We start from the raw sequence: 140,652 nt of genomic DNA on the forward strand, positions 1-140,652 counted from the left end.
CAGTGTTGTACAATGCACAAGAAAATTTAAAAATAGAACTTTTTTTTAATCTTGGGGGAGAGAAATGCAATTGTTCAAACTAAGAGTAGAATCAAATCAGAGCTAATACTGGTCTAGCACAGGTATTATAGCTGTGACCAGGAAACAGGAAGACTTCGGTAGCTTCCACTTCCCCATTTGGAATCTATTAGTATACAAGGTTGGTACAGAAAGTATCCAGCCATGTAATATGAAAAATGGAGACATTTATTGAAGAAGATACACGAAACACTGTACACAGGACAGTGACGCCTTAGTACCCTTCATAGTAGGCACTTTGGGACCTCACACCATTCTCCCAGCATCTCTTCCTCTGTTCAAAACACTGCAAACCCTTTGTTGGAATCGCCATCGGCGGGCTCATTGTATTTTCCTGAATTGCATCAACAGTCTGACATCTCTTCCCTTTCAAAGGGTGATTTGAGTTTTAGCTGGAAGTCACAGGGCATCAAATCTGGGCTCTAAGGAGGCTAAGTCACCTGGGTGATTTGATGTTTCACCAAAAACTACATGAGTTGCAGCCATTTCATCATATTGCATCTCTCAACCTATGAAGAATATCGAGATAGTACTCCTTATTAATTGTTTGGCCCAGAGGGGCAAACTCATGATGGACAACACCTTTCCAATCAAAAAACACAGTTAACATGGTCTTGATCTGGCTGCGATTTGCTGTGCCTTCCTTGGGCATGGAGAACCAGGCGACTACTCTTGGGATGACTGGGCCTTCATTTCCGGATCATATGGGTAGCTATAGACCCAGGATTCATCTCCAGTTTTGACCTTCTTGAGGAAATCTGGTTCATTGGTAGTGGTTTGAATCAAGTCATTAGCACCTGCAGCACGATATTCCTCCTGCTCTGGAAGCAGAAGCTGCAGAATGAATTTTGCCAGGACATGTTTCGTGCCAAGATCCTATGTCAAAATCTCACACAGTAGATTTTGGAATCCCCAGATCAGCTTCTAGTTCTCACACTGTCAGTCGCCCATCTTTGTTGATTACCGCCCATGCACGTTCCACATTCTCAGTGTTCTGCTTGTGGTGGGCCCTCTAGGACATGGATCACTTTTAACAGGTTCTCAAACATCTCTGAATCGTTTGTGCCACACTTTTATTTGTGCTGCACTGATTGCATCATCCCCGAAAGCCTTCTGAATCATCCGAATGGTTTCTACAGAGGAATGTTCAAGCTTAGCACAAAATTTGTTGCAAATTCATTGCTCTATTCACTCATTTTGAATGTGACAGCCACACAGTACACATGCTCACTCAACAGCATCTACCGCCCCCAGTGACTAGTGCAGTGAAGTCATCATTGTTCACACATGCGCATTCCAGTCCACTCTCCTTGGCTGCCAGGTTACATTGATGTCCCTCAAACCATTCTTGTTAGATTAGCAATGGCTGGACTTTTTCTAGACAGGCCTCGTATATACTAATTTAGCTTATGAAATTCATTACTAATACATTAAAAGTTATTTTACTTAAAAATATAAAATATACTTAAAATTTTTTTAAAGTTACCCTTGATACTTACATTAGTAAACCTAGCAACTCTGATTTGTCTGTTGGGATTCCCATCGTTGGGATTTTTTTTTGGAAGGAAATTATCCAGTAATTAGTTTATTAGTTTGGGCTGTGAAGCTAATTAACCTGGTTCACATATTTTCACCCTTACATGGACCTTGCTTTCTCCTCAGGCTGCCTATTCCCAAACTTGAAGACACCATTAGGAGGTACCTCAGTGCGCAGAAGCCTCTCTTGGATGACGGGCAGTTCAGGTAAATGCTGAGAGCCCTGAATGACCCTGGTTGGGTGGGTCAAGACAAGCTGATGAGGGAGGGCAAGCTGTGCTTCAGAAAGAATCTGCAGTTTGATTGGGTCTCCAGGAACCTGGGACCTAATCTCTACATTTGTAAATTCAGGAAATAAATTTTTTACTCATGAAGGGCTGACCAGGTCTCTCTAACCAGACTCAACAGGTGATGGTTTATAAGCCAGAATGCCAAATTTGCACTGTATCTTGGCAGACGTACCTGGGAGGCTTGCTGGTACTGGCCATTTGCAGAAGGTCTGTGCTCCTGGTGAGGGGATCCATTGAGGAGAGCATATGGCAGACCAGAAGTTTGCTTGGTGAGCATGTGTACTGGGGTGGATAGTGTCCCCAAAATTCATGTACTTGTCAGAACCTCAGTACATGAGCTTATTTAAAGTAAGGTCATCACAGACGTAATCAGCTAAAGTGAGATGATACTAGAGTAGGGTGTGTCCTTAATCCAGTGTGACTGGTGTCCTTATAAGAAGAGAGGAAACAGAGACAGCCTGTGATGATGCAGGCGGAGGTTGGGGTACATCAAAAAGCCAAGGAATGCCAAGGATAGCTGGTAAATAACAGAGGCTAAGAGAAAAGCATGCGTAGCTTCTCCTCGAGAGTCTTGAGAGAGAATATGATATGTCAATACCTTGATTTTGTACTTCTAGCCTCCAGAAGTATAAGAATAAATTCCTGTTATTTTGAGCTATCCAGTTTGTGGTACGTTGTTATTGAAGTCCTAGGAAACTAATACAGCATGGAATTGGAAAATAATACTGGATATTGTCAAAAAGGGGATTGCATTAAGCTCTTACATCCTAGTGTAGTATTCTTTCTGTGATGGGGATTTTTTGTGCAGGTAGCTGGCATTGTCATTACAACCCCAGAATCCTTCACTGGACAGTGATGGAAGAACATAGATGAACTGTTCATAATCTAGTCCTCTACTTTTAAATATTCCTTATTAGTCTCTTGAAGCCTCTGTTGCTATGGTGATAGTTTAACAGCTGCCATGTATTAAATATTATGTTTCAAACTATCCGAAATCCGTAGCTTTATAAATATTTTTTCACCTTGTAAGATGGTGTGTGATCTCTGTTTTATACACGAAGAAACTGAAACTCAGACCAAGTAACTTGTTTAAGGTGCCACAGTTGAAAGTGACAGAGCTAGAATTCAGACATACTCTTTTTGACCCCAAAGCTTATATCCTTTTCTCCATGCCACCCTGCCTGCCTCTGAGATCACAGATAGTTTTATGTGATATGGATTGATCTTCCTAGTCATTTATTTTTAATTTATTTTTAAAATTATATTTTGTTGATTATGCTATTACAGTTTTCCCAGTTTTCCCCCTTTTATCCCCCCTCCACCCTGCACCCCCCAACCCTCCAGCATCCTCCCTCTGCCTTAGTTCATGTCCATGGGTTGTACATATAAGTTCTTTGAGTTCTGTTTCCTATACCATTTTTGACCTCTCTGTGTCTATTTAATGTCTAACAAATATGCTTCTTCTTCCCTGTACCTTTTCCCCCCTATTCCTCCCTCCCCCTCCCCACTGAAAACCCTCCATGTGATCTCCATTTCTCTGATTCTGTTCCTGTTCTAGTTGTTTGCTTAGTTTTTGTTTTTCTTTATTTTTTTTAGGTTCATTTGTTGATAGTTGTGAGTTTGTTGTCATTTTACTGTTCATATTTTTGATCTTCCTTTTCTTAGATAAGTCCCTTTAATATTTTGTATAATAATGATTTGGTGATGATGACTCCTTTAACTTGACCTTGTCTGGGAAGCACTTTATCTGCCCTCCCATTCTAAATGAAAGCTTTGCTGGATGGAGCAATCTTGGATGTAGGTCCTTGCCTTTGAGGACTTGGAATACTTTTCCCAGCCCCTTCTTGCCTGCAAGGTATCTTTTGAGAAATCAGCTCATAGCCTTATGGGAACTCCTTTGTAGGTAACTCTTTCCTTCCCTCTTGCTGCTTTTAGGATTGTCTCTTTATCTTTAATCTTGGGTAATTTAATGATGATGTGCCTTGGTGTGTTCCTCTTTGGGTCCAACTTCTTTGGGACTCTCTGGGCTTCCTGGACTCCCTGGAAGTCTGTTTCCTTTGCCAGACTGGGGAAGTTTTCCTTAATTATTTGTTCAAACAAGTTTTCAATTTCTTGCTGTTGTTCTTCTCCTTCTGGCACCCCTATGATTTGGATGTTGGAACATTTCAGGTTGTCTCAGAGATTCCTTAGCCTCCCTTCATTTTTTTGGATTCTTGTTTCTTCATTCTGTTCTGATTGGATGTTTATTTCTTCCTTTTGTTCTAAATCATTACTTTGAGTCCTGGTTTCCTTCCTGTCACTGTTGGTTCCCTGAATATTTTGCTTTATTTCATTTTGGGTATCTTTCACTTGTTCTTTCATTTTTCGACCAAGCTCAATCAGTTCTGTGAGCATTTTGATTACCAGGGCTTTAAATTCTCCATTAGACAGGTTGGCTATATCCTCCTCGCTTAGCTCTCTTTCTGAGGTTTTGCTTTGTTCTTTCATTTTGGCCATATTTCTTTGCTCAGGGCCCCTGATAAGATGTAAGGGGGCGGGGCCTTCCGTATTCACCTGGGCAGGGCAACCCTCCTTGTTGTGCTGTGGCACTGTCTGTCGGGGAGGGGCCAGAGAGGGAACAGTCAGCTCCCTTGCTCCGCTCTAGCACACTTTTCAACAAACTCGCGTGTGAGACTGGGAGTTTCTCCCACCTCAGCAACCACCATAGTCCACAGTCAGCTCTGAGTCTCAGTTTCCCTTAAGTCAGCCCCTCTCCCCACGGTCCACCGCCTCACTACGGTTTCTCTCCATCCACCACCTTACCGGTCTGGTTGTTCTGTTTGACTGTTTCTTTAAGTCTGTGGTTGTCAGAGTTCCATGCAGTTTGATTTTCTGGCACTTCTGGTTGTTTATTGTTTGTAGATTGGTTGTTTTTCTCCTTTTGGTTGTGTGAGGAAGCGAAGGGTTTCTACCTACGTCTCCACCTTGGCTGGAACTCCCCAGTCAGTCATTTAAAAAAGATATGCTAGCCTTGGCCTGGGTGGCTTAGGTGGTCGGAGCGTCATCCTATAAACCGAAAGGTCACGGTTCGGTCCCTGGTTGGAGCGTGTATGAGAGGCGGCTGATTGATATTTCTCTCTCACCTTGATGTTTCTCTGTCTCTCTCTATTCCCCTCTCTAAAAATCAGTAAGCATGTCTTCAGGTGAGGGTAAAAAAAAAAGATACCCTAGATTTATTCATTTTGGATTTATTCTTGTTCTTCTGATGAGCGTACTTTCCAATCTTGGTCCTAGGTTCTAGGGATATACTATTGGGGACTCAAAGTTCAGTGTATGAGTTTTTGGCCATGAATCTAAAAATCATGTATTTTCTGCCATTATTTGATTCTGTCTTTTCCTGAACATTTCAGGAAAACAGAAGAATTTTGCAAGAGTTTTGAAAATGGGATCGGACAAGAACTGCACAAGCATCTGGTTGCTCAGGACAAGCAGAATAAACATACGAGCTACATTTCAGGTAGGTAGGCCGGGCTGCAGGCGTGACTTCCCCCCGAGCCCTCGGTAACTGGAAGTGAGGCAGCTCTCTCCTGTTTTGGTCTCAAAGATATCTTCGGTGGGACTGCACTGAAATATTGTGTCATTCTCTCTCCCTGAGGCAAACGTTAAGGCTGGAGTTCATGCTCAAGATCAACGGCTTGCTTCCTCTGTAGGTGGGGTGAAGACAGAACTAACCATTGGTTCTGTGTGAAAAGGATGCAGGATTAAGTCCCTGTGTGTATCCTTCTAGGTCCTTCACAGTCTGGCCTACCTGCCATCTCCAGCCTTTTCTCTTCCTGTTCTCTCTACCACACTTCGTGCTTCAACAGAGCGGAACAGTTCATTCCCTCAGCCCATTAATTCTTCTGTGCCTTTATTCATGTTGCTTCCGCTGCCATTTTCTACCTGCGAATTCTTCCTTCAAGACTCAGCTAGGGTGATTACCCAAGGCGGTCCAAAGGCACAGACTTCCAGTTGTGCAGTCAGTCAGTCAGGGGACATGAGGCACACCATGGTGACTGTGGTTAATATACTGTGTTGTGAAGTATATACTGCACTGCTCACAGTGCAGATCTTAAAAATCTTCATCATAAGAAAATTGATTTTGTAACTGTATGGGAATGGATGTTAACTAACTTACTGTGGTGATCATTTCACAGCATCACAATAAATATAAATATGGAATCATCATATGGTACACCTGAAACTAGTATTTTGTTTTGTGCCAATTATGTGCTTAATGGAAAAAAAAAAACCAGTAGGTTGATTTTTTAAGTATATTTTATTGATTATACTACTATAGTTGTCCCATTTTTTTCTCCCCTTTATTCCTCTCCTCTCAGCAGCCCCTGTCCCACCAGCAATCTCCCCCCCCTTAGTTCATGTCCATGGGTAGTACATACAAGTTCTTTGGCTTCTCCATTTCCTATACTGTTCTTAACTCCCCCTGCCTATTTTGTGCCTATTTATGCTTCTTATTCCCTGTCCATACCTTTTCCTCCATTCTCCCCCACTCCTCCCCACTGATAACCCTCCATGTGATCTCCATTTCTCTGATTCTCTTCCTGTTTCAGTTGTCTGCTTAGTTTGTTTTTGTTTTTGTTTTTTAGGTACAGTTGTTGATAGTTGTGAATTTATTGTCATTTTACTGTTCATAATTTTGATCTTCTTTTTCTTGATAAGTCCCTTTAACATTTCATATAATAAGGGCTTGGTGATGATAACTCCTTTAACTTGACCTTATCTGGAAAGCACTTTATCTGCCCTTTCATTCTAAATGATAGCTTTGCTGGATAGAGCAATCTTGAATTTAGGTCCTTGCCTTTCATGACTTGGAATACTTCTTTCCAGCCCCTTCTTGCCTGCAAGGTTTCTTTTGAGAAATCAGCTGACAGTCTTATGGGAACTCTTTTGTAGGCAACTGTCTCCTTTTCTCTTGCTACTTTTAAGATTCTCTCTTTATCTTTAATCTTGGGTAATTTAATTATTTGTTTTGGTGTGTTTCTCCTTTTGATAGGTATCCCCATTCTCTAAATTGTACACCTATATTACTGCATTTTAACTTTTTTTTCATTTTAGGTGTTGTCTATATACCCTCACTCGCACATGCCCGTTCCCTATCCCCTCGTTTTCACAGTGTAATTATTTGTAATTTTGGGCAGCTTAGTATTTAGCATTTACACTGTTATACTCATGTAAATGCTGTTGTCAGCTGAGTCGTGTAGGACACTGGGATTGTTTTTTCTTTCCCATTTGAACTTTTTGTTTTTTCTGAAGTTAATTGTTACTTTATACTTTCTTATGTTTAACTTTCTATGTCCTTAATAGTTTATCTGGGAATCTTTTTTTTAACTTTTCATCTTTCTTGTCGTCCGTTGTTACTTTTTTCCTGTTTGTTTTGCCCTCTTTTTCAGATGCCTCACAATCCTCTTCTGTTGTTTTAGATGCAAATGAGATATTAAAAAGCAGTTGGGAGCTTTGTGGACGGGGCGGGGTTGTCAGTCCCAGCTTCACTGTAATGTGACCTGGCTCAGCCAATTCCGTGGGTACCCCTTGGGTTAGTGTCTGTGGGTTAGGCCCCCAGGGAAGGCTTTTCCAGAAAACTGCCAAAAGGTATTTTCCTGGTCACCAGAGTTGTAGAAGTGGGAAGAAGCTCAAGATCTCAACTGAGATTTGTATCCCACAATTGTATGTTCTCCAGAGAATAAAACTTAAGTCTTCTACTGGAGTGGGAAGAGTATCTGGGAGGTGGGAGCGGGAGTCTAATTAAATAACTTTTCAACCAGGTGTGGAGGCTGCCAATTCCTGAGCCCCCTGGGCATTCTGCAGATCATATTATTTCTTGTCGTTCTCTGCTCTTGGCTTAGGGTTGGCTCTCTTGAGTCTGCTTTAGTCATTACCAGTGGCCTAAATGCTTTTCAACTTCTAACACTTGCTATTTTCTCTTCTTTCGTTCTCTTTGCCTTATTGGTTTTTGTCTTCTTAAAATTATTTTAGTGAAGGGATCAGAGGTATAAATTCATGTCTTTTCCATCAAATGTATTTTACATACCTGCTCCTTAGTATGTCTTTTCTCTTACCATTGTAGTGCATTTCACTATGTTTAATTTTGTTCGTCTCCTACACCACCAATCTTCCAAATCAAAGTCCGTGTCCTATTCCTCTCTGTGTCCCCTAAACCAGGGCCTGATTCTTAAGGAATGAAGTGGTATAAGTGGCCCAAGAAATAAATAATAGATTAATTTTGTGTTTATTAATCCTTTCCGCAGTGCTTTACATGTGCAAATTATTTACACCAATGGAAAGTGGCCTTTAATAGCAGAGTTCATCCATGCTTGCTAGTCCCGGCAGGGACTTCCCTTAAAGACCCATTTTCTGATAAAATACTGCTTCTGGTATTTTTACAAGCAAAACATCCACCGGAGTGCAGAGAGCTAGTTTGAGTGGTCCACACACACTCATACTTACTTCTAATTGCTTCTTGAGCATTTCCTGAAAGAGGGAGTGCACAAGTGTACACAGTGCACGGAACAGTGGCGAGACTTTCCCCGGTATCTGGGAGACGGTCAAGTGTGAATGTTTCCCTGAAGGGAGACAAAGCAAGGGAAACCTAAGGAGATGGGGTGGGAGTTAACAACTATTCTGTTCTAGCACGAAGGTGTTACTGTATTTTATTCATTTAAGAGTCAAGGAAGAAAACAAAATGAGGAAGAAAATGCAGTTAACAAACACGAGGGAAATGCGAATCAAAACCACAGTGATGGTTACTCACTAGATCGGCCCCATCAGAAGGACAAACGATGCCAGACACTGCCAAGGACGTGGAGAGACTGGGACCCTCACACACTGCTGGTGGTCGTGGTGCGGCCACTAGGGCAGACACCCTAGCAGCTCCTCAGCATGTTCCACAGACTTACCACATGACCCACCAGTTCCACTCCTAGCTATTAAGACACCCCCAGGAGAATTGGGAACATACATCCACACAAAACTTGCACATACCAGCATCATTCATAATAGCCCAAAATGAAACAACCAAATATCCGTCAACTGATGAACGGATAAACAAAATGTGCTGTGTTTATATAATGGAGCGTTATTCAGCAGTGAAGAGAAATGAGGAACTGATACATGCTACAGCATGGATAAACCTCTAAAACATTATTTTAAGTGAGAGAAGCCATATGTAAAATACCACATTGTATATGATCCTGTTTATATTAACACGAATTATTACAGAGCAGGAAAAGAATCAGGAAATTCCTCCCACTGGAGGTTGTCATTACTTTTGTATATGCTTGATTTTTTTTTCTTCCTCAAATTATATTTTTAGGGCCTGCATTAACTTTTTATGTTCTTTCTTTATTTTTGTATTTTAGGCCCCTGGTTTGATATGTACTTAACTGCTCGAGACTCCATTGTCCTGAACTTTAACCCATTTATGGCATTCAACCCCGACCCGAAGCCTGAGTATAATGACCAGCTCACCCGAGCAACCAACATGACTGTGTCTGCCGTCCGATTTATGAAGACGCTCCGGGCCGGCCTTTTGGAGCCGGAAGTGTTTCACTTGAACCCTGTCAAAAGTGACACTGATACCTTCAAGAGACTCATACGCTTTGTGCCTTCCTCTCTGTCTTGGTATGGTGCCTACTTGGTCAATGCATATCCACTGGATATGTCCCAGTATTTTCGGCTTTTCAATTCATCTCGTTTACCCAGACCCGGTCGGGATGAACTCGTCACTGATGACAAGGCCAGGCACCTCCTGGTCCTGAGAAAAGGAAATTTCTATGTCTTTGATGTCCTGGATCAAGATGGGAACATTGTGAGCGCCTCTGAAATCCAGGCCCATCTGAAGTACATTCTCTCGGACAACAGCCCCGCCCCTGAGTTCCCACTGGCATATCTGACCAGTGAGAACCGAGACGTGTGGGCAGAGCTCAGACAGAAGCTGGAGAGTGGCGGCAACGAGGAGGCCCTGAGGAAGGTGGACTCTGCTGTGTTCTGCCTCTGCCTAGATGACTTCCCCATTAAGGATCTTGTCCACTTGTCCCACAACATGCTGCATGGTGATGGCACAAACCGCTGGTTTGATAAATCCTTTAACCTCATTATAGCCAAGGATGGCACTGCCGCTGTCCACTTTGAGCATGCTTGGGGCGATGGCGTTGCAGTGCTCAGGTTTTTCAATGAAGTGTTTAAAGACAGCACTCAGGCCCCCGCCATCACCCCACAGGGCCAGCCGGCCAGCACGGACTCTTCTGTTGTGGTGCAGAAACTCCAGTTCAGGCTGAACGATGCCTTAAAGGCTGGCATCAGTGCTGCCAAGGAAAAGTTCGATGCCACCATGAAAACCCTCACCATTGACTTCATCCAGTTTCAGAGAGGAGGCAAAGAATTCTTGAAGAAGCAGAAGCTGAGCCCGGACTCAGTGGCCCAGCTAGCCTTCCAGATGGCCTTTTTGCGGCAGTATGGCAAGACAGTGGCCACTTACGAGTCCTGCAGCACCGCAGCATTTAAGCACGGTCGCACTGAGACCATCCGCCCTGCCTCCGTCTTCACAAAAAGGTGCTCTGAGGCCTTCGTCAGGGAGCCCTCCAAGCACAGTGCGGGAGAGCTTCAGCAGATGATGGCTGAGTGCTCCAAATACCACGGCCAGCTGACCAGAGAAGCAGCCATGGGTGAGCCGGGGGTGGGGAGCATGCCCTTGGGTCTTGTTGCCCTCAGCACTGGGGTGGGCCTCAGTAATGCTCTGCCCCACATCTGATTTCCACCCCTTCACTAGGTTTAATCTGTCTGCCAGCTCCTGGTGGTTACTTTTTTCTACCCTAATAGTCTGAACAGCCAGATGAGACACTAGAGATCAAAATGTTCTCTCCTAAGCAGGGATGAGGAAATGCATCTAACTATCCTCACCGAAGGTCACTTTCAGCTGTGACACATGGTTCTCTATTCATTGGCCGTTAGACTCAGCTTTGACAATGTAGGATTTCTAATCCCACAGCCCCTCTTCACTTCAGATGTAGTGTGCTGAGCCCCTGTAAATAGGTCATCTCAGCAGCTCTTCTCAAACAGAAGCGTCATCCTTCTTTGTCTCTTTGTGCCAAGATCTGAGACCTGGAAAGGACCTGGAGGGTCATGTAGTCCAATCCTTTCATGCAGCCAAAGTCCTGGCGCTAAAAGAGACCTCCAAGACATTCTGGTCTCATCCTTCTCCGTTTTATAGGTGGGCAGCCGGGGCCACGGGTGCAGGGTTCCATAGAAAATGAGCAGTAAAGGTGAAATTAGAACTCTTTCCAGTTCGTTCCACCGACTCATTGTCATCTTTTACACTTGACTTGGCATTTTATCTTAGTTTTTGAGTCTCTTCACGTACTTTTGAGTGTTTGACTAAATTGACTTAGTTTCAGACTTTTAAAATCAGTTGAGGCTCATTTTTAACTCAGCTGTTGACAGCTTTTTCTTAAGAAAATATTCTAGAATGAGCTGCTTCAGAGGTTAGTGAGCTAGAGGTGTGCATGCAGAAGTAGACGGACCCTTCTACTCTCAAGGATGCTGTGAAGGGGACTCCTACGTGGGTGGGAGGTCCTATCCGTTCTGCAGTTCTGAGACTGGTTTTTGTTTTGTCTCCTACAGGCCAGGGCTTTGACCGACACTTGTTTGCTCTGCGGTACCTGGCAGCAGCCACAGGGGTTGCCCTGCCTGAGCTGTATCTGGACCCTGCTTATGGGCAGATAAACCACAACATCCTGTCCACAAGCACGCTGAGCAGCCCAGCAGTGAACGTCGGTGGCTTTGCCCCCGTGGTCCCTGATGGCTTTGGCATTGGGTATGCTGTTCATGACAACTGGATAGGCTGCAACGTCTCCTGCTACCCGGGCCGCAATGCCCGGGAGTTTCTCCAGTGTGTGCACAAGGCTTTAGAAGACATGTTTGATACCATGGAAGGTAAATCCATCAAAACTTAGCTTCTGGGCAAAGCCTCCATCACTTCATTGACATGAAAATTGAGGCCCGTGTAGCCAATAGGTGCTATTCTGTGACTACTGAAACTAATCATGAGGTGCCTGTGCAGCCTGAGCTTTCAAGTCATGTGGTTTTAAAGCTAAACATGTAACTTCTAAGTGGAATTAGATCGCAATTAAAAATAATGTGAGATTTCAATTTTAAGGGCATTTGGTCAGGAGGTAGGATTTGGAAAAATAACTCAGGATGTTTATTGTTGAAGCAGAAATAAAATTTATTGTTGCTTGGAGATGGTTTCTTTTTTTTTTTTTTAACCTAATTTCCTAATCTCTACAAAGAACTTTCCAACAGTAAATTCACTAAGCTCAGGGAAGTTCCCATTGGCTCCTGGCTCTTCTGGTGATGGTGGGAAATGCTGTTTCATGTTCCCTGTACATTTGCTGCTTTGTCCTGGGACATCGTCTCTTTAAAAATCCTCTTTATTTTTCTGAATGAATTGCTGATGCTTGATTCTGAGAATCCTGCTGCAATAAAAGTTATTCCCATGGATTTAAGGATTTGTATTTTACTATTCTTCCGGCCAAATGAAGATTTCTAATTGGTGTGTATTTATTTAAGCCAGTTGAATCTTACGTGCTAATTATGCCTAATGTAGAAGTGATCACTTTGTACATTTGGCACTTGAAACTTGTCCATTGAGTGACGTGAACATAGAATTTTAACAGTTTACTGTTAGAACACTGCTGTAACGTGAAAGGAAGGGCGTTGTTATTTTTTGAAAAGGAAAGGTTTTTGTTGGTGTTAATTTTATCTGCATTCCCAGTGGCTTACCCAGTGAGTTACTGGACAGCTGGGTTTGAATTCTGGTGTGAGCCAGTCACCAAGCACTTCCAATGCACCGTCTCACTCAGTCCTCCTCACAGTTCACGTAAACATGCCTGCACGTGCTCTTACCCGACTCCACCCATTCTTCGCTCGGTGATTATTTAATGCATAGCCAGCAGGTACCAGGTCCTTAGTATTTCGTGGTTTGATCAGACACGTGAGGACTACCAGCGCACACAGGAACGCTGATGCTCCCACTCATGGACCACGATCGGGAACACCTGAACTCCTGGCTTCCTCGTCCCACCTGGTCTGCACTTTATGACCACAGACAGGTTATTTTGACTCTCTAGTCTGTGAGTTCTGTAAGATGAGGGTCATTCCTATAACCTGGGGGTGGGGTGACCTGTAGCAATATCAGTTAAGCATGTTCATCCACTCTCATCTCCCACCGTCCCCACTTCTAGCAGCTCTGACTTCCCGCTACTACTAGACAGAAGACTGCAGTCCTAAAGTGTGGGGCGGGGAACTACATTTCCTGGTGATGAGGGGCAGGGCTCAGAAGACATGCCACCACCGTTTTGACTAATGTCATTGAGGAACAATGTCAGAGCCAAAGTGCACTCATTTTTATATGGAGAAAATGGGGTGCTGTGAGGGAAAGTACTTGCGCAGAGGGTTGCAGTGAGTCAGACACTGAGCCCAAGGCCCTTCTACCCAAACACACTGCGACACCAGAGCACTCAGAACAGCTAGCCTGGGAACAGACTTTGGTATGTGGAGCGAAGTAGGGGCGCAATTCATTCTATTGCAGAAGGGTAACACAATTGCCCCAGCACTTTCTGGATGAGTTAATGATTTCCCCACTGATTTGCAACACCAGCTGTCATTGACCAGTTTTCGTACGTACATGGGTCTGTGTGTATCAGGGTGCCAAAACCATTGCGACCTAATTGCTGCTGTTCTATCAGTGCATCATATCTGGTAGAGGCAGTCTCCCACCTGTGTTGTATCATAGGTTTCGGAATCAAGTTCTGTTTTAAAAGAAAGATTTTGACAAGAATTTAATATATAAATACATTTGTTGAAAATTATCATCTTTATAATATTAAGTCTTCCTACCCATTGCTGATAGGTCTCCATTTATTTAGGCTTTAATACCTTTTTTTAAAAATATATATATATATTGATTATGCTATTACAGTTGTCCTATTTCCCCCCCTTCACTCCACTCCATCCTGCACACCCCCTCCCTCCCACATTCCCCCCCTATAGTTCATGTCCATGGGTCATACATATAAGTTCTTTGGCTTCTACATTTCCTATACTATTCTTAACCTCCTCCCGTCTATTTTCTACCTATCATTTATGCTACTTATTCTCTGTACCTTTCCTCCCTCTCTCCCCCTCCCATTCCCCTGTTGATAACCCTCCATGTGATCTCCATTTCTGTGGTCCTGTTCCTGTTCTAGTTGTTTGCTTAGTTTGCTTGTTTTTGTTTTAGGTGTGGTTGTTAATAACTGAGTTTGCTGTCACTTTATTGTTCATATTTGTTATCTTTTTCTTAGATAAATCCCTTTAACATTTCATATAATAAGGGCTTGGTGATGATGAACTCCTTTAGTTTTTCCTTGTCTGGGAAGCTCTTTATCTGCCTTTCTAAATGGCAGATAACTCATTCTAAATGATAGCTTTGCTGGATAGAGTCATCTTGGATGTAGATCCTTGCCTTTCATGACTTGGAATACTTCTTTCCAGCCCTTTCTTGCCTGTAAGGTCTCTTTGGAGAAATCAGCTGACAGTCTTATGGGAAGTCCTTTCTAGGTAACTGTCTCCTTTTCTCTTGCTGCTTCTAAGATTCTCTCCTTCTGCTTAATCTCGGGTAATGTAATTATGATGTGCCTTGGTGTGTTCCTCCTTGGGTCCAGCTTCTTTGGGACTCTGAGCTTCCTGGACGTCTATTTCCTTTGCCAGATTAGGGAAGTTCTCCTTCATTATTTGTTCAAATAAGTTTTCAATTTGTTTTTCCTCTTCTCCTTCTGGCACCCCTATAATTCGGATGTTGGAATGCTTAAAGATGTCCTGGAAGTTCCTAAGTCTCTCCTCATTTTCCTGAATTCTTATTTCTTCATTCTTTTCTGGTTGGATGTTTCTTTCTTCCTTCTGGTCCACACCATTGATTTGAGTCCCAGTTTCCTTCCCAACACTACTGGTTCCCTGTACATTTTCCTTTGTTTCTCTTAGCACAGCTAGCCTTCATTTTTTCATCTAATTTGCGACCAAATTCAACCAATTGTGTGAGCATCCTGATTACCAGTGTTTTGAACTATGCATCTGATAGGTTGGCTATCTCTTTGTTGCTTAGTTGTATTTTTTCTGGAGCTTTGATCTGTTCTTTCGTTTGGGCCATTTTTTTTTTTTTTTGTCTTGGCGTGCCTGTTATGTAAAGGGGCAGAGCCTTAGGTGTTCATTGGGGTGGAGTAAACGCTGGCCGCTGCGCTGTGGCTATACGTGGGGGAGGGGCCGAGAAGGAGCAATGGCGCTTGCTCCACTCTCTGCCGGATTTTAGTCACTCCCTCTGCTACCCACAATGAAATTGGGCCCCTCTGGTGCTGATTCCCGAGTGGGTGGGCTTGTGCACGCCCTAGGCCCCTGTGGGTCTCTCCAGCAAACTCTCCTGTGAGGCTGGGAGTTTCTTCTGCTGCCGCCTCAACCCCCGCGGGTGTTTTCAATCAGAGGTTTGAGGCTTTATTTTCCCCGCGCTGGAGCCCTGGGTTGTGCGGTCTGCTTCGCTCCTCCAGCATTCCTCCCGGTTCATCTATGCGCGAATGTGGGGCCGCAGCGTCTGCTAGCGGTCGCACTGCCAGCCCCATTTGCTCCACAATCTGCCACTGTCTCTGGGTCCTGCCTTGTTGCCTCGAGTCCTGTCTGCCCCGGCTGCCTGTCTCCACCCCTCCTACCAGTCTGGATGAATGTTTCTTCATCTCCTTGGTTGTCAGACTTCCTTACAGTCGATTTTCTGTCAGTTCTGGTTGTTTGTTTTTAAACTGTTGTCCTTGTTTGGTTGTGCGAGGAGGCACAGTGTGTCTACCTACACCTCCATCTTGGCCTGAAGCCAGGCTTTAATACCTTTCAATAAAGTATAATTTTCTACTGATGACAGGATCCTCTTTGATAGGCTTAATCTCTATTTTTGAGGCATTTTTTGTTGCTATTTATTTTTTTAAAATATATTTTTTGAGAGGTGGAAGGGAGGGAGAGAGAAACATTGATTGGTTGCCTCTGGCACACCCCTATCTGGGAACTGGCCTGCAACCCGGGCGCGTGCCTCGCGACTGGGAATCAGTCGAACCAGTGACCTTTTGCTTTCCGGGACAACACCCAACACTGAGCCACACTGATCAGGAATTCTTTTGCTATTTTAAATGGTACTTTTTTGAAATATATTTTGTATGTTTCCAGTGTATTGAAATACATTTGATTTCTGTATATTGATCTTAAATCCCAAACTTGTCCATGCTTTTGGGGTTTTTTAAATAGAAAATATTAATCTGAAAAATGAGATTTTTTTTCCTTTTCAGTCCTTTACCCCTTTCATTGTCTTATCCCACTGGGGGGACCCTCAAGCACAGCACACAGCCGTGACTGGGGGCGTCCTCACTGCACCCTCACCTCAAGTGGAGAATTTCAAACACCTCACCTGTGCTAGGTTTCTGTAGATGCCCTTTGAGGTGAGGGTAGTTCCTTTCTATTTCTAGTTTGCAAGGGTTTCTATGGTTCAGTCTTTTTTTAATGGTTGCTGCATTTTACTGAATACTTTTCTGCATTTATTGACATAATCTTTATTTTTTCCTTTTAATTATTTTTTGGGTTCCTGTACCTCCTGAAAGATGAGAAGGTAATTTAAAATATAAACAAAACCTTGAGATCCTTTTAGTATGTCTTTATGAGCTTAACACATACCAGCTGGTACAGAAACCCAGCCAGCTGCTTCCATTTATTTGCTTTCAGGCTGGGAAGGGGACTTGATCCAGTGGGCAGGGGGCTGGAAGGCCTGCTGGCTGCGGAAGGGCTGAGTAAGTGCTGTTGTCCAGTACAGAAAAAGAGCATGCCCACAGGGAACCAGGAACACGAGACCTACAGGAAACAGGATGTAGCTGCCAGACTGGAGAGGGGATAAGGTAGGCACCCCTTCACCACTCTTGGACATGGCCACCTTTACCCGAAATTGGAGGATCCCCTTCCTAGTGCCCCACAACCATCCTGGGAGTGGGCAGACCCATTCCCAGTGGGCCATTCAGAAAATGAAATACTAATTTTGTTTCCAAAGAATTCCAGGCTCCCGCAGAACACTGGAGAAATAAGGTCTCTTGTAATAGGTTTTCCAAACGATGGACTCACTAGTGGGAAGGCATGCGCCCTCATGACCTTACTGTGCATTAAACTACTCTGTCCACTGTGTGGGGGTCTTCAGACCCAGGGAACCAAGCCCATGACTGCTGTCTTCACACCTCCACAGAGCCGTCTGGGGACAGCACACAGAAGTGTGACCACAAAGGCGACAAACAAGGACCAGGAGCTACCGGGGACACAGACACTGACTTAGCATAGAACTTTAATACTGACTACCGACTTGGAAGGAGACCAGTCGCAGCAAGTGAACAAAGATCTAATGACTGCCCAGCTGGAACTTATTTATAGAGCAGATCCATGCCTGGGCTTGGCCTAGACTGCTGACCTCTGCAGTCCCTTCTGGCCCTGGCATATGAAGTGACACCAGCTAACAGAGATGCCTGCATTTTCCTAACAGCCAAGTTGATCAATGCAGTGTTGTGGCTCAGGACGGTGGGACTCATGGCATCATTCCACAGGCTCAACTGCACTTCGCACCACTGGCCTTGACACCTTTGGTTCTGTGGATCGACCTGCCCATTCCCCATGAGTTGGGGAGCCCTTAGCTGTGTGCTCTTCCTATTTTGCACATTGGATCAGGTGTAAGAGTCCACACTGTGGAAGGTGTCAGGAGCAGTAAAAGACCTCCAACATGAATTCTTACTTGTGGAGGGAGTGGCTGCTCCCTAACGCCATCTTCACGCGTGAGTACAGCACAAGCGGGCTTTATTGGCGGGGCCTGGGAAGCTGTGACAGAGCCCGGCATGCAGACTGCAAGGGCTTGGACAGCTGTCAGGAGACAAGGGGTGAGGGTACCAGCCTCAGTGGGCTCTGCTGCTTGGGCACATCATCCCTTCTCAGTTCCTAGAGGCAAGTGTGAAGGTAGAGGGGTCAGCACTTCACAAACTGGTGGGCGACCTCGTAGATTCCCACAGACTCCTGAGCCTTTTCGTCATAGTCTGTCCAGTCCTGTAGGGGAAAAAGTGGCAGTGTGAGCCTCCCAAGGCAGCCCAGGACAGTGGATGGAGAGCTGGGTCTTATCAGGCCCAGCACAGCTCTGACTCGGACATTCGTGAACACAGTGTGACTTAGAACAGAGGCACACTGCTCAGGCCTGAATTCCAGCTCTGCTGGCTTTGTGATTTGAGGAAATCACCTACCCATTGTGGTCCTCAGTGCTGTTCTTTTTTTTTTTTTTTAAGTGATAACAAAAGACTTGTTCAAAGAATCAAATGAGTTAACACATGTAAAAGTACTCAGCATAGTGCTGGGTACATGTAGGAGCTCAATAAATTCCAGTTATTGTTGTTGTGTGCTATGCAAATCAAATGAAGTTTGTGTCTGCTTTTGAGGCCTGAACACAAGGTTCCTCATCTGCAAAGCATGTCCAGTAATACAGTCGATTCTCATTATTTGTGCCAATTATGTTCTACAAAGTCACCACAAATACTGAATTAGTGAACAATCAACCAAAGTTCCCATTGAGAAATACAGGGTTAGGTTCCCAGGAGCACCTGGTCACAACATGTTCTTCAGCCAATCAATACATAACCTTGTTTCATGTATGATTCTATTTAAAAACACCTTTTTATTATGTTGATTCATCAAAATTGAACTCACAGCCGACAGTATTATAACTCATGCCCGAACAGAGCTTATCTAATGTGTATTTTCTCCAGCAAGCACACCCAGCATTCTGGCTAGAACATCAGCATTACACTGGGGGCCACCCTAAACACCAAAATCATCAATAAAATGCACAGAGATGTGCAGTCAGCCTTCCATTGATGAGCCTTGTTCACCAAGAAAGGCAATTTCCACCAGGTGTTCTGCAGTACCCTGCAAGGTCCCCAAGTTCCGTACCTTCTCCTGCAGATTAATGTCACTGAAGACTGTCCCTGACTCCACACCCTCAGCAGCAAACCCAGCCTGCAAGGACAGCAAGGCAGCAGTTAGTCTGAGGGAAAGGCGGCGCTGGTCTGGCACGTGAGCACGGCCAGGGACTTGGCTTTTCTCACAACACCTTTGGGAAGGGAGGACAGGGATGCAGTGCTGGCAGCTGTTCTGCAACGACTCCTGAGTTTCCAGGGTCTGGCAGCTGCCCTGGGACTAGAATGGTTCCTCCAATTAGAGCCCCGGACCAGAAGGCAGGAGATTAGGGAGAGCCCTTCCACTCCCCCTGACTGTATGAAAGACAGCCTAAGTAAGCTACAGTGTCTCTAGATGCTCCGAGTGGGACCGGCACACTTCGCTGAAGCCTTGTGCTACCCAGCTGCCGTCTGGGCATGTCACTTCCTTCTGGGCCTTAGTTTTCTCATTTATGAAATGGGGATGACAACACTCTCTCTTCTACTTACCTCACAGACTTGTGAGGTAGGCAGAAAATGCTGCACCAATAAAGTGGGATGAGCACTGGCCCTGGGGTTACAAAGACCTGGGCTCCAATTAGAGCTCCACTGCTTACTAACTGCATCACTCTGGGCAAGCTGCAAAATCTTTGAAGTATGAGTAACTTCACAGGGTCACTGTGAGGGTTAAATAACATGTAAGTGACTGGCACGGTGCCCCACATATAATAGGAACTTAATAAACAGTAATTATTATTATTCTTAGAAAGGAGAATTCCTAGTCCATGGTCTCTGTAGGAAGCAAAGTTATGGCAGCACTTCTAGATGCTCCCCCCAAAGATACACGTTCCCCAGGAAGACACACATACCTGGGGCTGGAAATCAACTGGTTCAAGGCCCCGGCACTCAAATTCTACTATTGTCTTGAACTTCTCATTGTCTTCAGCCTGGAAAGGAAGTATGTTGAGAAGGTAGACCCAACTGGGCCCTCAGGATAACCCCACTGTCCTTACCCTTTCTGCCAAGTATGCTCTTACTGCTCCTGTGAGCCTGGAATGGGACTTGAGACCAACTCATCTCATTCTAGAAGAAGCCTGCCTTAGCCACCTGCTCCCTGTGAACCCTCGGCATGGATGCTACAGAACAAAGAGTGTGGACTCTGGGGTCAGTCTCCCTAGATGTGAGTCAAGCTGTGTCCTTCTTCCCCTCTGGGCCTGGGACTACCAAACAAAGCCGAGGAAACCACTGTAGGTTTATTGTGCGAACCTGATCATGCGCCAGCTGCCCAGCAGAATACCCACACTATGCTCAGTAAATGGCAGATAAAATTACCAACATCACAAACATGAACATGAATGTTAAGCTACAAACTCTCCAGATCACCCAAACGGCCCCAGTACACTTAGCAGCAGCAGCCTTTCGCTAACCATCTGCTACATTGTGAAGGCAAGGGGCTGGCTTAAAGCCTTTGAAATGAGGTTTGCTTATAGAGGGGAGCCCCTATGAGCAGGGTGGGATAGCCAGGAAATTCCTGCCTACCTGGTCCCCCCGCCATGCTTACGCATTCACTGCCATTCGCTGCACACCAGCCCCGTGCCTGGCACTTCTCTGTTGGCCCCGGTTTGTTTTTTGTCTGCCAGTCTGTCTCTTCCACTAGATTATGATTTACTTGAGGGCAAGTAAGGACAAAACTGAGAATTTGGCATAAATCCAACAAATAAGGAATGGATAAATATAAGTGCCCTTCTTTAAAAACACAGACCAAAGCACACACACCCTCCCTCACCTTTGGACTAATCTGCTGTACAGTAATGTACAACTACCTAATAACATAGACAATATCAAGGATGGGACGTACCATTCAAAGGACTGTCCCACCCATGGTTTCAGAGGTAGCTCACTAGGCCCTCTAAGATGCGGATAAGGTAAACACTCCCAAAGACGGAAACTGAGTGGCCAGGTTGGGTCAGAGGTCCCCTGAACTCCCACAGCCCAGCACTTAAAACTGTAGCCCCCAGCTTGGATTTAATCCCACCATGCCTGCCACTACAGCACACGACTTACATTGTAAGATCTGATGGTGCTACTCAAAATCTCTGAAACAAAAAACACAGGACAAAGTTAACTTGGGTCTATACCTTGGCCCTACCCCTAGTCCCCAGTTGTGGCTCTTGGAAAGAATCTGCTGCAGAAGCTTGGGCACCTCAGGTAACATGAGCCTGCTTTTGGTCTGGTATCAGGAAGCTAGGGGCTAGCCTGGCAGAGCCCAGCATTCATGGCCTGACCTACCAATGGAGTTTTCCCTTGCGCACAGCTTGCACTTCTGGACCATGGATGCGCTGCCACGGCCTCCCTTCAGTGCCACACTGTCCTAGCAAGGAGGAAACAGAACCTCCAGTCACATATTAGATGTAGGGTCCTGAAAAGGTTCAGTCCCATGACTTACTATCCAAGTGAAGAGACCAAGACCCAGAGAGGTTGAGCGACTTGCTAGAACAAGAATCCTGTGGCGGCTTCTTGAGACCAAGGGCTTCCCCTTGATTTTGAACTCTGCCTCACATCCCAAAGAAGCCTGTTGTTCCCACTGTTGAACACACTAATGCCTGCCCTCCCAAACCACAAAAAGCAAGGTCCAAAGGCCAGAGAGATTAGGGTCACAGATTCCTCAAGTCCCTGCCTAGAGGGGTGTGTGTGTGAACAGTGGTGGCGGGGGAGCAGTTACCATCAGCCGAATGTATTGCCACTTCTCTGAAATCTCACCACAGTTGCCACATTTCATCTTGGGGGAGAAAAAAGTATTAGTAAAGTAGTGAGTTCAGTTGGGCAGACACTGAGGGAAGGGTAAGAAGGCAGGCTCATAACCTACCTTCCTGTCAGCAATCTCACCTCATCCTTACAACCAGCCCCACCAGGGACATGGCCAGACTTACCTCTGGGCAAGGAGTAGGCCAAGGTGCCTCTCGTGCGGGTGTCCCCAACCTCCTCTGAGAAGTGCCCAGTCTAGCTGGGAATTCAAAGCTCATGTGGAACACAAATGGTCTCAAGAGGCCCCCCACTCACTCTGCTAGGTTAGGAGCTTCCTCTGTGTTCCTACAGGCCCTCCCTGTAGGTTCCTGGTCTAAGTATTTATCACTCTGCTGTTAACGCTATTTCTCTTTCTTCTTCCCTAGACTCTACTTTTTGAAACCAAAGAACATTAACTTCCCAAGTAACCCTGGCACTTAGGCTTCAAAATATATGGAATATATTTTGAATATATGGAATATATGGAATTCAAGGTGGTTGGAGGCTTTCTCAAAGAGAAAAGCTTTTGCCGGGTACTGAAGAATGCTGTGATTTAGACTAGGAGGAAACAGAACAGGAGCTCTGGAATTCGGGAGCAGGAAAGGCCTCAAACTGCTGGGGTAAGGTGGGGGGGGGGGGTCTAGATCATGCCACTGGGGTAGCACCCGATTTACCAGTGTGGGGTGGGAGGTGAGGGTGGAGCCACGCACAAAATCAAGCGATTGCACAGTAAAACCAATCAACAAATGAAACAGATGAATCAGTCTCCTTACTGAATAATCACAATATACCTTCAAGCAGTCTTTCGTTTACAGCATTTGTTTACATACCATAAAATATTTAACGGAGACAAACATTACAAAAGGAATTCCAAGGCATTACCAATTAAAGAACCAATAAACTTTAAAAAGCAAACACAAAATTCTACCCACTAAAAAGAAAAAGGGATATTTAATAGTTAAATACTTTTTAATTTTGCGGGAGAGAAAGCCCATGTTCAACACTGATTTTGTTGGGGCCCGACCCGTGGCGTCCCCTCCTGGGACCTCAAAGAGCCCACAGCCTCTCGGTGCCCCGCCCTCTCCTCGTCAGGGAGCCCCACCCCTGCAACCTCACCTTTAGGTACCACCGGAAGTCCTCCCCCACAGGCCGGAGATTAGTGACGTTTTCCAGCGTGGCTTTGAGCTGCAACGCGATTTTCTAAGAGGTGGGGCCAGAACAACTGCATTAAACGCGCCTGCATTGCCCCACGCCTAACCCCCCCCCCCGCCCCGCCCCTCCCAGCACGAGTGATGCCTTTCTCCTTTCAGTGCGAGCTCATTCCCCCGCATTCTCTCTGGGCGCCAGTGCCCACCTCCCAGAACCGCCCCACTGCCCCGCCACCGCCCCGGGGCCGGTTCACCTCCGCCTCACCCCCATAGTGGCCTGGCTCAGCCCGGCGCTGCCTGCGGTCGCTACTTTCCGGCCTGTCGTAAGCGGGGGGGGGGGGGGGGGGGGGGAGGGCGGGGCACCCTGGTGCAGGCGGCGTACTCGGCAGGGGGGGGGGTGCTGTGCGGGCCGGCCCTTCCGGCACACGCAGAGTGTTTTCTGTTTTTTTTCTTGGCGGTAGGGGGAGGGAACGGAGGTGTCTGAGTTCACAGTGAGACAGCCTCTGGTAGTAAGTAATTCGAGATATTTACCGAACACAGGTCTCGTACCAGCACTAAGCTAGTCTAGGGGCACCGCAGCACACCTCATCCTGCCCCTCAGTTCTTTCCTGCTCTGCGCCACCCTGCCTGCCCTTAACCCAGCGGCCCTCTGAGGCTTCTTGGGTCACGTCGCTTCTCTGAGCAGGGCCAGCTTCACAAATTTGGGGGGTGGGGTCTTTTTCTTCTCGAAACTGCCCCTTCCTCTTTCCCCCTGAGACCTTTCAGGGGGTTGCCCCGCGCATTCGTCTTTACTGTGTTCCCCAAGACTGCACACTCCTTTCATCTAGCTCTTCTCTGGGCTGCCATCTTGTTTATCCTTACACATTTACTGAACCTTTTTTTCTCTTTTTACCTGCCCTTTTGTCCAAGGCACATATGAGACCTTACAGGCGCTTAAGACCTTAAGGAACAGCCCATTTGAAACTCAGCCTTCTGAGCTCCTTCCTGTCATTTCTTTAAAATTTGGAATGACTATTTTTGATACCTACCACCAACTTCATTGCCCCAAGTACCCTTCTTTAGGCAGGAGCCCTGACATCTGAGGTCCCAGCTCTGCCCCTGATCTGCTGCCTGGTGTCCTTGAAGAAGGCAGAATAGGATGTGTATGTGCTGGGAGTGGTGGGAGCACTGGTCCAGGAGTCAGAAGACCTGGATCTTGTCTGAAGTTGGCCTGTCTCGAGGGATGGAGCTTTGCCAATCACTTCCCCTCAGCCAAAGGACTTCCGGCCCAGTTCCTTCCAATGCCAACAATCTGTTCAACCAGCAATTTGCCTCATTAAGGAATTTAGCAAGAAAAAGTTCCTACAGATCTATTTGCATAACAAATTCCCACACTATCTGTACCCACTAGGTCTCAGTTCTTAATGGCTGTTGGTATTGATCTTAAAATGTATTGGAAAACTTTACTGAGACTAGGCATTTTATCCCTTTTATTAAAGTATTTTCTCCCATATTGAAATAGCTATATCTATAAAAGATAATTTTTAAAACCCAACCTCAATTATATCTCAATAAAGCTAGAAGGGGAAAAAACAGACTTAATACCATTTTACACCTAAAAAATTAACAACTACTTAATATCAAATATCCAGTGTTCAAATTTCCATAATGATGTCAACTTTAAATTTTTGAATCATGATCCAAATGGGATCCAAACATTACGTGTCTCTCAAATCCTTAAACTATAGGTTCCTGCTTCATCTCTATGTTTGCAATTTATTTATTGAAGAAACCAGATCCCTTGTCCTAGTTTTCTCTGGATATTATTTGGACTCCCACTGTACTTTTTAACATTTCTCTATTTTATTTTCTGTGAATTGGTAGTTATATCTACAGACTTGATTCAATTAGATTTTGGGGCAATACTAAACATTGGATGTTAGTTTTAAAAAGTAATTGAGAAGAATCCACACATTCAGATCTTTAAAAAATGATAAAATTGCTTTTTGTTACATATTTATTAGAGACAATCATTTATAGTTTATAAAAAAATATTGGTCTCATATACACAAAAGTTTTCCGATAATGGTGATTAAAAACTAGCTACTCCCACCCTCCTCTGTCCACAGGTGCAATCTAGATTGGTTTAATCTTGAAGTGTAATCCAATAAGACTGAAGACCAAACACTTCAGGTCCTGGACAAGATAATAAAATACTCGTAAGCCTTCTGGGTCCCTAAAATGCAAAGGAAAAAACTACTTAAAAAGCTGAGAAAAACTGGCAAGATAACACCATTTAATAACACAGATTATGTACCAAGATATTATCATAAAGGTATTTACAGAATTAAAACTTTGAGAACAAAACATCCAAGAAGAAGGAAATAGCTATATGCTATATATTAAAATGGGATATTATGAGGTCATTTAAAATGTTAACTTTTTAAAATGGGGAAATGCTTATGTAAGTGTAAAAAATTCATTGGAATCACATATTGTTGATCTAAATTATATTTTTTTGTGCTTTTAAAGAACTATATATCCTGCCCCGGCTGGAGTGGCTCAGTGGATTGAGTGCCGGCCTGCAAACCAAAAGGTCGCCAGTCCGATTCCCAGTCAGGGCACATGCCTGGGTTGTGGGCCAGGTCCCCAGATGGTGGTGTGTGAGAGGCAACCGATCGACGTTTCCTTCCCTCTCTGTCTTCCTCCCTTCCACAATCTCTAAAAATAAATAAGCAAAATCTTTCCCAGAGATCTTTGTGGTGCCTTCCTTACTCTGCTCAGGCTGCCACACAACAAAATACCAAAGACTGGCTGGGTTAAACATCAGAAATGTATTTTCTCACAATTCCGGAGCCTGGAAGTTAGAGATCAGGGTGCCAGAATGGTTGGGTTCTGGTGAGGGCTCTCTTCCTGGCTTGTAGACAGCTACCAACTTGCCACGTGCTCGCATGGCCTCTCCTCAGTGCGTGCACACAGAAGGTGTGTGAGAGGGAAAGAGTGGGAAGAGCGAGCAAGAGCAAGGGCCAGGGCAGGGCGGTGGGAGTGGTACTCAGAATTTTTTTTTAAAATAGGGGTCCTAATCAGGACCAAGAGGCTGAAGCAGCAGCTAAGAACAAAGGAGACTGTCCAAAGGAAGATGATTATGCCCACCACGTACTAAAAGTGAGCTCTATCTAGTCCCAAACCCTCAAACTCCAAGAGCCAAAAAGGTCACCAAATTCTGAGGACTCTGCAGCACACAGATTCATGTCTCAGCTTTGTAAATTGCCCAGCTGACAACCTGAATTTTTAAGTTTATATTCCAAGTAATTTCAAGTTTCACCCAAGTCAGACTTAAAGGCACTTGTATTGACATATTTCACTTTCCTCTTCTGGACAGACTGTCACCCACTTTGGCTGCTCCCATGGCATTGCTCTGTGTGTCACTGAGAAGCTCTTATTATTAATAATTGCATCAAACACCAAAAGCACCAGGAGCAAGCCCTTGAAATAACCGAGTCACTCTGCAGTGAGAGGGACAAAGTGAAAGCTGACCCCTTCTGCCTGTGTGTGTACCAGGTCTTACCATAATGGTCCCCGTCTGGCTAAGGGTTTCCTATTGGTCTGCTGCAAAACAGACACATCTGGATATAAGGATCATGTACACTTACTTGGACTGATTGACATCAATAAGGGAACCAATTTTTGATGTTGTGAAAGAAATGTGTTCATCTCCAATGACAATTTCAAGCTCCTAGAAACATTAAAAAAAAACAATGAACATTAAAAAAAAACTAAGTCAAGAAAAACTAGATTTTTCATTAATCACATAGGAGGGTTCATCATCTGCCAAGTCACACACACTCCACTACACAAAAGACAAATTCACTCTGAGCACTCAACTGAGCTAGGTACTAGAAACAGAGAGATAAAGTAAATACTGGTTTAGCCCTTCAGTAGCTCATACTCTTAAAAGGAAGTTGTGGCCATAAGGCTCCATCATCTGGGATTTGGAAGAAATTACATAATTGTTTTGAATATGAGTTTTCATTGCTAACAGTGTGGAGTGAAATGTATAAATCTATGTTTTACAAATACCAAGAATCTGCCCTGGCTGGTGTGGCTCAGTGGATTGAGTGCGGACCTGCGAACCAAAGGGTCCCCAGTTCAATTCCCAGTCAGGGCACATGCCAATAGGGGGCATGCAAGAGGCAACCACACATTGATGTTTTTCTCCCTTTCTCCTTCCCTTCCTTGCTCCTTAAAAATGAATAAGTAAAATCTTTTAAGAAATTAAAAAAAAAAAAAAAAAGAACCTAACCTTTCTGGGCAACATGAGACAATTTTGGACAATGATTAATGCTATCAAGACAATAAAAGATTTTTTTTCTTTTTAATGAGGAGTGGGTGCTTTAGATTTGATGGACAGACAAGTCATCACTGATGAAGTGACAATATTAAGCCCTCAATGATAAAGGCAGTTCTTAACAGAATACTCCAGGCAGCATGTAGCAAACACTAAGGTCCTAAACTAAGAACAACAGGTTATGCCTGAAGGACAGAAATGAGGCCAGTGAGGTTTGAACACAGCCAGAGTTTGTGAGAATGGTAGAAGGTAAGGTGGGAGTTTGAATTTTATTTTAAATGCAGTGAGAAGCTACTGGAGTTTAAAATCAGTGCAATACACTAAGTCCTCACTTAACATTGTTGATAGGTTCTGCGACTTTAAGCAAAACTGTGTGGTATAACAAAACCAATTTTATCATAGGCTAATTGGTAGAAACAACAGTGAAGTTTCTATGGCATCTCATCAACATTATAAGGAAACCATATTGAATGAAATGATGTTATTTGAGGACCTGCTATAAACAAATTTATATTTTAAGAGATTACGCAGGTTTCAGGATGGAAAAAAGTGCTGTACATGACAAGAGAAACAAGGAAATTAATTAGAATCCAGATTAGGAGAAAAAGCAAGTGATGTTAGGAGAAATGATCTCTCACATACTTAGTTGCCTGCATGATTTCCCTCCCATCAGACTGCTGCAATAACTGTGTGCTATTCATCTTTGTGTCCTCACAGTGCTTCGCATGCAGCAGTTCCTCATTAAGTGAGGTGTGCCGCAAAACTCTAAGAAGGGGAGGGGGCGTCACAAGAAATTCAAGACTGGGCTCTAGGGAGTCAGCGGCACTTCTTGCTCTCTGTTCCTTCCTGTGGGATTATTACTTCTTTAGACGAAGGAGGTAATCTGCCTTGTATAGGGCTACAGAAGTATGCGAGCATGTGCACCACAAGGGGATTCAATGTCGCATGCAGAGCAGTCACCTTGTCCAAGTTCTAAGATTTCTGCACTATGGCTAGTGGCTAAAACACTCACCTGCCGGCCTACTCGGTCAGGAGGGGGCCACAAAGCATCATCCTCTTTGGTGATTTCACTGTCATCAATTATTCTCTTCAGTTCTTCCATCACACTTTTATGTACATAAGCCTGAACGCAAGTTAAAAAATAGCAATTTAAATTGTATTCCTAAGCAGTGTTTTGCCTCAGATAGAGATTAAAGATAAAAAAGACTGTACCTAAAAACTCAGTTTGGACACCTGTGCAAATGGGACTTCATGCGGAAGGGTCAGAAGTGCGAAATGACCACACCTCAGTCCCCCTACAGCTGTTTCTACTTCTCGGCACATACTGTTCACACGGACCCTCTCCTGCCTACACGCCAATTCACACCTAAACCCAAAACAAAAGACCTGTGAGTAATCCTGGTAATTCTTAACCAGATGACATGCTTCTGAAGGATAGAGGCATGTCCTTTAAATGCACTTTGCATATCAGTTTACTTAAAAAAAATACGGGGTGTGTGTGTGTGTGTGTAGTGTATGAGGGTGCCGATATGTGTGGGTAAGCACAAATTAATTGCTAATTAAATATAATAGTATGAAAATATACTGACTGTTAAGATATTTTCAAATGTTGACAAAGTAGTTATGATGAGGATTTAATGATGTGGTAGAAATCACACCAAGATGGAACACATGAACTTGAGAGGCAGGCACAGGTTTGAATTCCTACACTATCTCTCACTAGCAGGGGTGACTTTGAACAAGTCCCAGAATTAATATCTGGGCCTTCACAGTCTTAACTGTAAAAGGTATCTAATACCACCCATCACACAGGCTTATAATCAGGGTTAAACAACATCACGTATGTAAAATACCTAGTGCCACACCGGGCTGCCTAACATGCATTCAATACCGTTAACTGATTTCCATTCAAATGCAAATTAAAGAGCCCTCCTGAGTGCTATGTACCAAGGAACATACCAACACTTGGAGTGGGGGGTAGTAGCTCTTATTATTTGTTTTGGCAGATGAGGAAACTGAATTTACCAAGTTCATCTGTGAATTTGCCCAAGGTCACATGGCTGGTAAGCAGCAGATTCAGGGTTCAAATCAAGATTTGTAAGACTTCAAATGCTTACTAATAATTGATTCAGGGTTGTGAAAGAAAATATAAACTAAAAGATTTGAGAAAAACTTGAGAAGTTTTCTAAAGACGTGTACATTTTCCCATTCTTTGTCTTTCAATACTGCTCCCAGGAAGAACAAAAAAGACAAAAGGCTAAACCGTGGTGAATAGAAATTCATTACCTCTTTTCTGATCATGACATCATTTTTATAATTGCTGTTGTTGGCATATCGCAATTTCCCTGCGAGGGGCAAAAAACAAATTCACTATAATAAAAACACATGAATAAACCATCATTAGCGCACTAAGACCATCAGTTGTTGCTTAAAACGTATCCTAGCTTTCCCCTCAAGTGTCTAACATATTTAATATTTATCCCTTTAGTATTTTAACAATACGTTTTCTTCAGTTCTTCGCTTTAGGCTATTAAATAGCCTCACAGCCAAAAATACAGCTGATGCTACATTACAGTTCTTGCAAAAGGGAGCTCAGGTGTAGTAAAAGAACAGGCAGGTTTTTTTGGGACTCTGGAAAATCATATCTCTGCAGGTTAATGTCTTCAGCTAAAAAAAAAAAAGATGGTAATTGGTAACTTACCTGCACACAGGGCCTCCTAAATCTCAAATGAATTTTGAAAACTATAAAATGCTGTTTACATACATTATCATGTGACTGTGCAACATTCTGATCTATGCCTGTGATGGGAAAGTAGTGGTTTTATAATTTAGCACATTTGGTATACAAGGCCCTTAGAACATATGTGCATTCAACAGGCTAATCTGGGTATATGATGGGCACAAAGGAGAAGATAAAAGAGCCAAATTAATTGCTGCCTCACTGCACCCTCTGCCTCAAGTCTCTTTCCTTTCAGTTTATTCTCCACTGAGCGACCTGACGTAGGAACCCCGATGGATCTGATTAGGATACTCTAATACTTTGATACGGACAATGGCTTCCCATTGCCTTCTTGATAAAATGCAAATTCAACACGGCATACTGCTAGGCTGAGCCAGGCTCACTCCTGTAACATCCCTCTCTCACATAGCTGGACTCGATCACACTACTTGGTTTCTGCCTGAAACATCCATGTACTTCTTAGTTTTCAGCCTCTTTGCCACTAATGCTGTCCAAAATGCCTTCTGAATTCCCGTCCGCCTAAATAACACCTACAGTTACTAAACACTCTCATCCCCCTTCCCTCATTTTATGCAGGAAGCCTCCTCTGAAGCCTCAGGCTAAATTAAGTGTGTTCTTTCTGATCCCATAATCCCTTTTGTTTTTTCCTACCACCGCACCTAATACACCATCTTGTCACTGTTTACAAATCTATTGCTTCTCAGATTACAAACGTGGCTTCTCAGATTCATCTATGTGCCACCATTTAGTGGGAGTTTTCTGTCATCTTTGTTTCCTTTTTCTTCACCACTGTGCCCCCTCCCTAAATCCTGTAACTGACAAAGTCATATTGGTTCTCCTAAACCCTTCTCTCCACTTTTACAATCACCCTAGTCCCAACCAACATCCCTTTTGTCTGGACAATTGTTAACTGTCTCCTAACAAGTAGCCCTGTTTCAACTTTTGCTCATTCTGCACCCAATAATTAGAATATTTTTACAAGAACAGATCACATCTCTTGTCTGCTTAAAACTTTTCAATTGCTTCCTGCTGCACTTAGAATAAAAACCAAACGGTTTACCATGGCCTGTAAAGACCTACATGTTGTGACCACTGCCTACTTATCCCACATTATCTCCTACTATTCTCCCTATTCTCCCCAGAGCTCATTACTATTCCGCTACATTGGCCACCTGAAATGCGCCTAGCTCATCCTTGCCCTAAGGCCCTGACACTTACTACTCCCTCTGACTAGAATTCTCTTTTTGAGCTTCATAAGGCTGGCTCCTTCTTGCCAATCCAGATTCAGTTCAAATATCCCCCTTTCAGAGAGCTCTCCAATGGCCACCCTATTTAAAGCCAGCGCGCCAATAATTATTCCATCATTTTGTTTTATTTTCTGACCCTCATCACTACCTGGAGCCTTTTTTTTTTTTTAATGATTTCTCTCCTAGCCCTAGAACTCCTGCATCTCAGATTGTGGGACAGAACTTGGTACAAAGTGGGCGTTCAATCAATGTTTGTTGAAGCATTCTAGTAAAAAATGTCACTCAGCAGAAGACCCTGCGCCTGGACAAAAAGAACCAGTGGGGCGGACACAGGAGTTTTCCTTCCCGATCCGTTCCTTCCTCTACTAGATCCCTGCACTTTCCAGACCCCCGGCCGCCCGCGCCCGCCCGTGGCCTAGTCCTCGCTCCCGCGCGCAGGGGATCGCTCTCACCATCTGGTCGGAACTCGAATTCCAGGAATTCGTGGCCGAACTTGCCCTTGTGACCCACGTAGTAACGCAGATAAAAGTCGCTCTCCATGGTTCGCGAAAAGCCACCCAGACCGAACTTAATAGCCAACCGTATCGCCGCTGTACGCGCCTCAAAGTGACGTTTAGTGGCGCGCGGAAGTGACGTAGACCACTGCTGTCGCCTATAGTGAAGGGAATTTTTTCGGGCCCACTTCCAGAGCTGACACCCCTTCCGGCGGAAACAAGGTCTCTTTCACTCGGGGGCGGGGTCAGCGCAGTCACGCCCCTCAGTCCGAGGCTGGGTAGTGGTTGAGGTTTACCAACCCCTTTCTCCTAACCGCGAGGCCGGAATTCACCGAAAGTGAGGGACTTGTAGACCTAGCTTTAAGTCTTCGGGTTGAACACCCCGATTTCTGCGTCCCTCCAGGTTCAACCTCCACTTAAGCACACCCCACATGTGTGAGTTGCCTCTGGACCTAGGTACAAAATAAGGTTAAATGACCAGACCTCACAGAACTCAGTTTATGATTAGTGCACGTGCCAAACGTTGGCTGCGACCTTGCCTCGCAGTTTAAGGATTAGTTCGAAAAAATCGTTCTCGGCGATGCTTTTCCAGAATTCACAGTGGAGACTGCCATTTCCCTGGAATGAACTTCCCCGAACTTATCCCCTATTTTCTCAATTTCTAACTCTCATTTCTATCTTTTACTTTCTCCCTCACTGCTCTCTGGAGTAGGTGACGTGGGTAAAGGTTAAGTTGAATATTTCCTCTCCCACTCCCCAGCCATCTATGCACTACCCACCAGTGATTTCTCAGCCCTGGCTGCCCAATGGGATCACCTCAGGGCGTCTAAAAAATACTGATGCCTGAGCCCCATCCTAGACCAATGAAATCAAAACCTCCCTCACAGCAGGCCTGGCCATCGGTGTTTGTTGTTGTTTTGCAAAGCTCCGGAGATTAGTTAGGGTTGAGAGCTACCCAGCAGGCTCTTGTCTCTTCAGGCCACAGTGCTTGACCTCTGGAAGGCTTTCTGGTTGTGGAAAAAAAAATCTCCTCCTCCATTAGGCAAGGAGGCAAGCAAAGGCAATCAAAATCCTAATTATTAGGAGACTGCTTTAGCTCATCTAAGTTCCAGCCAGAGGGGGAATGGAATTGATTCTAGAAACAGTGTTGAGATGGCATCATTCTTGGGACCTGGTGACTGTAACTGGATACTATTCTGTATTCAGACCTGTGGTCTCTGGCTCTCACTCCCAATCTTGCCATTACTCCTTTTCTCCCTGAAAAAGCATGGGCAGCAGCGTGTAGAGTGGGTGTGGTGGGGAGAAAAATCACTGGAGATGTGTATTAAAGGAATCCCTTGTGTGACAATGGTTTACTGGTCAGAAGTGAAGTGAATGAACTTTTTGGACCTCAGGATTCTCATCTTTAAATGGGCATAATAATGTTACACATCTGACAGAACTGTTTTTAAGGATAAGAAACAATGTCTTGGAAATTGGAAAATACTTTGCAAACTGCAAATTACTCTAAAACCAGAAGGCATTTTATTTTTTTTAAAGTACTGGATGTAGGTGGTAACAAATAAATTGTATAAAATCAAGAAGAGAACCACTAGGCATAAAGCACCTAATAAATGTCAGCTCCAAGGCTGAGCTCATTTACAAGTGCTAGTTCTTTGAATCCTCACAACAGGTGGTGACTGAAGTTAAGTATATAGACACATTGGGTAATTACCACAAGGCTATTTTCCAAGAGTGAAATTATAAAAATTATAATGTAACTGGTGATTCTGGGTATCTGCAGATGTGGCAAATAGCAAAAGTGCTGAGAAAATGTAAAGCGCACCTGACTTCAAACAGACCGTAAAGTGATCCAGGTTTGGGGGTGTGCGACATGGTATAGATAAGGGGTGTCAAACTCATTTTCACGGGGGGGGGGCACATCAGCCTCGTGGTTGCCTTCAAAGGGCCAAGTGTAATTTTAGGACTGTATGAATGTAACTACTCCTTAACTTGGGGCAAGGAGCTCTACATTTGGCCCTTTGAAGACAACCGCGAGGCTGATGTGGCCCCCGGTGGAAATGAGTTTGACACCCGTGGCCTAGATGAAAGAGCATGGTCTGTGTGGCTGATGTCCCTGAATTCAGCAGAAGATATTGAGCAACTACTGTGTGTCGTGTGCTGGGACTACAACAGTGAACAAGACCTTTGCAGAGCTTGCAGAGGAGGCAATTAAGGAGCACACAAGCAATTAAAATGTAGGGATGAAGGTTACAAGTGGGGAAGCACAGAATACTATGGAAGTACACATGGAGTGGCTCCTAATCTAGTCTGAGGGCTTAAGGGAAGTCCTCTGAAGAAATGTTCCACAGAGAGGGTCCGGAACTGTGTGGCTGGAATACAGAATGCAGTTGTGAATACAGTAACGAGGTTGGAGAAGTAGCAGCAGCTAAATCACGAAGGACTTTACAAGACATATTAATTAGTTTGGGCTAAAACCCAAGCGAATTGGACTTTAATGCAAGGGAAACATGAAGGGGCTATAAGCAGTGAAATAGAAAGGGTTGGTAGTGACATAACCTATTTGCATTCTAGAAAGATCACTCTGGCTGCAATGTTGTAGGTTGGATTGCAAAATGGAAAGATTAGAAGTATGAAATTAAAATAAGTAGTTATTAATCTATGATGATGAGAGTCCAAGATGGCGGTGACGTACACCCCAGCAGTGGCAATGGAGGTACAAAAGTGGATGAACTTGAGACGGAGCACCATAACTTAAAGGGTGGGCAAAGGAGATTAAGGTGCGGCCAGAGAGTTAGGGGGAAAACTGGGAGTATGGTGTCCTGTAAACCAAAATAGGCGTTCCCAAGAAAGGAATGCCAACAATGTTAAATGCTCCTTCCAAGCTCAAGGAAGATAGGACTAAAAGTAGTTACAAGATTATCGAGGAGGTCCTGGGTGACCTTGGCAAAAGCCACCGCAGTGGCGTGGCAGTGAGAAGCAGGGCAAGTATACAACAAGCCGAATGTGTTGTGCAAGCACAGAGTTGCCTGACCCTGTGCATTAGGTCTGGGTCTGAGAGAATAGAGAATGCTTCCTGGAGTGCGCAAGGACCAGAAGGAGTTAGCCAGCTGAAGAGGCAGAGGAAAATCTCGGCAGAGAACACCCCGTGTACATGAGCACTCCATGCGGTGCCTGTATTTTGAGGGCACTAAACATAGCTATGTGCTTCGGGCAGTTCCTTCACTTGTCTCCTCATCTATAAAACAGGAATTATAATATAGATAGTATTATGTCACAGGATTGTTGGTGAAGATTAAGGTAATTTATGTAGAATTCTGGGTACACATTAGGGACTCAACCAATGACCATTCACTCTCCCCTCATTAAGGCATTACGATGAAACAATACTCTTAGATTTAAAAAATGAATTTAATCTTTCTCTAGAAACAGTGCACTGATTTGACAAATGCCCACATTTGATTTTTAATTCACCAAGATGATGTCAGTACAGCTAGTGAGATGCAACACACCGCCCCTTGCCTCTGGAAGGGAAACCAGACTGCAACGGGGACTGAGTACAGAAGCTAACAGAACTTGGAATGACAAGACAGAAAGAGCGGAAACAGTTAGCGTGACCCATCATTCTAACATGCCTGTTACATCAAACACTAAATATGGTAATTTGAGGGCATGTGTGTGTGGGAGAGACAGACAAGGAAAATTCATCTGGGTACAATGTGATGGAGTTTGCAAACCAGAACTTTACCCCCAAATTAACAACAGCTTGTACAGAACAAAGTGCTATTTTAAAACACATAGTTTGTACAGGAATTTGTTTTCTCTTGTAATTTTTGTAAAAAAGTATCAAAACCTTCATGTCTTTAAATATATATATACATATACAGGTGGCTCTTTTAAAATTACTTTTTATAGCACAAAGTGTTTGCAAATACAGAGGGTTTCAGCTGATTCTCGACTATGCACATGGTGCACAGCCTGAATGAATAGAGCTTCCTGATTTCTTTTATTAGCCGAAAATCTGAAGCTGTAATTCCTCCACCTCTAAGTTCTCCATATCCTGAAAACCCCCCATACCCTAAAAATACAGTGTGAGAAGACTCCGATGCTTAATCTTCATGCATTGATAGAACACTTTACTCTGTAACATTTAACTGCTAACCTTTCCTATGGTGTGAAATGATGAATGGATGGCTGAAGTTAGGGAGTGAGGTGGGCAGGCTCACATTCCTGCGCCCTCTCCGCATTTCCACCAGCGCCTGACTGGACAGTGCTTGGGGGCCCCACTGCAGATGCCACGTCTTCCAAATGTTTTCTTTCTCACTGTTGAGAAAATCTCAGAAGCTCCTGACAGCATGGAATGCTTCTGTGAAACTCTTACTACCCTTATATTAGTTTTCACTGACGCATCAAAAACTTCAACTCAGATATATGAACAGCAATAACGGTTTCCCTTTGGCCACTGGAAAGCTTGAGGCTGAAGACTGCCATGTCTGCACGCGCTGACCACGCATCCGGATGAATTTCCCATGTACTTAGTGCCTCGTACACAGTCAATGACCGAGGAATGTTTGCTTCGTTGAAGCCGAAGTTAAATAGAAGTACTCTATAAAGTGCTTATATTGAATCTGTCTTTCCATCCAGCCTCATTTCTTGCTAAGTCTCCCATGAGCTTTTTGCTCATTCTAGCGAATTACATGCAGTTCCTTCAAGTCCCCATGCTGTTTCATGCCTCTGTGTCTTAGTTTTTAAGACTTAGCTTAAGGTCACTTCTCCTGTGATGGCTTTCTTGACCCCATTCCTCATCTCCTTGGGTAGAAATGACCTCTTTGTGCCATGACAGTACCCTGAAAAGAATCAGTTCTTTTTGCTTCCATGTATGTCTTCCTCCACTGCTACTTGAGCTCCATAAGGACAGACAACGTTTGACTGCTCGGTACAGCCGAAGTGCCTGACACTTAGTTGGAACCTAGCAAATGGTTTCAGTGAATGAATACATTGCAATCGCAAAGAGAGAATTGGAAGGATCAATAGTGCTTATTGCCATACATTTAAATCTGATCTCATTCTGAGGTTACAGATTATCTCAACCTGTTTTATAAATCGTCATGCTATCAAAAGTAAAAGTAAATAAATGACATTTTAGTCTTCCCTGTTTCTCAAAGGCCATTTCTGCCAGTGCCTTCATAATTCCATTGGAAGATAGGTAGCAGGTTTGGTGCAATGTTCAGACAGGGCAAAGCAGTCAACTGGAGAAGAAAAGGGAGGAAAAGGACCTAGAGCAGTTTCTTTTCAATAGAGAAAAATTATCCGACAAATTTTCTGCCCTCCCAGCATCATCTCTAAGCCTCCCTCCAGCTTTACAGTCCAATGACTCTCTGACCCGCTCTTCACTGTTGATATGTGATGGTGTGGGAGCAAAAAGCAACAGAAATGCAACTAAAAACCTCAGAATGAGGCTTAAAACCTTCAGGACTGGAGGATGAACCTGACTCCTCAGATTTCGTCTATTTTATTGCCACGTGACATGTGAGTATTCCAGTTTTGTTCTTTATAGGTTGCTCCCATAGCTGCCTCTTTCAAACTGCACTTGTGGCGTATTCAGAAAACATGGGCGGCTCTGAGAGCGGTGTTTCGTGGTCCTTTTGAGCTCTCAGGCTGACGCATCCTGACCCCACTCATTATTTTTTCTGTGAAGGCCAGGATCTGACTGAAAGTGTAGCTATTTTGCATTAGTCACTGTTATCATTTCCCCAGGAAATTCTATTTCTTTGGAGGCAGGTTACAGAAAAAGTTGCTTGTTTTGTGTAAATTTCCATTTCATCATTTTTCTTCAGTCAAAAATTATTTTACTTTCCATTCTTGAAAGAAGAGTAGTAAGTGATTAAGCTCCAGAGGAGCTGGCCACCAGTTTTTAAAATTCTATTTGGTGATGATCGTTCCAGGTCAATTGCGCTTACCCTCTCAGCGGAGCTTTCAGGACTACCAACGCATGCATACTATGAGGAAATTGCTTGTTTATGCAAAGCATAGTGCCCAGGCTCCAGAATACGGCTGTTTTCTCAGAACTTAGCAGACCATGAGTGACGCAGAGAGAGGTCTCAGGCACAGGGCGGCAGGACTCCAGAATGTCTGCCTGGATATTCAAAGTGCATCCAAGCTGGTGAGACATTCAAGTTTCACTGAGTTGGTGGCAACCGGGAAGTAGGAGAGAGGAATTTGCTTAAGTGTGTCAAGTTGCAGGTATGTTAAGGTTGGATACATGTTCTCTGCTCTTACTTAAGCCGAACACTTCTGTATCACATCTTGTTGCTGGTTGTCCAGTGGGCGCGAAGTGGTGGAACAGCAGAATTAAGAAAAGACCTTGGATGAGAGAGCCAGCAGGGACTGAGTTCCTTCTGGGGCTGTAGGGTTATGTTTTCAATGGTAGACCCACAGAGAGAAAAAGAGGGCTGCTCCCTGCCTCCCCCAAGGCCCAGGAAAAGCAAAGAAAGTGTCCACAGTGAAAAAAAATCTGTACATATGCCTAGAGTTTTTCCTTTTATTTACAAAGCAGTAAAGCAAATCCCTGTGTGAACACAGATGTCCAGTGTACTATAATATCGCGTTTGCCATTTCCCCCCAAACAGGACATTAGATTTGTCCACTTTTCCCGACTCAAGCCCCAACTCAGCTTCTTCGATATGAACACGTGATGGCAACTAGCCTGTGCGTTTCACGTCCCCACCCGAGGGAAACGGTGGGGGGTAAGAGGAAGGGAGAGGTGGAGATGTAACAAAGCCTATCCCACCATCGTTATCCTCATCCGCAGCATCTCTCAGAGGTTCTGTGCCTGAGCCACTTCCTAGAGTAAATGTGGGCTGATCTGGACACATCTCCAGCTAGCTCTCTGTAAGGAGGGAAGGTACCCTCAGGGGGCTTCAGAGGAACCTTAATGAATTCAACCCGAGTGTCCTGAAGGAAAACGAACTTACTTGAAATGCTGAACTTCAAAACAAGGAGTAGCCGAGGTTCAGGCATGTTCTCACCTGAGCTCACGAGAACTTCTGGCACTGTGGGAAGTCTGTACGCTGGCCTTGACCACACAGGAGAAAGCCCAGGTGGGAGTCACAGAGCCACGGGTGAGCTGAAGGGCTTTTCCTGACTGATCGGGGTCCCCAGAATAGCCAGAGGTGGAAAGATTCTGCCGCTTCCACTATGTGTTTGCACACTCCATGGTGTCTGTCTTCTGAGCCTCATTTCCAAAGGCTTCTCTGAAATCTACGGATACCCTCTTTAACATATATGTATCTTTCTGTACGTGAACAACAGCCATAAGTGTGCCTCTTCTCTAGACTTTTCTCTTGCACGCACATACAGACAAACGGATGCACACAGTCTGTGTGGTGGGCCAGTCACACCCGAAATAAATACTCTCACGTCTCTAACTCGTTTATAGAACTAATCTTATTCTTGAAGTTTGTTAATAAATAATCTAAATTGGGGAGGGAGTTGAAGTGTTTTTTTCTTTTTTCTTTTTTTATGTTGATGGATAGCCACAAAGCATAATCATTTTTATTTACAAACCCCCCCACAAATTCCAAAACCTAAAAAATCCCCCCGAAATCAAATACTCTCTCTGTAAATATAGTTTTTAAATTATGAGTACGCTACTGTACCACCGGCCCCGTTTGGTTCTGTACATCACGTTAGTCACTCAGCAGTAGCCGTCCCATGAATTCCTCATGGGTAGTGCAACCAGTTAAAAAGTGTATAAAACATTATACATATAAAAACTCTCACATCCTTTGGATGTTTGCAGGTCATCATAACTTTGTGGTTACCTTTCTGCAACATAAATTAAAAAAAAATCTCTCACACACACACACACACGCGCACACAGACCCATATACCCTTCCATTCAGGCATACGACATCCAGAGAGTGTAGTGCATGGAACTGAATTCCGTGAGGCACGCAGGAGCGGTCCCGTCCTCAGGGCAGTCCGTCATCTTCAAGGCTTAACGCCACTCGCTGGGGAGACACAGCAAAGAAATCCTCATTAGACCCATAGGAGTTATTTATCGCGTACGCATAAGGCGCCGGGCATTCTATTACTTTACAGGCATTAGCTCTTATAATCTTCAAACTACCCTAAGAGGCAGGTTTGTCATATTTATTTTACAGATGAAAAAACTGAGACTCAGTGAGCTTAAACGTTGGTCCTGGATCACGTAGCAAGTGGGCGAACTAAAATTTAAACCCAGATCTGTGTGAATCCAGAGCTTTGGCTTCTTCCACCATTCTATTCTGCGTCTTTGTAAAGGAGGGCTGCAGACAGCTAACCTTTCACGGTCCTTCTAGGATTTTAGGTTTGCTCACCTTCCATGGGTTAGTTTGGGCATACGTTTAACCCTACGTCATGAACTGCTTGTTTCCAGCATGCTGGTCACAGTTAGGAAGGTAATCTGCGGCACCCCTCCCAACCGACTGTACAGAATTGGAAGGTGATGCAGCTCAGTGAGATTCCATACCTCTTTCCTCTACCCGCTCCTTTCAAGTCATTAGATGCCAGGCTTCCCTCTGTGACAAATGGCGGACCCCCGGATGGGGAAACCACTAATCCCGGAGCCAGTCTAGGCCACTGTGGAAGTGGACTTAAGTGCCCTCCTCTAGTGACATGAAATCTGTTTCTTCATATCTCCTGATGTTCCCTGATTCTGTCTCTGAGACTCAGAGCGTGCTACACTGACAACACTTGAGATGCGCAGAGTGAGCGCCCTTCCTTCGGAGCGTTCTCTTCTCCAGGCTTTCCCCAGCTGGTCCTGTGTAACCCCATTTTCCACTTGCCTATTCCCTGGACGCCCTCCTTTGGGCAGTCCCGTGTTTCAGTATCTCCTCATAGCTGTGTGAATCTGAGCTAACCACTTCACCCCCAGAGCCTTGGTTCCATCATCTATCAGATGGGAGTAATAACAGGACCTTCTTTCTAGGGTTGTTGGGAATCAAACGAGATAATGTATGAGGGGTGCTACATATAGTACCTAACACACAGGTCCAGAGTATTCCGACCACCCCAGCCAGCGTGAAATACAACCACACTGGCATCTTCCATCTCTGGACACTGTACATACAATAGAAAGTAACTCCACTGCCTTCCAAATCACCTTTCAGTTACGTGTTGTTTCGTGGGAGTGCCATGGCCTGCCTCCACCAGCACAGATATTTGAGAGTATTTTTGTAGTCCAGTTACCCTCCTACTCTCTCTAAGACAGATCTCTAGGTCGAGGGCAGGTCCCAGAAGTGCTGATGGAGCCGTCTGAGGAAGGGAAAGGGGACAGAACAGGTTGTTGAGAATACTGGTTTCCAGAGTATCATTTACCCCATGATACAGTGGAAAGAGCGTGGGTTTTTGTGAATATACAGACTGAGTTTAAATCCTGGTTCTGCCACTTCCTAGTTGTGATCCTAGGCATCATTTAATTTCTGAGTCTGTTTCCTCATCTGCAAAACAAGGCTAATAACACCAACTTTATCAGGTTACTATAAACACTAAATGAGCAAATGTACGTAAAACATGGAGTGATGTCTGATACACAGTACGTTCTTACTAAATGTTGATTTCCTCACTCTCCTACCCTGTTTCTGTGCAACTGGCAGGAGCTTGTTCCTCGGTTCTACTGTAGACTCACTAGGAAGGGCTCCTCCTGAGTGGTCACTTCCTCCTCTGGAGACAAAGCCGCTTCCCACATGCAGAGTACTGTGTAGCTCACAGAGCGCTCTCACGTGTGCCATCTCCCTTGAACTTTATAAACTTAGGAGGCAGATAGAGGGCGATTATCATTCCCATTTTACAAATAAAAGTGAGCAGAGATGTGACTACGATCACAGGGCTACGGAACAGTGAAACTGGGAGTCATCTCCATACTCCAAGCTCCACATTTCCTCCACTGTGCCCTCTGATCTTTAGAAATTACTTAAGCAGCTGTTTGCTTGGATTGGTCTGGGCTAAGGATCCTCAGGGCTACCTGTTAGCCCCCCTCACTTGCTCAACTTCACTTCCCACGTCTCCACTCCATGTACAGTTTACTTCAGCAGCCACTCTGCCTGCCCTGCTCACACTCAAACATGTCTTCCACATGCCATTTCCTCCATCTGCAACTAACCCATCTTTTCTCTTTGCCCCAGTACCCAGCTTACAGGCTGCAGCCTTCCAGAACCAGAAAGCCTTCTAGGATTGGCCGTACCTGCCTGGGTCACGCCCTCACTCATCAGCCCCTTGGACTCAGAGCGGCACTGCCCTACCTTGCACTTGACGACAGGCAGTTCGGAAAGAGGGTTCTTCGGGAGTTGGTGCAGCTGTGACCTTGGTTCTCCCGGCAAGACAAAAAGCTCCTTGAGGGCAGGGGCTGGGTCTTCCAGTTCTCTGGTCTCCCCAAGACAGGGCTCTGCCCACAGTGGGCGATCAAAGCTGCTGATTGCCTGACGGGGGATGGACTGGATGACCTAGGTGGTTACACGCAGCCCCCTGACTCTGCTACACAACCATGACACCTGCTTCAGCCACTTTGTAGTTCCTGCTCCCCCACGAGCCACACCCTGTTGTGCCTCTCAGCTGCTGCATTTGCTTCTTTCTGGAAGGCCACTGTCTTCCTTCTCTACATGGAAAACTGTTACGACTCTTTCAAGGATGCAGTTCATCTGTCACCTCATCTGTGAGGCATTTCCTGCCAAATTTCCCAAACGGAATTAACAGCTCCCCTGTTGGTTTGTTCAACAAACATTTACTGGGAGCCACTTATGCTGGGCTAGACATCAGGGATACAGATTAATCAGATAGTCCTGCCTTCAAGGAGCTCACGGTCTGGTGGGAAGACCAAAGAGTAAGAAGACAAGGTGACCAGAGTGTGACAGGTGCTGTGATGGAAAGAGGCTGTGGGAAGACAAAGAACGCCAGGGAAGGCTTCCTACAAGAGAGGACCCCTGAGCTTCCACCATGGCACTTGGCACACAGTTATATAGTAGGAAGTGACCGTCTCTAACTCCCGCCAGCTCCTTGGCAGCAACTGCATTCCTTCTTTACTTCAGAACACTTAGCACCTAATGTGGTGCTTGGCTCATAACTAGCCTACAGCATTTGTTGAAATGAATACATTTGAATTGAATGGCCACAGTTACCCTTCCAGGTCAAAGGTTCTGAAAACTTACTCGGCAGAAAGAAAGACATTTGGTGTCTTTACTTCCAGGAAGAGCCTCTAGGTAAAAAGCTGGTCCCGATACCCTTCTACCCCAACTACCTGCCCCAACATTTCTGTGTCCCCTGGGCCTAGAACAGTGCCTGGCACATGGTAGGTTCTTGATGAATGTTTCAAGGAACGGAGGAAGGAAGGAAGGAAAGAGGGGAGAAGGGAGGAAGGAAGGGAGGAAGGGAGGGAGGGAGGGAGGGAGAGAGCAAGGAACTCTTCCAGCAAGGAATACTTACTGCAGGATAGACATGGCCAATCTGAGCAGTCCTCCCTATGTGGAGCTCATCTTCATCCTCTTCTTCTGTTGTTTTCCTGTACACTGGGTTGTCAAAGTTCATGCTTTTGGTGTTCTTCCGCTTCCAGTTTCTCCAGATCAGGTAGCCACTCATGCACAGGAGGGCTATTACCGCTGTAGGAAGAGACACGTTACTGGGCCTCCTGCAGGCTCCAGCCTGTTGCTCAGACATCAGTGCATCTCTTGCCACCTCTCTAAGTTTACTGCTCTTGTTCCTTAGGCTCTGTTGCTGCATGTTCTTTTTCTGCTGCTTGGAAGCCCTTTTCCTGTCTCTTCCTTCATCACTTACTCATCCTTCAAATCCAGCTCAAATGTGAAACCTTGCTCAGCTTCCCAGGGGAGAGCCAGTTGCTCCCTCACATGTGTTCCCAGACCACGGTACCATACTTTACATATGTGTGCCCCAACTAGTCTGAGCTCTCTGAGGGCAGGGACTGTGTCTTCTCTCTCTCTCTCTGCCCAGGGCCTTCCTTGCACTGAGTAGGTGCTCAGTAACATGTGCTGAGTGAATGAGTGAGTTTCTTCACCACACCTTAGCCCTAATGCTGCTGCTTCCCTGGATTTCTCTAAGAAACCCATTCTCTCCCCACATTGGAGGGGCTCTGCAAGAAGAAGAAAGAGGAGGGAAACACAGGCTCTGACTTCGCATAAATGAATAGGTCAATGCTTAAAGGAGGGAGTTCTCAAACAGACCTGGGCAAAAATGAAGCAAACGTCTTCCTAAGATAGTAAGCAATCACCCTGAGCATTCACACGGAGGCTGGGCGATGGCTATCCAGGGTGCGCCAGAGGGGGTTCTACTTTGTAAGGTGGTAACAATGAATATCTATTAAAGATAGGGACAAGGCTGGATGCCTGTTATCACTGTTACTGTTCATTGTTCCGCAGATAGAGGAGGCAGTAAGACCAGGTAAAGGATGGAAGGGCACATACATGGGAAAGGGAAAAACAAAACTGTTATTCTTAACAGATATTGTATGTCTGGAAAATCTTAGAAAAGCAGATGAAAAACTTTTAGAAATAATTTTAGTTAATCAAGAATCACATAAAAATCAATAGTTTTCATATTATGCAGCAATAACTAATCAGAAAATAGAATGGAAGAAGAACACATTCATAATAGCCTATAAAAACTGTAAAATACCTGGATAACCTAATAAGGTACGTGCAGGTCCTACGTGATCTACAAAATCCTGCTGAAGGACATAAAAGAAGGCTCAGATAAATGGAGAGATACGTCATATTCCTTGATGGGAAGCTTCAATCGTGTAAAAAGGTAAATTCTCTCTACGTCAATTTATATATCCAAAGAATAAGTTGTCATCGTAATTTTTATAGATTAACAAGATGATTCTAAAGTTCATCTTGAAGAGAAATTGAATAAAAATAACTAGGAAAAATGTTCCAAGAATAATAATGTCCTATTAGATATTAAAACGTATCGCAAAGTTGTGCTTCTAGTATGTAGGAATAGACAGCTAACTGGTGGAGGAGAATAAATAGCCTAGAAGCAGACGAAAGCATGTGTGAGCACGCAGTTTAGAATAAAGATGACAGTTCAAGTCGGGAGGAAAGGACAAACTGTTCGGCAATGGTCCAGGGAAAACGAGACGGGCGTACAGAAAAAAAAAAGTTAAATCTCTACCTCAAACCATGCCCTCAAATAAATTTCAAATGTATTAAATGCATTAGTATTTAAATACTAAAAAAATGTTTAAAGCAGCAGACAAATATGGAGGGAGCTATTTTAATAATTTAGAGTGAGGCAAACCTTCCTAAGCAAGACCCAAAAATTGTAACACAAAAGATTAGTATATCTGATACTTTAAAATTTTTAATCTATGCACGGCAAAAGATACCATAAACAAATTTCAAGTGGCATTATGGAAGAAAATATTTGTAACATGGTTAACGTTCATTATGTATAAACATTTCTATAAATAAGAGTAAGACAAAGAACCAATAGAAAAAAAAGACTGTGAACAGGCAATTCATTAAGGATGACATATAAATGGCTAATAAGCTTATGAGGCAGGGGGAAAAAAGCAAGAAAAAAATACTCATCTTTCTTTCCTCAGATTACAGAAATTTTAAATATTGACTATAACAGAGTGGACTGTTATCAAGGAATCAGCACCCCCATGCCCTTCGACAGAGCAGAGGTGCTGGGAAAGGGTTGTTTTCTCTCTCACTAAACAGTGCTCAGGTAGTTCCCACCCACTGCGCTCAATGCAAGGCCGGAAGAGCCTCGCATCATCTTTACTGTTGAAGCCTTTCAAGGCCAAGTCGAATGCCATCTTCTCCAGGAGTATTTTCCATTCCCTCTCCTCCAGAGCACCATGCCTCTAGTACAGCACATAATCTGTATTAATACCCCTGTGTAATCACTTTTTTATCACTAAGTCTGATTAAGGACTGAAAGTTCTTAAAGTCTTTTTTTCTTCCCTGGATCCTTGGCACTTGGCACAGTCCCTTGCACAGTATAGAATTTTAAAAAAATTCGCTCGCTAACTCAACACCATATGGGGGAGTCCCAGAATAAGTGGGCAAAGTCTTTGACCTTGAGGTACTACTCATAGGCCAGTATGGGAGGTAAATCTATGAATGGACAATCACAATCCAAAGATCCCACCAAGAGATGACACAAGTGTGACACAGGACGTACAGCAGACAATGTGGACTTTGGGGTGGGGAGAATGAATCAGCTCCTGGCATTTTTTGTGAGATTTAACTCAATGTTATATTCTGGCCAGGTGATCTCCTAGCCCCCCCGCCCCATGTCCCATCCCTGGCTTTGCTCATGCTGTCTTCACGGCTTGCGTTGCTCTGGATCCTCCTTCACTTGGCTGACTCAGCTCGAATATATTGTAATCTCCACCAGGAAACTTTCCCTGCCTGCTTTTCTTCTCTTCCAATTCTAAGTTACATGCTTCTTCGGCACTTCCACTGAACCACCCACGTGTGGATTAGGGCACACCATGCCATAATCCAATTGTCTGTGTTAAGTTTGTCTCTCCAACAAGACTATAAACTCGGAGGACAGGACCCATGTGACCCATTTTTAGCCATCTCCCCTTCCCTTATCGCAGAGTCTGGTACATCGTAGCCGCCGGATATCTGTCTGTGGAAGACCGGACGGAAGAATGCAGGTTGGCATGACTGAAGCGAAGGTTGGTGGCTCTACTTGTTAATTCAACAAACATTTTACTTTCTACCATGTGCCAGACACTGCTGGGAGCTGGGGGAAGCGGCGAGCACGAGAGATGCCACCCCTGTTCCACGAAGCCTGCGGCTCAGCCTCACGTGGCTGGCATGCAGATGGTTGCCTGGAGCCTGGTCCTAAAGGGCCTCGTGTGCCAAGCTAAGAAACCAAATTAAATCAGGACTGGGAGGTGGGCAGGAAGCCTGCCAGGGCAGAAAAAGGTCATGGGACAGGTCAGCATGCTAAGTGCTCTGTCCTTCTAGAGCTTTCCCCCAGATCTGGGCAGGTGTCTCCTTTCTCCCCGGTGATCGGGGCCACACTCACCCATGGGCACAAGGACGCCGATGACGGCAGCGGTGACTGTTGAACCCATCTTGCCACCTTCATTCCCATCTGCAAAATACAAACATTTGCAGGAAGATGCCTCTCTTGTTTCTGGTGGTCCGTCTGTCCGTCTGCATTATCGGTTTATTTTTAAGAAGTAATTAAAATGGACACAACATCGTGTAGTGGAATCAAGAGTATAGGCTCCTGGGTCAGACTTCTTGGGTTCAAGTCCAGCTCTACTACTCCCTACTTGTGTGACCTTGGGCAAGTTATTATGTATCATAAATACATTTCTTTATCTTGGGGACAGCATTACTACCTCCTAGGGATATTGTAAAGGTTAAATGAGAGGATTTATGTGAAAGGCTTACTTAGCACAGAGCCTGGCACAGCCTTGCTTCGTTCAGAGAGGGCAGGGAGTGGGGTATGGGGTGTATAAAAGCACGTTCTAAACTGAAAAGTGCTTGGAAAGTGAACCGTAGTCTTTAAAAAGTCTGTTGTATCATCTCTTTTAGTCTCACAAGCACCTTCACCGTCACGTCTGCACAGCGCTGCGTAGCGGAGAGGGACCTGTCCCGGGGCCCCTCATGATGGTGCTCTGAGGCGGGAAGAGACGAGGGTCTACTTTTGCCCTGGCAGCGGCCCAAATGCCGTCCTCTCAGAGTGTCTGTGTCTCCAAGGTATTCTAAGGGAGCCTAATCATTCTTTTTCTTTTTAAAGAGATTTTATTTATTTATTTTTAGAGAGAGGGGAAGAGAGTGAGAAAGAGAGGGAGAGAAACATAGTGTGTGGCTGCCTCTCATCCACCTCCTACCGAGACCTGGCCTGCAACCCAGGCAAGTACCCTGACTGGGAATCAAACCGGTGACCCTTTGGTTCACAGGCCAGCACTCAACCACTGAGCCACACCAGCCAGGGCAGGAGACTAATTATTAAGGGGAGAAAAGAGCCACACTGCTTACAGAGCTTACTGTGGCAATGCGCTGGCCTCTCCCTCAGGGCCCGAGCAAACGCCGGGCGGCAAAGTTAAAGCCTAGAGCATGATGAGGCCAGTGGGGACTTCTGGTCAGGGGCTTGGCCCTGGATGAGAGGGACCGGAATTCACCCATGTTCCACCTGCCTCTCCAAACTTCCGTGAAAATGCCTGACTCTGACAATCCAGCTTCTGCTGGGAGGGCAGACCCAGTTAGAAGGGGCTGCAGAGCGGCTGGGTTTCTGGGCCATGCGTGCATGGGAAAGTTTAGCCTCTTAAATAAACTCCCCTTGGCAGGTAAGTCAATTAAAAAGGTATTTGCTGGTTAATGAGACAGAACTTTTCTAGCAGTGATAATTACTGCTTCTGATGATTTAACAAGTGGTGAGCTTAATTACTTTTAACCAGGGTTTGGAAAAAGACATGAACTGACTATTTATGGGTATTATCATCTGAGGAACCTACTGAGGGTGCTGAGAACTGAGACCAGAGCTGCTGACATTTCCAGACCTAAGGGACACTCCCTCATATACATGTCATAACACGGGACACACACACAGCCCCCCAGAGCAGCAGAGGCTGTGTGTGTGAGCACTTCTATTTCCACCGTCTCCTTTGCCTCTCCCGGCAATCTTGTGAAGCAGGTGGGAGAAAGGTTATTATTATCCCACTTTGTAGGTGAGGAAACTGAGGCTCAGAGACAGCAGGTAGCTTCCCTCAAGACCCTCTATAAGTTAGGGGCACCTAAGACTCCCACATCGCAGGTGGGCACTCCACCTCCCTTTGCTTCCTCCTCAGAGATGCCAACATTCAGCTCTGGTGTGCTCGCTCCTTCCCACACAGTGCCCCCTGCTGGCTCCCTGTGTCATGAAAGAAGGCAGAAGTCATTTCCTTACAGTGCTGGGAGTGGTTGCTGGTTGCAGGGCTTGGGGTGGACGGGCTGATGCCGGGAGCCCTGGGGGCGTTAACAGAGCTTGGGACGGCAGCTGCCAGGCTGGGCGTCTCCGTGCTGTGGTTCTGGTCGGTGGGGCTGTGGGCGGGGCTCTCCGGGGCTCCTGTGGAGTCGGACACTGTCCTCGTCGTGGTAGAGGCTAACGTCGTGGTTGAGGTAGATTGAGGTGCTGGAGGGGAAATACCACGGAGGTCACTTGGACAGAGAATTTTATTGCTTTCGTGCCTGATTTATTACCTCTATGGATTCTATTCAGGAACTTATCCTCAGGGCTCAGCTCGAATGCCACCTCCGTGAATCCTCCTGAATGGGCTATGATCTTTTCTTTCCTGAATCCCAAGCACTGTGTTTGTGTTCATACCGCATATTGATTTGGTAAAGGTGAGTGATTAAAACAATGCTCTGGAATGAGGTCTGGGCAAGACCACTGTAAAAGCCTAGGAGGAGGGGAAATCATATATATCTAGAAGGATTTTACACACATACTGTAAAACCATTAGGTTTAAAATATCGTTCCATTTTAAGCAATTGGATCTGGAAATCATAAATGACGTAGCAGACTAATGCTCAAAGAAAAGGCCTTGGCCCTGCATCAAGACTGGAGAAAAATATAAATTTATGTGGTTGAGGTGCTAACTATTAGCACCAGTCACGTCACAAAAGGGCTTCTGCGTAGTGTGTTAAGTTCTGGGCAAGAAAGCAAGCTCAAATTCATCCGCTTGTGCGCGTACACAGCAACTAAAGCCGTGGGACCAAGGGCTCTTAATTCACAGTCTTCAGGGGGTTCCAGAAAGCCCCTGAAAATGAATTAAAAATGCTATCTGCATATAGTGCGTTGTTGGGGGGAGTGAGAAGAAGAAAGCCTTGGAAGGACCCTGGGAGACACCAGCATTCAAGGAAGGAAAAGAGGAGGGGCCTGCAAAGGCAACCGGAAGCCAGAGCAGATGGAGGAAAACCAGGGGCGCACCGTGTCCTAGAAGCCAAGGGAGGGAGGGTTTCAGCAGGATGGGGTCCGGCATGGCCAGGTGGCTCCCCTCCCGGTAGGGCAGCTCACCTCGGTAGCACCTCTTCATGTCTGGGCCCAGCCACATTGTGTCGGGACAGGCACACGAATACTTGGGAGAGTGGCCGGAGATCTGAGGAGCAGGAAGGCACAGGTACTCGCAGCCTCCATTGGGCTGGGCAGTCAGCTCGCAGGCGTCAGCAGCTAATGGGAGGGAGGGGGACAGAGAGATGGGGCGCAGATGGGACCTGCCAGGTCTTCCCTCCTCCAGAGGATGATGCCCCTCCCACTCGGCTTGCTCAAAAAGCTTTCTCTACTGCTTTTATCGGGCACCTTCCAGCACTGTACCTGGTGTTTTATCCCTACTTTCATTTAATCCTGGTATCACCTCTTAGAGGTAGGTAGTACGTCCCAGACTGACAGAAGACACCTAGGCTCACAAGGAGAATAAACGTGTCAAAACTGTACCTCTAATAATTTTGGAGACAGAATTTAAACTGAGGTGCAGAAGACTCCAAAGTCCATGTTTTTCCCCTATGCCACTCACCACTTCCCTTTCTTATTTAAATTTCTAGATTTAGAATAAGGCAGCAGCCGCATCTCCTTACCCCGCCTGTGCTTTCTCACCTTCACCCTGGCAGCGACCCCTCAGTGACAGTCAGATGCAGTGTACCCTAGTGCTAGAGGGGGGGACAACAAAGTAGTAGGGTTCCTGGCTTCTATTCCCAGCCGACAAACTGAATCACGCCCTGGCCCCGAGATGTACTGGTTCACACTGTTGAACGGACACAGCTACCACGAGAGAAGCAACGTGCTCCTCGTGGCGGGAGCAGCTCTGGGCACCGAACTGGAGTTTAGTTCTGCCACCTGCTACACCATTTTACCTCTCGGAGCCACAGTCTCCTCAACGGTCAAATGAGGACAACGATACCGACCCACACTTCGTGGGACTGGCAAAAAGAGGGCATTTATGTATTTTTTTATACCCAGGACTATTTCACCAAGAGCTTGCTTGAGGCAAAATGAGATGAACTATACGACAGCAGAGCACTCTGCCGAGGAGGGGGCTGCTGCCGTGGCCCCTGGGGGCGCTGAGACTCCGTGTCACACGAACGTGAACCAGCCTGCCTCGTGCAGGGAGGACATGGGCAGGGACCTGGGGCCAGGGAAGGCTCACCTCTCGGCTGCTTCAGCTCGTGGAAGACGACAATGTCATGTGGGTTATTGAGGTTCTCGGCTAGGATGGAGATTTCCAGGCCATTGAGCCGATTTGCACTGAAAATGGCCTCGTTCTCCAAGTCTGTCCAGAACACCTTGTCCTGCAGGGTACAGATGCAGAGGATGGGCGGCCTAGAGCCTAACTCCACGGCCTCGGTCCGAGGGCTCAGGCCCAAACCACAGCCGTAAGAACGGCCCTGCCATCTCCCCCGTCCTCTCCCACACACAGACTCGCAGTGGGACTCTTGGCCTCTGATCTGTGCCACGTGCTCTGGTTCCCTTCTCTCTCTGAGAGCTATTTGGTGATTTTGTGCTTTGGCCTGGAGGCTGCTCATTAATGCTTGGCTAGGCCTGCTTGCTGGAGCCCAGCGGAAACCTGAGTTTGGGTCTCTAACAGTTGTTACCATTACTGCTGCCCCGGACCAAGATCGGCGGGGATTTGGGAGCTACTGAGGACTATTCCCTGCTGGGCCTCCTGCATCCAGTGGCGAGTCCGTACAAGCCTGGACGTGCATCTGGGGACATATCCACATTGACAGGTACAGCCATGCAGCCTCATGCACGATCTGGACACACTGCCACATGCTCGCGCACACACAAAGGCACACTTGTACCTAAATAAGCACTTGTCCGAGTATTGGTATACGTATTTACATGCACAAGCACCAGGAATGAATGTACAGGAATGAACTCTTTTAAATGCATTCATGTATACAAATACACACACACAAACTTTACACGTACATGCCACACATATGCACAGGCATATACACACGTCTGAATACACCTGTCTTTTGAAGCAGGGACTGGACTCGCAGGTGGAGCTCTGCCCATAAATTCAGAGCATTGCTGTGTGATATCGATCCTAGCAATTATTGCCAACGCCCACCACAGACCACTGTCCCTTTGCCTCCCCCCCCCCCCTTGGTGGCTGTTAGTTTGGGGTAAGAGGTAGGTGTCTGAGACCTTGGTTGGTCCTCGCTTCCTCATTCCCCAAGGAGAAAGCTTGTTAGGAGCAGAACATGGGCGGGTCTTAACTCTCACCCTCCTGGGATCTTCTTGAGGACTGGGATAATGTCTGATTCCCTCCCACCACCCCAGGGTCCAGGAAATGTCGGTAAAAGTGTGTTGAGTTGAATAGCATCTCTCAGGCCATTCCCGACAATAAATGATTCTAAGGAAATAGAGGTTCTTTCGTCTTCCCTCCCTTTGTTGGGTACTTGCTGTCTATGTGCGGGGCGCTGGGAGTTCCGAGCGAAAACATACATGGTCTAGCAGCTTACCTCTGACCAGTGCTCTGGGGGCGCGGTCTTGGGAAGGGAGTTGGAAAGGGCTGCCCAGGGCACAACGGGCTGCAAAGCCTCTGCATTGAGGCAGCTCGCACCCTGCGCACTGACACGTCCGTTGGCCTCCCTGTCCCTTTGTTTCCATGTGGAAAACTCTCAGGGAGTTATTCTATCTGAATAAACCTTTTCTGGGCTTCGCCTTCCTGATGGGGCCATGCCTCCCCTCCCAGGGCTCACCTCAAACACAGCTATCCCAAAAGGGTGGCTCAGGAAGTCAGGGGAGGAAATGAGCATCTTTCTGTTGCCTCCGCTGAAGTCGATGCTGGACAGCTGGTGCAGTTTGGAGTCTACCCAGTACAAGCGCTGGGTCAGCAAGTCTTGGGGAGGAAAAAGGGGACAGGGACCCAGGCTGGGACCACAGCCTGGATCTCTGCTCCTCTGTACCTCCCCCTGCCCACATCTCTGGGCCAGGCCTCAGATGGAGGCCATTCGGGGGCAGCCACCAGGAAACACAGGCGCTGGCGCTATGAGGGGGATGCAGAGACAAGACCCGGGGGCCCAGGACAGTGGTCAGGACCACGTGCTGGAACAGCCCCCAGTCTCAGGAAGGCGGCAGGGCTCACCCAGGGTGATTCCATTGGGCCACTCGATACTGTCTGACACCAGTGTTTGCCGATCTGCGCCATTGAGCCCAGACTTCTCAATCTTGGCCTGGTACCCCCAGTCAGACCAGTACATGAACCTAAAAGAGAGAAGGACCCAACAGGGCTTCTTGTCGAGGACATGACTGGGAGTCTGGATCACAGGGGCTCAATGACCCACTGAATGCTGAAGATGATGCTTAGTAGGGGCTGGGGAGTCCTCTGAAACCCAGTGGAGCCATCAAACGTTAGAGTCAGCAGGCGCTTTAGCCTTCGCCTCATCTGAGTCTTCGGCGGCCAATACTCCCCGTGTCCACCCGGTCTCTGCTGGCTCGCTGGGGAGCCCATCTCTCACTTCCAGCAGCTCCAGCCAGAGCCCCAGCAGGCCAGGGTGAGAAAGGCCCTTGTCACCCCTCTCTTACTTTTCCAGTCTACAGAGGAGAAAGTACCAGGGTCACGCATCTAGAACTGTCTAGGGCTCCTCTCCCTTTTCTGTTGCACATGTATTGAGTACTTACTATGTGCCAGGCACTGGGCCGAGTGGTTTCCCCTCATGTACTTACATCAGGACTATGGAGGCAGTCAAAGGGAGGCAGATTTGGGAATACGAGAGACAAACAAACAATAATAAAACAACACTTTCTAATGGGCAGAACTGTCCCAAAATGAAACAGGCCACAGGAGAGGGAATGGGCTCCCGTGTTTGGAAGTGTGCAAGTGGCCACCAGACGCCCACCTGCCGTGTGCAGCAGCCTTAGCACAGACTTCCTGCCCTGGGCTCTCTGCCAGGTGGCCTCAGAGCCAGGCTCTGAAATGCTCTCATTCTGTGGTAGGATGAGTGAGTGGTAGAGCTCAGGAGAACCCTGGCGACCAATGCCCCAAGAACCCTTGGCTGGGGGTTAATAGACTGAGGGGCCTAGGGCCTTCCAAAGCCCTACGACAGCTCTATGACAGACACATGAGGACTGAGTGCCTACAGTGGGAGAATGGGAAGTTCTAGGTAAGGACACTCACCCTCGCAGGGGGTCAACGGCGATGGCCCGGGGTTCACTGAGGTCATGGCTGAAAAGAGTGCAGCGGCGGCCGCCATCGATGGTGGCCACAGAGATGGTCTTGTTGCCTGAGTCCGTCCAGTAGATGTGCTTGTGGACCCAGTCCACCGCCAGGCCCTCCGGAGAGTGCAGCTGCTCATCGATGAGGACCTCCTGCTCCGCCGGGTCGCTGGCCTTGTCCATGTAGGCGCTAGGAGCAACCAGAGCTGGCCATGGGGCACGTGTCCTGCCCGCGCGTCCCTGTGGAGCTTCCTGTGCACCTTTCTCCTCTCTCCCCACTCTGGGCCATGGCAATGGGTTTTAGAGGAGCTTGGCTCATTTCTATTCAACACATCCCCAGGCCACCAGGGTAAGCATATAGGCTTGAATCAGCCACAGCCTCTGGCCCAGCGGAGCTCAGTTTAGTGGGGGACAGAAGTTTATAGCCAGATTATTACAGTATAATGTGATTATGGAAAGCATTTGGGGCTATAGCAGCAGAGAAATGGAGACGACATCATCCTGGAGGGTTGCAGAAGGCCTGGGAGTCGAGTCCTGAAGGACTCGTTCATTGGGAACACAAAGAACAGAAAGCAGAGGGACAGCATGTGCAAACGCCCAGAGGTGTGGAACACTGGATTAGGTGAGGTATGTGTGGGTCGGTGGGATGTGAGGCTGGAAGTGAGTGTAGGAAGGGGCCACATCTCCCGGAGTCAGCAGGCCATGCCAAGGAGTTGGGATTTACCCTGGAGCAGGTAACTGAACAGGAAGAGGACACGGTCAGACGGGCACATTAGGTCCCTGTGGCACCTGCGGATTATGAGACGGGTTGGAAGGGCAGGGAATGCAGGCAGGCAGGCTGGTCAGGAGGCTGTTTACTGCATCCAGGTGAGAGAGAAAGAGGGCCTGCAGGGAGGCTGCGCCAGTGAGAGTGGAGGGCAGGGGCTGAAGGTACAGTAGACACTCAGGAGGCAACATTAACAGGACTGTCTGTCTCCCAAACGCTGTTTTTCCCAAGGTTTTCTTCTCCCCCATAACCCCTCTCTGGGCAGTTAGTTCCACAGTGGCCACTGCCACCCATAACTCTGACTCTCCCATCCCGACAACTCTAAGCTCCAGGTTGTAAAGCCAACCAGCCCCCTCGGACACCTTAAACTCAACACATCCAAAACTCCTCTGCTCCCCGCCCCTCCCCTCAGCCAGCGGCTGGGCTGCCCAACCCGCCACTTGTCTCCCCTCCACAGCTCCCACCTCAGAGAACAGCACCGCTGTCCATGAAACCTCCCTCCCGAGCCAGAACCTGAACCCCCCCACAGAACATGGGAGTTCATCTGGACTTTCCACACCTAGTCTGTCATGCAACCCTGCCTCTTTCAGTAACACCTGCAGGGCGGGTACTGCTCTAGCTGTTCCTGTGTGTGTCAGTGTGGCCCGAGTATGTCTCTGTGTGCTGGGCGTGGGGGTGAGATATCGACTTGTCAGCGAGTAGCACTTGGTATATTTGTTTTCCCCTATCCATCTATCTGTCCGTCTGTCTGTCCACCCACCCACCCATCCATTCCGTCATTCTTCCAAGAGTCTCCCCAGTGCCTGGTCACTGGCAGGTCTGCTAAGTGGGTGGATCTCGGGACAAAGAAAGGCTATGGCAGCCCAAGGGGGCAGGACACACAGGGGGAAGGACACGCAGGGGGCAGGCTGGCGGTACTGAGAAAAAGTCAGGGAGAGCTCTGCGTGCGACGAGCCTTCCTGAGAGCCACAGTCCCCTGACTGTGGTGTCAGAGACCCCGTGAAGGGCTGGATGGGGGTTGGGGGTGGCGGGGGAGTGTTTCATCCAAGAAGACTTCTCTGACCCCTCAGATCGGGTCAGAGGCCTCCTCTGTACTTCCTTGTCGTTATCCTCACAGTGGATGTCACTCTGTTATGCGTGGAATCCTCTAGGCAGTCTGAGCCAACTTTGAGTCCTCAGGATCCAACTCACAGATAGGTGAGCTGGTTTGGAAATCCTCTCAAAGCCAGGGACTTCTTCCTTTCTGCCCTGACCGCACGTTTCCTGTGTCTTGCGCTGCCCCACTGGGCCGCCAGAGGTCAGGTGTGTGGAGCTCAAAGCTGCTTTCCCAGCAGAGTCCGCAGCTTAGACCAGCCAGGAGGCTGAAGTCCCGGCAGTTCCTCAGCCACCATGACTGTGTCCCTTCCTAAGCCCCAACTCTGTTCTAGGGAATTCAAGGGGCAGGAGGGGCAGAGGCCACTCTTCCTCTTCCACCCTTTCCCCACCCTCCGAGGCCTGGGTGACAGGCACCTGCCATCGCTCACCTGTAGATCTTGCGGTAAGAGAGGTCACACCAGTAGATGCGATTGGTAGCAACTTCGACGTCCAGCGCCACGACATTCTTGAGCATGGGGATGAGGCGCGAGTAGTCCCGCTTCACCAGGTCTATCCTCCGCACTTCGTGCCGGTTGGTGAAGATCAGGGACGGGCTTCTGCCAGCTGCCATGCAGGGAGGTTGAGAGAGAGAGAGAGGGTGAGTGCAGGGGTGGGGGGTGGGGAGGGGGGGAGACCCAGCACAGAGCCACATGGGGCCGGGTGTGTGACCTGTGTGCAATGATGGAGACTATTTCAAAGGCAGGGTGGGGGTGAGAGGGAAGGTGTGGTACAGAGAGCACAGAAAAAAGGGGGTCCCAGTGCCGGAAGGAGAAAGGGGGGAAGCTGGCTTCAAGGCCCAGCTGTGCCACTGACAAGCTGCGTGGTTCTCCTCCTCCCCAAATGAGGCGATGACACTTCACCTTCCTGAAGGCAGGGGCTGGGCTACAGGACATCTTCAGGTGGTTTTTACTGACAGCTGTGACTGTGGCAGGAAGCCAGCGTGTTTATGATTCGCGTTTGTGTTTAACTGCACTTTTTTAATTTGGCGAGTATATTTGTTAAAGCCGGGGACAGTAACACAAGGAAGGCCTAGGATACAAGCTGCAACAGGAGAGAGCCCAGGCGGGGCTGCTGTCAGCTCACTGGGAAGTCAGAGAAAAGGGGGCCTTGGAGACAGGGTCAGGGGCTGGCCCGAGACGAGCTGCGGCTGCCCATTGCTCCCTGGGTGTGAGTCTTGTGAGGACCCTTCGAGTTTAGGAGATGCGCGCCTGAGAAGACAGGTGCGGGCAAGCGGCTGGGGGAGCGCCCCTAGCTGCACTTAGACGCTCACCTGCGGGGGTCTGTCTGCACGGGCAGTTGTGTGTTGTCTCCACTGCATGTATGTAGTGCACACTGTATGTTACATGTGTCCCGCGAGGGGGTGAGAACAGACTGCATGTTACATGCGATGTGCTTATACATGTTTTGTATATTGTACGGTTTAGGTGGTGTTTCGGGGGTTTATAGGCTACGTGTCAGTTACTGTGGCTGCTATATTGTTATAATCTACATACACTGTGTATCGCATTTGCGCCTCTGAACCCCAAGCTCGTGGACCCGCCTGCCTACTAGATGTCTAGTTTCCCTAAACGTAACACGTCCAAATCAACCTAATATTCCCCAAACCTGCTTTTCTCACCATCTCTCCCGGCTCCAGAAATAGCAATCCTGTTTTTCCAGCTGCTTGGCAAAAAACCCTTTGCCAAGGAATCATCTTCGACTCTTCTTTTCTCTCACAACCCACATTTAACTAATAAGTAAGCCCTGTTGCTCCAATATAAGTCCTGACTTTCAAAATTCATCCAGTCCTTCCACCTCTCACGTCCCCAAGCCACCAGCACCTCTTCTGGGTCATTGCCAAAACCTCTTAAATGGCTTCCCTGCTTCCTCCCTTGCTCCCTACAGTCTGCTCTCAACACAGCAGCCGTGGTAGCCAGGTGGTGGCCGGTTAAAATGCAGGACGGCCCACGGCCCTCCTCGACTCAACACCCTCAAAGGCTCCCCCCGATTCAGAGTGGGATCGAGAGTCGCCCTCACAATGGTCTGGAAGACCTTTGCCATCTGCCCCGAGTCACCTCTCGGAGTAATTTTCTTCTTCTGTTGTCCCTGCTCGGCTGCACCGGCTTCTCACGGTTACTTGAAACCAGGCGTGCTCCTACCTTAGGCCTCTTCTGTTCCTTAGCCTGATGCTGTTCCTGTAGATAAATGCAGGGCTCACTGCTTCACCTCAGGCGTCACCTTCTCATGAAGGCGAGGGCTTCCCTGACCACCCTGCCTAAAACTGTAACCCACTGCCCTCCCGGACTCCCCCTCTCCTTCCCAGCTTTATATTTCTCCTTAACCCGTGTTACCATCTGCCGTGCACGGCATTTTTATTTATCTGCTTTCTCATTTGTCTCGCCCACTAGGATATAAGTCCCACGAGGGCAGGCGAGGATTTGTGCCTGTTTTGCCTGATGCTGCACCCATGCCTACGGCAACCTACGGCAACGTCGGGCGTCCAGTATAAAGGACGGAGGAAAGGGAATGAATCAGCTGGCTGGTCTGGCCGTGTTAGGTCTGCAAGTGTCGTGCTCTTTGTGCGGGCTGCCTGTGCTGTGTGTGGTCTGCATGGTCCAGTCTGTCTGCATGCTGGGTGCAGTGCGAGCGCGGTCTCTGTGGGCGGAACTGGGTGGCTCCACGCTGGGTCCACGGGGTGGCAGTGTGCAGCGCAGTGCGCGCGGAGTGATGTCCACTCTGAGCGCTGTGTGCGCACAACCCCTCCTCATGTATACGGGAGCACCCGCTTTCTGTGCCCCCCCACGAGCTTCCCCCCCACCCCGACACCGCGGGTGTCCATACCGACGGCCTTGCAGTTCTTGGTCACTGAGTCCATCTCGTAGCCAGGGTGGCACTCGCACTTAAAGTAGCCCTTGTAATTGACACAGATCTGGCTGCAGGCATCGGGGTCCTCGCACTCGTCCACGTCTGTGGGGAGGAGCAGAGGTCAGAACTGGCAGGAGGGCCTGCTTGTGCTCGGGGGCGAGAGGGGCGGGTCTCACCGCCACAGGTCTTCTGGTCCAGGAGCTGGTAGCCCGCCGGGCAGGTGCACTCGAAGCCGATCTTGAGGTCAGTGCAGATGTGGGAGCAGCCGCCATTGTTGTGCAGACACTCATTCAGCCCTGGAAGGGACACGGGCTCCTGAGGGTCCCGGAGCCCAGCCTGGGGTGGGGGCCAGATGGGGGGGCCCAGAGCTGAAGCAGAGACTCAAGGCGGCGGGACTCCCATGGGGCCGGGACGCTCTGTGGCCTTGCTGAGCCTCAGCCTCATTAACCAGGTAACTGGGCAGGAGGTGGGTCAAAGAGGGGCAGGTCCTTGCTGAAGGACAGACACACAGACAAGGACAGAGCGGAACCAGAACTCAGGTCCTTTGCCTCCTAGGCCAGGGCTCTGTCCACTGCCAGGCTGGAGGCAGCTTGGCTGCCTAAGGTTTTTCCTTTCACAAACAAGTTTCTCCCAGCTCCTCCTTCCTCATGACCTCAGAGTTGAAGGATCCTATTTGTACCATTTCTATCCTGGCAATCCCTCCTGAAATGCCCCTGCGTCAACATCTCCAGCCTCGGAAGACACCCCCACCCCCACCCCAGGCAGCTGGCTCCACCTGGAACAAAGCTCCTCCTCACAGGGTCAGCCTCTCTGCAGTTTCTGCTCCTGCTCTCAGCTCTGCTGCGTGGGGTCGACCAGGGTCTAATGGTTCCTTCAGAACCTCCCGAAAGCACTGATTTCTGACCCCCTACCGATCTGTACCATTTGCCCATGTCCCACTCTGGGCAGCGCCCAGAGCTAGGCCATCACATGGGAGTCTGAAGAGTCTTCCCCGGATTGAGCTTGTGGTTATCTAAGACCTCCAGGCCTTTTTCTACACTGAGCTGTTGCTAAGTCAATTCTCTCTTACCATTAACTATGATGGATTTTTTCACTTTTCCTCAGCACCTGTCTATTCCTACACTTAGTCATAGGCCTGGTTCCCGGATCACCAACTGCTGCAAAGGACGAAGGGATTCTAGAAGTCATCTAGTTCCCCTGTCATCCGCTCCCTCATCACCTTTGTGGCAGGGTCCCAGTGGAGGCCAGAGAGGCCAGGACCAAGGCTCACCAAGTTCTCACAGCATCTTCTGAGCTTTAGAATCACAGGTTAATTCTGCAAGCAAGGGAAGGTGCCGCACCACCCCTCTGCCCTCTGGGCTCATGCATCGCCACTCCAGCCAAGCCAAGCAGACCTGAGCTGAGCCAGCCATGGCCATGCAAACAGCTGGTCTGAGCTGCCTACCCCAGGCCATGCACAGCGGTGGGTGCCCCACCTCCAGCCTGAGCCATGCGTAGGGAATGTCCCCCTTTACCCCTGGGCCTCCTCCTGTTTCCCCGGGATGTTGGCATAACTGAAAGAAGAAGACCAAAGCAATCTCATAACTTGGGGGGGACTGGAGATGACTTGACCAGGCCCGGCCCTGGATGGCCCAGCCCCTTGGTGCGGGCCGAGCTGTGGCACCTCTGGGGTGATCTCTGTGGGGCATCACCCGCAGCGGTCTTTGTGTCATTCCAAGCCCTCCCTGACTTCCGCCATCCGTGTTATTCCCTCAGCGTTGTCCATTCATTTGTTCACTCCTCACTCCCTGCCCCATTCATGCACTCACCTACTTCCTCCCTCTGCCTTTGCAGGCAGCAGCAACTCAGCACTCCTATTCCTGAACACTGATGCAACGGCATGTGCAGGACGGCTCGGGCAGGGGACAAGGGGGAGCACAGAGTCCTCCGGGGCTCAGGTGGTCAGGGAGGGAATGAGTGGTGGGTCCGGCCCTGTCGCTCCCTGTCAACCCTCCCCTGGAAGGGCAGAACCAAGGTGGCAGCTGAGGGGGAATCTCTGGGCCTTGCCCGTTCTATCTAGCCTGGAGGTGATTCTTCTGGGGGACCTGCGGGGGAGGAGGGGGGCAGGTGGTCCGGAGAGGCCTGCCCAGCACCACGTCCCCATGGAAGGAAGGGGCAGCGTCACTCTCCCAGCACATGCACGCGTCTGCATGCACACACACACCAGCTCACGTGCAGAGGCACGGACAGGCCCGTGGACTCCACAGACATTCACGCGGACGTAGGAGCACACACGGAGACACGTGATGCAATCCCCTTGCCTGACTCAGAGAAGGAGCCCTGGATGCAGATACTGGCCTCTCGCCAGCACAGACACAGACACATACGCACGTACTTCTCATGGGTGAGTCATGCCAAAGACGAGAGAGAAGAGTTGAGTAGGTTAGTAGTCCCTGGCTAATTCCAAGTCCGGGCAGGGTGGGGTGGGGCTGGGCTCCATTGCTCCCTCTTTTCCCTGGGTTCCTTCTTCTAGGACTTCTCGTGGCAGGGCCTTGGGGTGTGAATCTGTCATCTGCAAGCTCAAGTGCAGGCTGAGTGACCTTCACCCAGCTACTCCTCCTTTCAAAATCAATTTCAAAATCCTCAACAGGGACAGAAACATGCCGTTCCTATGGCATTCCAGAGCATGAAGCTCTTCTGAGTGCCCTGGAGGGGAGGTGCTGGGTGAAAACATGTCTGCCAGGAAGGGAGGGAGGGAGGGTTTGCCCTAGGCTCTGTCCTCCCAGGCATTCCCTGTCCAAACCCCTGACCTCAGAAATGAACATTCCTGGAGCCCACACTGCGTTTCCTGCATGTTCTCTGGGGGCCCACCCCACCTACAGCCCAGACTCTCCTGCTCTCCCCAGCCAGGCACCCACCCTGACAACTCTAGCCACCGGGACAGCCATCTCCTGCCCCTTACTCCTGCCCGGCCTGTAAGTCTGGGTCCCAGAAAGTCCAACCTCCTCGGGGCTCAGGATGACGCTACCCTCTACTGCTGGTCCTGTCCTCCCCTCATCTGAGCCAGGTGGCCTCGGCACGTCCGTCAGTGGTCCACCTGCCTGCTATTCCCACCTTTTCCTACTGTAGGGGGTGGAAGGCCTCAGAGGCCAGGGCCCTGGTTAGGAGAGCAGGGCAGAAACACTAAGTAAGAGAGAAGGCTCCGGAGTGAGCACACACTCAGAGGTCTGATGTGAAAGGAGCAGAGGCTGGGTTTGTGATAGGAAGCGTAATTTTTGAGCATCTGGGCTGGAAAGGAAAGGCCTTGTGTTTGTAGATATGCAGAACAAGAGGCCCAAAGGCAAAGAGCTCAGTCAGAGGCCCCAACACAGCACCGAGTCCAGAGAGACGGCCAGGACAGAAGGTGTGCAGAGGGGCAGGCGAGGGCCGGGGCTCGGCTGCCAGGAGGAGGCAGGGAGGGAGGGTTAGTCCAGCAGGTGGATGTAGACAGGTACTGTACCACACTCTTTCAGAGGCTCATCCGACCAGTCCCGGCAGTCCCTCTGAGAATCACACACTTTCCCGCCGTCCACGCACTCTCCACTCTTACACTGAAATCTGCGGGGACCCTCACATGTTGGTTCTGTCGGGCCAGACAAGAGAGTAGACAGCGCCTGTGAGACCTTCGGCAGGGAGGCTGGGCGGGCCCATGGGTGGTGAGTGGAGCTCCAGCCCCAGCGTCTGCAGGGCTGGTAGCAGCTCTGCTCCCAGGACAGGACCCCAGGGATGCCCAGGATGCCCAAGCATCAGCCAGCGGGGCAGGGCTGGGAGTCTGGATCTGATATGGTAGTACCAGGACCCTGGGGGCGGGGGGGAAGCAACAGCTCAACAGACACCCTGGGGGCTGGACCAACCACCTCCTGAAGGGGACCTATGTGCCAGGGGCCCTGGAGAGGGGAGGCTGCCTCACTGCGCATTTCCCCAGAAGACCAGTAGGTCAGGGCCCCTGCTCCTGCAGGGGTGAGTGATGACCAGAAGAGCCATCTGCGAATTAAGGGGGCTCCCTGGGGAGGATGACTCAGCCTCTGCCCAGTCTGGGACTTGGAGACTTAGACATGGACAAAAGGTGGGGGCTGGACTTCCTGCAGTGCCATTTCATGTCCCTGTAGGCTTCTTTCAGCTTTGGCAAAGTCCTTAAAAATCCAGTTCTGGATCCACTAGGGCCCTGGGGAGGGGATCCGGGTGGTCTGGGGGCAAGTGACGCTCTGGGGAATGATGCCCCTCAGGGACCAGGGGCAGGCAGCTTCCAACTCTGCTCTCTCTGCCCGAGTTCGGGGACAGGTCAGGCTTCTCGTGGAGGATGCTGCCCCTCTGCCTCTGACCACACGCACCCTTTAGGCAGCCAGCTTCGTCACTCCCATCCGGACAGTCCTGTTCCTGGTTGCAGCGCTTGATTGGAGGGACACAGGTCCCATCCCCACACTGGAATTCATCCCCACGGCAGGTCCCCAGTGCTGCAAGGAGAGCCAAGGAGAGAGGGTCAGACCCAACATGGCTTTGGAACAGCTCTGCCCCCACCCCGTACCTGCCCCTGGAAAGAATAGAGGCAGTGGCTGAGCTTGGGAGTTCTCAAAGGACACCTGACCAAGGCACATCCATACAGATAGGGAGACTGAAGCTCAGAGAGGGGCAAGGCCTCACCCAGGGTCACACAGCACTCTGGCTGGCAGAGTCAGGACTAAAACCCAGGTCTCCTGTTTCTCCGTCTACTGCCTCTCCCCAGGGCTACACCTCCAGAGGACGCGTGGTCTTCTTTTGCCTTGGTGCTCATTTTTTAATGACTTCGTCCCTTTAGCAAAGCCTTCCTGAGCACTCGCTGTGTGCCGTGCTTGCCAGGCTTGGGAACCCACGGACTACTAAGAGCTTCCCCATCCTCTAGGACAGGGGTCCCCCACCCCCCACCCCCACCCCCGATCCTGTTCTGTTGAGAACCAGGCTGCAGGGCCGCCCTACCGCCTGAGCTCCGCCTCTTATCCCCTCCTCCCCCACCTCCTCGGAAAATTGTCTTCCGTAAAACCAGTCCCTGGTGCCGACAAGGTTGGGGACCTCTGCTCTAGAAAATCAAGGGTGCAGAGGTGGGTTGAGGAATACAGAGGGTAGCATAACAGGGTGGGATATGCTGTAAGAGAGGGCAGCTTGGGGACCTGCAGGAGCCTAGGGGCAGACCCAGCCCAGCTGGGAAGGTCGGAGGATTCTGGGAGAGTCCTTGAAGGATGAGCCGGCCCAGCGGGTGGGAGGGTTGCGCAAGTTCCTGGGTGTACCAAGGTCTCCCTGCGATGGAACTAGTGGGTGACTGCCTGGGACTGAAAAGGGCAGGGGTGGGAGGTATGACAGCGAGGGCATCATCGAGGGACACAGGTACCGCCGAAGACCCTTGACCTTTGTACTTAGACCTGAGCTCCGCGGCTTAGTAGCCACTTCACTTTCACCACGCTTGGTCTCCACCACAGTGAAACAGGGTTACTTGGGCAGGAAAGCAGAGGGAGGCGCGCCTGGCAGACGCCGGGCGCCTCCGCCGCGGGGCCGGGCGCTATGGAGGGGCGGGGCTTACGGCAGTCGGCCTCGTCCGACTTGTCCTTGCAGTCGCGGTCGCCGTCGCAGCGCCAGCCCAGGTGCACGCACTCGCCGCTGCGGCAGGGGAACTGGGCGGCGGCGCAGGCGGCCGGCGTGGACGTGGCCCCGGGGCCGGCGCGGCCGCAGAGCTCGGCCGCCTCGTCCGAGCGGTCCTCGCAGTCGAACTGGCGGTCGCAGACCCAGCGCTCCGGGATGCAGGCGCCGCCCTCGCCGCCGCAGCGGAACTCGCGGGGTCCGCAGGCCGGGCCAGCGCAGCCGCGCTCGTCGCTGCCGTCGCCGCAGTCGTCGTCGCCGTCGCACACGAACACGGCGGCCAGGCATGAGCGGTTGCTGCACTGGAACTCGTGCGGGGCGCACACTGCGCGGGACAGAGAGCCGGTCGGCCCGCCGGACCCCATCTCCAGCGACCCGGCCCGCAGGTCCGCTGCAGGGGCCCGGACCCTCACCTCTGGGCCAGAATAAGCCCTACCAGGGGGCTGAATGGTGGACGTGCGGTCGGGAACAGCAAATGGGGCATCCGGTCCTGCCGGGGTTATAGGGGGTGACTTTGGGCAACACACTCGCCCTCCCTGAGCCTCCCCAGCCTCACGAGAATGGGAATTCCTGTCCTGCTGCCAGGGGGAGGGCGGCACTGGGAGTCTCTAAAGTGACAGAGCGCCGCCTGTCTCAAAGTACTCTGTGATGTTCCTAGGAAATGAAATGTAACAGGACACTGACTCTTCCAGGGAACAAGGTCCATGGCTGTCCCCTCACAGCACAACTCATCCTCCCCACCCCACCCCCATTTGCCGGCACCTACCCTCTAAGTCAGTCCCCTGGGCTGGCATCCAAGGCCACTGGCGTGGAGCCACCACTCTGTCCCTTTACCTACTTCACTCTTGCACACACCCTGGTTTCAGTCACACTAGATCATTTGCACACGTTCCCACCTCTGGGCCTTGGCTCAAGCTGTTCCATCTGCTGCGTCCACACCTCTTGCACACCACTGTCTCTACACTGTACACTGATGAATTCTCATCTGTCGAGGGCCCAAAGTCCTCGACACACTTTTTTGTAACACACTTCATGCTCCCCTGCTTGGGAAGCCGCCCTCCACCTCTCTTCTCCTGTCGGGCGCCTTTCACATCATGCTCAGTATTTGGGTCTCATGGCCTTCTCCATCTGCCCGGTGACCACAAATTACATTGCATGGGGACAGGCTCTGAGATCAACCCGGCGTTGCCCCGAGGGCCTGGCATAGAGCTCTCTGCAGTGGGTGGGTGGATTGTGAGTGGGTGCTGGACCAGGTTGGGCGTGAGGCCTGATTTAGGGGTGTATGGTAGTTAATGGCACAGGTGGGGTCCTGGGCTTCCCCTCTCTCCTGTGGACCGCTCTGAGCCGCAGTGTCTAGGAGGGCCTTGGAGATCACCAGCCCAACTTGCAGTTTACAGATGGGAACCTGAGGCCCAGAGAGGGGAGCAAGTTTCCCAGGGTCACACGGTGCAGGCTGACAAGGGAAACAGAAGTCAGGTTAGGGGCTCTTCCTGCCTATTCTGACTCCTCTCAGCGTTCTGGTTTTCTCCTGGAGTACAAGCTGTTTCCAGAGCAGCTCCTTCCCACCCTCCTCCCCTCATTCCTAACACAGAGGTCAAGAACAAGGCCCCTGGGGGGCTAAGGTGGGGGCAAGCCTGTGGCCCAAGGTAAATGGAGGTGACAGCACCATACCTCTCCATGTGGGGGCGCTAAGAGTCTGTTTTTATTTTCTGACGGAACAATGTCATTTTTTCATGTTATTGAACATAAAAAGGAATGATGCCTTCAGTTTCACAATGTGGGCAGCTCACGCCATGTGTTACTGACAGGGCTGTCAAGTTTATGACAGCTGCGTTCTTCCCCTTCTGGGCTTTGGGATGTTGAGGCATTGGCGGGAAGAGCACACAGCCCCGTGGCGTCTGCCCCTCGGGACTCTGCTGATGCCTAGACTAGCTCGCCTCCTCCCCAACCAGACTCAGCTTCTGCATGTCCAGACCGGGAGGACTCTCTGTGTTCAGAGTTCTGAAAGGAAGTGCTTCTTTATGCTGACTTCTCTGTAAGGTTCTGACACTGACAGCAGCTTAAGACCTATATTCTCAGGCCTATGCCCAGAGACGCCACTCACAGCATTCACAAACGTCATTAACTCTAACCATGGAGGAGGGGCGCACTGTTTATCCTTTGTCCAGGTGGTTGCGAGCTGTAGCAGAGAAGCCCACTGAAACCTTCTAACGCCCCTGTCTGCTTTAGTTAACAGGGAACTTTCCTGCTGCCACATGCCCTGGTTGGAACTATTCCCACCCCCTGCAATAGTGGCCGATGGCCTTCATGACCAAGGAAACACCTGGTCATGGGGGTGAGGAGGTGAGAGTATTCTCACTGGTGGTGAGGCCCCACAAAATTATCCAGCTGAAGAAAAGAGCCGACGCCATCACTGGGGCTTTGAAACGGCTGGCCCCAGCCAGGATCTTTCCCGCATACCCAGCTGCTTCCTGCTTCAGACACATCCAAACTCCAGACTTAAAATCTTAAGAGTGCTGTGACTCAGAAGCCTCCAGAGGAGCTGGCATTTTCCCTGGGCCAGGAAGGATGATGGGTAACATGCAAATACAGAAGTTGGCGAAAGAAGTAGAGAGGAAGACAGTGGTGGGCAAGTGCCTGGCAAAAGCTCCAGGCCCATATCTCAGCCCAGCCTCACAGCCGAGTTATCAACAGCCAGTCTGTCTCCCCCATTAATTAGGAGTTCCCAGAGGGAGGACTGTGGAGGCCTTTCCAGAGCCTGGCTCAGGCCCTGCACACAGTAGGTGCCCATCAAATTAAAACAAGTGTGGCCCAGCCACGCTCCACACTGGCCTAGGACCTGCTGGCCTGCTCTCTGGGATGGAGATAATCCTGTGCTTGAAGCTCAGTGATGTGGAACTGTCCCAGTGACCACCTCCATCTGTCCCTGCCAAGGCCGCTGGGATGTCTTCTCCACTCTGCGCCATTTGCGCTCAAATCCGAGATTTCAGCAACAGTCTTTCACACCTCAGGAATCCGTCATCCTCTTCCCACCCCCATACCCCCCCGCCGGCCCCAGACACTGCCAGTGCCCTGGCCCAGGCCACCACCACGTCTTGCTATGGCCCCGTCTGTTCTCCTTGCCCTTGCTCAGAGATCAGTGGAGACATATGGAATGGATGAGCGAATGTCAGGCATGCTAAAAACTCAAGCGCTTTGCTGTCCAGACTTGAATTTGAATCTCAGTGCCTTTGCTCAGGCTTGGGTACTTTTCCTCACTTGTCTGAGCCTCAGTTTCCTTGCCCACAAGACAGGAATGATAATGGCTGCCTGTGAAGTGGTTGTGAGGATGAAAGGAGGAAATGTCTCCGAAGTGCCTGGCCATCCTAGTGTCCTGATCACCACCCTTTCTTCTCCACCAACGAGCCCTGCCCCCCGCCCCGGGGCTGCCTGACCACGCTGGGCAGACCCTGGGGGATCTGACCCCGACTCACAGGTGGCACAGCCAGCCTCATCCGCTCCACTCTCGCAGTCCTTCTCCCCGTCACAGCGCCACGAGGCGGGCACACACTTGTGGCTGGTGGGTCCACAGCTCAGCTTCTCTGCAGGACACACCTGTTTTGCTGTGGAGACAGACACATGTGCACGGGTTGGCCAAGGAGGACACAGGGCATGGTGCCAACCAGCCCTACTGCCTGGCCCCAGCCACCTGGCCTGAGGCCCTGGGAATCCATCAAAGCCTCCCTGTTCGTGCGTCAAGTCTCTTCATCTGAGAAGCCCGTCTGCCCCTAAGACTGTCTGGATCCTCTATCCACCGCTGCCTTGTCTAATTCCTTTTCGTGTCCCCTTCGTCCCTGGCACTCAAGCCTCCTAGATCCGGTCAACCCCTGCCTGCCTCACCAGCCCCACCTCCCACCGCTTTAAACCTCCCCTTTAAGCTCCAGAAACACGAAGTTGCCATGCCTTTCGTGCGTCTGTCATTTCCCAGCTGTGCGTCCTTGAGTGAGACATGCCCCATTTGGGCCTCGGTTTGCCTTTCGGATCAGTGACTCCATGATCCGAACCCGTAGATCCGAGGGGTTCAACATGGCCCAAAAGCTCCCCCCACACGACCCACCCCTCCCCAAGTCCCTCTCCTGGTGACAGTGCAAGCCGGCTGCTGAGAGCAGCCGCAGAGTGGCAGGGTCCCGTGGGACCACACAGCTCTAATTACTGCAGCCGCAATCAGAGACTGACTCAATCAGGGGCTTGAAGCCCCAGGGCTGATTCTCAATTTGGAAGAAAGAATGAGAACCCTGATCAGGGCTGCGGATGCCTCTCGCCTGGAGCATCTCAGGATGACCCATGTGACAGACCCAGCCAAGGCAGATACATCCCAGACCTTGGTGGCTGGCTCCTGACTGCCTTTCAGGGTGTACAAGAGGCCAGAACACAATGGTCTCCGGGATGCGCTGGGCAGTCTCAGTCTTCACGATAACTCGGCAGGGTGAGAGTTATCTTACGGCCTCCAGCACGGAGCCCGGGGGTATGGGCTCTGGAGCTTTGCTGCCTGGGTTCAAATCCTAGCTTGGTCAGTCACTGGCTATCTAGCTCAGCCAACGACCCTTATCTCTGTGCCAATAAAGTGGGGATAACACTATTCCTTACCTCACAGGATTGTTATGATGCTAAGTTAATGTCTGGAAAGGACTTAGCACTCCCAGTCCCGTGGGCACGGATGACACTTAATCCGCAGCGTACCAGGTGAGGACTCCTTTATTCTCTCAGTGAGATCTACTGGGCACTGCTGTGCAGCAGGCCCAGCGGTAAGTCACACCGCTGGTTAAGAACAGAGTGAGGACTCAGTTAGCTGTGTCTGATGCCAGAGACTGGGCGGAGTCCACTGCACCTGAAGGTGGTGGGTGGGTGTCACCTGGCCCTCAGCTCTTCTCTCCGATCTCAGACCAGTTTACTCTCCTCCACAGCTGGGGGGACAGGCCATAAGGGATGGGGAAAACGACGTAGACAAGATGGGTGGGGACAGGTGTCCGAGTCCAGGTCTCCAAACACCACTGTGCCATGAGAGAGGAGCTCCTTAGACCCCGGTGTGGACCCCTGCAGAGTTATCTCTACAGCACATTTCATGACATAGAAGGCCGCCCATCGGGAGTACGGGATTCACAGGATTCATTTTACGGAAATTTCCCTTAACAGACGACTATTGGGTTGAGCCTGGGGTAGCCTTGGGGCTGCAATGCCGGGTGTTGAGGGGCCTGGGAGTCTGGAAGTGGGGCTCTCCTAGAGCCCCTCTGTGACCAACACACTGCAGGCACATCCCCTTCAGGGCCCACCAGAACACAAGGGAGCTGAAGCAGACCGGCACTTCCCATGTCCTCACTAAGGGGTGAGGGTGTGGGGATGTGAGAAATGCGGGTTCCTGGGCCCCAGCTCATAGTAGACGGAATCCAGACTTCGAGGACAGAGCCCAGAAATCTCCATTTTAGCAACTCCCCCCACCCCGGTGATTCCCACGCACCTGCTTTGAGAACACCCAGGTTTTATCATTCTGCAAGTCCAAAAGATATGGGATACTTCGTCCCTTTGAAATCCACTCCTAGAGAAGTCATAGCGATGCTCTATGTTTGCAAGTCCCTGAGAGATCACTGGGATGGAGGGACAAGGGACAGGGTATCCCTGAGCCGGGCGTCAGGAAACCACCTCGCAGGAGAGTTGGAAGTGAGTCATATTCAGGGATCACCTCCGTGGTGTCAGGCTGCTCCACGCAGAGCACTTGATGGTTTCCCACTTCACTCTCATCCTCACCCTGCCAGGTGAACAGGCCCTGAAGGCTGTAAGCGTAAGCTCCAAGGGCACCGTTCATAAAGATGGTCATGTCAGCGTTGCCCACGGAGCGAAGCAGGGGAGCGGTCCCTCATCCATGTTGCAGCCAAGGAAACTGAGGCTCAGAGAGACCAAGTACTGTAATGGCCCCAAGATGCACAGCAGTGAGAGGCGGAGTCCAGGTTCCTCTGATTAGAGCCCCGCCCTTTCCATCAAGCCCCGCAGGTTCCTGTGGGTGGAGAAGTGGCTCCCAACCAGCTCCAAACTCTGCCCCAAAGCCCAGGTGACTAAAGTGTCCTTGACCATCCACCCTACCTGTGGGGGCTTGGTCCTGCAGACCCCACTGCAGCAGGCAGCCGCTTGAACTTTTAATGAATATTTATATAGTTAATTGCATAACCTTTCAGCAAGGACAATGATTAAACAAGCTGTCTGCTGCCTTTCTTTATAATTAATAAGACATTTGCTGTGTCCCTAAATAGACAGCTCTAATGACAGGCTCTCAAGGATTCAGCAGTGCCTGACTCCATCCAGCCCTCCTGCCCTCAAAGAGCAAAGGGACCGTCTTGGAATGCCAGGACTCGGGAGGCCTTGGAGGTCACACGGAGGAGCAGACATCAGAGGACAGGAGACAGAGGCCAGCCAGGGGAAGGGGCCTGCTGCGGCTACTGCATGCTGGCTGTTCAAACTGCCAGTCCTTCCTGGAACCTTCCTGTCTCGGTTGTGATGTAGCTCCTCCCCAAAGCCAGAACGTGAGCCTCGCTCTCCAGGCTCCTGGGCCAGGCCTCTCACTGCCTAGCCTTGGGAAGTGCAGTATCTCCCTATGAAGTGGGTAAGTGCAGTATCTCCCTATGAAGTGGGTACGATCATTGCTTTCATTTTATGAATGAGAAAAACACACCCTGGAGAGGGTGAGTCATTTGCTCAACGTCTTGCAGTGAGGGGCAGAGCTGGACTTCCTTCCCAGGTCTTGACTTGAAATTCACTGCCTGACTTTTTGCACTTCACCACCACAAGGGAAAGGCAGGCCCCATGGGTCCCCACCCCTGCCCCGTCAGTCTCCCTGACATCCTCGGGATGGAGAGGGGTCCTGGTGGAAGGAGCGCACGGGGCCCCTGCTCAGGCAGGCAGGGTCTGCAGGAGGGCCGCTGGCCATCTGATGTCTACTTTCTGGATGACCAACGCCAAAGGCCCCGGGCAGTACGATACAGGAGGTAGAGTGTGGGTTTTGAAGTCAGACCTGGGTCCAAACCTTATTTACTAGAAGGAAGTTCCTTCACAAGTCACTTAACCTTTCTGCACCCTGGCTTTCCTCATCTGAAAACAGGGAGACATAATCTTCCAGAGTCGGTGGGGGGTGGTTTAAATGGAGGAACATCTGAAAATTTCTATTCTCTGAGCCTGGAACAAACTCAGAGCTCAGGAAACAGCAGTTGCCCTTGTTTTATTTCATAAAATGCAAATGCAAAGGGCTGGGAGGTCTCACTCCTGGGGATGTGCATTATCAGGGCCCAGGATCAGCCCCCGCCCTGAACGCGCGTCTCTCTCTCTCTCCATCTGTCTCTGTCTCTGCCCCCCTGTCTTTTTCTCCAAGGGCCGATTCCTGAGGGAGGCCTTCCCTCTGCTGTCCATGTGTGCCTAGGTTCTGAGAGGCAGGAGTGAGGAGTCCACTGTTTCAGACGTCAGGAATTCTGCAGAGCCGGCAAGGGTCTGGCTCGCTGGAGCGGCTGTAGGCATTGGTAAATTCCCAGAGCATCCTGCCCCAGAAATCCAAACCCACGGGTACTTTCTCTAATTCACAAGTTCACAAATTAATAAAAAGGGGAATGTCTGTCGAGTAGAAGAATGGAAGTGCTTGACGGCTGCTTATTGAGCAACTTGCCCGCAGTGTCGGTCACGTGAGGCTTAGGGGCAGACAGCCTCCAAAGGGGGACTGCCAGCTCCAAGGAGACCAGAGCTCAGGTAGTGCAAACTGTCAGTGTCCAGCCGCTGCCCCAGGAAGCGGGGCACGAGACCATCCGCCATGTGGAAGGGGCAGCTGCACCAGCTCCTTCACATGGGGTCAGACACAGTACTGGTAGCTGGGTCAACCCCTAGCGTGCTGGTGGGCACAGAAAACTCTGGGCTTCCACTTCTTATATAGGAAGGTGCTCTTGGTTAATCAGTGAGGTCCTCTTCCAGGTGGAAAGGTTCTAAGATTCATGAATAAAACCCCCTTTTCAAAGAGCAGCACCCACGACTGTAACTCATTCACCTTGAACCACTCTCTCCACTGCCTCCCCTCCCAACAGATGCCTGAAGGTGGGTGAGAAGCCCCAATCAAGTGAGCTATAATTAGAGCTGAAATGCTACTTTCATTAGGCAAATGTCCCAGGCTTTCCTACTGTGACTCCTGGCTACATTTGGTAGACACCGAATCCAGAACCAGAAGGGCAGAGAGCTGGGAGAAACCCCAGCCAGCTAGGGGTAGATGACATGGTGGAGGAACAGAAGACTGGGGAGCTGCTCTCAAATCCCTTTCCCTCTTGATGCAACCCCCCCTCACTTATACTATCCCCCGATTTAAAACCACTGTATGTGAGGGAAAGGGCCTGAAGTCAAAACACAACAATAAAGCCAACACTGCCGGTTTCTCCAGCACCGACACTCAGCGTGCACGTTTTTCACTCGGTCTGGCGTCCCCAGTAAGGCAGGTACCATTACCCCCATTTTAAAGATGAATAAGCCGAGGGCCAGAGGGATTGGGCAATTTGCCTCACAGGTTAGAGGGCCTGATCCCAAATACATCAAACACCGTACCCCACCTCATTTTACTACTGCCTATAATCTTTCTTTGGCGGGGGAGGGGCTCAATCCTGGCACAGTCCCCAGAAACCTGGTAGGCTGTGAAGGTTGCTATGACAACACCAATTAAATGGGCAGTGGGGTTGGCTGCGGGGTTCCCATTCAGTCAGGAAGCTGTGAGCAAGCCAGCTTACCAGGTCCTGCTGCTCCCAGTTCTGCTTGACCCTCGAGCTCCCACCCTGGCCTGCCTCCTCCAGGCAGCCCTCCCCACCCATAGGCCTGCGGGCCTCTGACCCGCAGTTCTGCATGGGAAATGGGATCCTGGGCCTCGTGTCCCAGCCGGGCACAGGCAAGGGAGAAAGAGGGTCTCAGAATCCTAAGAGTCTAGGAATCTTAGAATCATGGTCTTTAGAATTCCAGAATTTTAGAAACCAGGGCCCAGAGAGGAGCAGAAAAGTATGCAGGACCTCATAGCAAACCACCGGGAGAGCCCAGAGAGCTGGGCCTCCCGAATCCCTGGATGCAGCCTTCGCTGTGCTCCCATGGGGTGCTCTCTCAAGCCTCAGAGAGCCTGTGGAGCCTGTTGTCACGGAAGGCAGACTAGCCAGGAACAACCTGTGTGTCTTGGATGCAAGGCCCTCAAATTTTCTAGGCCTCCAGTTACTCAGTTGTCAAATAGCAGTGCCTCAGAGCTGGGTACAAAGCAGGCCTGGGAGGCATGAGGGGTGAGACCAGAGGACCTCGCAGCTCCCAAGGATGGGAAGGCAGCAAGTGCTAAATGGCCAAAGAGACAAAGACAAGGAAACGTGGGGCAGGGCAGGATGAGGGAGAGGGGCAGGCAGCAAAGAGAGTCAGCCCCAGAGAGCAGGGGTGGACAGGGCCTGGTAGGGGGGAGGGAGGAGGAGGAAAATGAAAAGGGACATCAAACACAAAGGGACGTGTGGGGAGGGGGGAGCACAGCTCTCAGGCAGCAAGAGGATGGGATAATAACAGTGATGAGGCTCCCTCTCCTCCCCTTCTGCCCACAGTGTCCAGGGTAACTGCTGGAGCGAGGGCTGGCCCAGCTGGTGAGTACGATGGAGGAAGAGCCCCCTGTGGCCACAGCCCCCCTCCCCAAAAACACACGCCTGTGTCCCTAGTTAGCTGAGTAGCCTTGGGCAGGTGGGTGAACCTGTCCCAACCTGTTTTCTTCTCTCTAAATGGGGATCCAATCCCCTTTCCAAGGTTGTCAGGAGGAAGAGAGTCACGGTGGGTGTGGCTGGGCTTTGTTCCTTTCGAAGCTCCAGGACAGCACTGGGTTTGGCTATGGGGGGGTTGGGCAAAGGATGGGGCCTGGGGCAAGACAGGGAAGGTTGGGGCTGCAGTGCCAGGAGGCGAGAGGGGGGAAACCAGGGGCCATCTCAGACAGGGGTCGCTCTTACTCTCCCTCCCTCCCTCTCTCTCTCACTGGGAGACTGGTAGCTCTGTTGCTAGGAGACAAGGAAACCCAGTTATCATTAGCTGCAGCCCTAGATGGGACTAGATGGGACACCCGCTTCCATTGTCCCTGCCCCTGCCTCTGGGGCAACTGTGACCCCTAATGAGGACCCAGGCAGGTCTCCCCCAGCCCCACCATCCTCTATGTGCTGCATTACCACGCCCATCCCCCGCCCTCCCCCGCGCCCCCCCCCCCCCCAGCCTTTTGTCTCAGGCTCACTCTGCTGAAACTCTGCCTCCAGGACCACTGGGTCCTTCCCCACCCCCTTCTCATCTCCTTTTTAATTTAACAAATGTCACAGAACGACCTGCCTGGTGTAAGTTTGCTTTGAGGATTAGGGCCTGGAAAAGAAATCTCAGAGAGATAAAGCCCGGACTATGGGAGGCAGGCCTGGGGCTCAGCTCTGGCCTTCCACCTCACCCCTGGCTGCCTTGCTGTCACCCAGTCTGCCCTGGAGACCGGGAAAAACTGGGGCCTCAAAGTCCTGGCTGGGGAGCCTTCGGCCAGTCACTCAGCCTCTCTGAGCTTCTGTGTCCTCCTTTGCAAAATTCAGAAAGTGACAAGACCTGCCTCAGGCGGCTGCAGTGGGGAAAAGATGAATAATGTGTACAGAGAGCGTAGCACTGTGCCTGCCCCACAGTACAGGCTTCAAAAACACCAGGTCTCATTAGTACTGTTAGAATTACGAGCCCTGGCTGTGTGGCTCAGCGGACTGAGTGCCGGCCTGCAAACCAAAGGGTCTGGGGCGCTGGTTTGATCCCCAGTCTAGGGCACGTGCCTGGGTGGGGGGCATGCGAGAGGCAGCCACACGTTGGTGTTTCTCTCTACTTCTCCCTTCCTTCCCCTCTCTAAAATAAATAAGTAAAATCTTTATAAAAGAAAAGAATGACGATTAGAGTCCTTTCGCGGGGAAGGCTGAGGCGAGGCCCAGAGGATGTGCTACGGCTACTCCTGGGCAGAAGGCTCAGTGGGGCCGTTCCCAGCTCCTGGCGCCATGGGAGCAGGGCCCAACGTGCAAGAGGATGAAGAAAGCTCCAAAGCAGACCACGAGACACCAGCTACCTTCTCACCTGCTGTTTGCCAGGAGCACACCCCGCCCCCCCCCCAGCCCCTGAGGACGAGGACGCAGCACAGAGTGCGTCTGGGGCTGTGTTTCACAGATCGCCTCACCTGAGCCTCCCAACGGCCCTACAGGGAAGACTGATGGAAACCGGGCCGGGGCAAGGCCCCACCCCAGCCCAAGGGACAGGACTCACTGCAAGTGGCCTCGACCTCGTCGGAGCCGTCGGAACACTCCTCCTCGCCGTCACACTTCCAGCGCTCGGGGATGCAGTGGCCGTTGTCACAGGTGAAGTCACTGTCTGTGCAGGTCTTCTTGGCTGCAGGACAAGGAGAGGGGTGTGAGGGGCCTGGCGGGCAGCAGACTGTGGGGTGACCGAAACGCTAAACCGCATGGCCTTCTCCGCCCCCCCCCAGGGCCTGGGGTGCCCCATCACCGAGAGGAGAGGACAGGAGAGAAAGGCTTTTACTGAGCACCGGGTGGAGACAGGGGATGCCTGTCCTGCCCTCCAAGATCAGAGCTCAAGTCCAACAAGGGTAACAGGATCCTTCCATCAAGGGAACGGCCCTTACCACACCTCTCTCTTCCCCGGAAATCCAGTTCCACGGGCACAGCCTCCAGGAAGCCTTCCCCTCTGTCAGTTCTCAGTCCCTTTACCTGCCTGTCCTGCTCCCCCAACCAGCCCAGAGTCGAGGCCTCGTCCACAACCACCAGAATGCTGGGGATAATAAGTCATAAGGGCAAACGGTTGCTTTGTGGCAAGATTAATAAGGTGTCCTCTGTTCAGGGTGGTAGAAAGAGACGATCTACTGGGCAAGACACCCAACTTAGTTTCTGCCCCCCAGGAGGCCTCCACACGGTGTGGGGTGGGGCGGCTGAGTCCCAGCTCTGCCTCCTTCTGTCTGACCTGGGGTTGTTACTTAACCTCTGAGCCTCTGTTTTCTTCGCTATACAATGGGAAGAAGGAAACAGAGGGCTCTGAGGGGAGTGACAAGAAGTTGTAATGTGTAAAGAACACGCACGAGGGCTCCTGGCACACAGCAGATGCTCAGTAAGTAGCAGCTATTGCTGTTTTTATGGCTGGAAGTCTTAATTAGAAGCAAAGGAAATGGGGTGTTCTGTGGCCTCCCAGGGGCTGTATGTGGCAGGCTGAGATCTCACAGCTGGTGGCAGAACGGGGACAAGAACGCAGAGTCCATCGCGGTTTGCTGTCTTCCCTGTCCCTCTACTGGCCTGGTGCTCCTCCAATGTAGGGACTATGTCACATTCAGCACAGGACCTAAATCGGGGTAGCTCTCTATGGGGGCGGCGAACCCATCGGAAACGTAGCTGCCCAGCCTCTGCTCCCACGCTCCAGAGCTGGGCTCCCCTTCTCCTCAGAAGCTCTCTCCCAGTGGCCAGCCTTGGATTCTGTGCATCCTCCCACAGGCCCCCAGCTGCCTCTGGAACCACATGACTGCCACCTCTCCCACCCCGATGCCCCAGCAGCCTGATACCGATACTGCCTTTTGGTAAACCATGGCTCATAACCATCTGAAAGCAAGTACAGTCGTGAATCACAGCACCCGGGGCATTTCCTAACCTGGACGGCAGAGTGTTCTCCACCGGAAGCTCAGCGTCCAGGAAAGAAACACACATCCCAGTGCTTTCTTTTTCCTGTTCCAGCATTCTCTGAGTGTGTCCTGGGTGCCAGTCTCTGTGCCAGGTACCTTACCAGGAAACCTCACCTCAAAGGGCCCGTTTGTCCTTCTTGACACGTGGGAAGATCTAAGGGTGCTACGTTACACACCCAAGGTCACATATGGGTGAAAGCAGGGTCACAATTTGACCTCACAGCCAGATGCCCAGGTAGCTGCTGTGAATCCCGTTTCACACAAAAGGAAATTGAGGATCAAAGAGGTGAGGGTGGAAGGCAGCAGAGATGGGATTTCAATTCCAGGTGGCAGTGGCCAAAGCTTAGGTTCCCTCCATTAAGTTCCTCTGCCATCGCAGCCGTCCAGGCTAAGAATCAGGACTCCAGACAGGCGAACGCAGTGTGACTAGGTCCAGGAGCCCGGGGCTAGGCAGATCAAGCAGAGCCTGGGGGTACCTGCACAAGGTGTTCCCCTGGATGTGGCCACAGTGGGCAGCAGAATACACCTGGGCTTATGACAACCTGTGCTCTAATGGACTGCCCTGGGGAAACTGAGGCAGGCAGCATGCCACTTTCAGGTTGGGGACTAGACCAAACTACCTTGATGGGCCTGTCTGAAGTGTAACCACGTGGAAGGATTTGGAATCAGAGCTGAGACTGAATCTCTGGGTGACTCTGGGCAAGTTCCCTCCCTCTCTGGGCAAGTGGGGATGGTGCTTTCCCACGCAGCACTGACACAGGACACAAGGCAAAAAGGCTCTCCTGAGGGACCTGAGTGAGCATCCCGGCCAACTGAGCCCAACAGTCCCTCATCAAGAGGCTACATCAGCACTGCCAAGTGATGAGGGCTGGGCAGCGTTTTGAGGCTGTCGGAGCAAGCCACGCCAGCCCCCGCTCTCCTGGCCCCAGCTCTCCTGGCCCCAGCAGCCTTGGCTCCAGCTCCCAGGGTGATTCCCCAGCTGGGCTGGAGGCCGTGGCTCCCTGTTTCCAGGGATGCATGTCCCTCCATGCCAGTTGCCTCTTGGACAATGCCCACCTCTGTGAGTCCCTGTACTCCACGGCCCAGGAGCAGTACACAGTCATCCAGGGTCTGCGACATCATAATCTGGTGCCATGGCAACAGATGAGCTGCCACAAAGGACTTGGGATTCCAGAGGGCGGTGGGGAGGGGCTGATACCAGGGCAGAGTGGGGGAGAATGGGAGATCCAGGACAAAGGAAGTGGGAGTGGCTATTTATAATAAGAACACTGGCCAAGGAAAGTGGCCGACAGTCCTCAGTCAGTCGAACTCTGCTCTGCCACTTGGGGGCTGTGTGACCTTTTCCAAGTTACATAAGTTCTCTGAGCCTCACTTTCTCCACCTGCACTCAGAGGTAATATCCCTGCTTCACCACACAGCACCGCTATGAGGAGACAGCGGGCTAAGGATGGAGCAGGGCGTAAAGTGGGAAGCGTACTGGTGCGAGTTTGAGGTGTGGGGGGTCAGCAGCCCCACCTGCGGGGTGTGACACTACCCACCAGTCACGCTGGGCCTGCCTCCTCGTACGGAAATGGAGGTGTGGTGCCCACTGAACCTTCAGCCCCTCTCCACACCCACAGTCTACGATCTGGCCAAGTTATTATGATCACTCAGTACCCCCCAGTCTCCCCGCCCCCAGGGCGCCCTTCCCTGAGAGAATGTGCATCCTTCACGCTGTCCTTCCCCACCCACACTCATCCCACAGCCCCAGTGCAGACCGGGGGCTTCAAGACAAAGATCAGTCCGGGCTGCCAGGTGGAACTGCTTGGCGTGGCTCCCTCTTGGCAGCCGCCGTGCTCGGTCCTGACACAGCCTGGAAGGCCTCTGTGCGGCTCTCCCACCCTGTAAGCCAGAAAACCAGGGCAGAGAGAAGTGGCTGCCCCAAGTCACAGCACGTACCCGTGGGACGGCTGCACCTGAACCCAGGGGTTCTCACTCCTGGGCCAGAGAGCAGCCAGGAAGCCAGGGGAGGACCACCTGACCCAGCCTAGGGGTCAAGGAAGGCTTCCTGGAGGAGGGAACTGTATTCAAGGAATGTGCAAGTGAGGAGAGCGATGAAAGGCCTGGGACACAGAGCAGAATGGCCATGCAGGGTTGGGGACCTGGGAGCTCCACTGGGCCAGAGGCCAATGCCTGGCACGAAGCTGCTCCTCAGAGGCCCTATGCAAGAGGCCCAGCTTTTCCTGAGCTCACGAAGAGGTGTACCCTGCCTGTGCTAAGCACAGGGCTGCTTTTGAGCAGCCGACAAAACCCACGGCTCCAGGCTGCAAGGGCTGCCTTCAGGGTTTCCTAGCAGAGGAAGAGAAGGCAGAGGGCAGGGCAGAGGGCAGGGCAGAGGGCAGGTGGCCACCTGCCCCAATGTTTGGGACGAGACACTTATTTTCCCCCTTGGAGAGGCATGGTGCCCACCGGCTTGCCGAAGGCTCTGAGAAAGCCAACAGTAAAGGTATTGAACTGACTTTGTTTCCTCCAGCACTCCACAAACTTGTTTAGCCAAGGAACTTCTTTTTTTGGTTGCCACATATGTTAGTTCCCCAAGAAACAAGTGGCCCAATGAACCACACACGAGGAAACACCGCTGTCATGCAAGCCCCTCCTTCTAGAGATAAGGTGAGGCCTGGAGAGGGGAGGACCGGCCAGTGGCCACACAGCAGAGGCTGCTCCCACTTTTCTGGCCGACTCCACCAGGCAGTGAAAAAGAGCAGACGGGGCTCACAGAGCACTGGGGCCAGAGTGAAGCTGAGGGGACGCCACTGGGGACACCCCAGTCCTCAGAGCAGGGGCGTGCCCAGAGGAGGGCCCAGGGTGGGAGAAGGGGGTTGACACCAGGCCCCGTGGGACAGGGAGCTGAGTGGAATGTCGGAGATGCAGGCTCTGTCTGCCCTCGGGTTTCTGCAGGCAGGCCGTGGGCCTCCAGGAACATTCTGTGAGGGCAGAGACCCGTAGGCTAGGTGGATTCTGGCTCACCATTGTCGCTGAGCCAGCTGGGGTGTGTCTCTTCCCCTCCCGGGGCAGGGGAGAGTTTGAGAGAGCAAAGATGAGAAGCCCTGCCTTGGAGGTCAGTGCACAGAAGGGCCTAGTCTGCTCCCACCGCCTCTCCTGGCCGGGACCAGCACTGGGTAGCCTGGCCCCGGGTGGCCTGGCTCTGGCCCTGTGGCCCAGCCTTAAGACAGCTGGGCCACTTGTACCCGAATCGGGGAGATGAAAGGGCTGCTCCCCCCATGGTTACCCTTCTGCAGAGCTTGCCAGGCCCTGGCGTTGCCAAGACAACCGCTGTCAGCAGCTCGAAGATCCGGGGTGGGGGCAGGGGGCGTGCCAGCCTGCCTCTGGCCTACTAACCTGGCAGGCAGATTTAAATGGCAGCCCAGGAAGCTACTATTAAACTGTCACCCCAGTCAACGGACGACAGACCCGGAGTGTTCTCTGGCTTCTGCAACAACACAGCAGGAGTGAGAGGGGGAGGAGCTGGTGGCCCGGAGCAACCTGTACCCCCCCCAGGAACCCGCCCCCACCCCGTGCCCACTCACACACGGCCAGGGCCAGAGCCAGCGGTCCTCTCAGGCTGCAGCGGGGCTTGGCACGGGGCTGCAGCACAGCCCAGCGCCTGGAAAACTTACTCTTTATTCTTAAGCAAAAGAACCCTTTTCCCGAGTGAAACCCCAACATAAAGGGGAAGCTGTACTTCTGGAACCCCATCAGCTGTTTCCCCATTACCCCCCTAACAGGCCTGGTGGGGCCACGAAACCCGGCTCACAGCCTGTCACTCACAGCTCTGAGTCCCAACCCTGACCCCACCGCCTCCCCAGATGCGTGATGTTCCTAAGAACCTGGGTTTAAAGACCCCGTGGGTCGAATACAACATTTAGGACAGCTGCCTTGGGTTTAAGGGTCTCACTCTCTAACCCAAGACTCTAAGACTGTGCCTCTCTGATAGGCTCACCCTCGGCCCTGCAACGGGACCCCGGGACAGTCGCTGCATGAGTCAGACCCGTCAATGGGCTTTGCCACTGCCACCGCCCCCCATTCCAGCCCTGCATGGGACTGTGTCTCTGAGTCCGCACACCGACAGTCACACTCAAGGCTCTTGTTGGTGCCAGAGAGGCAGACAGTTCCCACAGCGTCCTGATGCCCATAGTGTGGTGGGCGGGGCTCCGCTCTCGGTTTTGTGGGCCCCCCAAGGGTTCCAAGGGCTCAAGCCGCCACCATCCATCAGCAGGTGACATATGAGTTTGCTTCCTCTCCCACCCTCTCACCCCACCTAGGGAGAAAGAGCGAATGAGGCAGCAGCAGGTGCTGGGGGTGGGGCAGGGGTGGGCCCGGGAAGGGCTGGAGGAGGAGCATGAAGGGGTGGGTGTGAGAGGATCACTCTCCAGAGGGCAAGTTCGTTTCGAACCGGGTGAGGTCCTCAGCCTGGGTGTCCACCTGGCCCCACAACAGTGCTTCCCCATCCCCTCCTTCGTGTCGGCGTCCCCCTCACACACGAGCCGACACCAAGCCGGTGCTCAAAGAATACCTGTGGCCCCACTCGCCTGACGGATCGCAGGACCTCTTCCCACTTTGGGCCTCAGTTTCCTCATGTGAAAAAACCTTCAAGGACAACCCCCTCCCGCCCCCCCAGCTGCCATTCTGGAACTAAGACACAGGTGGCTTGTGGTCCGTGGTGCTGCCTAAGGCCCCACCAGAAAGGTCACTCGGGGCTTCCCACGACCAAGGCCCTCCTCCAGGCCCCTGCGCATCCCAGCTGCTCTCGGACGGACGCTGCCCGACCCCAGCCCTGCTGTCACCAAGGGAGGTCCAAGCCCTCACTGGGGTATGTGGGACTCCCTGTCGCCACGGGGAAGATGAGCGTCTCTGAGGTACAGACAACAAAGGGGTCTTCCTGTCGCAGTGATTTGTGGATGCAGGAGGTATTGAGCCAGTGACAGCTGTGAGGGGGTAGGGGGATGGGTGTGGGGGAGAGGTAGATGGAATCAGCAGGAGTCCCTGGCTGGCGCCTGCAAAAGGACCAGGCACCATGCAGGGGTGCCGCTTGGTGGGGCAGGCAGTACACAGAGTAGATACCCATGGCCCAGCCCAGTTTTTAGTCTTGGGCTGCCCACCCTGGGTTTGGGCCATCCACTTGGCATTAGGATTTTAGGTCCCAAGGAAAGAGCTGGAGGGAAATGCATGGTATCCTCAGGGTGAGAGCCTCCAGAGCACCGGAGGTGTGGCAGGAAAACTCCCTAGGACCTCCAGCCAGGGTCCTGCCTGGCTCCCGGCCACACACTGCCTCTCCACATGGGCAGAGGCACCTGATGGCCTCAGTGGGGACTTGGCCTCCGCTGACCAGGGGACCTTCCTATCTAACCCCAGGAAGGCCACCTGAGCTGGGGGGTCCACAGCTCTGCCTCCCTTGGAGAGACCTGAGAGCCTGCCAAGGACCCCCACCTTCCAGGCCCTGTTCTCCTCCGGTGGGAGGAGTGGCAGCTCTTCTGCCTCTTCTTCTGCAGCAAAGGAAAAGGCTCCAGGTCTGTTCTAGCCCAGGTCTGCCACCAGCATGCTGGGTGACACCAGGCAGGTCTCTCTGGGCTCTCTACCTTTCCCCCACGGATTTCAAGTGGGAAACCAGGGCTCCCGGGGCAGAACTCTACAGTTAAGAGTGAGGAGCCCAGGCCAGAGGGGCCTGAGAACCCATGCGGGGCAGACACTGCCTCAGTCAACAGCCTGGATCGGGTTTGCTGAGGGAGCAGGAGACAGGCCAGTCATTCCTGCCCCACAGCCAGGAGGCAGGAGCGCGTGATGATGGGGAGATGCCCCCACTGTCTGGGGGTCCCTGCTCCCACTCCACGGGCACTCAGGGCACTGGCCCCTGCAGAAACGGCCAAGCAGCACCCTCTGGCCAGGAGGCAGTGACTGAACGTTGCTGGGAAGCAGCCCTGGCTAAGTGGAAAATGCAAATGGTCTCACCAATTAGGCTGGAACGAAGGAGCGTTTCCGGGGGGAGCCCCACTGGGCCATCCTGGTGATAAATGGACACGGACACCCTATTATTGGGAAATCCATCTTCTGGGACTGGGTGGGTCTCTCAGGGGCACCCCCACTGTGCTGGTCCTGGGCCTCTTGCCCAGGAGGCTGGTATGAGCTCTTCACCACCCCCAGCTCCTCATGGGCCAGCCAGAAAGTCTGGGCCCTCCGTATGCCCAGCAGGAGGCCTGGAGGTTAGGGCGTCACTCTGTGAGCTGTTCAGGCCTGTGCCAGGGAGGCTGCTGGCTTTTGTGTGGGGAAAAGTTAAGATTATTTCACTGTGAATGGGATTAGCATTGGGCTCTCCCACCCCTGGCCGGGGGCCCTGGCTCTACTATATGACCCGTGTAAGTCCTCTGTCTCCTCTGTGTCTTGCTCTCTTCCTCCATGACATAACTGGACTGGACAAGATGATCTCTAAGTTCATTTCCTTTTGAGGTATGGTATTACCCACCAGAGGGTCTGGGATGAGGCTGACAGAGGATGGAAACCGTGGCTTGGTACCCAGGCCCTCCCAGTTCACTCCTGTGGCCCCAGGTGGGGGGGGCCTGTAAATCCAGAGTCAGCAGCCACCGTCCTGCTGAAGGCCTCTCCATAATCAGAAAGCCATCTTTCCTTATTCTGCTGAGTTCCTATCTCCCTCAGAATATGACCCAGTGTCTTAGCAAGTACTCAGGAACACGTCAAGCTGCCCAGCTGCCTGTGCCTGCTCTGGCCCATCCCTGGCTACCACCGGCTTCCATATCCACTCCATGGTCATGGACAAACCGTGGGCTTTCCCCCCAGGTGCCTTTACTGGGGCAGCTCCACAGGCAGGAGACTTCTTCCATCTCCGCCTGGAAAAACTTTCCTCACTCCTCAAGGCCAGCTCCAGCAACAACTGTTGATGGTGTCTGACAACGCTCTCCACCTCCAACAAGGTCAAAAGCTGAGGCGCCCCCGAGCTGGGTCTGCGGGGGCCCACAGCACCAAGGGCAGAATATCAGCAAGCTCAATTCTCCACAAGGTGCTTACTCTGCCGCCATGGTTTAGGCAGGTCAGACCTGGGCAATACCCACAGCAAGTGCTTCCGGGCTGCGCCCGGCCCTGCGGCCAGGTGGAGATCTATAGCCTGTTGGACAGCACTCGTCTCCCCTTGACAGACAGCCTGAGGAGGCGCTGGGAGCCCTCCACCAGACTGCTGCGGGCTCGTAAGTCACCCCAACAGCTCAGTGAGCCCGGACACACAGCTCAGCTACCACCACGAAGCCGGCCTCAGGAGCTGCAACCTTCCCTTACTGTGGCTGGGCTCTGGGCTGCAGGAAAGCCCTTCATAGGGATCCTCTGGGGAGTTCCACAAACCCAGGCTAGGTGTGGTGGGATGTGGAAGAGCCTCTGAGTGGTACGGGCCTTGGAGTCCTGGGCATTATTCCAGGCTACCCTTGACCCTGGACAACTGCCTTACCCTCCCAGTGCCCCAGTCTCCTCATCTAGATAGGGAAGGAAAAAGGAGCCCGCTTTTCCACGTGCACCATTCACAAGCCTGCCTTGGGCACCTCCTCTGGTTGAGAGCAGAAGGACGGACAGAAGGCTCTCCAGGTGTGCGGGCAAGGCTGAGCGCGGAGAGCCTCAGTGGCCGGCACCCATTTCCAGGAGAGGCAGCAGGTGTGCCACTGGGCGACAAGGACAGCAGAGCACGTGCGTGACAAGGGCACTGACAGCAGGGGTCACAGAGGAGCAGTAGCTCAGAGGTGGTGAACCATGGGAGTGTTTGGGGGACAGAGACTGGGTGGGCCAAAAGGAAGCCTGCGGAACTGGGATCCTGAGTGGATGCAGTGCTGAGTGACACCTTACAGGCCCCAGACCCCAGGCCCTCGGCCTGGCTGTTCACAGCAACCCTGTGAGGTGGGTGAGAGCGGGGGCATCACCCTCTTTGAGAGATGAGGGGCAAAGCCCTTGAAAGGCAGTGGACTGTCCCAAGCTCCTAGACCTGAAGGCAGAACCAGAACCCAGGTCATCTCATCCCTGCTGCTCTACAGGAAAAGACAAAAAAAAAAAAAAAAGATGAGAGCTGGACCTTCCAAGCTGAGGAGCCAGGAATTCAGATGTAACAGCCACACCCAGATCCCGGTCAAAAGGCCCTGATTAGAATCGAGGGCGGCGACTCACCGTGTCACGTCAGACGGTCGTGGACCCTCTCCGGGCCTTGGCGCCCCCGCCTGAAAACAAGGCTGCAGAACCCAGGGGTCTCCAACCCTCACCAGCACCTCCTCTCTCTGTGAGTGAGGGCAGCTGAGGGGGTGGGACAGGGCTGGGAGCCTTTAAGTTGAACCTCAAAGAAGGGGTGACCTTGGCCGGCAGCAGCAGGGGCTGGGGAAGCCTGCCTTGAAAAATCTCATTTGATCCAGAAGAAAGAAGGTGGATTCTAAAAGCAGATGGAGAAGGTGGTTCCCTTTTGCGGCTTCTGTGTGCATTTGGAAAGAAATGGGGTCTATTCTCCAAAGTCCTTTAATATCCTAGGGGTTGGTTCTAGCAGGAAAGTGGGGGGGGGGGCCACGACCCCGCCAGGCAGCAGACTCCTGAGAGATGGCCCCAAGGCCCTGCGCTCCCTGTCACACTGATGCAGGGTCTGGGTCACCTCCGCGGCCTGAGGCTGTGTGACTCAAGGTCCTGCACCACCAGTGTGACTACAGGTCAGCTAACCTCTCAGAGCCTCCCTCTCTCCTCACCCATAAAATGGGGCTGACAATCAATAACCGCAGTCCTGAGGGGTGAGAAATAACAAACGTTAGAGCCCTGGGTGGGTGGCTCAGCTGGTGGAAGCATCACTCTGTACACCAAAAGGTTGAGGGTTCAATTCCTGGGCAGGGCACATATCTAGGTTGCAGGTTCGATGTTTCTCTTCTCTTCCCCACCCCTCTAAAATCAACAAACATATCCCTGGGTGAGGGTTAAAAAATAATAATAAAAATAAAAGATATCATAGATGTTGAAATTATGCGGGGAACAGTACCACACACACAAGCAATGGAGCTCTTGTTGATCCAGTTCGCTTTTTACCATCACCCCAGTGGCTTTCCTGCTGGGGCTTTGGAGGGGGACAGGGTTGCTTCCTGCTGGGATGGGACAGACTGAGGGCAAGTGGACAAGGGACATGGCTCAGATGGGAAAGTCTTCCAGGTCCCCTGAGGTGCTGGGGGGAGGCCAGTGCAGGTGGGGCACTGCGGGGAGGGGGGTAGGGGAGGCTCAGAAGGTGCAAACAGGCTGCAGGAAGAACACCCCCGGGAGTCGGGTCCTGGGGGCCATCACGTCTGAATCTGGCCTTTCATAAAGGGGGAGAAACTGAGGCCAGTGAAGGCCTGGGCGGGCCTGAGGCCACGCTCCCAAGGCGGCCTCGGCAAAGCAATCGCACTCCCTCCCGAGTCCTGGTCATGGAGCAGAGCTGCAGCTTCAGAGGCTCACGGAATCGTAAAATAGCCTTGGAATCACAGAACACAATCTCCAATTCCAGGAGAGGATCTTAGACTCTTAAAACACACAATTTAAAAGTTCTTAAACCTAAATGGTGCAATGTTAGGACCGTGAATTCACAGAATCTTACCAACTTTGAAATCGCAGACAGAATTGTAAACTCACAGACAGAAAACAGACCCTAGAGGCTTCGAGTCACAGACTCCATAATCCAGGCACCAGGAGAGGCCAAGGCCTGCTCCTTCCCCCGCCGGTGCAGGAATCCGCTGTTCCCACCGCTGACATATGGCCACTCTGCCTTCCTGAATGCACTCAGCGACAGGGGACCCAGTCAGCTGTGCCGGCTGGAGGCTGGATGCGTTCCTTCCTCTTGAACAGGGAGGGAAATAAGTTCTCAACAGGAGATCCCCACTCCGTACAAATGGATTTTTCACCCCTCCTTGTTCTTTGGCTCTGATAGGAAAGATTCCTAGGGAAGTGGAAAGGAGCCAAGAGCTGCCACAAAATGACTTTACCCAGCAGACAGGCTGGTAATAGTTTTCGGTGGGAAAAAGGATGGAGAGGGGCGATTAACTCCAACTTGCCATGTGATAAAGGAAATTAAGGTATAATACTGAGGAGGCAGCAGCTCCATTAACCTGCTTGGAATACCAATTACTTCAGGCTTCTCAAAATTGCTGGAAATAAAGAGAAAACCCCAAAAAGAGATTGTGGCTGCAGTCCTGAGCTCATCTGGATTAGGCTGTTTGTTGGCCCTGGGACCTAGTCATGGGAATGAGCGAAAATTCCCTGTTCTTGAGAGGCTATATGCCAGAGGTGGGGAGGAAAGTCAGACCCACGAGTTGTCACCGCACTGCTCAGCAAGTGCTCAGGGCAGAAGAGGTCCCCAGGTCCCCTTCAGGGAGGGCTCAGTGTAGGGGCCACCAGGGCCGCCTCTTTCCCAGCTCACACCCTTAAGTCCTGTGTCCTGGGAGGGAACCTGGGAGGGCAGAGCTTCTGATGACCCCTCTTCTAACGGAGAAATCTCAAGTCTCTGCTGCTGGAAGCCAAAAGAATCAAGTAGGGGGCCTATTGTGTGCCAGGTGCCCTATTGGGTGCTAGCAAGCCTTGCAATTAGGTGAGACCTTAAGAGGTGGCCATATCCTGCAGGGCTGGGGCTCAGGACTCTGGTGGAGACTGCCCACCCATGAGCACGCAGCAGCGTGGGCAGAGTTAATGGCTGTGGGCCATAGCCCAGTGCCTCTCGCCAGGGGCCCAGCAGGATGGCTATGAGGCTCCAGGCCAGAGCTGGGGAAAAGGAGACAGACAAGGCTGTGGGAGGTGAGCAGAGGGCGGGAATGGGGCAGGTGCCAGCAGCTCCTCACTTCCCGCTGGTTTCCTGGCCCAGACCTCGGCCACCCCTGTCACTTCTCGGAGCCCCTCAGACAACGTACCCATCACCCTGAGGTCTCATGCCAGTATGGTTATTCCCCCAACAAGTTAGGTCCCACTACTGTTCGGATGAAAGGGAAGCCACCTCTGAAACAGCTTGCTCTGTAGCCTGCCTGCTGCCCCGTGACGATCCCACCCACCTTGCCCTTTTCTTCAAGTAGACAGTTGTCTCCTAGCTCAGAGGTTTAGAAGATGCTAATCTGCTGCCCTGCCGCTGTGGCCCTCCCCCCACCAGGAGCAGGTTAAGCAGCCGGGGCTCCAACCCTGGCTTTGCGCTTTCCTGGCACCGCGGCCTCAGGCAGGTTACTTGACCCTTGGAGCCCGTGTGTTTCTCATCCAAAGCTGCAGTGATGAAAGCTGACTTGCAGGGCAGTTGGTTGTGAGAGAACGTGCGTCAGTGCCTAACACACCTGCTACTTGGACAAGACTCAGTGATAGAAGGTCCTCCTGACTTTCCTCAGCTGCTCTCGCACCCCCGGCTTTGCACACAAGCCCTCAGGAAGGTTTTGTTACAACTGTTACAGGGCACCAGGAGCCTGGCCGCCTGGTTCTTCCTAACATGCCTTCTCCATGAGCGAAGTAGAAGGGCTGTTCCTCCAAGAAAAAGGTCCAGGTAGAGCTGCTGCCTGGCAGCCAGCTGGGCTCACAGGACAGGCTGTTTCAGAACTGGCCCCCCAGCTTAACTGACAATGATCCTAAACCCTAGCAGAGCCAGACTGGCCCCCCGGGACCTACAGTTGGTGAGCAGAAATCACAAGGAGGTCCAGCCACCACATTCCCTGCCACCTCTACCCCCGGTCTCTCCTGAGACCCCCAGAGAACCAGAGTCTTCACAGGGGTTTCTCCTCCACTTTTGTGTGGGCCTGAGCCCAGGAGAGCTGCGTGGGGGAGCGGAGAGGGAGTGAAGCTGGAAGGTAGCTGCTGACCGCTTCTGGGTGAATGGTGATTGGTCTAAGGTTGAGCCATGTGAGGCTGGGCGGCACATCTTCCTCATACTTTGGAGTGGGGAGTGGAGGACCCCCTCCCCTAATTCCATGTGGGATCCGAGGCCTCTTCTGGCTACACCTCATCACCCTGTGTTGCTGTCATTCAACTCCCCTTCCCCACTAGACCAGCAGCTCATCGGAGGCAGGATGAGGTCTGCGTGTGGGCACCGAGGGAACGCTCAGGGAGTGTGCGCTGAGCGAAGGCACGAATGGATGGATGGATGGAGGGATGCCCCACTGTGCATTGGGTCTCTCCTACCTATACACAGTTTACAGCCCAGGACACAAACCCTATTCTCCACCCTTCATTCTACATACATTGTGAAAACAGTAATCATCAAAACATCGCTTTCAAATCCTTCATTCGTGGATAATGACCCGGGGCTTCAGGGGACCCACGGTCTCTGCAGCTGGCCGGACTCCCATATCCCTCCCTCCAGGTACAGAAGCCACGTCTGTGTCCTCTTCCCACCTCCCCCAAAGCACAGCAGTGCCACGTAGGACAGACCTGGCGCTGCTGGTTCCAGCTGTGCCCCTGAGGGGCTGTGGGGCCTTCAGCAAGCGATTCACCTGCTGGGTAAGGGCTAGGTCCCCGTTCTCCCTCTAGTTCATCACCAAGAGCCAGCGTGAGAGACTGGGGCTGGAGGACAGTGCCGGCACCCAGGCAGAGGCTTCTGGGAAAGGTTCACAGTCTACAAGGCTCTGTCTGGCACCCATATCCTGGCCTGTTCCTCAAGGAACCTTGGGGACACGAGGCCCCGATCATACTATGCCAGCCACCTCTGGGCCAGGCCCTCATCTGTCCACTGCACTGAGGTTTACAAAGCCCTTTACATACACCTCCTCCTTTCGTCCTTACAACCGCCCTGGGGGCTCAGGAAGGGACAAGATGGGTTCAGGACCATTCATCCGCCCAGGGTGCTGCCTTGACACCACAGCCCCAGCCCAGCCAGCGGCCCAGCCTCGTCCAGGAAACTGGAAGGATCTGCTGTGCAAGTCTTGACCTTGCACTCTGAGCAACCCTGAGCAAGGGGGGTGGTACCCTCTCAAGAACCTCTCTGAGTCTCCATGAAATTCCAACAGCAAAAATGTGGCAAAGGCATGAAGCATGGCCAGGGCAACAGCCTGCCGGAGCGGAAAGAGCACAGACTCACAGGCTCACGTGGGAGCCCCGGAGCCTGAGCCCCAGTCCCGAGTCCTGGGTCTCCCCATCCGTCAGACAGGGGGCAAGAATCCTGCCCTGCCTGCCCCTTGCAGGCCAGTCGTGCACTTGCTAAACTCACCCGTGCCCCACTGCCATGTGGCCTGTTTGCTTGTGCCCGCCACCTCAGCCAGGAGGGGATGGGAGGCTGCCCTCTCTCTGCACACAGCCCAGCCTCACTCACTGCACCAAAAAGCCAGGCCCGGGCACACATTTGCACACTCAATGTGCACCATATACTGAGCATACTCGGACACACATGCCACACTGGACATATCGCAGCACACAACCACGCACCCACCCAGACACAGGTGGCTTCACATGATACTCACACACTACAGACAGATAATCGTAAATTTCCCTGCCTCTCCTGTGACAGCCAGATGGTGGGATTCTCCCAGAAGGCCACCACTTAATGCTCTAATTAATTTTAAAAAATTCGAGGAACCCAGGGCATGGGTTTGTTCCAAATGTCCCAGGCATGGTCCAGCCTGAGGCTAGGAGGGAAGCGGATCCCAGGCGGAGAGGGAAGGGGCCAGGAAGGGAGAGGGACTCCCCTTGCAACCAGGAGAGGCTGAGTACTCACCTGGAGAGTTGATGAGTGGCCTAGCAAGGGAGGCTGAACTTGAAACAAGGGTGTAACCCTGATTCCAAGAGTGCCCCATGGCCTTAGGGAGAGACCCTTCACGGCATCCCGGCAGGGATGTCTGGCCCCGCCTGCACATCTCAGCAGACAGGGAGCTCAGTCCCTGCAAGGCCACTCATGCTCCTGTTAGCCTGCACTGTGGTACTGGGCTCACAGCCAGATCCAAACTTGCCCTCCATGACCCCTACTGTGTGACTTCAAGGCATTATGCAGGGAGGGGGAAACAAAGCATAGAGCCACCGCTGCTGCGTGGGATGGATGAGTTGGAAAGACGGAAAGACGGAAAGACGGGCTGGTCCAGAGGGACTTACAGTGCTCCCTGTACCTCCTGCTTACACACCTCCTGTGAGGGGCAGCTCACTACCTCTCCAGGCAGCTGCTCTGATTGGACCAAGGTCCACCTTCACCCAGGTCTCAGGGGAGCCCTGGCACGTTCTCTGGGCTACGAGGGCACGGTGGTTCAGGTTGGCAGCATGTGCCCTCCAGGCCTTAGCTCTGCCTTCCCAGGGGTGCTTTCTTTGCTGCTGAGTGTGTGGGAAAACGTAGCAATAACTTTACCACCTCACTTATTGAGTAATTTGCTGTCAGGAGCTCTGCGTAAGCAGAGGGCTGAGTTAACAAGGCTTAATTAACATTAATGTTGTGACAGATCTCAGCCATGGTTGGGAAATCCCACATCTTTGCAGCCCAGGTCCTCGCCTGCTGCTTCCCTGCTCACGTGGGAGGTGAGAGGCCCAGGGAGGGTTCTCAGAGCTGCCGACAGACATGACCACAGGAGCTCCCTCTCTCCCAGGATTAGGAGGGATTTGGGATCTGGGATGTGGGATGTGGGGGCTGGAGGTGTGCAGGGGATCAGCACAGGAAGCCAGGAGCCTCTGCAACTCCAATTCCAAAGACACTTCCAGGTTGAGCTCTCCATCCTTGCCCAGTGTGGTGGCAGACACACGGCCTCAGAGTCTGAGAGACCAGGGTTCGAATCTGCCACTCTCATGCTGAGGGACCTCTCTGAGCCTCACCATGCCTGTCGGCAATGGGGATAGGACAAACCCCGCTCACAGGGCTGTCAGAGGGTTCGTGAGGCCACGCGCGGAGAGCAGGGGTGCTCTGAGACCTCCATTTCCTCACCGCATCATCAGCATCAGAGCAAACAGTGGTGATTGCTGTCCCTGTGCCCATCACCTCCTTTAACCCTCCCAATAGTTCTCTGGGGCAGGGACCGTCAGAACCTCATTGTACAGGTGAGGAAACCAAGGCACTGAGAGGGGAGGTGACATGCCCAAGGCCACACAGACAGCCAGCAGGGGTGAGGGACCCATAGCCACCCACTACCTTCACTGCAGAGCCTCTGGAAGGGTCCCTAGGGCCAAGGGGAGGGCAAAGGTCAGGCAGGGGGGCCATGCCAGGGGGGCGCATAATGCTTGTGGAATCTACCTGTGAATGATGGAGGAAGGGGAGAAGTGTGCTCTTTGGGAATGGGTATCCCACCAGACAGGTCCAGGTGCCTGCTTTTCAACCACTGAGACTTTATCAAGCTGCCTCCCGAGTGCAGAGACAAAGTGGGAGGAGGTAAATGCAGTGGAAGGTCCGCTCCTGCTCTCAGGCTTGATACCACCTCTCAGCTTTCTCCAGGGTACTCAGCATGGCCCTGGCACAGGGCAGGCACTGTGATTTATCATTAATGATTGCCGTTATTAATATTAATGGGAAGAAACCTCTGACCAGAGCCAACTTTAGGCAGCAGCAGGAGGAAGGCCCAGTGCTCACCCACCCATCTCAACACATCCGGCCCTGGCCTGCGCCCTGCACGCATCCTGGCTCACCGAACAGGACAGGCTGTGTTAAGGTCCTTGGGCACCACAGGAGCACCCCACACCCTGGTCTCCAGGGCGCAGGGGGGCTCTGGGCGCCAGGTCCCCAGGTCTCACCTGAGGGTCTGCCTGCCCAGTTGGAGTCTTGGAGTCAAGGGTCTGCTTGGGAATAGCAAGGGGAAGAAGGGCACAGGGGCTGGGGCGGGTCTAGCTCTGGAGTGCAACTGCTTTTCAGCCCTGCCCAGCCCCACGTACCCTCAGCCCTGCCACAATGCCCGGTTCCAGGGGACCTCCCTGGCCCTCCTGGCAACCCTCCACCTCCTGACTCAGACATTAGCCACGTGGGCTTGAGGGAGCTGCTCATGACCGGTACCTCATCCCTCTCGTCTGTGAGATGGGGGACGATGTGGGGATCGAATGAGACGCCCCTGGCACTGAGCGAGGGCTCAGTGAAGGGCAGCTGAGATTACCGACAACCAGAGAGCAGTGCGGGGGCCCCGGCCTAGTCAGTGCCCTGAGGAGACACTCATAGGTGGCTCTAGTCTCTACAAGTCCACTCTAAGGCAGCAGAATCAGCTGGAGGGTCTTTGTGTGGCCCAGGTCCCAGGCCTGGGACAGACAGGACCTCTCAGGACAGAATCAGAAAGAACTTTATTGTGGAAAATAGAACTTCCTGAGAAACACTGAGGCCTCCGTCCCAGGAGGTGTGCAAGCAAGGGATCCATCTGTTCATTCAACAAGCATTCACTGGCCCCTCCTCGGCGCTGAGCCCTGTACTGGGCGCTGGGGGGTTGGGAAAGATAGCATGAGACCCAATCCTGCCTGGAGAAACCCACACTCTAAAAAGGCAAGAGATGCTGAAGGTGCCAAACAGACCCCCGGTCAGGCCTGCCTACCCCTTGCAAATGTGTCAGAGCCTGGAGAAAAAAGAAGAGGCACTTTGCCATGAAGGAGGCTTGGGAAACACCCGGAGCAGCTCAGAGAGGGGCTGAGGGCTGGCCCAGCAGACCAGAGGCTGGGTTCTACCCTGCTGTGAGCCTCCCCGTGACCCTGAGGGCTTCCCGGTGCCTCCCAGTGCCCACGCACTCCCTGCCCTGGCCCACCTTGACCACAGATCAGTGCCAGACCCCAGAGTCCCTGCCTACCCACCCCATACCCAGTGAGGGATGGGTGGGAGGTGGCCTTGGAGGGAGGAGCCTGCTGGCAGCGGGGTGTGGAAGAGGGAGGGGTGGCTGTTTCTGCAAGGGCACGGCCAGTCCCAGGCAGGTGGTGGGCTCACCCCTTGCCCACTTTTCTGCCCCACAGCATCCATGCCACCTCCCCCCCTTCCATGGTTCCCGGGGAGCAGGCTTCAAGGAGGCCCAGCAGCCAGACCACCAGCTGCTGCCCCCTCCCCATACAAACCCTGGTCACAAAGCACCCTTCCCCCAACTCTGCCCGCCTGCGGTGACAGTCTCTTGGCACCAGATCTCCCCTACCCTCCATCTGTCAGGAATCGGTGCAGACAGACTGTGAGAACCACAAGAGTAAGTAGCGACTCTGTTTGGATACCTCCCCCTCCCCTCTGCCTCCCTGGCGCTCTCCCCCCAGCCTGTGTCCCCTCTCTCCCTTCTCCTCTCTGTGTCTTCTTTCCCGTCTGTCTATTTGCATCTTTCCTGCTGATGAAGACATTGACAAAGTGGGAGTGGGGAGGGGAGGAGGACCAGCCAGCCAGGGACCCCCACTTACTTGTAACCTTCACACACCACAGCCACAGCAAGCCACCCATCTGTCTTCTTCCTTTACCTTCTTTCTCCCGGCCCATTAAGGGGTCGGAATCCCGTGGAACTGTGGGCTCAATGTCCCCATCTGTACAACTGAGCAGTAAATCCTGTCAGGCCCGCCTCCCAAGGGCTACTCGGAGCCTGGAGACAGTATGTGGAAAGGGCTCTGAATCATAGAGCCTTGTACAGGCAAATGTTTGGTGTCCCCAGCCTCTTCCCATTTAAAGGGGGAGTGAAGACCCAGCCTGCCCTCTTCTTGGAAGTGGAGAGGCCAGAATGGTACGAGATAGACAGAAAACGTCTTGAAGGACATACATGGCAGCGAGAGCGCAGGCGGGGCCATCACGGTCATGACCCTGACCTCGTTAGCATGCGGTGCGCACGGCAGAGCCAGGGAAGCTGCTGCCCAGAAAGCAGTCGCACAGCTGTGTTAGAGGCAGGGCCGGGACGACGGCCAGGCCTCCGGGACGCACCCGCACCAGCACCCTAAACAGGGCGCTCGGCCCTGGCTCCTCCAGACCTTCCTTCCAAGGGGCTCTATGTCCCCTTGGTTCCCCCCAAAACATGAGGAAGAAATCAGCTTTTTAGTTTTCTTTTTAAGTAACCCGTGACCAACTGGCAGCAGAACCCACCAATAATGGGGAAGCCCTGCTGCAGAACTGGGGGGGCAGTGACCAGGGGTCATGGGGTGCAGGCAGACTCCCTGTAATGTCCAGTTTGACACAGGACTTTTCGTGTGAAAGCAGGGATAGTTCTGAGCACACCGGGACAAGCTGGTCGCCCTACGTGGGAGCAGGCACTCGACAACAGCAACGTGCTGGGCGAACTCAGTGGTGAGCATTTCACAGAGAAGAGAGTCAAACTCCTGCTTGCTCCCTACCCCTGTGAACTTGGCCCAAGGCCCCAGTGGCTGGATGGAGAGGAAATTCTGGCCCAGCTGCAGTCTTGGGGCCCTGTAGGACCATGTCTCACCACAACTCCAGCACAGATGTGCCCAGGAAGAGGGGAGGGGTCTTGGGTTCTCCAGCCTTTTCATAGCCAAGGAAGCTTGAGGTTCAGAGAAAGGAATCCAGTTGCCTAAAGTCACACTTTGAGTTAAGTGGCCACTGTTCCGAAGACAGGGCTTGCTTTTCCATCCCCAGGTCCTGGCAGGGCACCAGCACAGAACAGGCCTTCAGTGAAACTTGGAGCTCGGACTCAAAGGCTTCAGTCCACACCAGATGCTTCTGTGGGATTCACAGAAACACCCACGTTCAGACACATACTGCGTGGAGCGGAAACACAGCGCAGGGTGGGTGGAAGGCATATGTGAGAACCCTTCGCCTCCTCCTTCCCCTCCCCGCTCCTTCACGGGCTTTGGCCAGGTCCCCTCAAGGCCCACAGTCTGGTGTGAACCCCATACTCAACCAGATCATCCCGGTGCAGACTGGCAAGGATGGAGATGGAGGGAAACATAGGGTCAAAGCCCAGAGGAGGCCCTGACTCACCTGTCGGGGAAGGTCCCTAGAAATGGTGACTCTTGAGGTCAAGCAGGGTCAGACAAGCAGAGCTAGGGCCTTCAGGCAGACGGGAACCCCATGTGAGAGGGTGATGCTCCTGTGACATGTCCCCTCGTTTGAGGCATGGCTGGAACATGGAATGGTGAGGTCGGGGGGACAGGCGGATGGTGAGGTCTGGGGCTGGGGCCATGCCAGGTTATTGTTAGGTCCTGAAGGGCCCTGAATGCCAGTCAAGCAGACTTGACCCTGTGAGTGGATGCTGAGCAAGGGCAGGACAAACCTGCCTGTTCTCCCATCCAAGTACTAACCAGGCCTGACCCTGCTTAGCTTCCGAGATCCGATGAGATCGGGCGCGTTCAGGATGGTATGGCCGTAGACAAACCTGTTTAAGAGCACTCAGCTGCCACGCAGCCATGGTCAGTGCTGCTGCCACGGGCCTGGGAGGTTGCAGAGGGATGGGGACACGGCCTGGACTGGCAGGTGGCAGGAGAGGAAACTAAGCACTTGGTGGCTCTCATAGGTGAGGCCCAGGTGATGTCCACACTAATGACTGGTGTCAGGGACAGAAGAGGTTCCTACTCGCCCCCCTCCAACCAGTGCGTGTAGGCAGCTTCTGTGTACAGAACCAGAGAAGCCTCCTCTCTCAACTTTCCCACCCTCATCTGCGGGGCAAGACTGGGGCTGGGCAGGGGACAGAGGATGGAGGCACGGCTACCCACGTCACAGATCTGTACCCCCCTCTGAAGAAGTGAGTTCCTTTACCTTCTTGGGCATATTTGGGGCACAAGACCAAGGGCTGGGCAGGGTCAGGCACAATGCAGCCTCCTCCTGCACCCCGCCCCTCCCAGAGGTCCCTGAGGCTCTGGGCTCATTTCCTAATGAGGTCCCTGGAAGGACTCTTCCTAATTAAACTAGGACAATAAGTTACGGCCTGGGGACGCAGGGAAGAAAAGGAGACAAAGGAACCCCTCCCGTTCTACCCAGCAGTGAAGACCCACAGCATGGGAGGGAATTCCTGTACAGACAGAAAAGGAAGGTTCATAGAGGGTCAGATAAGCTCAGCTAACCTTGACTTGCACACTGATCATGGGCCAGGCACTGCTCTAAGTGCTTTTCATGAATTCACTCACATAACGCTCCAGCCACCTTGAGGGTTAGGTATTGGTGGCTCCAGCTTACAGATGAGGCAAGAGCTCAGAGAGGTGAAGCAACTTGCCCGGGGTGCCACAGCTAGGAAATAGCGAGGTATGGACTGGACCCAGGCAGCCTGGTTAGAGGCCTGGCTGTTCTCTGTGTCACAAGGAGGCCCCTCGTGGATGAGGTGACGTGTGCAGGGGCAGTCAGAGGGAGGGGACCTGGGGAAGGAAGGCGGTTCTTCACCCTATGGCTCCCGGCAGGCTGCACAGCAAACCGAGGTTTAGAGTCAGGCCTGGACAGGAGCTAGGAAAGCTGAATTTCAAAAGCTGCCCAAAGTGACTCAAACTCCTGGTCCAGTCCTAGCTCTTTCCTAGTTGGGGAGGCTGAAGACCAGAGAGGGGCAGAGACTTGCTCAGGTCACTCAGCAAGTCAGTGACAAGGTGAGGCTACCTGGTTCCTGGTGGAGCCAAGGGGGTGGGTGGGAGTGGCAACAGGGTTCAGTTAAATGACATAGATAAGGGGTGAGGGGACAGAGAACTCAGCACAGAATTTGCAAGTGTGGGAGGGGTCAAAGACTACGGAGCAGGAGGGCGAGGGGCCTGGGGGACGAGATGGCACAGGGGACGGGCTGTAACCACACAGGCTGGCAGACTTCTGTGCCCTGGCGTGGCCCTGTCCTGGCGGAGGAAGAGCTGACTGGCTCTGTGGGACCCAACAAGGTTTCGGGTCCTTTATATAGACCGGCAATTACTGTACTTATCACCTAGGTCTGGGGTTCAGGTTCAGGGGCCTAGCCTCAGGCCCCCCAACTAGGACACGGAGGAACGGCAGTGGAAACCCAGGTCTGGCTGAAACTGGGAGGCCACACTTGTCCCTGCTCCCTCTGCTCCAAGGAGAAGCAGACGGTGTGGCCTGTATGTGGGAGGGGGGTGGGGGGTGACAGCAGAGGGGACAGAGGAAGGAGACAAAAGAGTGTCACATACACAGCTGATACAAAGTCTGCTCGGCCAGCTCACAGGTATGAAAAAATTGGCCTGGTCAGATTCAGTGAAAAAGTAAACCGGCGGAAACCCCTGAGTGGTTGCAGGTTCAGCTAACAAACAGTTGGTTCCAGCTCTGTGTGCACATTTAGGCCACGTCTCCCCTGTGAGGGGTTCGATTTCACAGTCCCCACTCCCTGCTCCGGGCCTCCTGGCCCGGGGGAACAGGGGCAGCTCCTTAGTGTCCCTCACCCCCAACCTGGGGCCTGGCTGTGGTGGACTCCTGTGAATACCCTGGCGCTCAGGGAAAAGCAAAAGAATCTCAGAGAATTGGGCCAAAAGGGGCCTGGAGATGCCTGGCTCCGTGTGAACAGAGACCCAAGCGGGGCAGGCAGGGGCGGAGCAGAGGTGGGCCTGCCTTCTGGGCCATGGTGTTCATGTCAACCTCAGCCTTCTAGGTAGGTGGACGCTAGACAGTGGGCTTGCGCTGAGGCTTGGTGGGGAGAGGCCTCCGGGGCGGGGCTAGGCTGGGAACAGAGATTGCTGGCACCTCTCCAACTACAAATAATTCCCCACCACAAACAGCCAGTGGGAGCTTTGACTTTGGCTTGGCTGGGCCTCCTAGGCCAGTATGGGAGGAGGAAGACCGTCACCTTGGCCCTGCAGCCTCACATATTCTAACAGTCACGTCCATCTCGGTGCACCCTCTCCTCACACACGCACGCCCAGGGCCCATGCATGCATGCTGGGCACATAGCTGGGAGAGGGCTCTGAGGTGACGTTGGCAGCAGATGGCAGCTCGGGGTCCAGGAAGTGGAGAGAGAGAGAGGAGCACTGACCTGAATGTCCCTGGATTCAGGCCACCAGGAAAGCCCAGCCTTGGTCTCCAGCTATTCACTTGAGCAGCTTAACCTGGGCCTGATGGAGCCTTCCCGCCTCTTATCAGCTGCCAGCTCTCTGAGGTCAATTTGGAGCCATTGGTGAACCAAGGCCGCTCCTAGAATAACTAACCCGCCAGGCCTGGCTGGTTAACCAGTTCTCCTTGGTTCCCTCTGCTTAACCAACTCCCGCAAGCCATCCAGGAAGCAGCCACCCCCGGCCCCCAATGCAGATGGGATGATTCCTACAGTCCCCCACAACGGGAGAAGCTGCTGTTCTCCCAGGCAGCCAAGTCCTCCCAACTGGCCAGTCGACCTACATCTCTCCTGCTGCTATTTCAGCAGCTGCCCTCTTGTGCCCTTGGTGAAGGAGGCGGAAAGCTGCTGCCGGTCCTTCCTAGCCGGCTGCTCCCTGTGCAGGGACCACAGGCTTGGGAAGGAGAACGGGGATGCTCATTTTCAGGACCAGCTCTGGGCAGAATGTTTGATGTCAGCTAAGCACCTCTGTGAGCTGGGCTCGTGATCCCACTTCACAGGCCGAGGATCTAAGGCTCAGAACCTAAAATCCACACCAGAGTCCCCCAGCTGGTGGGCCACGGGTCTGGAGGGCCTGACTCCATTTTTCTCCATCACTCCACAGCATCTAACTCAATCAGGGCACAGGAAGAAGGCAGAAGAAGGGAAAGTGGCTGAGGAAACGGCCTAACAGCTAAGTTCTGGAAGTGAACCCTAAGAAGTCCAGCTACCCTCCATATCTGCCTGCCCAGAATCCACGCACCACACCAGCCAAGCTCCTACCAACCCTCACCAGGCAGTGAGGAGCTTGAGGGCCACAGGTCTGCCACCCCCAGGCCAGGACTGCTCAGAGTGCTGGTTACAATGTAGGTAAAGCAAAGGGAAAGGGGAAATGAAGTTCAGAGAGGAAGAGCCACTCACCCAGGGTCACACAGCAAGCTGGGGGTGGAAACAGAACAAATATAACACTGTGGAGGAGATGGATTCTACAAATATCTTCAGAAGGATGAAGACGAATTTTGTTCCCTTTTGTTTTCTTCCGTGGGGGTGGGGCGTCCTTGGGGCCAGAACACAATTGTCTTTTCTCGTTGCTTTGCTTTGTTCTAATCAGATCTGGTAACTTTGTCTGCCCTGTGAACCCGGGACAAAGTGGCCCGGCACTCAAGGAAGAAGGAAGTCCTGTGGGCCTCCGCGGGCTGGGAAGGACCATGGGGCGTTAGGTGGCAATGTGAGAAGGGCCAACAGTCTCCTCAGGAGAGAGTGACGTGGCTTTCTCATGAAAACGCACGCACTCAGCAATGCCAGTGGTAAGAATTTGTCTTAGGGAAAGGATGGGACAAACACACAGGAAAAACGTAGAGTCCGCTAAACACACGTCTATCAGTAGGAGACGGTGTCATTAAATTGGAATGATTTGTGCAACGGAATACTACCTCGTCCTTTAAAACAATGATGTGAAGCCACTGTTATCGACATGGAAAGGCAGGGGTGATGTGGAGAGAAAAGAACTGGCATAGCACGTCCTCCTTTTTGTTTAAAAAAACTTGCAGTCACACTCAGGCTGACATGCACAGGGAAACTTCTGGGAAGACAGGCTGCTTCCACGGTGGTGTAACCGAGGGCGATGGTTACCATCCTCTTTTTGCTTTTCTGTATCGTCTCTGTGCGTGTAAATTATTCTTACAAGTATGAAACGACTCCTATAATCAGAAAAGTTACTTCTACTGGAAAAGCAAGTAAACAAAACTGAGTGCAGCGAGTCTCAGCATCAGCACCACCCACACTCAGCTGCGTGGCCCTGGGCGAGCCCAACGCCCTCCCTGTGAGCCCCTGCACCACCTGCCCCCCAGCGGGGCTGTGAGGCTGCTAGCTGGAACAGGCCGTGCTGCGGCCTAACAGGCTGAGGGGGCTAGAAACTGAAGTAGTCTCCAGAGTGACTGGCTTAAAGACCCTTGCGACAACTCAAGCAGCCACAAGACCACGCCCATGGACTCTGAGACTCCAGAGAGGCTTTGGGCTGTCGGCCCTGCCAAATGCCAAGGGGCAGGTGTGTGGAGGCCAGGAGGGGTCATGGGAACTGTGTGGACCTGGAAGCCCTGTGGCTCTGGCAGCCCTGCGGCTCTGGCTTGCTGGGTGACTAGTGGGCATTCTGAGGGACCTGATAGTATGCTGGATTCCCAAAGCCGCCAGCTTGTGGGTACCTGGGCTAGGCCCTGCTGGGGACACAGAGGTCAGTCCAGGTGCAGTGGATGGGGGAGCTCCGAGTCGGGGCCCCTTCAGAACCACTCTGACTGAGGGGCTACACTCCTGGGGTCTGTGACATACAGCAGTTTGTGAAAGGAGCCGGGGGAGCATGGCTGGTGATTAAGAACGCTTGAGGGCATGCAGGGGCCAGAGCTGCTCAGGAGGGAGCCAGAATACCCACTGGTGGGGACTGGCCAAGAGGGGCACCTGGAGTGCCTGGAAAGGAGGGGAGGCCATGGCTCAGTCCATGCGCTGCTCACACTGCTACTCACCAGCATCAGACTCGACAGCCAGACAGGCGCGGCCCAGTCCTGCCACGGACCGGCCAGGCCGACTGGGGCGAGTGAGCTTTGGCTCTCTCCTGGCCCTGGCTGAAGGAGGTCTTGTATGAGAAAGCCCCTAGCAGCAAACATGCTCATTAACTCTTTCTACACTTAACATTATTGTTTTAGATGAGTTCTCAGCAATCCCGGGGTGGATAGGTAGGGCCCAGCCAGGGGTGGTGGTTCCCCAAGGTTGGCAGAGCGGACACTGTGGATAAGGATCTGAGACTGAGGGAACAACAGGACGTGTTTGGGGGGATCAAGGACTAGGAGGCTAGAGGACAAGCAGTCAGGGAAGGCCAACTGGAGGAGGTGGCATCTGTACCAGGCCTTCAAACACTGAGTGATCTGGATGTAAGGCACTGGTGGGCAGCGGTTATCAGTGCTGCTTAGAACTGGGGCCCCAGGGCCTGGCTCCACAACCCCCTGAACTCAGCCCCACACGCTCCCACTGCCCCAGGACTGGCTTCCTGGGGGTGGCTTGGGTGTATGACTTCTCACCCCGGGGCCAGGGAAGCTCCCACCTGGTTATATCTCTTGTGGGCACAAACGAGTCCACACATTCCTGCTCCACCAGCCCTCTGGGTTCTCCCTCTCTTCACCCTCTCCCCGGGAGCATCTCTCTGGCTTCACCTGAGCTGACATTCCCCACGGAGGGAAAAGTGTCAAATCAGTCACCCCCAGGCAACTGGGAGGAGGAGGCCAACCAGCCCCGAGGCTTTTTGCACTTAGGATCCTCAGCAGGTGTGAGAAAGCCAAGTCCCAAGAGGGCCCCTGGGAAGGCCCTTCGGAGAACCTTCAGCAAACATTTCCAAGGTCTGCCAGGGCCAGCCCTGGAGGCACAGACCTGGGCCTAAAAGAGAGGGCAACTTGGGGCCTGCTGGGCAGAGCCCTGGGGGCTGTGGGACATCCCCCTTCCCAAGCACAGCCAGGAAGAAAGGAGCACAGGCCAGATGGGGCAAAAGCCCGCCTTGGACAAGCAGAGGCCTGAGGGAAGCCATCCTCTGCCCCTCCTAGGGCCCTGTGTGGCACATTTCTTTCCTCAGTCCCTCCTGGGGCACCTTTCTCCCTTCCACTGTGGCTGGACAACCCACTGGTGGAGGCGAGCCCCAGCCTCGGGCATCTGGGCAGCAGTGGGGCTCGGCACTCGGGTACCGAGAGACTTCCGTGAGCCTTCCCTCCAAGAACAGTCATACTCGTCGCCATTCACGGAACATCTACCGCTTACCAGACACGTGATGTCATTTAATCCTCACACCATCTCTGGGAGGGAGGGACTATTATCACTCCCAAGTCCATTCAGCCAGAGGTGACAGCAGCATAGAAAACCAGGTGTCTCTGATTCAGGGCCCCACTGAGCTGTGATTTCAACACAGGTCACTAAGTCCCTCTCTCAACTCCTGTATCTCAGCCTGGAGAGAGAGGGTAGCAAGGAAGGGCTTCCTTGAGGAGGTGACACCTGAGCCGAATCTTCTAAGGTAACAAAAAGAAGGTAGCCAGGTGAGGGAGCAGAAAGAGAATCACAGACGGACAGAATGGCCTGTGCAAAGACCCGGAAGCGAGAAGCAGAAGGAAAGCAAGAGTGAGACAAAAGCTAATGTGGTGTCCCAGGCTCACAGGAAGAGACAGGGCTAGAGGGGAGTGGGCAACAAGAGCTGGTCACAGAGTATTGGAGGGACAGAGTGGCCCGGCCAGATGAGAAAACCGAGGTTCAGAGAGGAACAGCACTGTCTGCCGGACAACTCCCTCCAGAAAGGAGGCGAAGCTGGGCCTGGTGTCGGGGCTGTGAGAATGGGCCACGGCCAGGTGGCACACCGAGGGGCAGACGCAGGCCACAGTCCGGCTGGGAGCCGTGACAGAGCTTTAATTATTTACAGGGCTGCTTCCCAGCAGGCCTCAGTGTTCCTGCAGCCTGGCCTTGCCCAGCTAATGAACTCTCAGCCATGGGAGACCTCACGGCAGCCACTCTTTATTAAGCCTGGGATGGAGGGGTGATGGGGGCTGGGAGAACAAGGCAGCCCAAAGAAGCCAGGACAAGGTAGAGGAATCTGAGCACAGAACCAGTCCTCCACATGCCCAGACCCTCAGCCTGTCCGCAAAGAGAAACACAGAGTTCTTTCCAGAGCAGAGGGACAGTGGGAGGGTTTGATGTTATCTCAAGATGGGACAACAGGTCCAAGGTCACCAGCTAGTGCTTGAGACAGCACAGGTTCCAGAGTCGGGTGCCCGCATTCACACCCCAGTGATTTCGCTTAAAAATCATACACCCTTGGGCTGGTTACTTAACTCCTCCGTGCCTTTGTAGAATGGGACGATGCAGGTACTCCACAGAGCTGCCCATTTTACAGAATCGAGAAGCATGAGGTGGCGCATGGACTCTCAGCACAACGCCTGCTGCACAGCAAGGGTTCGCTGCTGTCACTCTGGGAGCAAAGAGCTGGCCAGAGACCAGAGCCCCCATCCCTGTCCCAGACACTAAGGAGCAACAGGAAACTGAGGCCAAGGGGCCAGCTGGCCTACGTGACCCAGGTCCACAGCCAGGGAGCCACCCAACTTCCCCTGGCTGGGCTACCCTGGGACTTCCTTGGGCCTGGCCTTCCAGCTTCCAGCCCCTTCCTACACTTTGAAGGTTCTTTGAGCTCGAAACTGAAGCCCCATGAGCCTTTCCCCTCCCCATCCGGCCAGCTTTGTCCCATATCTTCAGAGCACCCGGTCCCACCTGCTGCGGCTGAGGATCAGGATGGAGGCCTTACTTTGAGTGTTGGCCCCAGCTCTGGGGAGTCATGTGACTTTGGGGTAGTTATTTCACCTCTCTGAGCCCCAGTTTCCTCCTCTATAATATGGGGACTATACCACCCATTTTTAAATGGTAAGCCCTGAGGGAATGGTATTAGTTACCATCTCGCAAGGCATGGTCTAGCTGTCTCTTCCAGGAAGCCTTCCTGCGCTAGCTCAAGCTGCAAGCTCCCTCCCTCCAGCCTCCATCAGCTCTTGGTACTCACAGGCTACATCGTGGCCTTCCTGGGAGCCAGAACTCAGTTTGCCTCACACAGGCTTCCATTACATATTGCAACCCCCATTTTGCAGGTGGAAAGATACAGAAGTGGGGCAGCTTTCAGGGAGTGGAAGGGTTGGAGTGCCAAAGAAAGTGGTCAGATATAAGATAGGGAGGCTGCTCAGGCAGAAGCCAACAGCCTTGAAGAGAGGAGAGTTCAGAGCAATGCAGTTTGGGCAGGTGGCTCACAATTGCGGCGGGGGGGTGGGGGGGAGGAGATTCCCCAGATGAGGAAGGAAGGAGTGAGGAAAGATCATTTTTGAACAACTGGCCCAACATAGCCACCCAAAGCCCCCAACCTCTATGTCTTCAAGATTTCTCTCTGTGGCTCCCAGAGGCCTCTTTCTGAAGACCTTGGAGGTGTGGATGCTCTTCCATTCCCTTCTCTGTGCCAGCCCTGTGTGAAGACTTCCTATGAGTACAACCTATGATGGGGCAACAGCTGCCCCCACTTGGCAGATCGAGAGGAAACAAGCTTGGAGAAGACAGCGCATGGAGCCCACACATGGCGCTCATATCAAAGCCCCCCCTCCCCCTCCCCCCTCCCACTCCAGCTGTCAATGTCATTTGTTTTTGTTCACTCTCTGCCTATGACTCCGCCCCATCTCAGAGTGAAAACAGAAACCCAGACTGGCAGTCAGAGCTCCCGCAGTGCCAGCTGGGGTCCCCCTGCCTCCCCCTGCTTCACACCTTCATCTCGCCCAGAGCTTCACAGAGAGATGGAAAGCAACAGGGCCAACATTCCTGGATCACCAGCCTAGGTCCTTCCGCACACACTCCCCACCCCCCCAAATAGTGCCCCTGCACTGGAAGGGAGGCAGACATCCTGACCAAGTTCTGTCATTCTCTGCTGTGTGACCTTGGGCAAATCACCCAACTCCTCTGAGCCAGAACCCTTATCTACAAACAGGATGACGAGAAAAATGCTCTTCACAGCCACTCTTGCAAGATGGCTATTACAAAGAATCAGGGAGATAAGGTAAAACTAGCCCAGAAATGCGGTTTTTATTTCCCTGCCGCATCCTCAGCTCTCCTGCTCTGAGGGAATCGCCAGCACCACTCCCTGTGCTGAGACTCATTTATAATGTTGCCTCAGCTCGGCCATATTCATAACTTCAGTAGCACTGGCAAAGGGTCATCATGATTAGACTCAGAACCCTGGAGTCAGATGCTTAAATTCAAGCCTCTACTTAGCAACTCAATAGCTGTGGGCCAAGTAACTTCATCTCTCAGTGCCTCAGCTGGTTTAGTCTGTACAACAGTGTACCCCAAAGATGAGGGGAGTTTATATAAGATAAGCACAACCACCGTAGAGGGCACACAGCTAACAACAGCCTGTTAGTCTCATTGCTTCCAATTACATTACTAGAACTGGTCCTCTAAACCAAAGCAGGAATCAGCCCAAGTGGTCAGGCGAGGAAACTGAGGGAGGAGGAAAAGATGTGCCCCAGTCACAGAGCCAACTCTGAGAAAATGAACCTGGCAATCCCAGTTTAAAAAACAAAACAGCCCTGGCTGGTGTGGCTCAGTGGATGGAGCCCGGGCCTGCGAACCAAATGGTCACCGGTTTGATTCCGTCAGGGCACGTGCCTGGGTTGCCGGCCAGGTCCCCAGTTGGGGGCACTGTGAGGGGCAACCACACATTGATGTTTCTTTCTCTCCCTCTTTCTCCTTCCCTTCCCCTCTCTAAAAAATAAATAAAATCTTAAATATAAAATAAAGTAGTTTAAAAATAATAAAAATAAATAAATAACAAAACAAAAAAAATTGAGGAGTCAACAGTGCCATTGAAGGTGTTCCTCGACCCCACCCCCACGCCTGCCACTGTGTGAAACTATGGGTCTGACTTCCTCATTACACCCCCGCCACCCCCCGCAGACCCTGCTCTCCCTGGCCATTGGGGTGGGCCTGTTCTCCAAGTGCCCGGGTGCCTGCACACAGCAGGCACCCAATAACGAACGGAGAAGGAATGACAATGAATGACCGCCTGAGTCTATGTCTCTAAAAGTCTTTTTTTTTTTTCTGTTCCTGGAACTACACTCCACCGTGGCAACTGTCTGCCAACTCACTTTCGGTTCACAGACGTCCGAAGCCGCGCGCACCCCACAGAAGCAGTCGCCCCAGGGTGTAAAACACCACACTCGGAAAAGACTGCCTGCAACCAACACTTTGCCGGGGGATCACGCGCGGCCTCGGGATCCTCGGGTCCTTTTCAGGAAACAAACTTTTCCTCCTGGTTCCCTCCTTCCTGGTCTGCCCCAGGACTCAAGCCTGAGCGGGTCTGGCTGGAGATCGTGGTTGTCTAACCAGAGTGGCACAAAAAGGCTTCACCGTGACTAGGCAGAAAAACGGCGGGCGTCAACTCACGCGCCCCGCCAGCACCTACTACCGGCAGGATGCGCTCAGGGGTGTGACTCGTCTGCGACCAGGGCAAGGCCCCTGCGCCCACTGCCCCCGAAAACTGCACACGCGCCAGCTCCAGGATTGGCCGCTTCGGCCACGGGGGCCGATGGGGTGGTCCTCGCCCAGCCAATCAGGGGCCCCGGGGAGCCCACTCATTCACAAAAAAACCGAGCAGGAAAAGTAGTGCAGCGAGGTCCAGAGCTGCGTGGAACTTTGTTACCCCTGCGAATTTCCCGGAGCAGAGGCTGCAGTCCGGGGAGCGCCGGATCGCTGGAAGCTAGATGCGCGCAGGAACAGTCGCGTCCCCATCCACAGTTCCCGCCCAGCAACGGGGTGGGGCGTGCCCTCCTCCTGCGCCATAACGCCCCTGGCTTCGTCCCCGGCCCCTTTAGGACGCGTCTGCAGCCCAGCTCCCACCTTCATGCTAAGAGACACCCAGTCCCGCAGGAGGCGGTGCCCGGAAGGCTTCGAGGGTGGGGGTGAGGTCCATGCAGGTGGCCCCACGGTAGATGCCGCCACGTGCGCGCTAAGCATGGCGCCTCCCACCGTTCCCTCCTCCCCCGCTGGCCACTTACGGCAGTCGTCCTCGTCGCTGTTGTCCAAGCAGTCATCGTCCTCATCGCATCTCCACACAGAGGGGATGCAGCGCTCGTTCTGGCACCGGAACTGGTTCTCTTCGCATTCCTTAACCAGCCCTGGGGGGGGGGGGGGAAGGGGGCGTGAGTGTGATCCGCAGACCCTGCAGTCCTGGCAGCGGACAGGGGTCTCCTGAGGCAAAGGAAAAGGGGTGATGCAACGACCCCGGGGGCATCAAGCACCCTTGATCCGATGGAGGGGAGGACAATTCCTGGGATGGAGGGCAGTTCCGTGGCACAATAAGGCCAGGCACACAGTCGGTGTCACACGACTTAGTGTCATACCCCCCATTCAGTCACACTCACCCGCACACTCGGCCCATAGTCAGAGATCCAAACAGACACAGCCTACAGGGAGCCCCGAAATACGCCGCGCCACAAGCACTCTTTCTGAGCGTTGCGGGCACACCCCCGCTCTTGCACGCAGCCTCTCTGTCTCAGCAGCGCTCAGGGGGTCCCCGGAAACGCATTGTCAGGCGGGGAAGTCGCCTGGCTCCCCTCGCCGCCGCCACGGAGTGTGCGTGTCAATGACGAGAATCACACAGCCCATCCGAAACCATCAATGACACCCCCACCCCACCCCAGCAAAGTTCCCGACCCGCCCGACCCCCACTGCCCCCATCCCCCCAAAGCAGGTGCCCGGGGCAGAGCCCACAACACAGGGAGCCGCGGGGACTGGGGGCGGGCGGAGATGAAAGGATAGATGGGTCCGGAGGTACCTATCCCACCGGGTGCCTCTGCCAGGACCAGGCTGGGGAGAGGGGGGGGGGGCGGTGGGCAGTGCAATCCGCCCCTTGGCCTCCGGGCCGCGCTTTGTTGGCGGCTACGGCGACGCGTAGCCCGGCCGGGGACCGGCCGCACGCACCTTGGCTACCGTGCAGTGGATCCGCCGCCACAGGATGCTGGGGTCGGAGCAGCAGCAGCAGCAGCAGCGCCAGCGGCCGGAGCGCGCCCCGCTTGGGGCGGCCCATGGCGGGCCCCGGGCTCCGGCCGCCGCGCCCTGCGCACTCCGTGTCGCTGCCGCCGCCGCCGCGCGTCAGCCCGCCGAGTCTTTGCCGCGGCTCCGGGGCTGCCGCTGCCCCCTCCGCCGCCGCCGCCGCCGCCCGCCCCGGCTCCTCCGCTGCATTTCAAGCAGGTTCCGTGACGCTCGGCGGCGGGGCGGGCTCAGGCTGGGCGCGCGGCCCCGGCCCTGGGCTGCGGCCGCCGGCGCGCGCGCCCCCTCCCGCTGCCGCCTCCGCCCCAGGCTTTTTTCTTGCTGCCACCTCTCCCTCCTCCCTCCTGTCCCTGGTCAAGTCCTCTCTCAGCAGGCTCCCGTGACCCTAATCTGGTCGCGGTGCTGGATGCTGCAGACACTCGGTGAGCCAGGCGAGGCAGCACAGGCTGCCTGGAGGAGGTGACAGGCTGATAGGAGGCTGAGGAGAGCCTAGGAGTGGACCTAGGAAGAAGGGGAATGATGTTCCTGGGTGCACAGGTCTGTGCAGTGTGCACCCCGGGCTGAGGTGGTGGATAGGAGTTTGGGTACCAGGATGTACATGATCAGGAAGAAGGTAGGGTACCAGGACTGGATCTCCCCAGCCCCCATTGGCTCCAACCAGTTATCAGACATCCATGTAGCTGGTTAATGTGTCCATGTACATCTGTGCATGTTACACATGTGACCGTGGACAAAGATGTGGGGCAGTGGCTTGGGCCTGAAGCACAGACTTTATTCATTCATCTTCATTTGACACTCTCCAGGGGGTGGGGCAGAGGGCAGACAATCAGAAGGGACAACATTCTTTGCTGTGATGGAGAAGGGCAGGGACTGTGGGCCCCACAGAAGGGATGTGTCATTCCTTCCCATAGGGGAAGCACACCCAGGGCCTCTGCCACTGCTGGCCTCTGCGTGAATGAGGAGGCCCCTCCTCTGGAAAGTCACAGCCCACCTCACCCTGCCAGAGTGCAGAGAGCAGACCCAGGATTAGATTTTAAGTGACTGCTGGTAAGTGAGGCCCAACCCACACAACCTTCTTTGGACAGTGAGGTTTGAGGGCACTGGCCACTAAAAGAGAGACTCACAGGTGCCTAAGCCCACTGTAGGACCACCATCCCCTCCCCTCTTACCCTCTTATTTCCATTTCAGAGCGGCAGAATAAGGGGCTTCAGGAGCCGTTAGTCCCAGGCCTGGAAGCCACTGTTTCATCAGCAGCCTTTTGAGCCCTATTATTGATACTTCCCATAGTGAGTAGCCCCTTGGCAATGGCTGTGGCCATCCCACGGAGAGCCCAGCAGGTACTCCTGCCATTGCCCCTTCTACCCTTACTCATAGAGTCATACACTGAACACATTCCAGCCCTGCTCTGTGCCAGCCCTGTCCTGGGCCTAGAGGTGGTGCCAAGGTCGGTCAGGCATGGTACCAGCCCCTGTGAGGTCCCTGACTGGTGGGAAGATCGACCAGTAACAGACAGACAATGAAATACAGGCTTACTTTCGACAAAAACTTATGAAACACCTACTGCATGCCAAGCGTTGTCTGAGACCTGAGATAAAGCGTAGAAATAGAGGAGGAGGAGGTGACAGGCTGCTCTCCCGTAGCTGACACTTTAGTTGGGAGAAGCAGACATGACAGCCAGAAAACAAAACAAAACAAAAAAAATGCAGATGAACGTAACTGCTATGGAGAAGATAAATCACCGTTATGGGCGAGTGATGGCAGGTAAATTTAGAGAGGTGATCAGGGAAGGCCTCTCTGAGGAGGTGGCATTTCACTGAATGAGCCTGCTGTAGGTTGAATGTTTGTGTCTTCCTGAAATTTATATGCCGGAACCTAATTCGCAGTGTGAGGGTATTTGGAGGTGGGGCCTATGGGAGGGAACTAGGACGTGAATGGGATTAGTGCTTTTGTAAGAGAGACCCCAGGGAGATCCCTGGCCCCTTCTGCAACATGCGGATGCAGTGAGAAGAGGGCTGTCTTCAAACAAGGAAGTGGGCTCTCGCTGGATGCCACATCGGCAGGCCCCTTCATCTTGGACTTTCTAGCCTCCAGAACTATGAGAATTATAATAAATTTCTGTTGGTCATAAGCCATCCAAACAGACTAAGACAGCTCCCATCACACGAAAACCAGGTGGAAAGGCATTCCTGTCAGAGGGAACAGCAGGGCAGAGGCCTTGAGGTAGGCTGGAGCCTGGTAACGAGAGAGGGCGGTAACCAGGTGAGGTCAGCGGGAGGCCACAAGGCCCAGATCACCGGAGGGCTATATAGGCCCCAGTAAAAAGTTGGGGTTTTGTTCTAAGCACAACGATGTCCGCAGTGACAGCAGGACGCCCGGGACTGTGAAGCCCAGGACAGAGCCCCTCCTGCAGACCAGATTGACCTCCCCAGCTCAGCGGCCCCTTTCCGCTCCGTGGTCTTAGGAAAGATAGCCCCCGTCTCTGAACCTCAGTTTTCCATCTGCAAAATGGAGGGGTTGGGGTATCTCCAAAGTTCATTCTAGTTTTAAGATAATTATGTCGACTGAAGTTCAGAGGCAGCAAGATGGAGAGATTAAGAGCACGGACCCTGTGTTAAGAGGGCCTGTGAGTCCATTCCTTCCCTTCCTCGCTCTGTCACCTTGGGCAACTTAACCGCTGTGGCTCAGGTTCTCCCCCTGTAAAGTGGGAATGGTGACATTCACCTCACAGGGTTTTGTGAGGATTATATTGTTATGTGAGATTATGTATGCACAGCGTGCTGTATACTGTAGGTGCACAATAACTGTTATATTGCTATTATTCAAACCTAATGCCCTGTTCAAAAACACCCTGGTGACTTCTCAACACTCAAAGAATATAGGTCGAGCCCAGGCATTCCTTGACCCCCCGCCTAAAGGGGTCTTGTCTCACATACGTCCAGTTGCCAAAATGGGCAACTCCTTGTCCCCTGGGCAGAGGTTCTGTGGGCTCCTCTCAGCCCCCAACCAATTTGGGCCACTTTTTTCTCTCCCTAGTCAGTCTGTGAGCTGAGGACAGGAATCAGCTCTCCTGAATTTCTGGGTCTCTGGCACAAGCCACGTTTTACCAAGGTTTGTTCCCGCCTTTACTGAAGGTTTCTATGCCCCCAGGAGGATTATGCCTTATCATTCTTATATTCAGAGAATAAATACAAGGCTGGACATGTGACACGCATTAGATCAAGGATGTTTAAGTACTTAAAAAATAATAGTAAATACTTACTGTACACTTGCTGGTGGTCAGGCACTACCTAAGTGCTTTATGTGCTTCTACTCGCTTAGTCCCTACAACAGCCCTGTGAGGCAGGGGTTATGTTTTCCGTGTTTTACAAATAAGCTCACTGAGGAATGGGGCGGTCACACGGCCAGTAAATGGCAGAGCCAGCATTTGAACCTACATGGCATAAATGGGAATTTATCAAGGCACATAAGTCGTTTCATTCCAGTGAGGGGCAAACGGAGAAGCCCAGCCCATGGCACACACCAGACACCAAATGGACACGGAGGTCCTTGTACAGCTTCTGCTGCCTCGGGGACTTCTTGTTTGCGCCTGTCCTCTCTCTCCCTCCTGGGCTAACTCCAGCATACAGGCCTTGCCCATTCCCTGGTCTCCAAAGGAAACCCTCACCCAACCCCAAGTACAATGAATTCCCCATGAAACGGGAGCAGGTGACATCCTACCTGCCGTCAGCATGACACCTGCCCCACCTAAGCCTCCATGTCCTGCCTCCAGAGCCACCAGAGGCCCAGCAGCCCACCCCATGCACACTCTGCCCCCTCACCCTGTCCCCTGAGAATGGAAGCTTCAGGCCTCTGCCAGGCCGCCCTCTGCCTAGAACACTCTTGCACTAGCTGACTTCTAGTCATCCTTCGGGCCTCGGTTCAAACGTCTCTGCCTCTGGGGAGACTTCCAGCCTCCTTCTGAGAGGTCCTGCCCTTCCTCTGCGCTCCCATGACACTGTGTATCCCAATCTCTTTAACCACACCGGGTTGTCTCCGTGGAATCCCCCATCCAATGGGGCACCCCTCAAGCCAGAAACTGGGTCATCCTGATTCTTGCCTTGTCCCCAGTGATGACTTGTTAAGGGGAAGTGTGATCATATGAATTCTCGCCAAGGCCAGGACTAGGGCCAGAGGGACTTCTGCATACGCCTCCCCCAGCCTGCTCTTTCCGACCTTGCGCTAGGCGAGCGGCACAGATTAACAAGACCCCATCATAGACCTTCAGATCTCGGGTCTGAGGACACTGTGACAACACAGTGTGATAAGAGCCCCAGAGAGCGGGCTGCTCAGGGGCATCAGAGGCCCACCCCCGGGTACCCAGGGGTACGTCACATGCCCAGGCAGCGTCAGAGACTGAGGTCCTGAGCCAATCACAGCTGAGCTTCAAGGGCAGCAGAGCTCTCCCACCATTCACTACTTTCACTTTACGGAAGTCTAGCCCAAGTCCTTCATGCTGTACTCTGAACCAGCTGCCAATTTCTCTCTGTCACTGTCTCTGTATTTCTCACCGCCCCCTCGCCCCCCGCCGCCCATCTTCATTGCTGTACGAGAAGGATTCTAATTCATTATGTGAACTTTATATAGACCCAAACTGCCAGGGTTTTAATTACTTGTAACTGTGGGACCTGAGACAAGTTACTTGAACTCTCTGGGCCTCAATTTCCTCGTCTACAAAACAGGAATGACAATGTTACTTAATAACTTCACACTTTAAAACAGCAGTGAATATTTATCATCTCTCACAGTGTCTGTGGGCCAGGAACCTGGGAGCAACTTAGTTGGGTCACAGCGTTGACTGGGCTGTAAACTTCTGAAGGTTTAACTGGGGTTGGAGGCCTGGGTTGGCTCACTCACATGGCTGGTGTGTTGGCTGTTGGCAGGAGGACAGCTCGGTTTTTCAGCTCCATAGGACTGCCTGAGTGTCCCCACAACAAGGCAGCCAGCTTCCCCCACTGTGACTGACGGGGCGGTGAGAGAGGCGGAAGTGACAACGTCTTTTACAACCTAACTAGGGAAGTCACACTCCATCATTTCTGCAATGTCCCGCTGGTTACATAGGTCCACCCTGTTCCATGTGGAGAGGGACCACTATACAGGAGTGTGACAGCCAGGAGGCAAAAGTCACCGTGGTCGCCTTAGAGCCTGGCTGCCGTCCCATCTCAGAGGGTCAGTGCGAAGGAGACAAATTACTATACATAAAGAGCTTGGGAAGGTTGTCTGTGCGTAGTACACTCCACGTGAGTGTTTGCTTAGTGTATCACGATTGTTTGTTCTGCTACACAGTAAGCACTCCGTAAGGATTGTCTATAATTACCATGAACTTTATTGCTATCAGCCACAGAGCCCCTTCCTTATGCAGGGGGAGACCCCCAGGAACCGAGAGGGTGACGGTGTTTCAGGGTTTCAGAGCAGACGAGAGGCAGAGTGGGACAAACCAGGCCTTGGTTTCCTGCCTGCTGGCCACGTGCTCTAAGCAGAGCCGGGTCGTATCTGCCTCCTTCACTGCCTCACTACAGGCCGCGGGGCAGGTCTCTTTCCCCCCGGCCTTGGGATCCCTGTCCCTCATACGAGGGGTTGGACTAAGTCGGTGTCTGCCCCTGACACTCACATACTGTTTTCTTATCTCCATTTTACTTACCCCCTCTACTGTCATCCTAGTATTTTCCTTTAAATCCTTTCACTTAATAAACTCAGCTTCATCCTAAGCAATAGCCTCCATGAAATCACGTTCGATATGCTAATTATATATTTTCCAATACACATTAAAATAAATGTGTGCCTATTTAAATAAACAATGTTCCTCTGTCCATCCAGATGTGTCTTGCTTCTCTCAGGGTCTCCAGCTCTGTGTCTCCCATTTAATCTGGGGGAAAGGATGGAGGGTGGGAGCCCTGACCACGCTGCCCACGATGACAGGTTCCTCAAGGTGACGTGGAGGCCACCAGGCCTGGGGTGCCCACCACCTGAGTCCCAGGGCCCCCGAGGGGAGGCTCAGCAATTTTCCATTTGTTTTTGTTTTGCTTTTATTTTATATTTTATCAAAGTTTTACTTTGCATAGTTTAAAAAATTAAATGGTTCTGCAAGGCTGGTTATGGAAAACTTGAGTCATTCACTCCCCACCTCCATTTCCTTCTCCTCAGAGGCAAACACTTAACAGCTCTTCTGGGCGACTCTTTCGGTACTCACCTGCTTACATTAAATAACACACTTCCAGTTCTTGGTCTCTCGTGTTTCGGCACTGTCTTTTGATTCCCACCATAAGGTAAAGATTTAGCCCTCTCACACACACCGCAGCGCCCCCAAATACATACGCATACAGACACCCACAAACTCAACTTTCTGTGTTTTGCCCATCCTTCCAATGTGGTTGTGATTATGTGATTTTAAAATGTCTTTTTAATTTTTAATTGTGTTGAAATACGCATCACATAAAAATTACCATCTTAATCACTTTTAAGTGTATGGATCAGTGGCATTAAGCACATCGCTCCTTTCATCTTGTAAAGCTGAAACCACACCCATTAAACAGTAACTCCCCTTTTCCTTTCTCCCCAGGCCCTGGCAGCCACATTGCACCTTCTGTCTCCGAATTTGACTACTGTAGGGACCTTATGTAAGTGGAATTATACAGTATTTACCGTATTGTGGCTGGCTCATTCACTTATTCATTTTTAAAAGTGCTTCACATTTAATTGATAGTTTTACTAGGTATAGAATTCTAAGTTGGAAATATTTTTTTCCTGAGTTTTGAAGGCTTGCTCCATTGTTTTCTAGTTTCTGTTGAGAAGTCCAATGCCATTTTGTTTCCCAATCTTTTCTAGATACGCTGTTCTTTCTCTCTGGCAGGTTTTAGGCTCCTGTGTCCTGAGTCTGTCTTAGAGAAAATCTCCTTCATTGTGATGGGCATGCACTGGGTCTTCTGACTTTGAAACTCATCTTCAGTTTGGAGAAAATTTTCTGGAGCTACACCTCCTCGCCTCCATTTTTTCCCTTTCTAGATCTCCTTACTAATTCCAATACGGACTCTCCTGGATTGGTATTCTATTTTTTTCATCTCTTTTTGTTCTCCATTCTGGAAAATTTCTTTAACCCTCTACAGTTTTTTTTCTCTTATCATATTCCCAAGAACTCTGTTTTGTTGGCTGACCTTTCCTTTTTTAGGGTATCTTGTCCTTTTTTCATGGATGTAATCTTTTCTCATTTCTTTGAGGATGTTAATAATATTTTGTCATTGTTTTTGTTCAAGGGTGTATCACCATGCATAGTCTCTGCCTCCTGTAAGTTCTTTTTTTCTGATTGTTGAAAAGATTAGCCACAAATTGGGAAATTCTATTACAGCACAAATAATGAACAAAGCATTACTACCCAGACTATATAAAGAACTCTTACAAATCAATAAGAAGACAAAAAACTCTATTAAAATAGCAAAGGATATAAACAAGTATTCCACAACAGAGGAAATATGAATGGAAAATAATCCTAAAGAAAAGATACTCAACCTTATAGTAACCAGGAAAATGTGCGTTAACACCACAGTGAGATTTTTCACAGAAAGGGAATCTGACGGTAGCAAGTATTGCTGAGGGTGACAAGTATTGCTGAGGGTAACAAGTATTGCTGAGGACGACAAGCAGCAGGAATTCTTCTATGCTCCTAAAGCAGTGAAAATTGTTAGTCACTCTGAAACTTATGATTTCATTACTAAGTGTAAACGCTAGAGAAACTCCTGCATAAAAGCACCAGGAGACCTATACACGTATGTTCATAGTAGCGCCATTTATAATGGCAAAAATCTGGAAACCACGCTAATGTCCTTAGTAGGAAAATGAATTAATAAATTAAGCTCTCTCCATATAATGAAATCCTACATAGCAGTGGAAATGAGTCAATGCAGCTACAGCCAACTGTGAGAGTGAATCTTAGAAATTCAATCCTGAGTGAGAAAAACTTGCTGCAGGAGACTACATACAATATAATCCAATACTTATAAGCCTCAAAAACAAGCAAAATAAGTAATAGTGTTTAGGGTTTCATATATAGGTGATACAAGTTTGCTTTTTTCTTGCTGAGGAAATGATCCGCACGAAGTCTGAATCAGTGGGTGCTGTTGTAGGGAAGGCGGCAGTGAGATAAGGAGGAAGCCCGCAGCATTAGTCACACTTCATGGTGAAGTTGGGTTCAAAGGTGTCTGTGATTGTGCTTCACATCCAGGGTGGCTACGCTTCCGGGGTTCCCAGGACGGTTCTGATTTCTACCTGTTGTCCTAACACAATTATTCATTGCAACCCCTTTCTTTCTCAGAAAGCTCCTGATTTGGATAATAAATTGTATCACTTGTCTCTTTATTTCTTATAAAAATACATCTGTTTTGAATGTATTTATTATTATGCAATATGTTATTTTTAAAAATATCTTTTGAATTTAACTTTTTAAAAAAATATTTTATTTATTTATTTTTAGAGAGATGGGAAAGGAGGGAGAAAGAGAGGGAGAGAAACATTAATATGTGGTTGCCTCTCGTGTACCCCCCACTGGGGACCTGGCCCTCAACCCAGGTATGTGCCCTGACTGGGAATCAAACAGGTAACCCTTTGGTTCCCAGGCCAGCACTCAATCTACTCAGCCACACCAGCCAGGCGTAATATATGTCATTTTTTAATGCCAGGGCTATGGCCTAGCAGTGGTCAAATAGGATGTTTACAGTTTGGCCCTGCCGTTCTTCTGAACCAGCCTAGGTATCTGTTCTTGGGGCCTCAGATGAACACCTGGCCATTCTGACCTTCTTATTTCCTAGCCTTCATACCCTCCCTACCCTAGGTCCCACCCTGCCTCCTTCTCTACCTGTCATTCTGTATGGGACCATCCTCGTGGGGTCCCTGAAACCTTACCTATAATCCAGACCCATACGGGCTCACTGATGTCCCCTCTATGCCAGGCTTTGTGTTGGGAAAGTTAGGGATCCCATCTGTGCCCTGCTCTTGAGGAACTGTGAAGGGTCAGGTGGACACAGAGACTATGACCACCCAGAAGGGCAGGGCAGTGACACTGTTCAGGCTGTGGCATTGCTGGGGAGAGAACACAGCCCAACCCAAGGACCGGGGAAGGCTGCCTGGAGCTGGCTGGAAAAAGTGGGGAGAGCGCCTCACAGAGAACAGCATCTAGAGAGCGCGGGGTGAAAAGGAGCTGGCTGGGCTCAGAGAGAGCAGCTCCGTCAGTTTGGTCTAAGCAGAACGCAGCACAGCAGTGGGAAGCAAGACTGAGAAGGGTGCCTCCTGAGGGTCTTGAATGCCAAGCCTAGGATCCTGGGCTGTATCTTGAGGGCAGTGAGGAGGCACTAAAGAATTAAAGCAAGACAAAGATGAAAGTCATTTAGAATGAGGTCAAGAAGGAAACTGGGGAGACACACTCCAAGAGACAGAAGGACACAAAGTGGCAGAGAAATTTTACTATTCTGCTTAATCCTGGAAGCCCACTCTCCTGCCAGCCTCCCCTCACCCATCCCATACCCCCGGCCCCCCACCCCCACGCCTTCACGTACACAAGATCTGAGTAGCTCCGCAGTCACACATGCAGGCACTGGTGTAGGACTTCCTGGGTTCAAATCCCAGCCTCTCCAGGCACATGTGACCTTGGACAAGTGGCTCAGTCCCTCTGTGCCTCCGGTTTCCCACTCTGAATAAAGGAGATATAGAAATATATTTTCTGAATGAAGGATATATATAAAATAACCTACCTCACTGAAGATATATTAAATCATAAAGGGCCTGGAACATAGTAAATTCTCAGTGAGAGTCAGCCATCATTGTTATTGGGGAAGACACTACCCCTGCTCCTCCAACACAGAGGCTACCATGGCTGAGAAGAGAAGCTTTGACTTCGTTGACTCTCTTTGTGGCCCAGGGCCCATCAAAGGGCAGGGTGAGCCCCCCACCAGCGTATGCACCCTGGTGCTGGACCCTGTGCAACTAAAGCAGTGACAATAGGTATTTGCTTCATGAATGAATGAATGAATGAATGATATTTCATGCCTTCCAGGCACCCCACTTGAAGTTTCTCATCTGTCCTTGCCTGGAGTAGGTGCCATGGGTAAGATGTGCATAACGATACAATGACGGGGTATCTCTGAAGCACAATCTCCCCCCTTTACAGTTCGCAGTTCCTCGTTGGTCCTCACAGTACCCCTGTAGGTGAAGCATCGCTGCCTCTTCTTTACAGGGGAGGGCACTGAGGCTCAAAAATGTGTGAAGACTGCCCAAGGTCATGCACCAGGATACAGGACCGAGCTCAAGACTCCTGGCTCCCACTGCCCCACAGCTGTATGAGTGGGGCGCCTCGGGACTGCAGGGCTGGGAGAGAGAGGACATCGAGAGAGGACATCTGGGATGTGGGATTTTAGTCATAGCGTTCTTTCTTCAACAAAAGTCTATGTGAAACCTCACGGTATAAAATCCATCAAAGAGGACTATATTAGCCGTGCTGGACCGGGCTCTGCTGAGGTAACAAATGAACCCTGAAATCCCAGTCGGGTAGCGCAATAAAAGTTTGTTTCTCGCTCCCATAAACACAAAGTAGGTCAGTGGCTCTCCTGAGCATCTCTCTTCTACGTGACGACTCAGGGATTCAAGTTCCTTCCATCTAGTAGTGCCACTATATAGTGTGACTTCAGGACATTGTCACTGTGGGAGGCAAAGAAAAGAGAGGAGTGTCACACTGGGGATTTTAAAGCTGGCCCTGGGGACAGTATATGTCACTTCTGCCTACACCTTCCAAAGAACCCAGTTAACAGCCTTTGTCACTTCTGCAAGTTAGGTGAGAAATGCAGAAGAAATAAGACTGGGGAGCCTGTACTCACACTGAGTGCTTCTGCTGAAGGTTGAGAGGGAAGCCCAGAGCCCCACAGCTGGCAGCATTCCACCTGAGTACACCCCCAAATGGGGAGCACAGTTTGAAAGTCTCCACTCAAGTCAGTAGCCAGGGAGGCTGAGGTCCAGAGAAGGGTGGGATTTTTCACTCCACAAGTCCCAGAATGAGTGTTCCTCGGGGTCCTTGGGAGAGATGGGGGGAACCCCGGGCCCAGGAGCACTTTCGTTCTCCTCCAAACCTGAGTCGTGCTGCTCCTGGTGGTCTCACTGAATCCTGAAAGGCAATCAGCCAGGCGTGGAGGTTTCTTAGTCTTCAGCTTTTCCTACCCTAATCTCATAAATCCTTCGTGTCCGCAACAGTTGTTGTCCAGCTGTGCCCAGAATAGCCTGAGAAAACCAGCTCCTTTGGGTGAAGGATTTCGGGAGCCCGGGGTCCCCCTGGACCAGGCAGGGGCTTGCTGGGCCCAAGGGAGTCTGAAAGCACACGGGGTGAGAAGGAATCAGGAGCCAGCAATCAGCCCTTCACTCCTCACACACACACCGCTCCCCCCCACCCCCCAGCCCAGAGCCAGAGCAGTAGACAAATCGTTCACCTTCCCACGGTGGGGGGGGGGGGGCAGAGGTGCGGGGAGATGAGGAGATGCCCTCCCAGCCTCAGGTCGGTGGCCAGCCTACTCCGGGGACTGACTAGCACATGCGCAGGTCGGCCCCTGTGTGTGTCCCACTGCGGGGGCACGGCGTGTTTTCGTGTGACTGTGCATTTGTGTGTGTGCAGGGGTGTAGGAAACTGTGTCTGCACATATGAGATTCTGTGCAGGTGGCCGTGTCTCGGCGTGCGGGCTGTATGGGTGTGTGTAAGTGTGGAAACTCACAGATATTACCTTGTTTACTTGCTTGAGTGTAAGTATACACATGGGTGTCTGGGTTAGGGGGTCATGTGTGCGAGTGGCCTCATGTAGGAGAGAGTAGTGGAGATCAAACCATTTTATTGAGAGCCTTCCGAGGAGTGCTGAAGGACAATGAGATGAGACATCCTCAGGCAGGCTGGGAGCTCCCCAGCCTCACAGCCGTGGAAAGAAGAGAGCGGTGGCCCGTTTCCATGCAGCAGCTTGCTTCTGCGTGTGCTGCTGTGTGTTTGGAGGGGACTGTGTGTTTGGGTAAAGCTCTTAAGGGCACAGGCCAGGGTTGAGACAGACACATACACCGTCCCAATAATGTGTGAAGGGGGCATGACAAGGCCTGGGCAGCAATGGAGGAAGGTGGGACAAACTCTACTCGCAGGGAAAAGAGAGCTTTTCCAGGGGGGTGTGGGAGAGACTTCAGGCAGAGGAAATAGTCCCAGCAAAGGCCCAGAAGTTGGAAAGAACATGTAGGAATGATGTTGTAAAAGTGTCCTATTTACGGGGACTTAGAGGGGCCGGACACAGGAAGGCAGAAGGCAAGGAGCATGGCCATGGCCCCCGCAGGGTTGCTGTAAGGTCCCAGACCTGGGCTCAGGGGACTGAGGGGAAGGGAGCCCCGAGCGGGGATACAGAACAGGAGGCAAATGCCTGCTCCTTCCCCGCATCAGCTGGGCCAGCCCTGCCTCAGATTTCGAGCAAAATGGGCGGTGCATCTCCTGCCTTGTTCTCCACCTGCTAATTCTCTGCCCTGGTGGTTCTGTCCTTTGCCCCCGACCAGACCCGGGGTGGGGCTGGGTAACAGGGATCTAGTTTGGGACAGGAATCCCTGGGAACTGCATCCTCACTGCTGGCTCTGCCACAGACATAGTGAGGATGGAGATGCGCCCATGCGGCTTTAGGGTCCAGCATGTGGCCGTCACGCACAGCACTCTATGTTCACAGGGCAGCGAGTCCTTTTGGCAAGGACCCCAGAGCAAAGCCTGGATTCAAATCCACCACTCACTAGTTTGCGACCTAGTGTATGTCTCTTAACCTCTCTGTGCCTCAGTTTCCTGGTCTATGACAGGGAGATGATACCGGTGGTACTGACACCTGCTGCTGGTGTTGGTGCGCGGCTTAAACAACTCAGTTAGGTGGGATACTCAGAGCAGCTCCTGGCACGGCACTTAATGGCTATGGAAACATTAAGTACTATTTTGTTTTTATTATCCCAGAAAGGGTCCACATCATTTTCTTCATTTCAATAATACAGGCTTTGGACTCACCCAGACCTGAGACTGAATTCTGACTCTGAGTCCACCTCCTGCGGGGTGACCTTGGGAAAGAAGTGGAGCTGAATGACTGGAGTGGCTGCAAGGCTCTCAGCCCAGTGCCTGGTGCAGGGCAAACACTCAGGATAGGTCGTAAAAGATGAGAAAACGGAGAATTGGAGCTGTTAAAAAGCCTTGGCCAGGGTCACGGAGCTGGCAGGACTGGGACAAGTGTAAGAGGTCTGATCTGAAACCCAGGCACCTCCAGCCTCCTGGGCTGCCTCTCCTCGGGGCCTCAGCTTCCCCATCTATAGGGCGAGGAGCTGCACTGAGAGGGTGTGCTGGGTGGGTCGATAGGGATAGGGGGCACTTCGTTCAGACTGCAGGGTGGCAGCCTCCAGACACCAGCTGCCAACCTGGGAGGGAAGGGCGGAGAAACCCAGAGCACCAAAGCTCAAACCAGGATGAGAATTATGCTTCTGTGGCCCCATCCTCTGCTTTCCTGGTCTCCCACTGCTCCTACCCAGAGACACTCTCCTGAGCTCAGTCCCCTCCTCGGAACCACTCTGCAGCTGCTACCCCACTGCAGGAAGTCACCTGTTTCCCCATCTCTAGAATCCTCTCTGCTCACGACTCACGAGTCATCTCCAAGTCACTTGCCCTGTGACCTTGGGCAAGACTCAACCTCTTCCAGCTTTGGTGGGCTCGCCTGTTCACCACGTTAGCCCACTGCTGCTGAAAGTGCCTGATGCGTATGTTGACAGCTAGGGCTTGCTGAGGCTCTTCACTAGGCATTTACTTACTTTATTAAGTTAATCTTCCCACCAACCCTGTATGCAGCATACTGTTCCTCGTTATCTTCTCCTCCCAGGATGGAAAAGATCTCACTTCACAGGACTGTGGTGAGGGAGAAATGAAATAATAGGAGAAAATCTTTTTGAATAGGGCTGGGCACTTGGTAAGTGCTATATACATATTTGTTGTTATTATTCTTCTCAGAACGTCAAAGTTCACAAAATGCCAGGACTTCCTTGTGCTCTTCTGGGAAAGTGGGTGGCAGCGAGAAGGCGTTATTATATATTATCATTTTTGCTGTGTTCATTCATTCATTCATTCATTCATCAACCCGGGCTACACTCATCCAGTGACCAGACCTGGGCCAGGAGTTCTGGGGACCCTGAGGCAAGAGGCTGGCGGCTCCCCTCTTGGCTCAGGGACGGAAGACCCAGCAGCTTCCAGGGACCACACGGCCTGTAGGGACTGGAGAACATGATTCAATCCAATAGATTTTCCCTGGCAGGGATGGGGGCCCAGGGAGGCCAGATCTTCTGATTTTTCAAGAAAATATGAAAAAATCTAGATTTTTATGTGAATTTCATGATCTTTTATCTTTTCAATGTTGGCAACATTTGATTTGAACAAACTACTGTACAGGCTATGTCCTGTCCACGGAGTATTGACCTCCCTGGGAAACTGAGGCCCAGAGATGTGAGGGACACTGCCCCTGGTCACAAAACTGGGGGCATGGCTAGGATTCAGACCCAAGACTCTTGAGTCTGCTCCCCCTTCGCCAGGTCTGAAACATGTAGAATCGGTGGACTTAGGTCATTAGGTCTCCAGTGGGGATCAGCTTCCTGAGCAACATCACTGAGACTCAGAGGGATGCTGCTTTAATGGCAGAACGCCAGGCAGTGGGGAAGGACAGGCCACTCTCCAGTCACATTGAGGATTAGATGCTATGGCCCCACCCAACTTCCAGCTGGCACGCAGTGCAGGAGTATGCAGGGACAGCGCCAGGAGTCCTAGGAATTCCAGCTTCCTGGTTCCCTGAGAAACCTGGACCTGCAGGTGTGTGTCCAGCAGCCAGGCAACCATGGTGGCCAGGGCAGGGCTAAGCCCAGCTGAACAGACAGCAGTCAAAGCCCTTGGACACCACTGAACACTGTGTTCCAATCCTCCGATGTCACCGATATGACGTGGGCCAGCCCCAGTTACCCTCTGGGCCTGTGTTGAGGGTTGACAGTTCCAGGACTGTGAGATATAGAGAGAGCAACGGTGGCAAGCTCAGGGCTCTGCAGAGTATCAGGCCCAGCCTGAGGATGGGGACTCTGGTCCTGGGAAGGGGGTCTTCAGGAGTCCGGGGCGGACAAAGCTGCCCCTCAGCTCGGGGCCTTCCCACACTGTGAGATGCCCCGCTGGAAGGGAACCTGAAACACAGCTCACCTTCCCCTCCCGCCGCCCACAGAGATGCTGACAAGCTTCACCTGGCCTCCAGTTGCACCTCCTGGGACAGGCTGCTCCTCCCTCCCCAGGCAGCCCTTTGCTGAGCTACTGGGATGATCATAAGCACCTTTTGGGTGCTTGTTGCCTGGCTTCCTTTCAGAAGGCAGCATGGTGGAATGGAAAGAGCTCTGCCACTGTGTGACCCCAACATATTACTTAGTCCCTCTGAGTCTCCGTTTCCCTGTCTATAAATTGGAGGTAATAATGATACCTGCCTAGCTGTTTGTAAGGATGAAATATCCATCCCATGCCTGGCACATAGTAGGTGCTTAATCAGTGATAGTTCCCTTCTGCCACGGGGCTGCACACCCAAAGACTCCAGGGGGCTGACACTTGGTGTCAGCTGAGTCAGTTTGTCTGCTCCACGCTCAACGTGGCAGACTCTAGGAGGGAGTACTGACTTTGGCTTCCTGGCATTAATAGAAGACACCATGCAGCCCTGGAGTCCTGAGAGCCATTGGCAGCTAGAACCTCCAGGTCCCCGTACCTTGTGGAGTAGCCCTTTGGGGTGAGGCTTGCCAGGCAGACCAGGACTAGGGATGGCCAGGAAGAGCCGGTCTAAGAGGGTGTTCGTCCCACCCACTCACTACAGCTGACCAGTCCCCAGCCCAGCCCAGGACTCTTGCTCACCCTCCTGATTCCACCACCAATCTCCACCCTGCAACACCACACTGCCCGCTCTGGGCCACATGCCCTGCCTCCCTTGCCTGACTAATTACACAGCCTCCTCACTGTTCTCTCTGCTCCCACTCTTTCCCTCTGCAGTCCTCCCACCTAGCCAGAAGGGTCTTTTTAAACCTAGATGTGATCTTGTTGCTTGACCATCTAATACCCTGCCTCCCATGGCTCCCACCGCCCTCTAACCCTCAGTCACATTCAAGACCTTTCTCGGTTTGGGCCTTACTACTAGTCCTCCCCTGCCTTACTCCTCAAGGCTCTCCCTCTAGGAATCCTACATTCTACAGCATCTTCTTCCACACCCGTTCACACCTCTGAGCCTTTGCATATGCTGTATACCCTTTCTTTTATTCATTCTTTGTTTAATTAATATTTGAGGCTATTGTTCACAGGTACTTCTTAAGCACAGAGATATAAAAGCAAATGAAAAGGACATGCCTTCCCCTCATGGAGCTTAATTAGTGGGAGAGCCAGTAAATAAGCACATAAACAAATTTAAAGTACATCAGATGGCAATAAGGACTGTGCTTAAACATAAAGCAGGGATTGGGACTGGAAGTGCTAAGGCAGGGAGGATGCTGGGATTTTACACAGGATGGCCAGGAAAGATCTTGCTGGGCCCAGCCCAGGACCTTCCCACCTGGTGAGAACACATGTGCCTGAGAGTCAAGGGCTGAATCTGGGCCATTCCAGGAGGGCTTCCTGGATGAAGTGTCCTGCTGCTGACCTTGAAGGATGGGTGGTTACTATGGAAGGAGTGAGAGTCCCAATAGAGGGTTTCTTGATGGAGCCTGGGAGTTCATTCACTCCTTACCCTTTGGATGTCAGGCACGGGGCAGCCCTTACCCAAAGACTGGGTCTTGAACTCAGCCTACTGTCTCAGGTACCTCATTCCCAGGGGCCCCTCAACTCCCACCAAACCCAGTTCTTCTGGATCAGGAAATGTGGGGCTGACACGGTCGCGGGAAGCACATCAGGTAGGAGCACGGCCTAAGCAAAGGCCTGGTGCCCAGAATCTGTGTGGGCTAGGGGGAGAAGAGGTGGGCATGGTGGACAGTGGGCTGGGCCTTCCAAGGAGCAACCCTGCCAGCCCCCGGCCAAAGTGGCCAAGGAGCACGGTTTGAGGCCGAGTTGCCACAGCCCACTCTGACTAACTTATGAACTTGTTTTGTCCAGTGCATCACGCTGACAGCTCTGAATGAGGATGCTGCAGGGCCCCTCACGCTGTTTCCCCTCCATAATTCTGCCTGTGCTTAGGCGAACTGGGCCTGGAGGTGTTTCTGTGCTGCTGAATTGTGCCCGAGGCCTCTGGAGATGGGGTGGTTTAGTTGCTATTTGCAGAGGCCCATGGGGTTTGGAAATCTGACCTAGTACAGTTTCTTACCCCTGGGCTCAGAACAAGTTCACTGTCCCCATTTTACAGGTATGGAAGGCAAGGCCCAAGGTGACCCAGGGAGTCCATGGCAGAGAACCCAGCACTGAGGCATCCCAGCTGGAACACTTTCCCCTCCCTCATCCAGCTCAGGATTTTGTCAACGAGTCCTCCCGGGCCAGGTGAGGATGTTCCCGTCTCCTCGCCGATAGGAATGTATGGGCAGAGGAGCAAACTGGAGGGGGGTGGGGAGTGAGGATCCCATGGGCCCAGAGCCTGATGGGAAACTGGGCTCTTACTCAGAAATAGGTATAATGGGGGTTCAGAGAAAGCAAGGATCCTTACTCTTGCTGAGTCCCTGGCAGGCACCCTGTATGGGGCACAAACTCCCTCTCATGCCCTGAGGGAGTTACATTATTGTTTGAAACAGTCATTAGTTTCAGGCTTTGGAGGGACATAAAATATCATATTTATGGAAACACCTAGAAAGAAACTCCCCAAATGTGACCCCTTTCCGGAATATAGGAGCTGAGATCCCCGTCACAGAGTGTGTGCAAACAGAGACTGGATTGCCCCAGCGACGGCCTAGATGGCAGCAGGCCTGGAGTCTGAATCTGAACCCCACGCCACTAATTCATTCATTCTTCTGCCTATTCAACAATCATTAAAAGAAACATCCTCACCCAAGGATATGTTCATTGATTTTAAAGAGAGAGAGGAAGTGAATGAGAGAGAAAAACATCAATGTGAGAAGCATCCATTGCCTGCCATATGAGTCAGTCAAACCTGCAACTTTTTGGTGTGTGGGCCGACGTTCCAACCGTCTGAACCACCGGCCCAAGGCTCATTGAACAACCTCTACTCAGCGTGTGCTAGTGCCCGGCTCTGTGCCAGGCACCAGGTGGCTGTGGCCCTGAGTAGAGGTGTGCCCTTGCCCTTAGGTAGTTAACGACGAGTGCGGAAAACAATGTCGTGGTTTGAAATGCTTTGGTGAAAAATGAAGCAGGTGAAGCGGCCTGGGAGGCACTGTAGTTGGGCGGTCAGCAAGGCCTCTTTGAGGGACGTCTGAGCAGATGCCCAATTAAAGGGAGGGAGGGTGCCTCCAATTACAGGGAAGCACAGGGAACAACCAATGCAAAGCCATGTCGTCACTGCACCATGGCCTCTTCAGTCTGGGTGGCTGACCCCAGGACACCTCTGTCTTCCTTACCCAGACCCCACAGCATCTTTTCCACACAGCCCCCAACCCTGCCACCAGAGGGAGCTGGTGGGTCCACGTGGCATCCTTGTGGAAAAGAACCACAGAGATCCATGGAGATCCCCTCACTTCAGGGCCTGATTTCCCCAGTATGTAGTGGTCATACCAGTGAGGGTATGCACGGTGATTTTAGGAGGTACACAGACAAGCGTCTCCTTACTTTTGCAGTAATATATTAATTTAAAAATGGATTTGGAAAAAAATAACAAGTGCATCAAACCTGGTATTATAGCCAAGGACACATGGAAAAAGGCTTTGTTTATTTCAATTCAAAACAGAACACACACACGTAGAGAGAGAAGGTTAACAATTGTTGAGTCTTGGAGAAGGAGATAGGGTGTTCTTTTTCTAGTCTTTTCACCTTTTCTGCATAATTAAAGACTTTCAGGGCACAAAGTTGGTGGTGCTGGGGAATAAACTGAGTAGTTCTCCCTTGAATTCCCTTCCACAGAGAGTCCTGTTTTCTCTGTAGCAGAATACAGTGGTCACAAGTGCAGGTGTAGGGCCTGACTGCTTCTGCGTGTCTCTGAGCTGCGGCCTTGGATCAATTTCTTCACCTACCTCGGTTTCTTCATCGAAAAAGTGAGTTGACAACAGTATGTACGACCTCGTCAGGTTGCCCTGAGGCTCTGAGGAGCTAACAGAGTAAGTCACCAGAACGGCGCCCACCAGAGGCAGGTGCTCCACGCACACCGGCTGTGCCATGGTTGGAGAACTCTCGGCAGAGAACTCACGTGCGTGGGCCATAGTGGAAAGCCGCCTGGTGTGGCAGTGACCCCGCCCCGTGAAGGGCTTCCCGTCCCGCCTCTTCTTCTGTCTGTGAACACACACACACACACACACACACCAGCCAATTCTGCACAGAATGTATTTTAATAAGTCAATCAGATTTATTAGTACTTCTAGTGGGCTGTTAATTTCTTATTTCAATTTTTAAAATTTAATAACATTGTTTTGTTTTCACTGTTCACTTTTAAGACTAAAGTCTATTTGAGGCATATCATGCTGGTTTTTCATATGCAGGGATAATGAAAACTGTCCTTTTAAAATAAAGTTTAAGAAGTGAGTTGATGTCTGAATTACTTTCATAATATTTCTATAAATCCAAAACTGTTCTAAATTAAAGAAAATTAATTAAAAACCCATTTGCTGGGGCCGATGGATGGGAACACCGCTTTGCTGGGAACTAGTTTGATTGGCCGGCTTTCCTGCCACCCCTGGTCCACTGCGTTCACAAGAGAGAGTGTGGGGGGACAAGGAGAGGAGAGGAGAAATTATGGGTGACAGCACAGAGCTCTTTGGGGGCAGGAGCAGCCTGTGGTGGGTGTCTGTGCCAGGGGCCCTCTCAGAGTAGTGTCTAGTAACAGGTTAAGGGATGGTGAAACACCCTGAGACTAGCAACAGTGGGGAGCAGTTAGTACCTGAAGGGCTAGGCAGGCAGCTGGGGAGGGAGTCCATGAGGGCAGAGGTGCTGGGAGAGGGCCACCTGACAGGAGCTGTGACCTTCCCTGGAGGATGCAACCTGACCCCACAGGAGGGGAGCCAGGTAACAAACCCCCAGCCTCTCTCCTCTTGCCCTCCAAGCGCTGCTTCCCACTGGCTGAACCAACCAGAAGCCAGAGGGCCAGGGGAGCTCATGTGATCCAGTGGGTGGAGTAGAGAGAAGGGCAGAGAGTGTACCTGCAGGGACACACAGAGAATACCAGTTTGATCCCTGGCAGATGGGGCTGGGAGGACTGCTGCAGACACTCAGCAGATTGTGGAAGGAGCCTGAAAGCCAAGGTCAGACTGCCGAGCATCACACCTACTCACACCTACTGCATCGCGCAGGACAGTCACTTCCCCATCTGTCCCTGGGGGAGCAAACCCTCCTTCCAGGAGGCTAAGAAGCTGAAGTGAATCAGTGCAGACCACTGCAACCAGGCACAGTGAGCAGGCTTGCTGGTTGAACCAGAATACCTATTGCCTACCCTTTCCAAGAGAGGACAGAGCCCCTCCCCGCTCCTCCCTGCTCCACAGGCCCAGCGGGCTCCTCACAGCCACGTTGGGAGCTGTAACGTCCTTTGCACAGCCCAGGGTTACCTCCAGTTTGCTCACACCAGGCCTCCTGGCTGTCTCACATCCCACCACACAGCCTCTCACCTGGTCCACCCCTTCCCGGTACAGGCCACGAGGAGAGGCCCAGAGAGGGGAGCAGCCAGTCCAAAGACACACAAGTTAGTGACATGTCAGCAGATTTGAAGGAGCCTGGTTGCCCAGGACGTGAGCAGGGGGACCCTTTCCTGGAACTGGTCTGATTTCCTGGCCTGGGGAGCCTCCCCAGGAGGCAGGGAATCCTGGTCAAGGCTCTGGCTGTCTATAATTTTGCAGCCTAATTAACACCTGCAGATCTATTTGCTACTAATGACATACAGGGAGCTCCAGGGAATTTTTGAAGGAAAAACACAATCATTCAAATGGAGAGAATAAATAAACGCAGACCAAATGGAAAGAATAAATAACACAGTCCACGAATGTAGGTGCCAAGGCGAGTTTTCGTATTTCAGCACCCCTCCCCCATCAGACCGTCCCTCCCCATTCTTCTTGGGTACTTGATGGCCTCTTGGTCTTAAGTAGAGAGATTGCAAATGTACCTTCAAGCCCCCCTTCCTCCCATGGCTTTCCTGGACCCAGCAAGGAAACCCCTGGTTCTAATCCCTGCCCATGCTGACTGGCTGTGTAGCCTTGGGCACATGCCTGCCCTCTCTGGGCCCCAGTCTTTCTCACCTGTAAAAAGGAATAATGGTGCCTCTCCTGTTGTCCTCATCCTGCCAGTTCAGGAGGTGAGGAGGCACGAGACCCGGCCGTTCCTCTCTCTCCCCCCACCTTCTGATAGCCCCGCCGTGCTCCAGCCACACTGAACTTCCTGCTGCTCCTTAAATACACGCCATGGGCTGCATTTACTGATCAGCTGGGCTTATTGCTACACCTGAGTCAGGACTTCCCTTCTGCGACAGATTAGTTACAGAATTGGCCCCGGTCTCCACCCATGGCCCTCATGTCCGTGCCCCTGCAGCGTGGTTCTACAACTCCTGCCATCAGGAGGGGAGGCTGCTTTCCTCCCCATTCGTCTGGCCTGGGGTTAGGACTTGCTTTGATCAACAGAACATGGTAGAAGTGACGATGGGCCAGTTCTGGGCCTCGGCCTGAAGATGTCATGCATGCTTCCGCTTGCTCTTGGACCCGTTACTGCTGCCGTGAGAACAACCTGGGCTAGGAGGCAGAAGGATGGAAGGTAGCATGGAGAGAGGTCCAGCCATCCTGGCCCAGGCCAGCTGAGGCCTGACAGCCCAATCAACTACAGTAGCCAACTGTTTTGGTTTGCCTAGGATTGAGGGGCTTCTGGGGATGGGTATCTTCCAGTGCTGTGTCTGGGGCCATGCGCCGGCAAACCAGCAGGGCTGGTCACAGTACAGTGGACTCAGCAGCTGAGTCAAGTGCAAGAATAAGCAACAGCTCTTGTTCCTTCCCTGGGGCTCTAAGAATTTCTTGTCTCCCCAAATGAAATCACCTCCTCACTGGCCTCCTATCCTTCAAAGGGATTTTTTTTTAATTTTTTTTTTAAATTATCCTACAGTAAAAGAGATAATATATATACTTTGTAAAAAACATTTAAAAGTATAAGTTACTCAGTGAGAACGGTTTCCCACTCCCGATCACTCCTCAGACTCGATCTCTCTGGTGCCTCCTTCTAGAGATACTTTAGGTGTTTGCAAGTGTAAGTAGGTAGGGTTCTCCTGCACCCCTGGTTTCATGCAGCTGAAATTGCATTGTTTTTGTCCTTAATATATTTTGGAGACTGCTTCAGGTCAGTAATAATTATAGTCTATATACCCATAGGACTTACCACGAGCCAGGAACTGGTCTAAATGTCTTAAGGCAAGGTTTTTTAAACTCATGTACTCCTCAGCACACTTAAAGGTAGGGGCCTTATTACTACTGCTACCAATGCCACTTTAGAAATAAGAACACCGAGGCTTGGAGAGGTTAGGTTAGGCAACTGGCCCAAGGTCACACAGCCAGTAAGTGGCAGGAGCTGGGGTTAGGACCCAGGCACTCTGGCTCCAGAGTCCATGTGTGAGGGACCACATTAGTCCGTTTGGTGCACTTCAGGCAGTTTCACAGAATTTTGTTACATCCAGGCACAGTCATTTATTTAACCAGCCTCCTCTTGATGGCCACTGTTTGCCACTGCGAACAAGGCTGGCTGGGTATCCGTGTCATTCATCTTTCTGGACACGCGGAAGTGTATCTGCCGAATTCACTCCTGGGAGTTGAATGCCTGGGTCACACAGGGTGGGTGCCGTTTTATATTGGGTAGATATCTCCAGGCTGTCTTCCCACGCGCTGTAACAATTTATCCTCCCATCAATAATGCATGAGAGAGCTCGTACCCCCCAGTCTCACCAACGCAGGATACTATCAAACAGTTTGGTCTGTGCCATCTGGTAGGGGAAATGGCAACTCGGTGTCTTTCTGTTGGCGTTTCTCTTACTGTGCGTGAGCACGGACACTATTTCACATGTTTAGAAACCACTTGCCTGTACTTTTGTTTGGGTGAACGATCTGCCCCTGTCCTCTGTCCATTTTTATTTTGGGTTATCAATCTTCATTAAAAATTGACATGTGGTCTCCGGTATCTATGACATAGTTTCTTCACTTTTTAAGATTTTATTTGTGATGTTTGTCCATCAGACACGTTTAATTTTAGTGATTATATTCATATTTTCATCCATGTGGATAGGTGTGAATTATATTGAGAAATATTTTCTGGGTCTGAATCACTTTGAGAAAGTCTTTACCTTCCCAGACCGAGAACCACAACAGAATTATCCACGTGTGCGTCAGCGCTTCATGTTTTTATTTATTTACCTTTAAATTTTTGATTAAAGGTAAAATTAATCCAAAATTAATGTCGGTGTAAGCAGCGACATGTGGTTCCAACCCACTTTTTTCCAGGTATCTCAACTCATTTGAACAACACTTTTGTTCTTTTCTATTTTTTTAAAGAACTTCTGACAATTTTTTAAAAATTTATTTTTAGAGAGAGGGGAAGGAAGGGAGGAAGAGAAGGAGAGAAACAGCAATGTGTGGTTGCCTCTCACGTGCCCCCCACTGGGGACCTGGCCCACAACCCAGGCATGTGCCCCGACTGGGAATCGAACCGGTGACCCTTTGGTTCCCAGGCCAGCACTCAATCCACTGAGCCACACCAGCCAGGGTGAAGGACACCTTTTTCAAATTATAATCTCATATGTTGTTATATCTAATTCTTTATTCTTTTTATCATCTTCCCGGCTATTCTTTTCTCTTTTTTGTTATTTACATGTAATAAAATACACATATTTTAAGTGTAAATTTTACCAATCGTATACATGTAAGCACCACTCAAACCAAGACAGAAATTGCCATCATCCCAGAAGACTCTCTCATGCTCCTTCCCAGTGAGTCTCCACCCCCACCCTCCCAGAGCCAAAAACTTTAAGTTTTTCCACCATAGATTTGTTTTGCTAGTTCTAAAATTTCATAGAAATGGAATCATACAGTATGTACCTATTTATGCCAGTCTTCTTTTACTCAGCCTAATGTTTTTGAAATTCACCTAAGTTGTGTGTACCAAGAGTTCATTCCTTTTTATTGCTCTACAGTATTCTGTGATCCGAATATTCCAGTTTGTTTAGCCAGTTTCCTGTCAGTGGATTCCGGGCTGCGTCCCGTTTGGGTCTAACATGAATAGAACTGTTACGAAGATTCGAACGCAGATCTTTGTATAAATATAGTTTCCCACCTTTGTTGGGTGGGGTTTGCTTGGTTGAAAGTCAGGTGCATGGTCAATATTATAAGAAGCTATCAGACATTGTTTTCCAAAAGTGGTTGTACCTTTTTACATTCCTACCAATGATATATAAGAATTCCAGTTGTTCCACAACCTCGCTAATAATTGGTGCCGTCAATTTTTTTAAATGTTAACTATTCCGGTGGGTGTCTACTTGTATCTTATTGTGGTTTTCCACAAAAACTTATAGCGTGGAACACTTGATTTGATTTTTTGGCCACTTGCATCTCTTTTGTGAAGCATCTGTTTACAATCTTTTGCTTATTTTGAAAGTTGAGTTGTTTGTATTTTTTATTATTGGGTTGGAGGAGTTCTCTGCATCCCCTGGATACCAAGCCTACGTTTTGCAGGTGTTTTCTAACAATCTCTGACTTTTGATGTACCTTTTGATGGCAGAAACTTTTAGTTTCCATATCTAACATCAATTTTTGATGGTTATTTTATGTTCTGCCCAAGAAATCTTTGCTTACCTCTAAAGTCCCCAAAATATTCTCCTGTTTTCTTCTAGAAGCTTTACGATTTGGGCTTTTCCACTTAGGTCTATGCTCCATATCAAATTAATGTTCATGTTTAGAGTGAAATAAGGACTGACTTTAACGTTTTCTTGTTTGGATAGCTAATCGTTCCAACATCTCTGTTAAGAAAAGCAGTGTCTTCTCCAGTGAATTGTTTTGGTGCCTTGTTTGAAACACAGATGACCATAAAAGTGAGGTCTAGGTCTGGATTTTCTGTTCAGTTCCTTTGTGTTTTATTTTTAGGTATTCAGTTGTATTTAATTTTTTTTCATTATAGATCTTGCATTTTATTATTCATATTTTGCTAGATATTTTATCTTTTATATTTTGTCTTTTTTGATATTTTTACATGGGATTTTTCTTTAATTACCTTTTATAACTCATTGTTCATGTATAGGGAAGTTATTAATTTTTATATTTTAATTTTGTACCCAGTTATCTTACAAGTCATCATATTTGTAATAATTACTCTATTTTCTTGGGTTTTTCAAATAACACTACTTTTGTCTTTTGTCTCTTTCTTTCTAATATTTGCGTCCCTTATTTCCTGGGGCCATCCCACTCTCAGGCCTGGTCTTCGGTCCTGAGTGAGCCTGGGTGAGTCTGGAGGGAGGCGCTGCGTCTGGGAGAGCCCCTGACCCACCCTCCACCTGGAAAGGTTGCCGTCTTTCCCTGGGCAGGTGGGGGCTGGGACCTATGGGAAGATAGGGTGGGGATGTCACCAGGTGGTGGGGAGGGGTAACAGCACGGAGCAGCGCAGTGCTGAGCCAGTTGTGGGGTCGATCAGGCCAGCTTCCCATAGTCTGCGCACTCACTCAGCGCCCCACAGTCAGCGGGGCTTGGTGCTCTGCAGTCACCAGCTAGGAATTCTTAATAATGTTTCAATGAGAGAGGGGGTACATTTTCATTTTGCTCTGGGTCCTATGTGGGGTGGGGGTGAGACTGTCACCAAAGAGGCTGGGGAAACAACAGAACAAAGGCAGGATTGGGGTCACGACTTATCCTTGACACTGTGTAATTCTGGACAAGACCCTTCCTCCTCTGGGCCTCAGTTTCCCCATGTGAACAGCAAGGAGGGCAATTAGATGGTGAGATGTGAAACATTTAGAATGGGGTTGTGGGGAAGACCAAGAGAGTTCAGAGTGGAGGCCTTTTCTCGTCTACTTTCCCTCCTCGCCCTGTCTACCCGTTCCTGGGCCCTCTTGGGAGCTAGTCTGATTAATCCTGTGGAACATGCTAACAGTACCAACGGTTCCTAGTTCTCCCTGCACACACTCCGTTTGCACGGTTCAGGAGTCTTCATTCCTCGGGGAAACGGGAAAAGGCCCACGTTCCTGCTGACTGTCACCACCAAAACCTGTAAGGAGAGACAGGATTGAATCTTTGTGGGCACTTTATTCAGATGGCTGGAGATCTGAGTAGACCCAGGTTAGGTACACTCATCTTAACATCTCCTCTCAAGCTGACCTTTCCTATCAGGAGAAGAAACGGGTAGGTAAGGGGTTGGAATTCAGGAAAAAAGGTTAGTCAGATAAAATTTAAGTCCGGTGATTTCCCTAGCATCCCAGAGGATCTTCATCTGCGTCTGGACGCTCTCTCCCTGGAGCCCAGTGGCTCAGATACCAGCTGCCCACTTGCAGTCCTCCTGGGGCACAAAGGTCAGATTGCCTGTGGGCCTCCTGGAGTCAGGGTGGGTCCAGTCATACATTCTAGTCCTGGAACAACAGCTTTCTACATGCATTAATCACAAAGCTAAATTTTTTAACTCTTGAGTTCCCCTGTCATGAGGACTTGGGTGCCATCCTGGAGGGACTCCAGTTCCCTACAGGCTGTGGGACAGTGCCCCTTCCTGCCTCTCCCACAGCTGACCCCTCCACAGAAAGCCCATCTCTCTTTCAAGATCTCCCCTTATCTGGGAATAATGGGGTGGCCCAAGACCTCCCTTGGCTGCCTTCATAGAGCCTGGCCCCATCCACAGATTCCATGGGTCACACAACAGCCACCCTGGTGACCCTGAAGAACTGGGGGAGGCTCAACACCCCTGGTCTAACAGAGCTTCAGCCACCTCTGGAGCCTACAATGGCCCATCTAAGTTATCCCATGGTGGGTCAAAATGTCTGGGTTTTTATATCCTTTTCACGATCAGTCACTGGTTTGCCCTGCTGTGAAACAAGGGGAACGGTAGGTCCCACCTCCTAGGTTAGAAGGGTTAAATGAAAAGCTCTGGGCTCATAGCTGCCATCTACGATGACTCCAGGAGGCAGTTCTTTATGCAGGGCTAAGGCAACACTCAGAGAGGGCAAGCAACTTCCCATGGCCACCCAGAAAATAAGGGCAGAGCCAGGACTCAAACCCAGATGTGCCTGATGCCAGGGTCTAAGCCCAAGACAGCTGGCCCAGCTGAACTCGTGAGCCCCGCAGGTGCCTGCCTCCCTCCTTACCTGACTTTTCTCCTCTGGTTTCTCTGGCCTGATCCTGTTTATCTCCCTTCCAGACATTTCCCATTAGCCCTCCCTAGCTCCGGACCTCAGAAGGGCTCTCCAGATCCCATAGGACCCCCAGGGTGCTGCCTTGCCTTCATCCCCTCCTTATTGTCATGGCTGATGCCCCAGCCTCCCAGAACACCTCACAGTTCTCTGGGCACTGGCCTGACCCTTTCTGCCTCCGTGCTTTTGCTCACGTCGTTCCCATGCCTGGAATCCTTGCCCCTCATCTTGGCTTTTTAACAGGTGCACAACGGCCCAGATGTCCTAGTCAGACACTCTCTTCTCCTTCATCATGAGATACCTTTAGTTGGCATTTTCCCTCCCTTCTCTGTCTCCTAAAGGAGTCAGTGTATTTCTCCATCAGAGCTGCCTTGGGTCTGGTATGAATCTGTTTTCCCCACCTGACTAAAACTCCCAGGGGGCAGAGCTTCAAGTTAGCTCTGGCATAGCCAGCTGTGTGACCCGGGGCTAGCCACTTCCTCTTCTTTGAACCCCAGTCTACTTCTCTATAAAGTGGAGCTAATGGCCTCGGTGTGTTGCCGGGCACAACATGGGCAGGCGCTCAGTGAATGCTGGCTCTGAACTTCAGCCTGTACGCAACGTGCATCTCCTGCAGCATCGAGCTCAAAGCCAGCAAACTCTCCACGCTCAGGTGTCCCCTTTGCGTTCAGTGGTCCATTTCCTTCCCACACTCTCTAGCCCTCAGTTTCTGTTCTGTCAAAAGCACACTACAGATGGTTGTGCAGATGAACTGAGGCAGTGTTTTCTGGGGCCCCACCCCGCAGAGGTGTTGTGGGAGTGTTGCTTCTTTCTTTTCACCCTTCCAACCAGGAGCCAGGTGGCCCTGACACCTTGACCTCCCACGTGGCATCAGCTGCTAGCATCCCTCCCGGCCAGCAGTTGCTCTTTACAGGGAAGGGTTCTGGCAGAGGGCAGGAGGCGGCCCCACTGACAGTGACGCAGATTGGTGCCTGGACTGGAGATGGAGGCAGGGCAGCCTGTTTTCCCCACCTCCACCCTCCTCCTGGGCCTCCTCCTCCTCCTTTGGCAGTCTCACCCCCAGACCCAGCAGCCTGAGTCCTCAGGTTCAGCCTCTGTCAGGTCCACTTGGAGGGAGCAGAGTTCACCACCAGGCTCTGGGGCCTTAGCAAGTCCTTCCAGTGCCTGGGCCTTAGGGTGTAGCCAGGGCTGGCTTTGACAACCCAAGAACTTGAAAGCAAATCGTCCCCCTCTCCCATCACACAGTTGTGAGGATTAAGAGCATTGACACGGAAGCCAGCCTTAGCCACTGTTAGCCACATCTGGCTGTGTCTTTGGGCAAGTTACTTAACCGCCCCCCCCCCCCAACACCTGTGCCCTCTCTGTAAAGTGGGCTCCGTGAAGCACCGGCCTCACGGAACCGTTGTGTGGACTAAACAAGGATGTGTGCGTGGTTTCCAGGCAGCAGGGCCACCGGGAGCACTGCACGAGATGGCTGTCATCACTGTGCCAGTCCTGTGAGTGGGCAGGGCGGGGACTGCGATTCCCGCTAAGGACACATGACTTCCTACAATCACAAAGTCCCACGAACTGTGGCCGGACCTCACTCCTGCCCAGTCACAGGGAAGGACTGTTGGCATTCCACAGACACACCTGGGGCCCACTCTGCCCCTAATTCAGAGGTGTTTCTTCAGGCAACAGCCACATCCCTGTAGGAAGTCCTCCACTCTGCACAGAGGCTCCCCAACGCCACCCCACACCTCCCTCCACCTTATCTCCACGGGGATCCCCCACCGCACCTCTCTGCACTCCACTCCACTCCACAGGACTCCCCACCCCAATTCCTCAGGAGCCAGCGCTGCCTCTATCAGGAACATTTTCCCCTTGGAGCGGGGCTTCTGGTTGGGGTGGGGGGACATTCCCTCTGGTTCTCTTAGCCTGTGACCTCGGCCTGTTTCCCCTGCCGCTTGGTTTGCCTCTGGTTCTGCGAGCCCAAGAGTGAGGAGGCTGCCCCGCCCTCGCTGTCCTCACAGCCCGCACCGCCCGGTGCAGTGACCTTGCACCCACCTGCAGGGGGCCCGCCGAAAACCGTCGCAAACGCCACCACCGGAGCGGGCTGTCTTGAACCTTGCTCCAGCCCCCACTCGGTTATCAGCCTGCAGTTTCATCTCCGCCTCGCGGAAAGTCGCTTAAATAATTTATTTGGACGTTATCACAAACCCACTCCTGGCGCGGTGGGAAGCGCGAGAGTGAAGGAAGCCAGGGCCGGAATGACAAGCAGGGCAGACAGGATCCTCCGACTGGGAGCCACGCACCTGGCCATGGAGGAAGGGCATGCGGGACCTGCAGAAGGCCGGGGAGGGGGCCTTTGATCCCAGGGAGTCGGTCTCTTCCGAGGCTCATCTGCAAAATGGGCGAAGTCACACCCATCCTATCCCTCTGGGAAGAGATGAAGAGATAAAGAGACCCCTCCGGCCAGGGGTGCAGTGCATGGGGTCGGGGTACATGCGGGTCCCCCCTCCCACCAGTCTGCTGACTAGGCACTCTGAGCTGGACCCCCAAACAGGCTCAGAGACGGCACAGGGAACCTGCTGGGTCTCTCTTCCTCCCTCCTCCCTCCCTTCAGCAATGCCAGGCACGAGTGTGCACACTCTGGGTACAGCGGCGACCAAGGCAAGCTCCTGTTCCCAGGGGGTGGACAACAAACAAGTAAATTACTAAGTAAGATAACTTATCGAGAAACTAAAATGGGGAGATGAGGGGAAGTTACTCGGGGAGAGAGGCCACCGCAGCTGCCAGGCCTGCCCAGAAGGGGAGGCTGAGCTGAGACTGAAAGACGATGGGAAGAAATGAGGAAGGGAGTTTGAGACAAAGGGAACAGCAGGTGCTAATGGAGAAACAGAAAGACATCAGCCAGATAGGCCAGGGAGGACTGTTTAGGGCCTTGTAGGCCAGGTAAGGAGTTTGATTTTTGTTCTAAGTGCGAAGGGAAGTCATTGGAGGATGCAAGGTAGAGGAGCGGTAGGTAGTCCCCACCTTTTAGCACGTCCGATGGATGGATGGATAAGGAGGGAGGGAGAGTGTCAGTGGTTGTGCGTGAGAGGGGCCAGTCATATGGATGCAGCGTCACTGCTGTCAGCACTGTGAGGAGCACCATCGTGAATAAATCGACACACCTCTCTGAGTATTTTCCAAGAAGGCACTCCTAGAAGTACTAAATAATATCCTTGGGACATGAGAGGACGTGGTGTCACAGACAGAGCTAGGAGAGTGTGAGGAGCAGGACACATCTGTCAGAAGTCTGCCCAAGGCCAGAAGGGGTGACTTTTAGACAAACAGAAGAGCCCTGGCCCCTCCCTTTGGGCCCCGTGCAGGGCTGATCTTCACTCTGCACTGGGGCCCAGGATGTGGCTGCTCCAGATGGCCTCCTCTCTAGGTGCCAGCTCTGTATTAGTGTCACATGGCCAAATGTGTCCCTAGGGTCTGCCTTGGGCCTCCTCCATCGCCATCCTCTGGACTCTGTCACCCCCCAGTCATCCCACAGCTCATTCTTCTTCTCCCCCAGGACCTTGTAAGCTTCATAATAGGTGAGAGGCTCTACACTAGCTTGAGGTGGGGCTTCCGCTGTGGACACCAGGGTCTTCTCTCCTCAGGGCCGTGCCCGTCAGGGGAGGCAGAGCTGCTGGCCCCAGGAGTTTGCCTGTTCCTCTCTCCCTATAGCTGAGGCTGGGCAAGGAGCAGGTGTTGGAGACCTGGGGATTGAGCCAGGGCTGGAAGAGCCTGGATAGATGAACATGGTGTTCTAGGCAGCCCCTGACCCTGGGCCAGGGCCATGGCATCTGTGTCCAGTTGCAGGTCTGGAATGAATGATCGGGGTCTGTGGTCAGCCGTCTGACCCTTTAGCTGAGTCTCTGAGCCTCTGTCTTCTCATCTGTAAAATGGGAAGAATGATCATACCTGCCATAGAGAATTGAGATAATAAATAATAATAGCATTTATTTGTTATTATTATAATAGCTAACCCTTTAAAAATACTTACTATGTGCTAGGCACTGTTCTAAGTGCAATTAAAATAATTACTGCAAAGTGCATAGCTTGGAGCCTAGCACTCAGTAGGTGCTTAATAAGTGGTAAGCAAATGAACTGAATGAACATTCTCAATTTTCAAGGACAAGTCATCCACTCACAGACGAACATGCATGGGGCCCTACTGTGCACCAGGCATTGGGCTGGGTGTCACAAGCCTGCCTTCCCCGCCCCACCCCCAGATGGCGGGATGCTGTTGCCGGCGGTCAGGTGGGAGACGTGCAGAGTGCATGCTGAGGCTGCTGCAGTATGTGCCACTGTTGTTTTAACCTGCCTTCCCTGGTTATTTGCTCTCCACAGACAACTGACCACATTATCTGATGGGGCAGGCCTCATGCCACTTTGGGTACTGCCGAAGGGGAGGAAGGTCTCATTTGCTCTGAATATGGCTCACTGACAGCCTGGCACACACTCCGATCAAATATTTAGGGCCTCAGGTGTCCCGTCTGCAATATTAATGCAGCGGGCCAAAGCCCTTGGCTGCAGCCATGCTGAGAACTGGGGCTTCAATAATGAACGAGGGCCTCACCTGGAGAAACGTGAGCTGCTCTGGCCCACGAATCGGACACGGACACCACAGGAAAACACCCGAGAGGAGCCCCCTCCCCCTGCCCTGCAAACTCACACACTCGGAACCATCCCATCACAGACATCAACACAGTGTTTGGT

At 51.4% G+C, this 140,652-nt stretch overlaps 4 protein-coding genes across 21 annotated transcripts in view; 1 reads left to right on the plus strand and 3 right to left on the minus strand.

Moving 5' to 3' along the window:
* CPT2 (carnitine palmitoyltransferase 2) overlaps positions 1-12,437 on the plus strand; it is a 17,734-nt gene extending 5,297 nt beyond the window's left edge. Inside the window, exons 2-6 of one of the 4 annotated variants that reach the window (XM_053921056.1) lie at positions 1,741-1,821; positions 2,071-2,173; positions 5,294-5,400; positions 9,299-10,603; positions 11,559-12,437. In XM_053921056.1, coding sequence (XP_053777031.1) covers positions 2,151-2,173; positions 5,294-5,400; positions 9,299-10,603; positions 11,559-11,890 — 1,767 coding nt within the window. In that variant the 5' untranslated portion in view covers positions 1,741-1,821; positions 2,071-2,150 and the 3' untranslated portion in view covers positions 11,891-12,437. The remainder of the gene's footprint in view (positions 1-1,740; positions 1,822-2,070; positions 2,174-5,293; positions 5,401-9,298; positions 10,604-11,558) is intronic. The other 3 variants (XM_024571238.3, XM_053921055.1, XM_024571239.3) reach the window with 3 other exon arrangements.
* Positions 12,438-17,814: 5,377 nt separating this feature from the next.
* CZIB (CXXC motif containing zinc binding protein) lies at positions 17,815-23,222 on the minus strand. 2 transcript variants are annotated; one of them, XM_024571255.4, is made up of 8 exons: positions 23,150-23,222; positions 22,853-22,936; positions 21,675-21,731; positions 21,242-21,323; positions 21,017-21,048; positions 19,822-19,899; positions 18,969-19,034; positions 17,815-18,074 (listed from the first exon to the last, which is right to left on the minus strand). In XM_024571255.4, exons 1-8 carry the CDS (start codon positions 23,153-23,155, stop codon positions 17,997-17,999), a joined length of 483 nt encoding a protein of 160 aa, XP_024427023.1. In that variant the 5' UTR covers positions 23,156-23,222; the 3' UTR covers positions 17,815-17,996. The 2 variants fall into 2 exon arrangements, with proteins under 2 accessions (XP_024427023.1, XP_045060219.1); XM_045204284.3 differs by having other exon boundaries at positions 23,139-23,186.
* Positions 23,223-24,857: 1,635 nt separating this feature from the next.
* On the minus strand, positions 24,858-31,826 carry MAGOH (mago homolog, exon junction complex subunit). Its single transcript, XM_024571250.3, has 5 exons — positions 31,651-31,826; positions 29,498-29,556; positions 28,224-28,334; positions 26,517-26,599; positions 24,858-25,099 (listed from the first exon to the last, which is right to left on the minus strand). The coding sequence occupies exons 1-5, from the start codon at positions 31,736-31,738 to the stop codon at positions 25,000-25,002; spliced, it is 441 nt and encodes a 146-aa protein (XP_024427018.1). The 5' UTR covers positions 31,739-31,826; the 3' UTR covers positions 24,858-24,999.
* Positions 31,827-35,084: 3,258 nt separating this feature from the next.
* On the minus strand, positions 35,085-108,598 carry LRP8 (LDL receptor related protein 8). Of its 14 annotated transcripts, none has more exons than XM_053920762.1 (21): positions 108,329-108,598; positions 107,404-107,523; positions 75,551-75,673; positions 67,708-67,836; positions 64,179-64,559; positions 62,959-63,081; positions 62,088-62,210; positions 60,124-60,162; positions 58,786-58,905; positions 58,586-58,711; positions 56,155-56,329; positions 53,828-54,055; positions 52,796-52,914; positions 52,410-52,549; positions 50,846-50,987; positions 49,720-49,872; positions 48,610-48,834; positions 46,738-46,806; positions 43,153-43,325; positions 41,976-42,152; positions 35,085-39,704 (listed from the first exon to the last, which is right to left on the minus strand). In XM_053920762.1, exons 1-21 carry the CDS (start codon positions 108,432-108,434, stop codon positions 39,666-39,668), a joined length of 3,030 nt encoding a protein of 1,009 aa, XP_053776737.1. In that variant the 5' UTR covers positions 108,435-108,598; the 3' UTR covers positions 35,085-39,665. The 14 variants fall into 14 exon arrangements, with proteins under 14 accessions (XP_053776737.1, XP_053776736.1, XP_053776745.1 ...); XM_053920761.1 differs by having other exon boundaries at positions 60,085-60,162; XM_053920770.1 differs by lacking the exon at positions 64,179-64,559 and having other exon boundaries at positions 60,085-60,162.
* Positions 108,599-140,652: the final 32,054 nt, after the last annotated feature.

This window comes from Desmodus rotundus, chromosome 3, assembly GCF_022682495.2.
Source record: "Desmodus rotundus isolate HL8 chromosome 3, HLdesRot8A.1, whole genome shotgun sequence".
Lineage (NCBI taxonomy): Eukaryota > Metazoa > Chordata > Mammalia > Chiroptera > Phyllostomidae > Desmodus > Desmodus rotundus.

What these genes read in the sequence shown, in the direction of transcription:
- CZIB (XM_024571255.4), bottom strand. An exon ending in GGCAATACATTCGGCTGATG is followed by an intron (nt 21,324 to 21,674) that starts GTAACTGCTCCC and finishes CCTCCTTGCTAG; the next exon opens with GACAGTGTGGCACTGAAGGG. An exon ending in ACATTAATCTGCAGGAGAAG is followed by an intron (nt 18,075 to 18,968) that starts GTACGGAACTTG and finishes TTTCCCCTACAG; the next exon opens with GACTGGACAGACTATGACGA.
- LRP8 (XM_053920761.1), bottom strand. Translation starts at nt 108,434, where the DNA reads ATGGGCCGCCCCAAGCGGGGCGCGCTCCGGCCGCTGGCGCTGCTGCTG. An exon ending in TGAGGCTGGCTGTGCCACCT is followed by an intron (nt 64,560 to 67,707) that starts GTGAGTCGGGGT and finishes TGTCCCGCGCAG; the next exon opens with TGTGCGCCCCGCACGAGTTC. An exon ending in TCTTACCGCAAGATCTACAG is followed by an intron (nt 54,056 to 56,154) that starts GTGAGCGATGGC and finishes GGTTGCTCCTAG; the next exon opens with CGCCTACATGGACAAGGCCA.
- MAGOH (XM_024571250.3), bottom strand. Translation starts at nt 31,738, where the DNA reads ATGGAGAGCGACTTTTATCTGCGTTACTACGTGGGTCACAAGGGCAAG. An exon ending in ATTCGAGTTCCGACCAGATG is followed by an intron (nt 29,557 to 31,650) that starts GTGAGAGCGATC and finishes TGCCCCTCGCAG; the next exon opens with GGAAATTGCGATATGCCAAC. An exon ending in CTGACCGAGTAGGCCGGCAG is followed by an intron (nt 26,600 to 28,223) that starts GTGAGTGTTTTA and finishes TAATGTTTCTAG; the next exon opens with GAGCTTGAAATTGTCATTGG.